Source organism: Dendropsophus ebraccatus, chromosome 13 (assembly GCF_027789765.1).
Source record: "Dendropsophus ebraccatus isolate aDenEbr1 chromosome 13, aDenEbr1.pat, whole genome shotgun sequence".
In the NCBI taxonomy this organism is placed as follows: domain Eukaryota; kingdom Metazoa; phylum Chordata; class Amphibia; order Anura; family Hylidae; genus Dendropsophus; species Dendropsophus ebraccatus.
The window spans coordinates 15,391,036-15,519,161 of record NC_091466.1 but is presented as its reverse complement, the minus strand read 5'-3'; the positions used below and the strand labels follow the sequence as shown (position 1 = coordinate 15,519,161).

Here is a 128,126-nt window from a genome sequence, read left to right as displayed (position 1 = left end):
CCGCCAGGTGCTGCTAGTGATGCCAATGTGGGGAGCCCTCTCTACCTCGTGGCCCATTTGAGTCTGAGTTCCTCTGCTGCCCCGGGCCCGTGTAGCCAGACCGGCTGCACATGGGGAAGGGGGCTATTCAAATAGACCGGCGGCTGCGATGCAGTATGTCCGCACCGGATTACTCCAGCTTTATTGTCATTGTAGGAGTCCTCAGATCAGATGGTTCAGGACAGAAGATCAATAACTTGTCTCTTGCGACATTTTGTCATATTCTGGATTAACACCAGTTCCAGACCAGATTATCAGAATTCTATTGTATAAATAGACTGCAATTTAGTAACATTTAGGGACGTGCAGCTCCAAAAGCATTGGCCACTGGCTATAAAATGCCTACATATTGTATGGAGGACTAGACCCACTAATCCAGCAATGGGACTTTTTATACCTTTCTGTATTTTTCTTTTTTATTACATTACAACATGATTGTGTCATTTGAAGTTTTTTTTGTCCTCTCCGGAGTCACTGTAGATGTGGCCCCTGCCGAGCCTGTTCCGGGGGGGTCGGTAATTCCAGTAATAACGCTTAGCTGATGATTCCTTTGTCCCTGGTGATCCTGTGTTTATTTTTCCCTCCGGACGCGACTCTTTGTAACAAGTTCCAGATAGTTCTAGATAGACACAGGCTGGGACTAAATCAGCAATACACGGCGGGTGAGACAGATCACATCAGTCACTGTCTACATATATCATCCATGAATCCTCCCTGGGCATCCTGTAGGGACCGTCCATTTAGGGTTAGTATAAAGCTATCTATAGATCGCCCCTTATGGTGATGCCAGGCAGAATAATTGGCACTTTCAACCAGGGAGCTTAATCTATATGTGGCTTCTCTCTTATCTGATGTTTAACCTTCACATTGAAATTAAACATGGCGGACTAGCTGGGGACTTCACTATCAAATGTGCGCACAAATTATTATTTTTTTTTTTTTCAGTTTTAAATTTTTGTAAATTTACAACTAGCTCCCAAATTTCCTATTCATTTTGCCTCTGATTTGCAAACTCCTCTTGCATAGCCTCTTAGTGCCCGCCCATGAATAGTCATAGTGCCCGCCCCTGCAGAACGCTGACTACCCCCCAGCATTGCTGCAGAGACATGCATAGGTGCAGAAATCTATCTCCAGGAGCGTACACACCACAGAGGGAGACCACAGCTATTATATATAAGGGGCCGGCCATATTTAAATTTTTTTCTTTTTTTTGCTAAGGAGAACTGATGCACGATTCTATTCCAGTAGAACCGCATTGTTAGTGAACGACGGGGATACTGGTCCAAGGGTCAAGATGGGAAAAAGAAAAAGAAAGACAAGTCCCTTTGGTCCTGGGTGTTAAAATAAGGACAGTAATGGGAGCAATTTTGATCATTAGTATGGGGGTCCTCTCCTTTGTGTATGCCACTGCCTTTCCCTCAATGCCCTGATGCCAGAATTTACACCTGGATAGTGTAGTACGGTGCTAGGGCCTGGCACCTTCAGGGCTGGCTATATAGGTGCCACACTTATTAACCTAAGGGAGGGAATCAGGTAATGTCACGTTATTTCCGACAAATACTTGGTATATTGTATGTGTATGTGCCATATAGACAGGGGGCACCAAAGTACACGTCCCATGGAAGGTAAGACCGGTCCTTGACCCCATTCCATGCCTCTATAGCAGGAAGCTACTATTATTGTTGTGTAACTGACGGGTGGAAATGACGCTTTTTTTTCCTTCTTCCTGACAGATCCGCGACTTTACATGGCTACTTATCTGTATTTATGGTTAAAATAGTGAGAGATCCTTAAGTGGCAGGGCAGCTAATGCACCATAATCCGGGCGGTTTCCCGATGACAGCGTCCAGTCATGTGATAACTTATGCTTCTCACAAGCGGATTAGGAATTCTAAGAAGTGACAAACTCCATCCCTCCTGCAATGACTCATATCCCGGGAATATGTCACTCCAAAAATAGGAAAGACCAGGAGGAATCCCATCAGGGGTCTATCCTGCCCGCTAAATAAAAAAGCGGCATTAACCACTAATGCCAACCAGTCATATACGGAGAAGAGAGGGGGCCCCATGGCAAACATGAAAACTGGGTTACACTTGGCCATGACCCTTGACCCATATCTATGACCTCAGGGCTAGTTCCATACTCTTTACATTATAGAACTATAAATCTGGGGGTCCTCAGTGTTACCCCACCCTACCAGGACATGACCCCCACTCTATATACAATGCACGTTATGTTTCTGGTGATGCAGATCGTTTTATATACATGGTACATACAGCAGAGTCCCATCATAATATCTTTGGGTCCCGTCCCCCCCGTCACTTGATGTGGTGATGGAATTGTATAACAGCCTTTTCCTGCTCAGTCGTTTCGATGGATCCATGACGGAGCTGGCGAATTTCCTGAATTGCGTCCACTCCAGTAATATTCCTCGATTTTACCAGATAGCAAGCCAACATGGTGCCAGTCCTCCCGAAACCATGAAGGCAGTGAACTGCGACCCCCTGGAGGAAAGAGCCAAGGGTCAGATATGGGGGGGTATTGTGAAGTTGGTATATAATCCTTCAGCACAGTATGGTATACAGCCCTGCCCTATATATCAACCGTGGACATGAAGGACCAGGCCTGTCTTGCATTAGTCCAAATGATTCCTTGGCCATTAAAAGCTTCTCCAACTTTCTAATCAACTTTGTGTTTCAATGAGTTAATTTTTTTAAGATCTCAGCTTGCTGTCAGTGAAAAGAAACATCAATAAGTCTTCCAGTACTTATCAGCTGCTGTATATCCTGCAGAAAGTAATGTATTCTTTTCAGTCTGACACAGTGCTCTCTGCTGCCACCTCTGTCCATGTCAGGAACTGGCCAGGGCAGTAGCAACTCCCCATAGAAAACCGTTCCCGCTCTAAAGAGTTCCTGACACAGACAGAGGTGGCAGCAGAGAGCACTGTGTCACACTGGAAAGAATACATCAGACATACAGCAGCTGATAAGTAGTGGACGCATTGAGATTTTGCTGTAGTTCCCTTTTAAAAATCCTCTAAGTAGTAAATAGCCTGGTACATTTTACCTGCACTGATACATTGTAACAAAATTTTAGCACAGGAGAGAGATGCTGCTGTTGTGATCACCTCACAGAGGGTCCAACTGTTCCAAACCCAGAAATGTGAGACATATTAGCGTAGCTGGCACACAGATCTGAATTTTTTGATCAGTCAAGGTCTGTATGTTCACTAGATCGAGCAGGAAGAAGCCCACGGTTACTAGCTTCTGTCTCCAGCTCACCAAACTCTCCACCCTGCTGCAGAAGACATCTCTATAGACTTACAATGGAGTTAGTCTCCTCAGCAGGCAATGGCAGTGAGCCGAGGAGAGAAGAGCTTAGCTATGTGCTTCTCCCTGTAAGGGTTTGTTCACACAAATTAGGCGGAATTCCACAGTGAAACTTTCCACCACAGAATCCCGCCTGTCTCAGTGTGTCATTGCCCGTCTATGGGAGAGTGCGCGCTCCTCCGACATGTCACCTCTTTGAGCGAAGAGGCGCGGCAGCGAAGAAGCGCTCGCTCTCCCATAGACGGTCAATGACACACAATGACAGGCGGGATTCCGCGGCAGTGTGAACATACCCTTATATCTGAAAATCAGTTAGGATCTGAACACCCAGACCCACAATTTTCTTATGTCTGTGGAAAACATCAAACCCATTTTTTTTAAGTGACAGGGACAATTTAAGTAAAAAAAATACATACGTTAGTAATATGTATCACAACATCAGTCGCTGACTCAGCTTTCCCAGGTTCCTGAAAAGTATATCTGTATACTCCAGCTGTGATACAAGCCCAAGGCTGCATTAGTAGACAGTGAAAAAGAGGCACCATTAAAGGGTTGTTGACCAAAAAAAAGTGCTAGGAATTCGTAACTTACTTTATTTAAAAAATCTCAAATCTTCCAGTACTTATCAGCTGCTGTATGTCCTGCATGATGTGGTGTATTAATTCCAGTCTGCAGAGCATTAGGGCCCTACTACACGGGACGATTATCAAGCGAAAAAACGTTATATCGTTCAAATTTACACAAAAATCGTTCTGTGTAATTGCAGGCAACGATCAAAAAATTGTTCGTATGTCGATAGATGATTTAGATATGGACCTAAAATCATCGTTAATCGTTTGCTGTAATTTTACATTCGTTCACTTAAGTTCTGCGGTTTTTCACTAATCGTTCAGTGTAATTGCACATTGTTCATTGTTTTGCTGGGAGCAGAAGGAGTAAACGATCATAGTAACGATCGTAACTAACGATTATTGTTCTGTGTAATATGGTGAACGATTTCAGGTTAACGATAAACAATCTCGTTTGCGATCGTTTATTGTTAAAAATCGCTTCGTGTAATAGGACCCTTAGGGGTTTTCTATAGGGATTTGCTACTGCTCTGGACAGTTCCTGACATGGACAGAGGTGGCAGCAGAGAGCACTGTGTCAGAGTAGAAAGACTATACCACTTCCTGCAGAACATACAGCAGTTGATAAGTACTGGAAGACTGGAGATTTTTTAATAGGAGTTTATTACAAATCTCTGGCATTCTCTGCCACCAGCTGATATGAAAGAATTTTTTTTTGTGAACTACACCTTTAAGGAGTATAGAAGAGTTAGGTGATGAGCTTGCACCAGCTTTCCTAGATACTAGGGATGAATCCAGGTATCACTGATGGAATGGCACCCACCTCTCCTTTGGCTCTGGCCTCCTCCACAATCTTCAGGAAAGTCTTGATCTGCTCCAGGCTGGGAGGGCAGAAGTCCACGATGCGGATACGGTGAAGGGTGATGCCAGGGCAGGTGTCGTGGTATGGTGGCTTGTGCTCCGTCAGGGTGATGAGGTGTCGGATACCATTCTCATACAGGTATTCATAATGAGCAGGTAAACGGGGCATCGCCATGCCAGCCAGGAGACCCGGCTCCACCCAGGAGAAGTTGTGCGGTGGGACGGGGGGCATTGCTGGCAGAAGCTGCGGAGAGGTACAAAGACGATCAGAGCGACTGCCCACAGACTATACCGGGCACCCATCATATTACTGCAAACAAAGCATGTGTAAGACTAATCCTTCCTTACAGGTGCACTCTGCATGCGGTGTGGCACGCTGCCCCATTTGCTGGCGTTGAAGCATAAAGCTCCATTGGCAGCAATATATGATGGCACAGCGGCGTGCGCAGTATTTCTGTATGTTATATTACAGTCTGCTATAGACTAGAGGCGGCCACGCTCTAGGTCCTGGCTGATGGAGAGGACGGGTACATACTCATACAGGGCAACATGTCGTAAGGAAACGGCCACTATGGGGGAGATTTATCAAACATGGTGTAAAGTGAGACTGGCTCAGTTGCCCCTAGCAACCAATCAGATTCCACCTTTCATTCCTCACAGAAATGAAAAAATGAAAGGTGGAATCTGATTGGTTGCTAGGGGCAACTGAGCCAGTTTCACTTTACACCATGTTTAATATATCTCCTACGTTTTTGCAATCCGTTTTTTTTGAAAAAAAAAAAAAAAAAAAAGTGGAAAAAAAGGATGTGTGTGCATCCGTTTTTTTCCACTGAATTCCATTAATAATAATAAAAAAAAGATCAAATTGGATGTTTTTTTTAACGTACACAAAAAAGTAGTCGGCCTCATTTTTGTGTCCGTTAAAAAAAAAAAAGGATCCATTTTTCCTTATAATGGAATTCAATGGAAAAACGGATGCACGCACATCCATTGTTTTTTTTTGTTTTCTTTTCCAAAAAACGGATGGAAAAACGGATTGCAAAAACGTAGTGTGAACCCAGCCTAAGTGTTCCCAGTCATGGCGCACCCGTCAGGATTGCCCGACAGTGGGCATCATGGTTGCTGAGTCACAGGATAGGTATACAGGGCATAGTCGGGGTGTAACCTGGCGTATGTGACCAATCCTGCCCCAAGACAGTTGTATCCCTATCAGATCTCAATAGGCGGCAGTGGATACACATAAATGGCCGCCCTGTGTGTACATTGTATATATAGGATTCTATATCCAGACACAATGTAACATGAGCCCTGACCTCCCCAGTGTGAGGACATGGAGGTCTCCGCCTGGGGTGGGAGAGGGGCAGGGGGCGTCCTGGAGCAATACCCCAATCTTCTGGTAAGTCAGGGGTAGGGAACCTCGGCTCTCCAGCTGTTGCCAAACTACAACTCCCATCATGCCTGGACAGCCTTTGGCAACAGCTGGAGAGCCAAGGTTCCCTACCCCTGTGCTAAACAAATTCCACCCAGCTTTCCTAGACTCCTGCCAGACACTGAGCTGTGCCCTGTAATACACACCCCATGTAACAATAGTGTAACCACCAAACACAAACAATTCCAGTCACTGCCCCATCATGGAGACCCCTGAGCTACAGCAAAGTTACTGAGCAATAATCTGCAACCAGTGAGATGTGCTGCAAGGGGGCAACCAGAGCAGGGCCCCCAGCCCTCCCCCTCTACCACCTACAGCAGCCAGTGTGCATACCCCGGGTCACAGACTCCAATGCAATCTGCCCAGAGCCCGCTGTAATCCTCCTGCACCAGCACTGACCTGACTGAGCAGCCAGGGATCCCCTTTACTAGTCACATCACGTGACACGTCCCAGGGAGCGGCTGACAAGAGCCACGGCTCTACCCAGGGAGGGAGCGTGTGCAATGTGCACTGCCTGCAGCCAAACGAAGAAACCGTACAAAACCCTACAGAATGGAAGAATATGTGAGAGGAGAGGAAACATAGCTCTGTATCTATAGAACATGGCATGTAATTCTCCTCCACCTACCAAAGAGAGTGGGGAGGGAAGAAATTCCTTAGTATGTATGGACACTGCACTATATATATATATATATATATATATATATATATATATACTGCACAGTACCACTTCTCCTGTCCTGTATACTGGGTGTAATCCTCAGTATCTGCTCTTATTATATATATATATATATATATATATATATATATATATATATACACTGCACAGTACCACTTCTCCTGTCCTGTATACTGGGTGTAATCCTCAGTATCTGCTCTTATTCTGTATATATATATATACACTGCACAGTACCACTTCTCCTGTCCTGTATACACTGGGTGTAATCCTCAGTATCTGCTCTTATTCTGTATATACACTCACCGGCCACTTTATTAGATACACCTGTCCAACTGCAGGTTACCACTTAATTTCTAATCAGCCAATCACATGGCGGCAACTCAGTGCATTTAGGCATGTAGACATGGTCAAGACAATCTCCTGCAGTTCAAACCGAGCATCAGTATGGGGAAGAAAGGTGATTTGAGGCCTTTGAACGTGGCATGGTTGTTGGTGCCAGAAGGGCTGGTCTGAGTATTTCAGAAACTGCTGATCTACTGGGATTTTCACGCACAACCATCTCTAGGGTTTACAGAGAATGGTCCGAAAAAGAAAAAACATCCAGTGAGCGGCAGTTCTGTGGGCGGAAATGCCTTGTTGATGCCAGAGGTCAGAGGAGAATGGGCAGACTGGTTTGAGCTGATAGAAAGGCAACAGTGACTCAAATAGCCAACCGTTACAACCAAGGTAGGCAGAAGAGCATCTCTGAACGCACAGTACGTCCAACTTTGAGGCAGATGGGCTACAGCAGCAGAAGACCACACCGGGTGCCACTCCGCTCAGCTAAGAACAGGAAACTGAGGCTACAATTTGCACAAGCTCATCGAAACTGGACAGTAGAAGATTGGAAAAACGTTGCCTGGTCTGATGAGTCTCGATTTTTGCTTGAACATGACAATGAGGTCACTGTACTCAAATGGCCTCCACAGTCACCAGATCTCAATCCAATAGAGCATCTCTGGGATGTGGTGGAACGGGAGATTGGCATCATGGATGTGCAGCCGACAAATCTGCGGCAACTGTGTGATGCCATCATGTCAATATGGACCAAAATCTCTGAGGAAGCTTCCAGCACCTTGTTGTATCTATGCCACCAAGAATTGAGGCAGTTCTGAAGGCAAAAGGGGGTCCAACCCGTTACTAGCATGGTGTACCTAATAAAGTGGCCGGTGAGTGTATATATATATATATATATATATATATATATATATATATATATATATATATATATATATATATATATATACACTGCACAGTACCACTTCTCCTGTCCTGTATACTGGGTGTAATCCTCAGTATCTGCTCTTATTCTGTATATATATATATATATATATATATATATATATATATATATACACTGCACAATACCACTTCTCCTGTCCTGTATACTGGGTGTAATGCTCAGTATCTGCTTTCTCCTGTTCTATATGCTGCTGAGTGTCATTCTCAGTAACTGCTCTAGGGCCCCCTGCACAGGTCAGGAATATCTATAGATTTGAGATAGATTTCCTGACCCTGTAACTCTCTTGGGCATGGACACCCTTCAGGATTTTTCCTCAGGTCCCCGTATGGGAAGGAAGCAAGACAAGACACAGCTAACAGTTTCTTCTCAGCTCAATCTACACAACACTATGCAGTGTTAAACTCCGACAGGAGAGGACAAGTCAGAGATCATCTCAACCCACGCCGTGGACTAGAAGAGTCACAGTGCAGGACAGTCTCCACAGACAGTAGTAAGATAGGAAGTGATCCGGATAGAGCAAAGTCGCTAAGAGCCTAAAAACTCTATCTTGCAGCGTGGTTGTCAGCAGGAAATCCTCAGCATTCCGCTCATCCCAGGTAACAAGGTCTGGGCCTTGTTTCAACCACTAGTACAGGTGACCCGACACTGGTAGGACATTAGGTGGTGCGAAGACCCAAAGGTCAATACACAGGCACAAGTATTCTCTTCTTCTTCCAACTATTTTTCTACCTCATCCTCCAACATCCTGGCAGAGCACAGTACTACTTGGGTTGGGACTCTCATGACATCCTCCTCTCTGCTACTCTGATTCTGTGTATCTCTCAACACGCTGCTCAGTTGGCACAATTGTACTCCTCACTGTATCCCTATCACAGATCTGGTTGCTGTATTGTCAAGTGTATTATCAATTGTTTTATCAAGAGAACTATTAAGTGTAACGTACCCTGTCAAAGGAAAGCTGTATAACTTGCTGCACACAAGTACTTTTAAAGTAAAGAGATTATTTATATTAAAGAAACTCTGTGATTCTTCGCCTCACGCCGACAAAGTGTACACCACATCCATGGGTGGCAGTTCCGATAGTCCGGGAGGGTCACTACACCACTCCGGCCCACCGTGATATCATCCCAAGGGACCCCGTAGCAACCCGGCAGGACACTGTCCACAGAAAAACAAGGTACAACTGTCCCTTTAAACTAAAAGCAGGTGTGCCACCATACCTGTGTGCCCAACCGGCAATGGCATCACGACATAACATCACTGGGCCCAGCTGTATCTCGGCCAACCACCATAGAACTGGCGTCACACGTTACCATCTAGTAAGTGACCGGCTGATCCTCCGACATAAGACCTCAGAGGGGGTCACCACAGAATACGTCCCTAGGGTAGCTGCACCAATCTACCCCTTCTCGCTCAGGGAACCGTTGGGTTTAGCGCCCTAAAAAGGGTAGACCCTGACCCATTCTACCCCTAAACCAGGACCCTACACTCACCCTTGAATACCGCTCCCTACGTGTTTAGGAGAGATAAGGTAATAGGGTGTATAATACATACGGTACAAATGGTGCAGCATAGGCTGGTCAACTAATGCATTACAGCAGTATATCCAGGGGCCACTGTGCCTACCAGTCCGCTTCTAGCCACTGCTGTGATGCGCTAGTCAACCAGCCTACACTGCACCATTTGTACCGTATGTATTATACACCCTATTATCTTATCTCCCCTGATGATTCAAAGCAGATGAAACACGTAGGGACCTGTATTCGAAGTGAGTGTCTTGGTTTAGGGGTAGAATGGGGCAGGGTCCGCCTTATTTAAGGCGCTAAACCCGACGTTTCCCTGAGCAAGAAGGGGTAGATTGGTGCACCTACCCTAGGGATGTATAGGGTTGTGGCTCGCTTATCTCACCAGTTGACTCACAATCTTATACAAGACATCTCCTCATCCTAAGGCCGCATTCACACGTTCTGTGTTCTGCTCGTAACACAGACATGGAATGCATGTAACAGACTTTTCTCCCTGCCCGGGCAGCATCTGTGATAAGATGCTGGGAGCGGGGGAGCTGTATTCATATGCGGTGCGCTGTAATGACAGTGCCGCACGGCTGATTCATTACAGCGCGGCGCATATGAATACAGTTTCCCCGTTCCCAGCATCTTATCACAAATGCTGCCCGGGCGGGGGAGAGGTCCGTTACATGCATTCCATGTCCGTGTTCCGTGCAGAATACGGAACGTGTGAATGCAGCCTAAGACCATTGGGGTAGTAAGATTTCCTTTTTGTTTACACTGGGATTATGTGCAATATGGCCAAGGAGGTCTGGTTCTTTATGGTCAGGTTGTAAATATATGTGATTAGTTGTAGAGCTTTACTTATTGGCATGAGCCTTTCCTGTGGAGGGGAGCACTTTGTGTGGTTTTCATTTGATTTTTTCCAGTATATTTTAATTCATATTTTTTTAGTAGTATACCATACTGTGAACACATACGCTATCCGGGTATTTAAACTGAGATGGCTTCATTTTGCTTCTGTGAGTTTATGTCTGAGGCAGCATTATAACTTTGGCCACTAGAGGCCGCTCTCTTCACCTGGCTCAGTTTACACAGTCAAGTGACATCTAAATATGATCTTATGTTTCCTAAATATAATTATGTGATGTAATCCTCTTAAATGTCATTTATACAATATAATCATATGATACCTCCAAAATGTAATTGACATAATCGTGTCATCATTTATTAAGGTTCCAACAATCCTGTGTTGTTCTAGAACCATGTGACCATGCGATTATATAATCATCTAATATCCTAAAATAGGTTTAACAGTCCTCCCAATCATGAAGCTTTTTATACAATCATATAATCATTCATTAAAGTCTACAGAATCATGGGACCCTATAACCATGTTACTATATTGAATGACACATAGTCTGGCTCTTTAGGGACATGGGGGAGAGTTATCAAACATGGTGTAAAGTGAGACTGGCTCAGTTGCCCCTAGCAACCAATCAGATTCCACCTTTGGTTTTCCAAAGAGCCTGTAAGGACTGAAAGGTGGAATCTGATTGGTTGCTAGGGGCAACTGAGCCAGTCTCACTTTACACCATGTTTGATAAATCTCCGCCATGGTATAAAGTGAAACTGGCTCAGTTGCCCCTAGCAACCAATTAGATTCCACCTTTCATTCCTCACAGACTCTTTGGGAAATGAAAGGTGGAATCTGGTTGGTTGCTAGGGGCGACTGAGCCAGTCTCACTTTACACCATGTTTGATAAATCTCCGCCATGGTGCTCGGATCCCCTGGGGACACTGTCCTATAGGTGCAGAATAATGCAATGTGGATTGGATAGGAGTTTTTCTTGATGGTCATGTTCTAAGACACCCTGCACAAGTGAGGAAAATCTATCCAGACTTCTTATCAGGAAATCCAGATAGATTTCCTCACCCATAGGGATCTACTAGGCATGGATACCCTTCAGGATTTTTATGTAAAATAGGCCCAGAAATTCTAGGACATGTCCTATAACTGTCCAGAATTCTAGCACGGACGCTCCATTGATCCCTACGGGGCATCTGTAATTCCAGACAGCTTCTTGAAACAGTTAAAGGAGACCTGACAGGCTCCCAACCCCCAGTTAGATCCCCTTATACGTACCTCATCCCGGCGAGTCCCGGTGCCGGGACGGAGATATCCCGGTCAGAAGCCGGTGGGCGCTCTGGGGAGACGTCTGGCGTCCATAGATAATGAATGGAGCCGTGCGCGCTGCAGAGATGAGTCCGGCTCCATTCATTCTCTATGGACGCCGGACCTCTCTCCACAGCGCGCGCATCGGCTTCTGACCGGGATATCTCCGTCCCGGGACCGGCTCCGGCAGCGGGACTCAGCAGGATGAGGTACATATAAGGGGATCTAACTGGGGGCACGGAGGGTGACAGGTCCTCTTTAAATGCAGCAAAGTGGTTACAGGGCATAGAACCATTGGCTCCCAGCCCTGTCAATCACACTTGTGGCCAGAAGCAGCATTATGCCTCCAGCCACAAGAGGTCGCTCTCTCCCTACCTTCCCCCCAGCATTGCAGCATGAGTGACATTACTGGTGCCCCCACAGAAAGTTGGAGGGAAACACCGCTGTAGCAGGTATGTCTTACCTTCTGCAGGTAAGTATGTCTTGTATTTTCTTCAGTTTTTACAGTCAGGTATAATTCTTAGGGCCCTATTCAACCAGACGATTATTGTTCAGATTATCGTTAAATCGTTCGAATCTAAACGATAATCGTTCGTTTGAATAGCAATTAACGACTAACGACCAAACTAAAAATCGTTGATAGTTTAATAAGACCTTGGAATTTTTATGTTGCTCGTTCGCATTGAATAAGAAGTCGCTCGGTCGCAGTAGGGACGAACGCAATAGCGACAAGACGAACGCAAGAACGATCATAAGTAACGATTATCTTTCCATGTAAATGGGCAAACAATTTCAGGTCTTTCATAATAGCGGTCGTTTGGATCGTTTATCGTTAACGATTATGCGAACGATAATCGTCCGGTTGAATAGGGCCCTATCACACAGGATGATTATCGTGCGAAAAATCGTTAAATCATTCAAATTTAAACGATAATCATTCTGTGTAATTGCAGGCAACGATCATAAAATCGTTTGTATGTCGTTGATCGTTGATTTAGTTCTGAACCAAAAATTATCGTTAATCGTTCGCTGTAATTCCACATTCGTTCGCTCAAGTTCTGCATTTTATCACTAATCGTTCACTGTAATTGCACATTGTTCATTGTTTTGCTGGGATCAGAAGGAATAAACGATCGTAGTAACAATCGCAATAATAATCATAGTAACGATCATAACTAACGATTATCGTTCTGTGTAATATGGTGAACGATTTCAGGTTAACGATAAACAATCTTGTTTGTGATCGTTTATTGTTAGTCAATCATTAGAAATCACTCAGTGTAATAGGACCCTTAGTATCATAGAAGAGGAAGCCGTCCCATGCCTCCATCCTTACATTACAAATCCTGACTCTATAAACCTCTTACCATGAGTGAGGAGATCTGGGTATCAGGATATAGTGTGGTGCCTTTTGGGGCTGCTGCCTGGCTCTGGGCCGCTGCCGCTGCTTAGTATGTGCTTCACATACATGTTCTCAGTTGATTGGAGCAGCCAGGTACATGACATACAGCAAGATAGAAAAGTCTCAGGACATATGTGAATACCCCAGCAAGTAATAGGTGAGGGGGGGGGGACTATCCTTTAGGCTAGGTCTGAAACATGGCCGCCATTCTTTTCAACTACAAGTTGGTCATGTAGCATGTCAAAATGCAGTGGTTCAACGCAGAAAGGATGTAGCCTAACAAATAGGCTCCCTCAGCGGCCACTTCTAACCCTGTATATAGTCTCTTTGTGCCGTATGCTGCCCACAGCCACCATGGCAAAGGATGGGATCTCCCAGCATAGGACTGTGCAATAAAAGATCTTATAAAGAATATTTCTGCTAGCACTGAATATAAGGGCACACAGCATATTGGCCTATGGTTGTGTAGGCACCATAGTGGTTGTCACCCAGCTTTCCCAGAAACAGACACAACTAAGAAACAGACATGGAGAATAGGAGCCAGTGCAGGGGTATAAAGAGTTTATTGTATAGTTCACCTATGGGATCATTGACTCTACACAGTGCAAAAGCTGCTCACAGTGTCGGCCCTCAGGACAGCCGGGAGGGGAAAAGAGGATGATGGGAAGAAAAACGTTCTGGTCGTGGAATTCTTGAATCAAATACATGACGTCAGGATGAGGGAAGGAGGGGTAAGTGGTCTCTGCAGATGACCAAGACTGGCAGCAAGTAGAGGTCCACAATATATACTCCAAAAGTTACTGTGAGGGTCCGGATCCCAGGTCTATACACCTAGAGCCCCCCCGTCCTAAACCACACCGCTCTGCCGGATAGGTAGCCCGCTTTATTCACTGCGCCGTAACCTTGTGCTTTAAAGTGTAGCTCCCCCTGAAATTATCATCTGCAGGGTTAAAAATCTACATAGGATATGGAACCATCTCACCTTAAAGGAGTTATGCTGAATTAGAAAAAACATAGCTACTTAACCGCAAAAACAGCGCCACCCCTGTCCTCAGGTTGTGTGCGGTATTACAATTTAGCTCCGGTCACTTCAATGGAACTGAGCTGCAAGTCCCACACACCCAAACTGAGGACTAGGGTGGTGCTGCCATGTCTTTCTAAGCCTAGATAACTCCCTTGATCTTGAGTTATATCATGTTCTACACCCCCAGAGCTAAAATCCTAATTCTGTTGTTGGTAGAAGAGTTTAAGGGCACAGTACAGTCCCACTGCCCCCCACCCCTTCCATAGCATGCGTTATGCAGACAGTCACCTACTAAGAGGTAGCAGTGGCCTGTATGATCCCTTATTCTGACAACTCTCAATAAACTAGCAGAATTAGGAATACCGCTCTGAAGGTTAATAGAATAGAAGACATTATTCCTGTAAAATGATGTCCAAAGGTGGAGCTGCACTTTTAAGTCTGTGACCCGGTCTCCAGAATTATGGTCTGTTCACAAGGACACTTGGGGTAAGAGGTTTATATAGCAATCGAGAATACAAAACATTGGTCCATAGCAGCAGCAGCAGGATTGGGATGGATATAGGGTGGTAGTGGTTAGAAATCGGTGTCCGTGATAGAGATGGCGAGCCTGACACCATGAAAACGAAATCCAGCATATTTACATCCGTGGAAGATTAACCATAATACGTAAAAAGCAGCGCAGGGGAGAACAGCGTCACATACGGAGAGCCGAACAGATCAATGGCAGAGGCGGCCATGTTGTTCGGTCTTAGGATATGGCTCCCACCTGTACAGTGATCCGCTGCCTATGAGGAAAGAGTCCAATGTCTGCTATTTGCCTGCTAATGCCGCAGCGACGCTGTTTAAACTGGATTTACCTGCGCAACACTGACCCTGAGTCCCAAATATCTACAAAGGAGACATAGAGCTGCGGGAAAGAAGATGAGCTGGAAATGTATAAGGCAATCGCTGATGATGCAATGATCTAACCAGAGATAAGGGGGGCTGTAAAGGTGGAGCGTCACTTTAATACAAGAGAAAGAGCACCAACTCTGCTGGTCATGTGCTGCTTTCCAGCCAATCATGCTACATGTAAGCAAATTTACTTAGCATGTGATTAGCATAAGAGCGTCATGTGACCAGTAGTGGGTGAGTGCTCCTGTTATAGCTACTAGCAGCGAGAAATATTCTGGGGCTCCCATTTCCCATATAGAAAAGAAAACCGATGCCGTCCACTGTTGCCATATTTATTGTTCTAGGGGTGAGCGCTCCACTTTAAAGAGGTATTCCGGTGAAAATCTTTTTATTTATTTATTTTTTTCAAATCAACCGGTGTCAGAAAGTTATATACATTTGTAAATTACTTCTATCTAAAACTCTTTAGTCTTCCAGTACTTATCAGCTGCTGTTTGTCCTGCAGGAAGTGGTGTATTCTTTCCAGTCTGACACAGTGCTCTCTGCTGCCACCTCTGTTTTCTATGGGGATTTTCTACTGCTCTGGATAGTTCCTGACATGGACAGAGGTGGCAGCAGAGAGCACTGTATCAGACTGGAAATACACCACTTCCTGCATGATATACAGCAGTTGATAAGTACTCGAAGTCTGGAGATTTTTAGATAAAAGTAATTTACAAATAAATATAACTTTCTGAAACCAGTTGATTTGAAATAAAAATTTTTTTGCTGGAGTACCCCTTTAACACTGACAATCTGTCCCATTACTATATATAACCAGACTTTAGGAGCTGAGACCTCTTATACTTGCACCTATGGACCTAAAGAAAAAATAAACGGTGGACAGATCTGCCTCACCTCCCTCTGCTGGGACCGGCAAACACTGACCGCACACTGACTCTAGCCCTTAGCCTTTGTAGTCAGGGGGTAGATAGGTAATTGGACCCATTTATGGAGGCGCAGAGCCACCTACACATAATCCACGCCAAGAAATTGCAAAGACTTTACTTCCCTAAAACTGATCCCGAGTTACATCTTGTATAATCCTCTAGTCACATCCAAAGCTGCATTCAATAAACTGCATCTCCTATAATACATTGCACAATGCCTGGTACAGACACCACAACCTCCACAAGGACGTGTTCTTTCCAGACACTGAACCAGCAGGGGATGCAGGGAGATGCAGCATTGAGAGTGACCGGTGTAGAAGACACGGAGATCAGCTACAGATACAATGGGCGTCCAAAGGGGGGAGACAATTTTACCCTTTTTCAGCCTCAACAGTAAGAACGATTTGATTACTTTATGGATGCCCCAAGAAAGGCCCCATTGGAGTACTGACCGTAATGATACAAAAACAGGGACAAAAGAAAAGAGAAAGGCAGAAGATGGGGGATGAGGCGGTGTGTGGGACATCTCTCCTCACTACTGGTCGTATATTACAAGGAAAGAAAGAAGTCACACGCTGTAAGTGCTTAGATAAGAAAAGGGCCCGGAAATTTATACAAACTCAGCAGTGAACCGAGCGTGGACTCCAAGCATCTGCTGTACAGCGAGGGAGGCCTGTGCAGCACCCCCTGGTGGTTGAACCCTGGATTCCTTTGCCCATTACATAGTGGTGGGGCTATAGCAGGACACAGTCCGAATCCTTCTGTCTCTGCCTGCGGTCGGAGGACGGACGTCCGGAAGTCTGAGGCCTCGCCTGGAGCAAAAGAGAATAAAAGCCAAATTAATAATAAATAACCTATAATGGATTCTGCAGTGACTGTGGCTTTAAGGGGGCATGTGATCTGCCGTGCTCTTGGCCATGATTGGTAAGAAGCCGGATTATACGCAGGACGCTGACTCACTGCTCACTCCATCTCTCCTGTGATTAGAGGAGATTTTTTGCTATTTCCAGGCACCTATGTAATGCCCTACATAACAGATTACTCTGTGCTAAATACTTCACCCAGTTCTATGCCATTCGTCCTTCATACACAGTGTAAAAAAAAAAAATCAATGATTTACAGCTTTTATGAGATCGAAGACAGAGCTGTCCTCAGATTTAAGCAGTATGTCGCCACCAAGTGGCCTAGATAAGGAACTGCAACGTGAAGGGGTTCAGGCTCTGCTTACATGGAGGGATAAGGCTTCAAAGAAATACTAGATATTTATAAAGACATCGGCCTACGCTCTGCAGTTCCATATTATTCTCACCAATCCCCTGGCTCATGGCCTTTGCATATCTACAGGTTATGTGACATCTAGGTGACCACCACCTCCATTCATAGGTAGGTAGATACAAAAATACATGAAGACAAGCTCTGCCGATGCAACCTATTAGGCCATGAGGACGTCATACAGGTGGATCCTCCACATATGACCATGCTCTATAAACTAGCCCATCCATTGTAAGGTATAGTAGAACCAGTATGGATGTTCTTCTGAATGGCCTTGAAGAAGCTATGGTAGGTGAATGGTCTGTCTGGTTGGTAATGGCTTCCTTCCTCTTTAACCCCTTAAAGTCAAAGACAATTTTTCGTTTTTGCGCTTTTGCTTTTTCCACTTTATGTTTAAACAGCCATAGCTCTTGCATATTGTCACCTTATTTTTTTGTGACACCAATTGTACTTTGCAATGACAGACTTTATTTTCCAATAAAATATGCTGCAAAACGGGGGGGGGGAATAATTTGCGCTGTCAAATTGAAAAAAATAAAATAATAAAGAATTTGTTTTCATTTCAGGGAGTTTCGTGTTAACGACGTTCGCCCTGTGGTAAAACTGCCATGTTATCTATGTTCCTCACATTGATTACAATGATATGTAACTTGTGTAACTTTTATTTTATTTGCCGGCTTTTAAACAATGAAAACCTTGAAAAAAACACAAAACTTAAAGTGTTTTAAATTGCTCTATTCCCTGCCTTATACGCTTTTATCCTTTGGTCTATGGGGCTGTGTGAGGTGTCATTTTTTGCGCCATGATGTGTTCTTTCTATCGGTACCTTGTTTGCGTATATGCAACTTTTTGATCGCTTTTTATTACATTTTTTCTGGATTTGACGTGACCAAAAATTAGCAATTTTGCTCTTTGGAATTGATTTTTGCGCTTACGCCGTTTACTGTGAGAGATCAGAAATAAGATAAATAGTTTGGGCGATTACGCACACGGCGATACCAAATATGTATGTTTATTTATTTATAAAATGGGATAAGGGGGATGATTTGGACTTTTATTAGGGGAGGGGATTTTTTTATTAATAAAAAAAAAACCTTTTTACTTTATTTTTTTACTTTAAAGGGTTTATCCAGTGCTACAAAAACATGGCCACTTTCTTTCAGAGACAACACGACTCTTGTCTCCAGTTCAGGTGCGGTTTGCAATTAAGCTCCATTAACTTCAAAGGAACTGAGCAGCAAAACCCCACCCAAGCTGGAGACAAGAGTGGGGCTGTCTCTGGAAGAAAGTGGGCATGTTTTTGTAGTGCTGGATAACCCCTTTAACTAGAAGTCTGCTGCAGCCCAGAGCAATGTATAGCCGGGATCTGTGAGACGCTGAGGCCCGGCCCAGGCAGAAAAATGGGTACCCCCCCCCCCCCCCGCAATCACATCACAGAGGGGAGATCTGTTCACTAGACACCAAGGAAAGAATGCTTAACTAGCCTGTGCGGCAACGGGACCCGCGTCGGCTAATAGAGGCGCTCCCCGACTGCAGATAACAGCTGGGAGCGGCGCCGGCCCCTCTCTAAACTCCCCTCGCGCCACCATGATGTACAAGGTACGAGGTAAGTGGAACGCCAAAAACACCTATTTTCCATCAAGCACAGAGCACAGACATGGAAAGAGGAAGCAGCAGACAGCTTGTGTCGGGGCACAACAGGGACCAGGGAACAGGTTTACGCATGTGATAATTTGATTGCAAGCGTTTTTACACACATGGCGATACTAAGTGTGTACTTTTATGTGTGTATTGCACTTTATTTATATATATCTCATTGCCTGATAAACATTATACTGCAGTGCTCATCTGCACTGCAATGTAATGTGACTGTCATAGGCATTGCTGGTCAGACTTTGGTTTATGGCACAATCCGAGCTCGACTCAGGTCTCGGCAGTTGCAGCGGGTGCTCAACTATTAACAACAACTAGGGCCTGCCGCAGATGCTGTGCCCATTTCATCCAAGGACAGAACTTTATTTCCATGAGCAGTAATGCACCGCAAAAATGGACATTCAGTTACATCCTTAGTTGGGGACGGGTTAAAGAGAAGACTTCCCAGCTGTTTAGGCAAGTGCAGTTATGTGATGTTAGATGATGCCAGTGTAGGGAGGTTACTTACTTGCTGGGGAGATTGTGGGGGCGCTGGGGATGGAACCTGCTGCTGATACTCTTCTTTCTGCAGCTGTCGAGCTAGCTCCAGGTCACTCATGGGCAGAGGTCCTTGCTGCTGCTGCTGTAGAGACAGTGCGATCATGTAATCCTGCAAGAGAAGAAAATTATGTATAATAGTGTAATAGTGATGCACAGCTGATGTCTATGTAAAAAAAAAAAAAAAAATTTATAAACTTTATACATACCTGTCCACTCTCCCCAGTGTCCTATGTTATAGCTTCTGCCTGCTCCTTGCAGCCGCCACTTGCACTTCTAAGCCAGTCTCTGAATTCACAGCCTGCTCAGCCAATCACTAGCGGTGGCACTGTCCCCTCTTAACCAGTGATTGAAGTGACAGCCCGCTCAGTCAATCAATGGGCAAGACGGGACAGCGTCGCGGCCACTGTTTGGCTGAGCAGGCTGTCAATTCAGAGACTGGCTGGGGCGACGGCTGCGGGAAGAAGCTAGAACAGCAGGGAGCGTGGACAGGTAAGTATACAGTTTATTATTTTACACTTAAGGCAAGAGTGGTATGGACATAGCTAACTAAATATAAAGCCCTGGATGCATTATTATTGAGTAGTGTAATAGGCTCAGTAAGGAAACGCTGATCTAGCAGATGAACTCTCCCTTACAATAGTCATCGGGCTGTGTACTACGGCCCTTAGTCTAGTGGATGGCACTGCACCTAAAATAATGTCAGACCTGGTCCACCTGCTGTTGCTGTAGCTGCTGGGAAGAGCTGAATGAGGCGTCCTTCTCCAAGTGCTGAGTGAGATGGAAGTCAGAGTCACAGAAGCAGCTGTCACCTTCCACATTGTGCAGGCTCTCCCAGATCACCTTCTCTTCCTGCAAGAAGCCCTGGTCTGTAACCAGCAGGTACAAGTGACCCTGAGGAGACACAGATTACACTACAATAAGACAAATCCTCCTGGTGGCAATCCTATCTACTTACGGATTAATGAAGGTACATCACAAGCCAGATGTGCTGTGCAGAACTCTGGGAAAGCTAGGTGATAGCCTTTACGTCAGCTGTGATAGTTCTGCTTCAGAGACACAGCTAAAGCTTCAGTTTGCAGCTCAGTTCCACTGAAGAGAATGAAGCTTAACTGCAAACCACACCTGAACTGAAGACAAGAGTGGTGCTGTCTCTGGAAGAAAGTGGCCATGTTTTTTTTCCAACACTGGATAACCCTGTTAAGGGTATAAACACACACACACACCGTATACGCAGCGTATTTACTGCTGCGACACGCAGCAAATATGCAACAGATATGCAGCAGATTAGATCTAAATAAGTGAACAAAGCATCAAATCTGCTGCAGATCTGCTGCGTATACGGTGTGTGTGTTTGTACCCTAAAGGGTTATCTAGTGCTACAAAAACATGGCCACTTTCTTCCAGAGACAGTACCGCTCTTGTCTCCAGATCAGGTGCGGTTTGCAATTAAGCTCCATTCACTTCAATGGAACTGAGCAGCAAAACCCCAGCCAAGCTGGAGACAAGAGTGGGGCTGTCTCTGGAAGAAAGTGGCCCTGTTTTTGTAGCGCTGGATAACCCCTTAAACTCCTTATATATTTCCAATGGCCTCAGAAATCAAGAAACTGAACCAATTAAACAGACTGCAGGGAATCAGTGTTCTCATATGTAAATGCAATTGCTACTGACCAGTCACTCAGCTGTAAGCTAGGGGGGGGGGGGGGGGTTCAGGGTAGTGTAGGGGTATGATAGGTACTGACAGAATAGTACCTTGTGCTTTATTAGTGTGCTGAAGTGATTGTTCCGGAAGAAAACGCTGAGCTCCCCCTCCTTCACAGCTGCCATCAGCTCACACAGCCCGTGATAAGTCAGCTGCGCCGCTGAGGACTCCAGAAACTGCTCTGCGAGGAGGCCTGAGGATACACATGACATAAGGAATACAAATTCATGTTCACAACACAAACGTAACAAGACCCGATCAATGTGACTGCCAAGGAAAAATGCACTCATCAGCTGCTGTACAGAGGTATCTGTATCCAGTCTCTCATGGAGCCTGTGTGCACGTATAATGATAACACCTAGAGATGAGCGAACCGGGTTCGAGTCCATCCGAACCCGATTGTTCGGCATTTGATTAGCGGGGGCTGCTGAACTTGGATAAAGCTCTAAGGTTGTCTGGAAAACATGGATACAGCCAATGACTATATCCATGATTCCCACATAGCCTTAGGGCTTTATCCAACTTCAGCAGCCACCACTAATCAAATGCCGAACGCTCGGGTTCGGATGGACTCCAGCATGCTCGAGGTTCTCTCATCTCTAATAACACCTAATACGTTCACATTTAAAGGGGTAGTTCACAAAAAGAAAAATTCTTTCAAATCAACTGGTGCCAGAAAGTGCTATAGATTTGTAATTTAAAGAGGTAATCCAGCAAAAAAGTTTGTCTTTCAAATAAACTGGATTTAGAAATTTATACAGATTTGTAATTTCTATTTAAAAATCTCCAGTCTTCCCATACTTATCAGCTGAAGCATGTCCTGCAGGAAGTGGTATATTCTCTCCAGTCTGACACAGTGCTCTCTGATGACACCTCTGTTCATGTCAGAAACTGTCCAGAGCAGTAGCAAATCCCCAAAGAAAACCTCTCCTGCTCTCCAGACTGGAAATAATACTACTTCTAGCAAAATATACAGGGGATGAAGAAGAAGCACTGGAAGACTTGAGATTTTTTTTTTTTTATATATATATAAAAGTAAATTACAAATCTCAATCTCTGGCACCAGTTGATTTAACAGAAAACCTTTTTGATGAACAACCCCTTTAAGAACCATGAATAGAGTCAGAATTCTATTAGACAGTCAATTGCCTAGATTAGATACAAATGCAACAAACTCTTAGTAGTGAGAAGTAGTAGGTAAGGACAATTCCCTGCCATACTGAAGAAAACTCCCATTTAACCCCTTCAAGACAGAGCCCATTGATGCATGGATGTCCGGGTCAAATTAATGCAATGTTCCTCCCCGCCTTCTAGGAGCCATTTCACTTTTATTTTTCCACCTACAGGGCTGACTGTGGTGTAATTTTTTGCGCCATGATCTCTAGTTTTATTAATATCATATTGGTGTCATAGAAAAATCTTGATTGCTTTTTATTAATTTTTTTTCTGATATATAATTTAATAAAATCAGCAATCCTGGTGTTTTGTTTTTTTTTGTTTACGCTGTTCACCATGCGGGAACAATAATGTTATATATGAATAGATCGGACAATTCCGCACGCTACGATATGTAATAGGTTTACTTACTTTTAATTAGAGATGAGCAAACCGGGTTCGGGTTCGAGTCAATCCGAACCCGAACTATCGCCGTTTGATTAGCGGTGGCTGCTGAACTTGGTTAAAGCTCTAAGGTTGTCTGGAAAACATGGATACAGCCAATGACTATATCCATGATTTCCACATAGCCTTAGGGCTTTATCCAACTTCAGCAGCCACCGCTAATCAAATGCCCAACGTTCGGGTTCGGATCGACTCGAGCATGCTCGAGGTTTGCTCATCTCTACTTTTAATATTTTTATAATGGGCAAGGGGGTATTTTAAACTTTTATTGGGGGAGGGGGGGGGTTATAAGGGTTTTTTTAATACTTTTAAAAACTTTTATTATTATTATTTTTTTTTTTTTTTTACTTTTTTTTCACTGTAAAACTAGCAATCATTAGATTGCATGTACTAATCTATGCTATGCCATAGCATAGCATAGATCAGTGTTATCAGCGATCTATGTATAGACTGTGAGAGCACAGATCGCCAACCTGACAGGACGGAGGTAAGAGGCTTACCCCCGTCCGTCGCTACATGCGATCGGGACCCGATCACTCCCTTAAACGCTGCGATTAGAGATGAGCGAACCCTGAGCATGCTCAAGTCCATCCGAACTCGAACTTTTGGCATTTGATTAGCGGTGGCTGCTGAAGTTGGATAAAGCCCTAAGGCTATGTGGAAATCATGGATATAGTCATTGGCTGTATCCATGTTTTCCAGACAACCTTAGAGCTTTATCCAAGTTCAGCAGCCACAGCTAATCAAATGCCGATGGTTCGGGTTCGGATGTACTTGAACCCGAACCAGGTTCGCTCATCTCTAGCTGCGATTGCTATAGATTGCGGCATTAAAGGGTTTAATGAGACGCAGCTGCTTTCATTCTCTGGTGTGTGCGGGACCGCTCTCACTGCAGCGGTCCCGCACACATCAGGAAGCCCCAGAAGTCAGATAATATAAATATATATCTATATATATATATATATATATATATATATATATATATATACACATACACACACATTTCTGCTGCACGGGGTATGTGCAGTAGGAACTTATATATGGATTACTGACGGGAAAGGGGTTAATGAAGTAAGTGACGAGGACTTGCAAAGTATGTTATAACATTTTAGAACTATTATCTAACCAGCAGCAATATAAGTGGACGCAGATACCCAGCCTCCATAGTACGCTCCATGGTTAATAGTAGAGATCAGCAATTTTACTTGCATTCTGCTCATCGGGCTGTGGGCTTTGAAATCTGCTCCGTTCCCTGCTGCTCCTCCCCAGGTGCTGGGTAAATATGGCTCCTGTCCTGGAAAACTTCTCCCAGTTACCCAGGACTAGATTAATCTTTTCCCAGCACCTGGGGAGGAGCAGCAGGGAACGGAGCAGACCTCAAAGCCCACAGCCTGATGAGCAGAATGCAGATAGGAAGAAAGTGTGGAATAAAGGCCTTTACCTTCTGTAACCAGGTTGGGGTCACTCGAGTGCTTACAAGTGATTATCTTCTCTACCAGTTGGTTATAACTCAGTTTGCCCACAGCCTGGACGGCCTCAGAGCTCTGAAAGAATAAAGAAAAACACAGAAGTGTATCATGCCGGCCAATCTACATCATCATTAAACAGGGAGACGCTGTGGAATAAAAAGCCATGATGGGAATTATATCCCCTATGAAAAACTGTTTAGACTGCTGAATGCTGAATGTAAGTTTTTCTCACATTAGCTGCTCAAAAGTCATAAAATAGCAGACGTTCAAGGGGTAGGTCACCACAAAAATGTTCTATTTCAAATCAGCTTGTGCCAGAAATTTGTAATTTACTTCTATTACAAATCTTAAGTTATACAGTACTTATCAGCTGCTGTATGCCCTGCAAGAAGTGGTGTATTCTTTCCAGTCTGTAGAGCAGGAGAGGTTTTCTATGGGGATTTGCTCCTGCTACATACAATTCCTGTCATAGACAGAGGTAGCAGCAGAGAACACTGTGTCAGACTGGAAAGAATACACCACTTCCTGCAGGATATGCAGCAGCTAATAAGTACTGGAAGACTGGAGATTTTATAATAGCAGTAAATTACAAATCTATACAACACTTTCTGGCACCAGTTCATTGGAAAGAAAACATTTTTGGTGAACAACCGCTTTTAGGATATGTGAATTCCTGCCCCTACATATAATAGGAGAAGCTTAACAACAGCCCTTCTTCTTGGACCTTATAAACAATGATATGCTAACTTACTCAAAAGCTATTGACATTATGAATGGTAAAAAGAGGAGAGCAAGGAGGAGAGGGTGGTGGGACATGGTCTGGGGCCCAACATCAAAATCTTGAATTGATACTTCAGTGGTTTCCAGCACTGGTTCTGATTGGCAGCAGCAGTGATCATGTGATAGTACAGCACCACTGAGGACCATCAGAGCTTGGGTTGTGCAGCTAGCTTAGTTTCCTTAAAGGGGTATTCCAAGCTATCCCTTTTCTATGGGACACTAGATGATCAGTCCATTGGGACCCTAACCACTCAGCAAAATAAAGTAGAAATGTCCTCTGCAGTGATGTCCGTCTATAGAGCAGCACTTACCAAAATTCAAAAGCTGAAAAATGCAAAGCACTGCCCCATAGAGAATGTTTACACAGGAGCGGTTCACTCCTTCCATTACAAGGAACATTTCTTCTCAATCTCTATAATCTCCCAAACAACCCAGAAACCAGAAGGTACCTGAGGATCCACCAACCATCCATGGTACAAGGGAATATTGAGAAGGTCAAACACAATGCACTCCGGGGTGTACTCAAAATCTGACACGCCTGTGAAGCGTACGTTGACGTCCAGCCCTGTGGAAAGCTTGGGGAGCACGGTCATAGCATCGTTCACGTTCTGCGAAGAGACAAACAATACTTTGTTATCCTACACTTACACTTACACATGAGGGAGCAAAGAGGAACTAAAGGAGTTTCTATTAAACTAGGTGCATGTATTGTGTACTGCTCGCATATAACCAATGTCTGAAAGTACAAATGAGCACAGAAGAGCCTGGCTGCGGAGCACAGGAGAGAAGACCCAGAGCAGGGAAAGGTAAGGCATCAGGTGTTTGGGCAATCGTCAGCCGTGCATTGCTATTACACATAGCGATGCACGGTCGCCGCCCGACGACTTTAGGTCCAAACCTAAACTAACGATCAGCCGATGATCGTTTCATTGGCTGATCGTTGTCTCTATCACATGGAGCGATAGTAGGCTGAATCGGCTGATCATCGCTCTGTGTAATAGGGCACTTACGCTCATCTCTAATGACAAGTGCTTTGCTTCTCATCACCTTTCCCTGAGAGACACCGGCCTTAGATTATGATAAGTCAAAAAGGTAGAAAGCCACTCAGGGATGATGGGAGAGATGGGAACTGTTCTGGGGTCCCTGTGGTTAGACCTTCAGAGATCATACATTTATAGAATATCCTAGCTATGCCATACATATATGTGGCTGGTTATAACCTTAAAATGGTGTGCGTTGTTCATCACTAATGGGAATGACAGGTTTAGAAAATCCTTCATCCAATGCCCTGAAGTAAATGGGGCCGAGATGTAATACCGCACACAACCTAAAACCAGGGGTGGTGCTGTTTTTGCAAGAAAATAGCTGTGTTTTATGTTTGTTATAATTCTGGAGCATCTCATGGTCAATGTCACATATAGTAGTACAGTCCTGACTGTGACTGACCTGCTGGAAATTTAGCTGGAGCGCCTCAGAGTTCTCCTGTGGTTGTATGGACAGGATGCAATCGCCTACATAGAAAAAAAAAAAAGGAAAAGGGAAGATTAGTAAATTGTAATACAAGTTCATGTAAAGATAAATTGGGTAAATGCACGTGACTGTGTCTGAGCAGAGCTAGGACCCCTGTACTCTGTAGGCCAGAAAGGGGGGGGGGGGGGGGGGGGGGGGTGCGCTTATATAATCAGCTCTTATATAAAAGACGATGGGCGAGTGCTTGCTCATATGTGGGCTGGTCGCAGGCTCTATCACACTGGCATATATCACCAAAAACTCGCACACTCCTATGAAAAAACAGCTGAGGTGGTGGGTGGCCCTGTGGTACTGTAGGGGTTAACAGCTCATATAAGAAGATGGAAGATCTGGCAGAGAACATGATGGGCGCTGGGTACAGAGCAAACAGCAGCCCTGGCACTCTCTTCTGGGATTTGTTCGGAGTGTTTGACTAAGAGCTGGGTTGGCAGCGAGCAGAGATCACAGTGTTTATTCCCACGTGGTCAACACATTCATCTCTTATCAGGATTTCAGGAAGCCGGACATCGCTGCAAGGTTTATCTTGGCCACAATGGTAAACGCCGGGAGAATGTTGGGGCAAGAAGGGGGTCCGGCCATAGCAGAAAAGCTACAATACTGGGGGAGGGGTGTTCTCATAAGGGACTTACACAATAACCAGAATAGGGGAACCTGAGCCTCACACTCAAAAGAATAGTGGCCACTCACCCTGAGGAGTCATAAGGAGAATTAAGAGAATTATACATCATATACGGAACCAACAATGGTCAGAAAGTTATGTAGATTTGTAATTTACTTATATTCAAAAATCTCAAGTCTTCCAGTACTTATCCGCTGCTGTATGTCCTGCAGGAAGTGGTGTATTATTTCCAGTCTGACACAGTGCTCGCTGCTGCCACCTCTGTCCAGAGCAGGAGAGGATTTGCTGCTGCTCTGGACAGTTCCTGTCATGGACAGAGGAGGCAGCAGAGAGCACTGTGTCAGACTGGTAATAATACACCACTTCCTGCAGGACATACAGCAGCTGATAAGTACTGGAAGAATTGAGATTTTTAAATAGAAGTAAATGAAAAATCTATAACTTTCTAAAACCAGTTGATTTGAAAGAAAAAACGGAGTACCCCTTTGATGCATTGTTATACAAACCTGTGATTAGGTAGAGGCATCATCCCCCACGATCATACAGTTATACATGCAGTAAACATGATTCTACAGTCGCTCATGTATAATGGGTATAATGATTTGCGCCTTAGAAAAACAACTGTGAGAGCATCACGCGCTGTGTGAAAATTACCCGAGAAGAGTCATCCAAGTGCGGAGTGTATATAGGCTAAACCATCAGTCACATTATACATCTATAGAAGGTTTACGTCATGTATTACAGTATGGAGGGAGCGGATCGTGCTCAGCCCTAATGACAGATCCCTGTAAGATTACAGTGTTGAGTTTTCCCCAGGATTATAACAATACCTGCAAACAAAAAAAAAAAAATCTTATCTCTTACCAAGATGGGCCATGAGCTCCTCAGACGTGATCAGCTCCTTCTGAGGCGGAAGCTTCACCTGCAATAAGACACATGACGGATTAGAAGACATCACTACTGGACCCACTTCTGAATAGCAGCTAAAGAGTTAAAGGGGTTGTCCCAAAAATAGGGATCGATCCGCTGTCCACAGGAGGGGCGGTAAGTGCCAGGAAAGAATGCCCACCGGGAGGTGTGGGACCCCATTATCAAAACTGCAGTGGTTCCTTTAGAAAGGCGATACACTATATTATTCTGTATACTCCAGTTACATCCAGAGCTGCATTCACAGTTCTGCTGGCTTCTGGACAGCTGGTACAACCCTGACCCTTCCCGACAGTGTATCAGCTGTATTACTCTGTATACTCCAGTTACAACCAGAGATGCATTTACAGTTGTGCTGGCTCCTGGACAGCTATCCCAACCCTGACCCTTCCTGACAATGTATCAGCTGTATTACACTGTATACTCTAGTTACATCCAGAGCTGCATTCACAGTTCTGCTGGCTCCTGGACAGCTGTCACAACCTTGACGCTCCCAGTTTTTTTGTTTTGTGACACTGTATACAATGTAACATGCAGTGTGTATAATATATACAGTATAACGTGAGCTCTGTATATTGTGTATACTCTGTATACGGTGACCTCTGTTGTTATATAATACATGATGATGGTCTGGTAAGTAAAGGAGGCTGCATGGTACCAGTGGGATCCAGTCTGTACAACACATGACCAGCTGTCCGCCTCAGAGAAACAAAGCCGGGTTGCACTGCATAACCAGGCAGATATGCAGCCTGGAACTCAGGAGCTGTAATCATAATGGTTTCCAAGCTACATTACATTCAGTGTCATCCCTTAGTGTGACTGCAGGTTACAAACTGTACTAGAATTCTGCAGGTGTCAGGGCTGAAAACTTCCCTGCTTGTACAGAGTCCAGAGTACTGCAGTACCAGCCAGATGACCTTTCGGGCCGCAGTGTTCTGATGCGGGTGCATCCGTGCCCGCACGCATCAGAACTTTCCACAGCACACTACGGAGCGAGCCGCCGGATCCGCCCGCTCCATAGTGTGCACTGACATGGTTTCTGCGCCCGCCATTCAATGAATAGCGGCTGGAGAAAACTGACATGTCAGTTGTTTGTGGCGCCGCTAGGGATCCCGGCCGGAACGTATACTGTGTGTATATGCTCCGGCCGGGATCCCATACAAGACAAGGCAACGTATCTTTTCGTGAAAAGAACGGTCGTTGTTGCCGATTTCAACAAGGGCTGTACCTTAACGAAAATATACGTTGTGTGAACATAGCCTAATACAGGATGTAACTCGGGATAAGTAATGTATGTACACAGTGACCCCACTGACATGTCAGTTCTTTGCGGCCCGGCATGGGATCCCGGCCGGAGTGTATACTATGTGTATACGCTCCAGCCAGAATCCCATAGAACAAGAGGCAATGTTCCGCACTGCATTAAGTACGGCCGTACTTTTACGTAGTGTGAACATAGCCTAAAACAGGATGTAACTCAGGATCAGTAATGTAAGTACACAGTGACCCCACCAACAGAATAGTGATTGCAGCTCTGGAGTATAATACAGGATGTAACTCAGGATCAGTACAGGATAAGTAATGTAATGCATGTACACAGAGACCCCACCAGCAGAATAGTGAGTGCAGCTCTGGGGTATAATACAGAATGTAACTCAGGATCAGTACGGGATCAGTAATGTAATGCATGTACACAGTGACTCCACCAGCAGAATAGTGAGTGCAGCTCTGGGGTATAATACAGGATGTAACTCAGGATTAGTACAGGATCAGTAATGTAATGTATGTACACAATGACCCCACCAGCAGAATAGTGAGTGCAGCTCTGCAGTATAATACAGGATGTAACTCAGCATCAGTAATGTAATGTATGTACACAGTGACCTCACTAGCAGAATAGTGAGTGCCGCTCTGGAGCATAACACAGGATGTAACTCAGGATCAGTAATGTAATGTATGTACACAATGACCCCACCAACAGAATAGTGATTGCAGCTCTGGGGTATAATACAGGATGTAACTCAGGATCAGTACAGGATAAGTAATGTATATACAGTGACCCCACCAGCAGAATAGTGAGTGCTGCTCTGGAGTATAATACAGGATGTAACTCAGGATCAGTACAGGATATGTAATCTAATGTATGTACACAGTGACCCCACCAGCAGAATAGTGAGTGCAGCTCTGCAGTATAATACAGGATATAACTCAGCATCAGTACAGGATCAGTAATGTAATGTATGTACACAGTGACCCCACCAGCAGAATAGTGAGTGCAGCTCTGGAGTATAATACAGGATATAACTCAGCATCAGTACAGGATAAGTAATGTAATGCATGTACACAGTGACCCCACCAGCAGAATAGTGAGTGCAGCTCTGGAGTATAATACAGGATGTAACTCAGGATAAGTAATGTATGTACACAGTGACCCCACCAGCAGAATAGTGAGTGCAGCTCTGGAGTATAATACAGGATGTAACTCAGCATCAGTACAGGATCAGTAATGTATGTACACAGTGACTATTTTTAGTTAGATAACCACATATAATCTCTAAGCTGGTGATGATAGGATGTAGCCTGGCACACACCAACCATACAGTTCATATGATACAACTGATTCTAGGACAATAAGCAGTGAGGCTCCAGCAGCCGATAACCCACAGTGGTGATCATGGAGTTTCGGTTCTACAGCATCAATATGATCTGTTAGTGGTAGGTTAGATGAGAAAGCGTTCTGGATTACGGGATGCTATACAACGCCCTCCCTTTCATCCTCACGTACCTTCCAACGCAGAAACAAAATATTCATGATGGCGATCAAGGGGCACGGGCCGTTTTCGCTCTGGGTGAGCACCGGCGTCCGCTCTCCCTTCCAGTTTATCCACTTCACAAAGTAATAGTCCGCCCCTGTGGCTCCGTTCCCTGCTGGCTTTGACGCCCCGGACTCCATCGCCTCCTCACAGGGGCTGACGCTCGCACTGGAGCACAGCAGATTCTGCAGCGATGGATTCTCCATCTTGTCTGGATCGTTTGATGTCTGACGACTCACTGGCTGCTCAGATTCTACTGAAGTGGACATATCACTGGGTTTGCCTAGATCTTGAATGGACTGAGAGTTGCCATCCTCGGCTCCTCCATTGGACTGGGTGTCACTGGGTCGAGTGGTGGTGCTGTAGCTGCTGCTGTCACTGGACCCGGAGACCTCCCCCTCCTCCGACGTCTCTGGACTCTTCCCTGGGGCAACCTCGGGGGTCTTCTCCCCAGTGTCTGCTGCTTGTAGTTCCGCTCCCTGTGTTTTCTCACCGGCAAGAACCTCGCAATTCTCCGTCTGCGGAGGCGCAGCAGGCGTGGCTTTTATCTCCTGTCCCTGATCCATGGTGACTGACTGCTCCATAACACTAATTTACTAAATAGAAAAAAATATACAAAAGTACAAATTCCTGGCCGCCAAAAAATTATAAATACTATTAAGGGATTCTTCAAAAGTGTCCCATATCTGTATGGTCTCAACCTTATGTACAACAGGGAGGAGAATTAAAAAAAACAAAACAAAAAAAAAACTTGGACCCTCAGTAATATTCACACAAAAAAATACTAAAAAAGAAGCAGAAAAATAAAGGCAACGAGACACTTTAAAAATAAATTAGATTAAGCCAATAGGAAATCATGGTAAGAATCCGGAAAATACAAAAACAAATAGGTTAAAAAAAAAGTTAGGAAAAAACTGCTGAGAATAACCAGGAGGTGCTGAAACTTGTGTCCTGCAGGTGGCGCTGTGGAATATTCAGGCAGGGAGTCGGCTTTAGTGTCAGGACAAGAGGGGATGCCTATGGTGCTGGGAGCAGGTCTGTGGACGGAAGGGAGAATAAATATATATTATAATTCAGTGACCGCAATCTGGTTGGTACACAAAAAGCTGGAAACAATCAGCATGCTGCTGTTGACGGATCCTTATTGCATCTATGGTAGTTTTCTGGCACTTAATACGTATCCTGTGAGTCACTTTTATCCACAATTCTGCTCAAGCACATGATCACTGAGTGACTAAGCCTATCATGGAGTGCTATGCAGAGCAATGGTGGAGCAAAGAGGACGAGGATAGGTTTGTTTGTTTTTTTCTTTTTCTAAATTCTCCCTTTAATATCCCTTAAAGTTTCACTTTAAAGGATTCTATGCTTCCCTAAGCTTCACTGGGTTCTATGTTAAGAGAATAAGCTGTGGAATCTGTTGGCGCTATACAAATAATTATTATTCTGTCTCCTATCACCCTATACAGCCAGTCATAAACACTGATCACTCCAAGACTGACTGATCAGAGTGTGAGTATATAGGGGTCAGGTACAGTATATAGGGGTCTCCTCAGCAGGTGGAGAGGTCAGGTACAGTATATAGGGGTCAGGTACAGTATATAGGGGTCAGGTACAGTATATAGGGGTCTCCTCAGCAGGTAGAGGGGTCAGGTACAGTATATAGAGGTCAGGTACAGTATATAGAGGTCTCCTCAGCAGGTAGAGGGGTCAGGTACAGTATATAGAGGTCAGGTACAGTATATAGGGGTCAGGTACAGTATATAGAGGTCTCCTCAGCAGATAGAGGGGTCAGGTACAGTATATAGGGGTCAGGTACAGTATATAGGGGTCTCCTCAGCAGGTGGAGAGTTCAGGTACAGTATATAGGTGTCAGGTACAGTATATAGGGGTCAGGTACAGTATATAGGGGTCTCCTCAGCAGGTGGAGAGGTCAGGTACAGTATATAGGGGTCAGGTACAGTATATATAGGGGTCAGGTACAGTATATAGGGGTCTCCTCAGCAGGTAAAGGGGTCAGGTACAGTATATAGGGGTCAGGTACAGTATATAGAGGTCTCTCAGCAGGTAGAGGGGGTCAGGTACAGTATATAGGGGTCAGGTACAGTATATAGGGGTCTCCTCAGCAGGTGGAGAGGTCAGGTACAGTATATAGGGGTCAGGTACAGTATATAGAGGTCAGGTACAGTATATAGAGGTCTCCTCAGCAGGTAGAGGGGTCAGGTACAGTATATAGGGGTCAGGTACAGTATATAGAGGTCAGGTACAGTATATAGAGGTCAGGTACAGTATATAGGGGTCAGGTACAGTATATAGAGGTCAGGTACAGTATATAGAGGTCTCCTCAGCAGGTAGAGGGGTCAGGTACAGTATATAGGGGTCAGGTACAGTATATAGGGGTCTCCTCAGCAGGTAGAGAGGTCAGGTACAGTATATAGGGGTCAGGTACAGTATATAGGGGTCAGGTACAGTATATAGGGGTCTCCTCAGCAGGTGGAGAGTTCAGGTACAGTATATAGGTGTCTGGTACAGTATATAGGGGTCAGGTACAGTATATAGGGGTCTCCTCAGCAGGTGGAGAGGTCAGGTACAGTATATAGGGGTCAGGTACAGTATATAGGGGTCTCCTCAGCAGGTGGAGAGTTCAGGTACAGTATATAGGGGTCAGGTACAGTATATAGGGGTCTCCTCAGCAGGTGGAGAGTTCAGGTACAGTATATGTGTCTGGTACAGTATATAGGGGTCTCCTCAGCAGGTGGAGAGTTCAGGTACAGTATATAGGGGTCAGGTACAGTATATAGGGGTCTCCTCAGCAGGTAAAGGGGTCAGGTACAGTATATAGGGGTCAGGTACAGTATATAGGGGTCTCCTCAGCAGGTAAAGGGGTCAGGTACAGTATATAGGGGTCAGGTACAGTATATAGGGGTCTCCTCAGCAGGTGGAGAGTTCAGGTACAGTATATAGGTGTCTGGTACAGTATATAGGGGTCAGGTACAGTATATAGGGGTCTCCTCAGCAGGTAGAGGGGTCAGGTACAGTATATAGGGGTCTCCTCAGCAGGTGGAGAGGTCAGGTACAGTATATAGGGGTCAGGTACAGTATATAGAGGTCTCCTCAGCAGGTAGAGGGGTCAGGTACAGTATATAGGGGTCTTCTCCTTCCTTATAGGTAGGGTCCCACTATATACAGCCTTTCTCACCATTACACATCGTATCTGTAGGAGTCTGACGATAATAGAGCAGTAGGTCCTCATACACACGGGCAGGGCGGCCTGTACCTGTGCTGGGCCCCGGGCTGGGCGGCTCCTGGTCTCTCGGGGCCCCGCAGACTCCTCCAGCCTCTTGTTTATATTCCGGGACAGTTCTTCACACAGACGGACATAGACACCAGCGGCGTAGAGAGGAGCAGCAGCGCCCAGCACTGTCTGCAGCGGCCGCTAGTGGCGGGGGGGAGGTAGTGCAGCGGGCCTGTCATACTGGGGTGCTGCGCTGTCCTGACAGGATGAGCCCCTACATAGCATTACCACACAGTATCCGTGCCCATGGGAATACAGCAGCACAGTATCACACATGGTAGTAAATACACACCCAGCACACAGTATCACACATGGTAGTAGATACAAAGCCCAGCACACAGTATCACACATGGTAGTAGATACACAGTATTACACATGCTAGTAGATACACACCCAGCACACAGTATCACACATGGTAGTAGATACACAGCCCAGCACACAGTATCACACATGGTAGTAGATACACAGCCCAGGATACAGTATCCCACATGGTAGTAGATACACAGCCCAGCACACAGTATCACACATGGTAGTAGATACACAGCCCAGCACACAGTATCACACATGGTAGTAGATACAAAGCCCAGCACACAGTATCACACATGGTAGTAGATACACACCCAGCACACAGTATCACACATGGTAGTAGATACAAAGCCCAGGATACAGTATCACACATGGTAGTAGATACAAAGCCCAGCACACAGTATCACACATGGTAGTAGATACAAAGCCCAGCACACAGTATCACACATGGTAGTAGATACACAGCCCAGCACACAGTATCACACATGGTAGTAGATACACAGCCCAGGATACAGTATCCCACATGGTAGTAGATACACACCCAGCACACAGTATCACACATGGTAGTAGATACACACCCAGCACACAGTATCACACATGGTAGTAGATACACAGCCCAGGATACAGTATCACACATGGTAGTAGATACACAGCCCAGGATACAGTATCACACATGGTAGTAGATACAAAGCCCAGGATACAGTATCACACATGGTAGTAGATACAAAGCCCAGGATACAGTATCACACATGGTAGTAGATACAAAGCCCAGCACACAGTATCACACATGGTAGTAGATACACAGCCCAGCACACAGTATCACACATGGTAGTAGATACACAGCCCAGGATACAGTATCCCACATGGTAGTAGATACACACCCAGCACACAGTATCACACATGGTAGTAGATACACACCCAGCACACAGTATCACACATGGTAGTAGATACACAGCCCAGGATACAGTATCACACATGGTAGTAGATACACAGCCCAGGATACAGTATCACACATGGTAGTAGATACAAAGCCCAGGATACAGTATCACACATGGTAGTAGATACAAAGCCCAGGATACAGTATCACACATGGTAGTAGATACAAAGCCCAGCACACAGTATCACACATGGTAGTAGATACACAGCCCAGCACACAGTATCACACATGGTAGTAGATACACAGCCCAGGATACAGTATCCCACATGGTAGTAGATACACACCCAGCACACAGTATCACACATGGTAGTAGATACACACCCAGCACACAGTATCACACATGGTAGTAGATACACAGCCCAGGATACAGTATCACACATGGTAGTAGATACACAGCCCAGCACACAGTATCACACATGGTAGTAGATACAAAGCCCAGGATACAGTATCACACATGGTAGTAGATACAAAGCCCAGGATACAGTATCACACATGGTAGTAGATACAAAGCCCAGCACACAGTATCACACATGGTAGTAGATACACAGCCCAGCACACAGTATCACACATGGTAGTAGATACACAGCCCAGGATACAGTATCCCACATGGTAGTAGATACACACCCAGCACACAGTATCACACATGGTAGTAGATACACACCCAGCACACAGTATCACACATGGTAGTAAATACACAGCCCAGGATACAGTATCACACATGGTAGTAGATACAAAGCCCAGGATACATTATCACACATGGTAGTAGATACAAAGCCCAGCACACAGTATCACACATGGTAGTAGATACACAGCCCAGCACACAGTATCACACATGGTAGTAGATACACAGCCCAGCACACAGTATCACACATGGTAGTAGATACACACCCAGCACACAGTATCACACATGGTAGTAGATACACACCCAGCACACAGTATCACACATGGTAGTAGATACACAGCTCAGCACACAGTATCACACATGGTATTAGATACACAGCCCAGGATACAGTATCACACATGGTAGTAGATACACAGCCCAGCACACAGTATCACACATGGTAGTAGATACAAACCCAGCACACAGTATCACACATGGTATTAGATACACAGCCCAGCACACAGTATCACATATAGTATTATATACACAGCCCAGCACACAATATCACACATGGTAGTAGATACACACCCAGCACACAGTATCACACATGGTAGAAGATACACTGCCCAGGATACAGTATCACACATGGTAGTAGATACACACCCAGCACACAGTATCACACATGGTAGTAGATACAAAGCCCAGGATACAGTATCACACATGGTAGTAGATACACAGCCCAGGATACAGTATCCCACATGGTAGTAGATACACCGCCCAGCACACAGTATCACACATGGTAGTAGATACACAGTATTACACATGGTAGTATATACACAGCCCAGGATACAGTATCACACATGGTAGTAGATACACACCCAGCACACAATATCACACATGGTAGTAGATACACACCCAGCACACAGTATCACACATGGTAGTAGATACACAGCCCAGCACACAGTATCACACATGGTAGTAGATACACAGCCCAGCACACAGTATCACACATGGTAGTAGATACACATCCAGCACACAGTATCACACATGGTAGTAGATACACACCCGGCATACAGTATCACACATGGTAGTAGATACACAGCCCAGCACACAGTATCACACATGGTAGTAGATACACACCCAGCACACAGTATCACACATGGTAGTAGATACACACCCAGCACACAGTATCACACATGGTAGTAGATACACAGCCCAGGATACAGTATCACACATGGTAGTAGATACACAGCCCAGCACACAGTATCACACATGGTAGTAGATACACACCCAGCACACAGTATCACACATGGTAGTAGATACACAGCCCAGGATACAGTATCACACATGGTAGTAGATACACAGCCCAGCACACAGTGCAGCCGCTGTTCAGTTTTTCGTGCTGCCTCATGTAATCCTGGCCGTAGGGTATACCATGTGTATACGCTCCGGATGGGATTCCATTTATTCACATACAATGTATGTTTTTTATATAAATCACACGTTGTGTGAACATGGCCTAAGATTAGATACAGGAGCTGAGCACTGCGCCCCTCTCCCCCCTCACAGCATCTCAGGCCCGCACAGCAGAGGGCTGATACTACATTTCCCAGCATGCAGTGCAGCCGGTGTGGTCAGGCTGGCAGCTCCTCTGGACCGGTCACTAGTGAGGAGACTAGACAGGAGTTGCTGATGTTGGGGTCTGTCAGGGGACACTCCAGTCTAGGCGGCTATAATGTATACCAGTGCTCCTCCATACAGCTCTTCTATCACTGCTGCACTAGAATGGAGCGGCTATACCGAGGTCCATGAGTGTGTACAGTCTTACAATACACAGGCCAGGATGTGAAAGCATCAGGGGTGAGGGGTCAGTAGTCGTGTGGACCATGTAATATGTCATCCTGTGGTCTACAATGTTAATATGCAGAGATATATTCCCTGTATGTGTCGGGGGATGGAGCATAACCTATACAGGACAGAGTGCCCCCATATGTAAGAGACCAGACAAGACACCACAGCTGTAATACAGACAATTTCTAGATATTATCAAAGTTTTATTTAGAAAAACAAATAAATATAGAAACACAAATATACATACAAAATATATTAACTTCACAATATATTTAGGGGAACTATTAGCAGCTTAGCTGAATCTAAACTATATGTCCCTATAGCACAGAAGATGCCAGGGAGGATGGTATGTCTCTTACCTTCATCCTCAGCACTGTTACTCGTTTACTTCTCGGTCCAGTAAGATCATTAGGAGCACTGCCCTATGTGGCACTACGGGGGCAGGGCAGTGTTCCTACCAGTCTTACCAGACCATGGAGCAAACTACTAACTGCACCGAGAATAAGGGTAAGAAACGCACACACACATATATACACATACACTGCTCAAAAAAAAGGGAACACTCATATAACACATTCTAGATCTGAATGAATAAAATCTTCTCATTGAATACTTTGTTCTGTACAAAGCTGAATGTGCTGACAACAAAATCACAAAAATCATCAATGGAAATCACATTTATTACCCAATAGAGGGCTGGATTTGGAGTCGCACACAAAATTAAAATGGAAACACACTCCAGGCTGATCCAACTTTGATGTAATATCCTTAAAGGGGTAGTGTGGTGCTAAACAATTATTCACTAAATAACACACATTACAAAGTTATACAACTTTGTAATGTATGTTATGTTAGTGAATGGCCCCCTTCCCCGTGTTCCCCCCCCCCCACGCTAGACCCGGAAGTGTAGTGCTCTATACATACCTGCTTCTTGCCGACCCCCGTCCGCCATCTTGTGCCAATGATGTCATCCTCTGCCGCGTCATCAGCTACTCAGCCGCGATTGGCTGAGCATAGTTATGCTCAGCCAATCGCGGCTGAGTAGCTGATGACGCGGCAGAGGGCGGCCCGCACTAGGGACGGTCGGAGCGGTTCGGCCGTCCATCCGAAGATGACATCATTGGCACAAGATGGCGGACGGGGGTCGGCAAGAAGCAGGTATGTATAGAGCACTACACTTCCGGGTCTGGTGTGGGTGGGGGGAAACACGGGGAAGGGGGCGATTCACTAACATAACATACATTACAAAGTTGTATAACTTTGTAATGTGTGTTATTTAGTGAATAATTGTTAAGCGCCGCACTACCCCTTTAAAACTAGTCACAATGAGGCTGAGTATTGTGTGTGGCCTCCACGTGTCTATATGACCTCCTTACAACACCTGGGCATGCCCCTGATGAGGTGTCTGTATGACCTCCCTACAACACCTGGGCATGCTCCTGATGAGGTGTCTGTATCGCCTCCCTACAACACCCCGGCATGCTCCTGATGAGGTGGCTGTATGACCTCCCTACAGGGCCCGGGCATGCTCCTGATGAGGTGGCTGTATGACCTCCCTACAACACCTGGGCATGCCCCTGATGAGGTGTCTGTATGACCTCCCTACAACACCTGGGCATGCTCCTGATGAGGTGGCTGTATGACCTCCCTACAAGGCCCGGGAACGCTCCTGATGAGGTGTCTGTATAACCTACCTACAACACTTGGGCATGCTCCTGATGAGGTGGCTGTATGACCTCCCTACAACACCTGGGCATGCCCCTGATGAGGTGGCTGTATGACCTCCCTACAACACCTGGCATGCTCCTGATGAGGTGGCTGTATGACCTCCCTACAAGGCCCGGGCATGCTCCTGATGAGGTGGCTGTATGACCTCCCTACAAGGTCCGAGCATGCTCCTGATGAGGTGGCTGTATGATCTCCCTACAAGGCCCGGGCATGCTCCCTATGAGGTGTCTGTATGACCTCCCTACAACACCTGGGCATGCTCCTGATGAGGTGGCTGTATAACCTCCCTACAAGGCCCGGGAACGCTCCTGATGAGGTGTCTGTATAACCTACCTACAACACTTGGGCATGCTCCTGATGAGGTGTCTGTATGACGTCCCTACAAGGCCCGGGCATGCCCCTGATGAGGTGTCTGTATGACCTCCCTACAAGGCCCGGGCATGCTCCTGATGAGGTGGCTGTATGACCTCCCTACAAGGTCCGGGCATGCTCCTGATGAGGTGGCTGTATGACCTCCCTACAAGGTCCGGGCATGCTCCTGATGAGGTGGCTGAATGACCTCCCTACAAGGTCCGGGCATGCTCCTGATGAGGCGGCTCTATGATCTCCCTACAAGGCCCGGGCATGCTCCCGATGAGGTGTCTGTATGACCTCCCTACAACACCTGGGCATGCCCCTGATGAGGTGGCTGTATGACCTCCCTACAACACCTGGCATGCTCCTGATGAGGTGGCTGTATGACCTCCCTACAAGGCCCGGGCATGCTCCTGATGAGGTGCCTGTATGACCTCCCTACAAGGTCCGGGCATGCTCCTGATGAGGTGGTTGTATGATCTCCCTACAAGGCCCGGGCATGCTCCCGATGAGGTGTCTGTATGACCTCCCTACAACACCTGGGCATGCTCCTGATGAGGTGGCTGTATAACCTCCCTACAAGGCCCGGGAACGCTCCTGATGAGGTGTCTGTATAACCTACCTACAACACTTGGGCATGCTCCTGATGAGGTGTCTGTATGACCTCCCTACAAGGCCCGGGCATGCCCCTGATGAGGTGTCTGTATGACCTCCCTACAAGGCCCGGGCATGCTCCTGATGAGGTGGCTGTATGACCTCCCTACAAGGTCCGGGCATGCCCCTGATGAGGTGGCTGTATGACCTCCCTACAAGGTCCGGGCATGCCCCTGATGAGGTGGTTGTATGACCTCCCTACAACACCTGGGCATGCCCCTGATGAGGTGGCTGTATGACCTCCCTACAACACCTGGCATGCTCCTGATGAGGTGGCTGTATGACCTCCCTACAAGGCCCGGGCATGCTCCTGATGAGGTGGCTGTATGACCTCCCTACAAGGTCCGGGCATGCTCCTGATGAGGCGGCTGTATGATCTCCCTACAAGGCCCGGGCATGCTCCCTATGAGGTGTCTGTATGACCTCCCTACAAGGCCCGGGCATGCCCCTGATTAGGTGGTTGTATGACCTCCCTACAACACCTGGGCATGCCCCTGATGAGGTGGCTGTATGACCTCCCTACAACACCTGGCATGCTCCTGATGAGGTGGCTGTATGACCTCCCTACAAGGCCCGGGCATGCTCCTGATGAGGTGGCTGTATGACCTCCCTACAAGGTCCGGGCATGCTCCTGATGAGGTGGCTGTATGACCTCCCTACAAGGCCCGGGCATGCTCCCGATGAGGTGTCTGTATGACCTCCCTACAACACCTGGGCATGCTCCTGATGAGGTGGCTGTATAACCTCCCTACAAGGCCCGGGAACGCTCCTGATGAGGTGTCTGTATAACCTACCTACAACACTTGGGCATGCTCCTGATGAGGTGTCTGTATGACCTCCCTACAAGGCCCGGGCATGCCCCTGATGAGGTGTCTGTATGACCTCCCTACAACACCTGGGCATGCTCCTGATGAGGTGGCTGTATGACCTCCCTACAAGGCCCAGGCATCCTCCTGATGAGGTGGCTGTATGACCTCCCTACAAGGCCCGGGCATGCCCCTGATGACGTGGCTGTATGACCTCCCTACAACACCTGGGCATGCTCCTGATGAGGTGTCTGTATGACCTCCCTACAACACCTGGGCATGCTCCTGATGAGGTGGCTGTATGACCTCCCTACAAGGTCCGGGCATGCTCCTGATGAGGTGGCTGTATGACCTCCCTACAAGGCCCGGGCATGCCCCTGATGAGGTGGCTGTATGACTTCCCTACAACACCTGGGCATGCTCCTGATGAGGTGTCTATATGACCTCCCTACAACACCTGGGCATGCTCCTGATGAGGTGGCTGTATGATCTCCCTACAACACCAGGGCATGCTCCTGATGAGGTGTCTGTATGACCTCCCTACAAGGTCCGGGCATGCTCCTGATGAGGTGGCTATATGACCGCCCTACAAGGCCCGGGCATGCTCCCGATGAGGTGGCTGTATGACCTCCCTACAACACCTGGGCATGCTCCTGATGAGGTGGCTGTATGGCCTCCCTACAAGGCCGGGGCATCCTCCTCATGAGGTGGCTGTATGACCTCCCTACAAGGCCCGGGCATGCCCCTGATGAGGTGTCTGTATGACCTCCCTACAACACCTGGGCATGCCCCTGATGAGGTGGCTGTATGACCTCCATACAAGGCCCGGGCATGCCCCTGATGCGGTGGCTGTATTACCTCCCTACAAGGCCCGGGCATGCCCCTGATGAGGTGGCTGTATGACCTCCCTACAACACCTGGGCATGCTCCTGCTGAGGTGGCTGTATGACCTCCCTACAACACCTGGGCATGCTCCTGATGAGGTGTCTGTATGACCTCCCTACAAGGTCCGGGCATGCTCCTGATGAGGTGGCTGTATGATCTCCCTACAAGGCCTGGGCTTGCTCCCGATGAGGTGTCTGTATGACCTCACTACAACACCTGTGCATGCTCCGGATGAGGTGGCTGTATGACCGCCCTACAACACCTGGGCATGCTCCTGATGAGGTGGCTGTATGACCTCCCTACAAGGCCCGGGCATGCTCCTGATGAGGTGGCGAATGGTCTCCTGAGGGATCTCCTCCAAGATCTGGACTACAGCAGCCACCAACTCCTGGACAGTCTGTGCTGCAACGTGATGTTTGTGGATGGAGCGAGACATTATGTCCCAGATAGGCTCAGGGGGATTCAGGTCTGGGGAACGGGCGGCCAGTCCATAGATTCAATGTCTTTATCTTGCAGGAACTGCTGACACACTCAGTCACATGAGATTGTCCTGCATTAGGAAGAGCCCAGGGCCAACCGCACCACTATATGGTCTTACAAGGGGTCTGAGGATTTCCTCTCAGTACCCAATGGCAGTCAGGCTACCTCTGGCAACATAGAGGGCTGTGTGGCCCTCCAAAGAAATGCCACCCCACACCATTACTGACCCACTCGAAAAACGGTCAGGCTGAAGGATGTTGCAGGCAGATCGCTCTCCACGGCATCTCGTCACGTCTGTTACATGTGATCAGTGTGAACTTGCTTTCATCTGTGAAGAGCACAGGGCGCCAGTGGTGAATCTGCCAATCCTGGTGTTCTCTGGCAAATGCCAAGCGTCCTGCACAGTGTTGGGCTGTGAGCACAACCCCCATCTGTGGACGTCGGGCCCTCATGCCATCCTCATGGTGTCAGTTTCTAACCGTTTGTGCAGACACATGGACATTTGGGGCCTGCTGGAGGTCATTTTGCAGGGCTTTGGCAGTGCTCCTCCTGTTCCCTCCTGCACAAAGGAGGAGGTAGCAAGGCGTTTCCTTTCTACAGCCTCCTCCGCATCTTCTGGTACTGCCTCCAGCCTCAGCTTACATGGATGTGCCATCCTGGATGAGCTGCACTACCTGAGCCACTTGTGTGGGTTGTAGGGTCCGTCTCATGCTACCATGAGTGTGACAGCACCACCAACATTCAAAAGTGAGCAAAACATCAGCCAGAAAGCCTAGGTACTGAGAAGTGGTCTGTGCTCCCCACCTGCAGAACCATTCCTTTGAGTATCTTGCTAGTTTCCAATAATTTCCACCTGTTGTCTATTCCATTTGCTTAGCAACATGTGACATTGATTGCCAATCAGTGTTGCTTCCTAGTTTGATTTCACAGAAGTTTGATTTATGATTCGTTTACATGGAGCGATAATCGTTCGAATATTCGTGATAACGATCACATTTGAACGATAATCAGCTCGTGTAAACACAGCAAACGATCAAGCGACGGCTGAGAAATCATTCATTGTGATCTTTCAACATGTTCTCAAATCATCGTTGGTCGTTCGCTAAAAATTCGCAGATCGCTTCACACCGCTCCTCCTCCTCAGTATAACACATCCACCATCACACCGCTCCTCCTCAGTATAACACATCCACCATCACACTGCTCCTCCTCAGTATAACACATCCACCATCACACCGCTCCCCCTCAGTATAACACATCCACCATCACACCGCTCCTCCACCTCAGTATAACACATCCACCATCACACCGCTCCTCCTCAGTATAACACATCCACCATCACACCGCTCCTCCTCAGTATAACACATCCACCATCACACCGCTCCTCCACAGTATAACACATCCACCATCACACCGCTCCTCCTCCTCAGTATAACACATCCACCATCACACCGCTTCCCCTCCTCAATATAACACATCCACCATCACACCGCTCCTCCTCCTCAGTATAACACATCCACCATCACACCGCTCCCCCTCAGTATAACACATCCACCATCACACCGCTCCTCCTCAGTATAACACATCCACCATCACACTCCTCATCCACCATCACACCGCTCCTCCCCCTCAGTATAACACATCCACCATCACACTCCTCATCCACCATCACACCGCTCCCCCCCCTCAGTATAACACATCCACCATCACACTCCTCATCCACCATCACACCGCTCCCCCCCCTCAGTATAACACATCCACCATCACACTGCTTCTCCTCAGTATAACACATCCACCATCACACTCCTCATCCACCATCACACCGCTCCCTCAGTATAGCACATCCACCATCACACTCCTCATCCACCATCACACCGCTCCTCCTCAGTATAACACATCCACCATCACACTGCTTCTCCTCAGTATAACACATCCACCATCACACCGCTCCCTCAATATAACACATCCACCATCACACCGCTCCCTCAGTATAGCACATCCACCATCACACTCCTCATCCACCATCACACCGCTCCCTCAGTATAACACATCCACCATCACACTCTTCATCCACCATCACACCGCTCCCTCAGTATAACACATCCACCATCACACCGCTCCTCCTCAGTATAACACATCCACCATCACACTCCTCATCCACCATCACACCGCTCCTCCTCCTCTCCCTTATGTTTACTCTAGTTCCTGTTTCAGTCCAATAACCCGGAGGCCCCGCCCCTTCCCCGCGCAGGCCCCGCCCCTGACGTGACATCACCGCTTCCATTCTAGCCCGTACTGGCAGCAGTGGCGGCAGGCTGAGCTGTGGCACAGTTCACACAGGAGCTGCAGCATGGAGCGCTTCTTGCAGGGCTGTAAGGCCGCTCTACAGGTAAGCATCCTGCACATGCGCCCTGCCTGCTGACCCCCAGAGCTTGCACTCTATTCCCTGTGTGCACTGTCACTTCTCTTCTGTGCGATTCTTTGTCTGCTTTTCCTGTCTAGTTCTCATACATTGTATTCCTTCCTTCATTCATTCATTCATATATCTCATCCTGGGAAAGCTGGGTGACAACCCCTATGGCCACTAATGCAGCAGGTGCACAGGCTGTCACCCAGCTCTCCCAGGCTCCTGAGCGGCAGCAATGTCAGCCCATACAGTGATGCACTTACAGCTCATGTACCAGGACACAGTTAAGCAGAGCTGCCATGCAGGAGTCTGGGAAAGCTGAGTGGTCACCCCTTGGACTTTACGTTGCCCAGCCCTGGCATGGTCAGGGTTGCGATGTCACCTGGGGCCCCTGGTGTGTATCACAGTACTTGCAGCGTCACCAGCCTGGGGCCCCTGGTGTGTATCACAGTACTTGCAGTGTCCTCAGACTGGGGCCCCTGGTGTGTATCACAGTACTTGCAGTGTCACCAGCCTGGGGCCCCTGGTGTGTATCACAGTACTTGCAGTGTCCTCAGCCTGGGGCCCCCGGTGTGTATCACAGTACCTGCAGCGTCACCAGCCTGGGGCCCCTGGTGTGTACCACAGTACTTGCAGCGTCACCAGCCTGGGGCCCCGTATCACAGTACTTGCAGCGTCACCAGCCTGGGGCCCCTGGTGTGTATCACAGTACTTGCAGTGTCCTCAGACTGGGGCCCCTGGTGTGTATCACAGTACTTGCAGTGTCCTCAGACTGGGGCCCCTGGTGTGTATCACAGTACTTGCAGTGTCCTCAGACTGGGGCCCCTGGTGTGTATCACAGTACTTGCAGTGTCGTCAGCCTGGGGCCCCTGGTGTGTATCACAGTACTAGCAGTGTCCTCAGCCTGGGGCCCCTGGTGTGTATCACAGTACTTGCAGCGTCACCAGCCTGGGGCCCCTGGTGTGTATCACAGTACTTGCAGTGTCCTCAGCCTGGGGCCCCTGGTGTGTATCACAGTACTTGCAGCGTCACCAGCCTGGGGCCCCTGGTGTGTATCACAGTACTTGCAGCGTCACCAGCCTGGGGCCCCCGGTGTGTATCACAGTACTTGCAGCGTCACCAGCCTGGGGCCCCTGGTGTGTATCATAGTACTTGCAGAGTCACCAGCCTGGGGCCCCTGGTGTGTATCACAGTACCTGCAGCGTCACCAGCCTGGGGCCCCGTATCACAGTACTTGCAGCGTCACCAGCCTGGGGCCCCTGGTGTGTATCACAGTACTTGCAGTGTCGTCAGCCTGGGGCCCCTGGTGTGTATCACAGTACTTGCAGTGTCCTCAGCCTGGGGCCCCTGGTGTGTATCACAGTACCTGCAGCGTCACCAGCCTGGGGCCCCCGGTGTGTATCACAGTACTTGCAGCGTCACCAGCCTGGGGCCCCTGGTGTGTATCACAGTACTTGCAGCGTCACCAGCCTGGGGCCCCGGTGTGTATCACAGTACTTGCAGTGTCCTCAGCCTGGGGCCCCTGGGGGCGCTGTCCACGCTGGGTGTTGTATCAGGACACTGGCCCTTTATATGTCAGATCTGACTCTGTGCAGAAGCCATGCGATGTGACGGTCACATGATTGGCACATGGACCCCGCTATAGGGAAGCTGAGGAGGGGGTCTCTGAGAGTACTTGCTATAGAATAGTCTGCTAAGTGAGACTACAGCTCCCAGCATGGCCGACAACCCCGCAGTTGTGGCAGAACTGCTATTTCCAGCATTTCACAACTACAATTCTCAGCATGCTCTGACAGCCCTACTGCATGAGGACGAGCCACAAGCCTCATCATTCCCTGACAAACCTGCAGTGGTAGAAGAACCATAACTCCCAGCATAACCTGCAGCTTTCCAGTGGTGGTGAAACTACAACTCCCAGCATGACCTGTGGCTATCCAGTGGTGGTGAAACTACAACTCCCAGCATGACCTGTGGCTATCCAGTGGTGGTGAAACTACAACTCCCAACATGACCTGTGGCACTCCGATGGGGGTGAAACTACAACTCCCAGCATAACCTGCAGCTTTCCAATGGTGGTGAAACTACAACTCCCAGCATGAACTGTGGCTATCCGATGAGGGTGAAACTACAACTCCCAGCATGACCTGTGTCTCTTCAGGGGTGGTGAAACTACAACTCCCAGCATGACCTGTGTCTCTCCAGTGGTGGTGAAACTACAACTCCCAGCATGACATGTTACTCTCCAGTGGTGGAGACACTACAACTCCCAGCGTGCAATACCCAGTATGCCCTGACAGCCGAGCAGTGGTGGAGCTACTATTGGAATTATGGAGGAGCAGTCTTATAATCTATGTCTCTTCAGCTGTTGCTGAACTACAACTCTCAGCATGTTCTGACAATTCTGCAACATGTGTTAGAATTACAGTACAATTTTCTGTCTGGCATGTACCACTACATCTCTCATCATATCCTCCTATAATGAAGAACCTGCAGTTTTCCACCTGTCGCAGGATCATAACTCCCAGCATGCTCTGACAACCTTGCAACTTGGGCCAGAACTATTTTTTCCACCATTTACTGTTGTGCAAGAACTGTTACTTCTATAATGATCTTTGGCTCTCTAGTGATTGAGAAACTACAATTCCCAGCATGCCCTGACAGAAGAACTGCAGCTCCAAACACTGCACCTCTCAGCCTGGTAACCACACAGGGGTGGCAGAACCATTACTCCCAACATGTTTAGTCCTGTGCAGTTGTTGTAGAACTACAACTCTCAGCATGCTCTGACCACCCTGTAACATATATTTGGTCTACAACATTTCCTGATAAGTGTAGGGGTGCAAGAACTGTAACTTCCATAATGATCTATGGTCTAGTGGTTGAGAAACTACAATCCCCAGCATGCCCTGACAGCTTAGCAGTTGCAGAACTACAGTTCCAAACATGAACTAAGGTGAAACTACAACTCTCAGCATGTCCTGACAACCGTGTAGTGGTGGGAGAACTATTACTCTTAGCATGATCACCCCTGTCTAGCTGTTGTACAACTATAACTCTCAGCATACTCTGATAGTCCTGTAGTTGTGCAAGAATAGCGTCTCCCAGGTTTGTGGTCTTTTCAGTGCTTGGGAAAACTACAACTCCCAGCATGTCCTGATAGCCCAGTCGTGGCAGAACTATTACCCTGAACATGCCTGACCAATGATATAACTGTGGAGGGAAGACTACAACTCCCAGCATGTCCTGATATGCAATGAAAGAACCTCACAGACTACAAACACCAGAATTTCTAGTATTCTAGTACACAGAGTCTATGTCGGACAGGAACACATTACAGCTCCCATGTTCCACGTCTTCATATTTTGTCGCGGCCAATCAGATCACTCCTTTCATTTTGTAACCCAGGGTGGAATATAAAAGCTGGATTATAATCGGTTGCTATGGGCGACACTATCTGCACTAGTTATATCAGTTTCCTGTCAGGTCATGTGACAGTCGCCGCAATTTGTCACATTTTCATCCCTCCCACCCAAAAAATGGCGTGCATGTCCGTCAGGGTAGACTTGACAATTTCCTATTGATTTTATAAGTAGTTTCACTGACAAAATGGCAACTACCATGAGGTGATAAAGACCCTGAGGTGCACCCTGTCCCACACCTCGCCGTGCCCACAATTTACTTGTAAATCAATGCACTTTATGTGAGGTGGTTTCATTGACAAAATGGCGGGTGGTGAAGACACGGTTCTTCGCGTCAGCAATTTATGTGAGGCAGTTTCATTCACAAAATGGCGGACGGTGAAGACATGGTTCTTCATGCCAGCACTTTGTGAGGTAGTTTCATTCACAAAATGGCAGACGGTGAAGACGTGGATCTTTGTGCCAGCAGGCATTGCGCCAATGTGTATATTTTTATTGTATTGCCATTATAGGGGGGGCTGCACTATCACAAATATGGACTCACTTGTGATATGGTGGTATGGTTGGACCTGACAAGTATAATAGTGAGGTAGATACCTGACTGGCCATGGAACCAGATACAGTTGAATAGTTAGCTTGTCATCCAGCTTTCTTAGGCTTCTGAACGGCATACCTCCTACTCACGCACCTATCTGCCCTTAGTATTGTGACATCACAAGGAAAATTAGCCAGTCGGGGATGCTGAGGAATATGCTTCCCCGATTGGCAGCCATATTGGTTGTTACTCAGCTTTCCCAGGTGAAGATACTGTATAATCAGTCAAACTTGACAGAAGAGCTCGGCTCACTTTGACACCTTTGACACAGCCCCTAAAAATGTGTTAAGGGCCTGACAGTGGCAGCCATATTGGTTGTCACCCAGATTTTGCAGCTATAGCAGGTGTCTGAGGCACAGTATTGAGGCCGCTCGGTTATCCCCTCACCCGATAAATTTCACTTTTAAAGGGGGCTTGAAGGTCGTGTCCAACACTACGAAGGATTTCCCATTATGAAACCTGATCTCCTTGTCGTAGAGCATTTTGCTCTGGAGAAACCCAGTTGGTTTCTATGCTATTTTTACATCGGCTCTTCCATCTATCAGATTTCACTACGACACTGGCTATTTTTTCAGCCCAGCTCTGACATGAGGCCGAGGCACAGGCTCATGAGACCTGGTGTCTGTTTTTGGGATGAGATAAGATAGGTGTCACCCAAAAAGCTATTAAAGGGGAACTCCAACAAAATCCTCTTTCTTTCAAATTAACTGGTTTCAGAAATTTATTTTGATTTGTATATTACTTCTATTTAAATATCGCCAGTATTCCAGTACTTATCAGCTGCTGTATGTCCTGCAGGAAGTGGTTTATTCTTTCCAGTCTGACACAGTGCTCTCTGCTGCCACCTCTGTCCATGTCAGGAATTGTCCAGAGCAGTAGCAAATCCACATAGAAAACCTCTCCTGCTCTGGACAGTTCCTGTCATGGACAGAGGTGGCAGCAGAGAGCACTGTGTCAGACTGGAAAGAATACACCACTTCCTGCAGGACATACAGCAGCTGATAAATAAGTATGAGACTTGAAATAGAAGTAAATTACAAATCTATATAACTCTCTGAAACCAGTTGATTTGAAGACAAAGATTTTCACTGGAGTACCCCTTTAATAATTGTATACTACTTGTAGTCTGAGTAAGCTAAGGGATAAGCCTCTAATGGCTGTCATAGTGATAATCACTCAGCTTTCCAGACTACTAAAAGCCATAATTGCCTAGTCTTCGTATAACGTTTACATATCACATTTTGTTCTGGTCCACAAAGCGGGCCATATTGGTTGTCACCCAACCAATGTCGTATAATATACAACAACATGGGAAAGCTGGGTCATATCCAAAATAGTCATTGCTGACCCATCTTTCTCAGCATCCTGATGGACAGATCTGCCCCCTATCAGTAACACATACTATTATCACTGCATAGTCAGGTACATGCAGGAGTCTGGGAAAGTGACAACCTTGTATAATGCTTCCTATAGATATACATCTCTGTCTTTGTTACTGTGGACTATTGGATTCCAACTTTATTTTTGTAAATCTTGTTTTCTGCTGCAGTGAATTCACATCTGTCTGGTCGAGTAGGCGGGGCGTGTTAGATTTCTTGTGTAAACACCTCACACAGTTTCCATTTTAGCTCCATTAATTTATCTTCCATTCGGCTTTTAAGCGACGAACTCCAAATATTGTTTTTCCTAAATAAATGGGGCGTGCGGAGGGTGAGTGCTGGCATATGGCACGGTGTGTGCTTTTTCTCTTACAGACATTAGGACTTGGGGTTACGCTCTATAAATCAATTACTTAGCCGGTGATATGTGGACACAGCGACCTCTCAGCGCCAGCAGCTGCGGGTTCCATAGTCTTTATCATATCCAAGAAACTGTGATCTCCAGAGTTGTCCCTCACCTGTTGAGATATTTCAGTTCCAAGTTTCATTCATGCAAGTGATACTTGATTGGGTCCATTACGGAGTCTGTCCTCCGTAAATAGGACAGTCCCTTTAAAAAAAAAAAAAAAATTAAAGGGACAGTGTTGAAAAATAAAAGTAAGAGATGTGGACACATTGCATACGGTTTGGCTGCTACTTGATGCTGTTCAGTTTATAATTACAAATAAATAAAAAAAAATGGAGGAATTAAAAAGTCTTTCCTGGTTTCCTGGAGGTATCCATTTTGTCTCCCCTTCCTGCAGCACCGAGCACATGTGACCAGTCGATTCAGGAATGGTGCTGGGGCTTGTGAGGTTGCTACCCAAATGTTCAGACTCCTGAAAAGTGTCACTGTATAGTGGTTCAGCATACAAAATGGCCGCCTACAGGTTACATAGTTCATAGGTGCCTGGTATGAGTCCTAATAGCACTTGTCCCGTTCCATGGTATTACCAGCAATATCCGGACCCCGTCACTGATCTGACGTCATGCTGGTGGTGGATTGTTGGGTTAATGGTGCCTCCTGTAATCTACGGCTGCGGTTTTATGACAGTAGCGTATAGCTAAGTGCTTGATGTGTTTGCTCTTCTACTTATGGGAGATTATAGGAGGCGGTATACTACAGTAATACTGATAATAGCGATATTCAACAAGATACGGATTACCACATAACCCTAATCTTTTATGGCGCACCCTTAAAGGCCCGGTGTAATCTTTATTTTTACCTTATTTCTGTATATCTAAGTTTACGTTTTTCTAAATCCCAGGCTATACTATGATGCCTAGATGGTACCATGTCATTTTTGTTTAAAGGGGAAATATCAGCAGATTCGTCTTAGCTCCCTATTCCACAGGAGACGCCGAGGAGGAAGGTATGTCTCTTACCCTCCCCCCCGGTGCCGTTTCGGTGCAGTTAGTCATGTTCCCCTTGGTCCGGTGAGACCGTTAGGAGCCCTGGGGAGGACTCCCCATTTTACAGGCAGACTTTTAATATAGCAAGAGTAAATCTTTTATTTTCTGATTTTTCTTTTTTTATACATACGGTATACTATATTAATTTATCTATGCATCCTTCAAATCATTTTAGTATACACTGAATGGCCACATTATTACACCATGCCTTGTTTCTGTATAGAGATCTGGATTCATCTGACCAGGCCATGTTTCTCCACAGAGATCTGGATCCATCTGACCAGGCCTTGTTTCTGTATAGAGATCTGGATCCACATGACAAGGCCATGTTTCTCCACAGAGATCTGGCTCCTTCTGACCAGGCCATGTTCCTCCACGGAGATCTGGATCCATCTGACCAGGCCATGTTCCTCCACAGAGATCTGGATCCATCTGACCAGGCCATGTTACTCCACAGAGATCTGGATCCATCTGACCAGGCCATGTTCCTCCACAGAGATCTGGATCCATCTGACCAGGCCTTGTTCCTCCACAGAGATCTGGATCCATTTGACCAAGCCATGTTCCTCCACAGAGATCTGGATCCATCTGACCAGGCCATGTTCCACGCCTCAGTGATATAATATTGTGCTCATTTGCCCTCCGGAGTCTCGCCTTATGCTGCGTTTACACGAAGCGATATTTCGCCCAATCGATCGTTTAACGATTTTAAAGCAACGATTTGGTTTTTAAAACGATCAGCGTTTAGACCAATAAATCGTTAGAAAATTCGTAAGAAAAATCGTTATTGCGATCGTTTTAAGATCGCTTAAGCCCATCTTTCACATAGGGTGAATCTTTGAAAGACTGTTTACACAAAGCGATCTGTGAATTTGTAGCGAACGACGATTTGAGAACATGTTGAAAGATCAAAATGAAAGATTTGTCGCTTGATCATATGCTGTGTTTACACAGAACGATTATCGCTCAAATGCGATCGTTATTGCGAAAATTCGAACGATAATCATTCCATGTAAACGCAGCATTAGACAGCGATTGCCCTGGAGCTGGTCATCTGTCAATAATTTGCTTCCATCCACGTGATTTTGCCAGACTCTAACAGTGGCCGTTCAGGGTATTATGGTTTTACCAAATATTTTTGCCCATTTTCACCCCATGATACTCTTTTGTGCCAATTTTCAGCTACAACAGCTTTTATTTTATAATTTATTCTATATTTTTTCCTTTTTGGGGGGTATTTTCTTGTATAAAATTTGATATAATTTTCCCATTTAATTACAGATATTCAAAAGTTTCGCTTCTAGTCCAGGGAAAAGTAGACTTTCTAAGGCAACACAAACCTGCTTAGTAAGTACTGTATACAGGCGTCAAAGCTCTAGAATAGACCGTCTGTCACATGTCACAGTCACTGTCTAGCCTACACTCCCTTAGGAAGGATATAAAACAGTGCTTGATACAAGTCCTTGTGTTCTGTTATACAGTATGACTTTAAAGCCTGACTTTTCTGGGGCAACTAACGGCAATTGAGCTGCAAAAGAGGTGGGGTTTATGCAGACCCTGCCCATAAATGTCATGTTCAGAAGTGTTCCTTGGGGGCGGGACTTAAATCAATATAAATATATGAATTTTTTTTTTAATGTTGCTAATTATGGAATGGTTATGTATCTGTTTGTGGAAAAGTCAACAACATGACCACCATTACTACTGTTTCTCCAGAAGTTGTTCAAGATGCATCAATGTGTCTCACCATAACTTGGCATATTTGATATTAAGGATTCTAGCACAGTTGGTGATGGATTTATTATATTTTTTTTTTTTGTCCTTGCAGAATGAACATGAAGGACTGGACTTCCATGTGGTCCTCGGAAATGAAGCATGTGACCTGGATTCTATGGTGTCTGCCATAGCTCTGGCCTATTACTTGGCCAAGGTGAGTGCTTATCTACTACTATGTGAATTACCATATAGTGTTTCAGCCAAGCAAAGTAATAAAAACTATTAAACACATAAGCCCTGTTCACACTGAGCAAGAACAGCGGAATTCCGCGGCGGACCTCTCCACCGAGCAATCTCACCGTGCTTAGTGTCCTGCTTTGAGTGAATTGGAGGGCGCGCGCTCCTCCGCTGCTGCCGCTATCCGCTCAGGGAAGTGACATGCCGTTTCTTTGAGCAGAGAGCGGCGGACGCGCGCGTGCCCTCTCATTCACTCAAAGCAGGACACTGAGCACGGCGGATTCCGCGGCGGACCTCTCCGCCGTTCTTGCTCAGTGTGAACAAGGCCATAGGGGGAGAATTATCAAACATGGTGTAAAGTGAAACTGGCTCAGTTGCCCCTAGCAACCACTCAGAATCCACTTCATTCCTCAAAATGAAAGGTGGAATCTGATTGGTTGCTAGGGGCAACTGTGCTAGTTTCACTTTACACCATGTTTGATAAATCTCCCCCAAACTCTCTGGCAGAATTACTATTTCATATGTGGTAAGAACTGGCTTACATGTTTTAGTCACTCTGTCACCAAGTGGGGTGACTTAGTGGAGAGGAGGCGCGGTTTGTACTTCATCACACACTAAAAACTACACCCAAAATTTTGTGTAAGTTAACTAATAGGTGGTCAACACTTGGGGTCTTAGTAGATGTCCTAAGGCTTTCTGGAAACGAGAGCTGATCTCGGTGATTAGCGCTAACGCATCAGGGCTGCACAAATGATCACTGGATCGGTCGTGCTCCCCTTTCTTTCTCAGCCACACATCTCTTACACAATCAGACTTTTCATGGTCTTAAAATTTAGGCCCATGATGCATTGCTGAGGGACATTAAATTAATAATTCTTCTGGAGGGGGTGGGGCTTGAATCCTGACAAAGAGACTGCCTCTTCCTCTCAGTTTATGCAAAGCAAAAACTCTTTTTGCTCACACAAAAGTGGTTGGATTGACATTTTTTAATCAGGGTGAATGAGTCTAGATTACAAACCAGGGGCATGACAATGTCTTCTTATTAATTATTGTAGACGTCTTCCAGCAAGAACCTTGCATATGTCCCAGTATTGAACATCCCCCGTGAGGACTTTCCTCTTCGGACAGAGAGCACATTTTTCCTTAAAGAAAACCGGATATCTCCGGAGCTGCTGATCTTCCGCGATGAAATAGACCTGGGTGGTCTGTATGAGGCGGGACGCTTGGGGTTGTCGCTGGTGGATCACAATGTGCTGCCCAGGTAATCGATAAAGAACTGCTTATCGATCAGTAGAAGTCTGCGTGCAGTTCATTCACACTTGGCTCTGTGTCACATGACCTAGATGGATTTTCATTGCAAGTCTATAGGGCCGTCTAGGTCAGACACAGAGTGGGGAGAGGAACACGCAGCAGGGTGGACCTCTCCCGGCTCGTTCTACTGATCGGTCACAGGTCTGAACACCCTGACTCATAAAAACTTTTATAATGTCTCTCTGACATATCAAAAGTTTTATTTAATGACAGGTACTTTTTAAAGTTGGTTCATGAATTTCAGGGGTCTTTTATTTCTTTCTGATCAGAACGGATTCTTTCATGGAAGATGTGGTGACAGAGGTCATAGACCACCATATTCTAGAGAGGAGACCATCACGTATTTGCCAGGTTACTGTAGAACTCGTAGGCTCCTGCGCTACACTAGTAACAGAGAAGATCGTCCGGGAAGCCCCTCACATCCTGGATTCTCAACTGGCGTCTATGCTGCAAGGTAATACCTCCTTTTACAGGTCATTTAACAATTCTACCCAGCCGTCACCCAGCTTTTCTAGAAACAGATAACATTTAGTATATAAAGTTTAGTCTTTCCTTCAAATTTATTGTGCATACTTTTTCCTGTTTCATCCGCAGGTACAATTGTTCTGGATTGTGTGAACATGGCACCTGCGGCTGGAAAAGTCACCCCTAAAGACACAGAATACGTGACTATTCTAGAGTCGAAGTTCCCAGATCTTGCTTCGAGAGGCGCTGTGTTTGATTCTCTTCAAAACGCCAAGTTTGATGTGTCAGGTGTGTACTGTGATGAAGGTCTTATTAGTAAGGGACTGACTGCTGGAACCCCCACCAATCCTGACAACAGGGTTCCATGACCCCTGGTTGAATGGAGCAGTGGTCAGGCCTATGCATTGCCTTCCATTCACCCCTATAGGTTGAAGAGGATATCCAAGTACAGCCAACTTAGTCAGGCCCAATAAGTTGAATAGATCAGTAGATCATGTGCAACCGGCTCCATGAAACCAGGGGGACTCGGGATCTTTTATTCTCATGATCAGTTGAATGGATGGCCGATGGACTCCCAAAACAGCTGAATTGTGAACACCGCATAAGATGTGACTGGAGAAAAGAACAATGAATGACTTACTAGTTGGAACTTTTTTATTTTAACCCATTCTTTTCTTTTTTTTTTTTTTAGGTCTAACTACAGATCAGATGCTCCGTAAGGACCTCAAGGCCTTGGTCAGTCGGGATATTAAGTTGGCTATTAGTGCCATATACATGAACATAGAGGTGAGACACATAGGGGGCGTTATGGCGCATATCTATTGCATATTGGAACTACGTATATTAGGGAATTGTATTATAAGCGATTGTCTGTCCTCATAATTTGATGTGTAGCTATAATGGCAGTGATACCGCGTGAGATGGAGACGCTGGATGTTGCACACCTGAGGCCTCATCACGACTGTGTTGCCGGCCGTCTTGTGATTTTGCACCCTATAACTTCCCTCTGCTTTATTTAAGGAGTTCCTAATAAGGAAAAACTTGGAGAAGGAGATGCAGGATTTCTGTCAAAGACACCATTACAACGTCATCATCGCCATGGCCATCTCCTTCACTAGTGCAAATGAACCAATGAGGCAGATAGCAGTGTACAGCCATGAGGAAGCGCTAAGAGCAATGGTAAGTCCTGGGAGTAGCTACACCCCAGACAGGCAGGGGGAGAACTTAGTATTAGAAATGTGATGTTTATTAATGCCATAGTGCTCCAGAATGAAGGAAAGATGTGACACGGATAGTGTGACCACCAGCTCTCTGCCAATGTGGACATCTGGAGGTGTCACTTAGGGCCCTATTCCACAGTAACTATAATCTGCTGGATCTGCCCCATTTGGCCCGATTCAGACGATTATCGTTCGGTGAAATAGAGAGAACGATCAGCCGATGATCGTGTCATCGGCTGATCGTTCATTTAGGGCCAGACCTAAAATCATTGTTCCCCCACCGCGCATCGCTACGGTTGAATAGCTGTGCGCAGCGGGCGACCGACCATTTGACAAGCAGCAGCATCATACATTACCTGCAGGGCTTCTTCTCTGCGCTGTCTTCATCCCCGGGTCCCGCGCGCTCTATCTTCAGAATGGCCGGTCAGCTGACGGAGCGCTCAGCCAATGACAGGCCGGGACCGCCGCGGCCTGTGATTGGCTGAGTGTGGCCTGTCAGCTGACCGGCCATTCTGAAGATAGAGCGCGCGGGACCCGGGGATGAAGACAGCGCGGAGAAGAAGCCTGGACAGGTAATGTATGATGCTGCAAGGACATCGGTAACGTGGCCCTCCTCGGCCCGTGGAATAGGACCCTTAGTATAGAACAGTGTCAGTGGCGGCCATCTTTCTTTTTACTGACTCCACTGACACTACTTAATGGAAGCAAAATGAAGTAAGAAACAAAGCGAGCAGATAAGCGGTGTGTAGGCGAGGCGTAGACAGGGCTGGTCAGGGTAAGTGTATGTAGCTGGTTATATAAGGTGCAGGGGAGACATGGCGTTTATTTTGTCTCTTTCTGTCAGGGCTATGATGGCGGTACTTCCTATGCTGTGTATCTGGATAGGTATTCAGATCTCCTATGAATTATACCAAAAATCTGATTATTATGGTAGAAACAGAGGAGTGCGTGTACAACATGATGCCAGCCATGAAGATATTGTTTAGTCAGTCACCCAGGCCTCACAGGATTACACAGTCCCTACTCCCAAGGCCTAATACTGAGCGACATCACACTGTCAATAGCGATGGCAGCAAGGTCACATTAACATATGGACAGCTTTTATCACACTGTTATTATATAGGCCAAAAAATCTAGAAAGCTGTTGCAATATCCCAAGGCTGACAGCGCCCTCCATTGTTCTAAATTGTAACCAGCTGAGGAATACATAAAGGGTATATAGTAATGTGTATGAAATAGAAATCTATGATAACAGATGGATCCAGACCTCTGTGGAGAAACATGGCCTGGTCAGATGGATCCAGATCTCTATAGAGAAACATGGCCTGGTCAGATGGATCCAGATCTCTGAGGAGAAACATGGCCGGTCAGATGGATCCAGACCTCTGTGGAGAAACATGGCCTGGTCAGATGGATCCAGATCTCTATAGAGAAACATGGCCTGGTCAGATGGATCCAGATCTCTGAGGAGAAACATGGCCTGGTCAGATGGATCCAGATCTCTGAGGAGAAACATGGCCTGGTCAGATGGATCCAGATCCCTGTGGAGAAACACAATCTGGTCAGATGGATCCAGCCCTTCATGGCGGCTGTCTATCCTTTGGCAGAGACACTATTAGCAGTACTATTAGCATTCGGCCACAAGGGTCATATAGTCATGGATTGACTCCAGGAACATGACAGTGAGTTTTCCTTACTCTCTGGCTTTCTCAGTGCCCTGATCCTATTCCTATAGACATTGCTGGGATGTGGTAGAGCGATCTGTTCTGATCTGAACCTCCATGTAAGGTGCAGTAACTTTGAAAAATTGGGTAATATTTTTACAAAATAAATTATCACCTAGTGGAATCTTTACCAAGACGAATTGCTGTGGTTCTGAAGGCCAAAGCAGTCGACTAGCCCACTACTAGATACCGGAACTCACATAAAGAGGCTGTTCAGTGTCTAGGAGTCATAATTACGGATAATATGATGATGTCAATTGATCATTTCCATCAGAATTCTGAAAATCTATGCTTGCAGTGTGCCCCAGTGACCACAAGGGGGAGCCCAGAGACCCACCACCATGCTGCAAGTTCATGAACAATCAACAATGTTTTGAGATTTATTTTTGTTAATAATTGAAGAAACTTTTCCCTCAAACATCTCACTTTCGCCTCCTTCATCTGCTTGTACAGCAGCAGTAATATTCAGGTTCTTTTTTCCCCACCCATGTGGGTTTATAATGCAAATAGAATCTGATTTACACTTTTTTTTTTCTAAAGATTTTTTTTTATTAATTTTTTTTCCTTTACCCCTCCCTTGTGGCTTACCCTGAGGGCGCCAGGCCTCCCTGTAACCAGATCTCTCCTGGCTGCGCTCACACGGTCATTCATTAACTCGACCAAAGTTTAAACTTTCAGTTGTGAAATGTGAGTTCCTTGTTTTCACTCTGAGCGTCCCGACTAGAAGCTGTAACCGCAGTCAGCCATAGGTGAGCACCGAATGTAAGGGGGTATATATTCTGGAGTCAGGTATAGTAGGCCTATTTAGCTTACCCCACTCTCCGCAGTCACATAGCCGGCACAGGGGTTCAGGCATTTTCAGCTTCTTCTGTGAACCTTCACTCTTATCTGCATCACGCCATACACGTATGATAGCCACACAGGTAGCTGTACATTAACCACAGATGTGGCCGCTCTGCAGATGACACCTCAGACACTGCGAAGCTTGTTTTTGTAATTTTTTTCTGATAGATTGATAGGTGGGTGGGTGATAGATACATAGATAGGAGGTAGGTAGGTGGGTCGGTAGATATGAGGTAAGTTGGTGGGTCGATAGATGGATAGATATGAAATAGGTAGGTGGGTACACAGATAGGAGGTAGGTAGGTAGAAAGATAAATAGATATAATATAGATATCAGGTAGATAGGTAAGTAGCCGTATAGCTAGGTAGGTAGGTATGATAGATAGATAGATAGATAGATAGTTCACTCCTCTATCCCTCTTGTTGCAGCAGTCGGCCTCTATAGACTAGAGGGTTGTCTAGTTTAAAAAACATATTAATACACTTATTAGCACTGAGTTACTAGATGGGGATCCTCTGTCCTGTGCTTAAATCCTCATCTCTTGGTCAGAATGGAGAGCGGTTACAAAGAACAGGTATTGCTGTTGAGGTCTTGCACTGTATTACACAGATAGTCCATTGTTTTAAATGAACTCTGTAATGCTTAATGTTCCCTCTAGGGGCACTGCACTTCCAGGTTTCCCTACAGAGAACAGCTGACTATTATTATTATTATTATTATTATTATTATTAATAATTTTTTTAATGTTAGAAACATTTATAAAAATGTATTTAAAAAAATTAAGTTATTTAAGAAATGATTCCAGTGTGAAAAAAAATTGTAGTTTATTACTTTCCTTTAAAATGTCAGAAATCAATAGTACAGGCGATTTTAAGAAACTTTGTAATTGGGTTTATTAGGCAAATATTCCATTATCTGCATTCAAAAAGACTTTCCCCAGGTCCCCCCTCCTCTCTCTCATTCACTGCTCATTATCAGGAAATCTTGACTCTTTTAAATCAGACAGGCCCTGTGTAACCTATGGTGAGGGAAGGAGGGAGATTAGTCGACAGCAGAGAAGAAAGGATTACACAGCAGGACCTGTGAGAAACATGGTATTCAGAGGTCAGAGAGGTCAGTGCTGACTGTCAGTGGAGATAGCTGGTGATGTAGCTCAAAATTAACTCTTTGTTGTCCTGTTTTGGTGCCTTATCTCCCTCAACCCCTCCCTTCTCCATAAGAAAACCATGAAGACAGGGGGAGAGCGTCACACTGCTTTTTCATGATAAAAATGTATTTTTCGGCTAAAAAACCCAATTACAAAGTTTCTTAAATTCGCCTGTACTATTGATTTCTGCAAAAAAAAAAAAAAAAATGTAAACAGTGACAGTAATTCTTCAAATAATAAAAAGTAAGAAAAATAATCAGATTTGTAGAACTATTCATATAGTTTTGGTTCCTGTTTTCTGTTGTTAGGTGAGTAAAGTTCTGGAGGAGGCCACGACGCCATCTCTGGAGCTGTCCCTTCTACCCTGCCATCATTGCAACCACATTACAGCCTATAGCCAAGGCAACGTTGTTGCTTCCCGCAAGAAAGTGCTGCCCATCCTGAAAGATTTCCTAAAGAAAAGGGAAAGCGGGGAGAGTGGCGGTCGACCCATGCAGTCATTCCAGGAAGCCGAGGACTATAAGGGACATGCTGAGTTTACAGAACATAATGTAGAGGATAACTCGGAGAGCATCGAGCAGCTTGGAGACTTCGGGGAGCAGCCAGATAACCCAGACGTTTATGGCGGAGACGGATCAAAGGGTAAAGGATATGGAGCCGGGTTCAGGAGACAGATGGAGGACGGGTTGGACGAGGAGAACTCCTTCCCCCCAACCCCTATGAACAGTCTTGTGGAAGGTTGTCCCCTCGATCGGGGGCTCCCAAAACTGACTGCAGAGGCCATATTGGAGAGGATCAACCGTATCACTGTGGTAGATTCTGAGGTAAATTCCACAACTGGAAAACAATGACCAGGTCTGAAACCCCCATAAAAAAAAAATCCTGATACCTATAGAAATCGAGGTACTCATCAAACAGCAGTGCAATTCCTATTTTTGATACTTTTTGTCAAAATCACAACATTTTTAATTTCACAGATGTGGTTTGTATTCTGCGTAAATTACCTCAGGTCGGGCCGGGGGGTCTTTTTGTACATTTTTTACCCCTAACAATGCGTGTTTGCCTGTGACAGAGTGCATGCTGGGAGCTCCTGTGTTAACCGGTATAAAGTGATGTAAATGTCCTTTTACCCCTCGATTAGAATATTTATTAGGGTTTTAATATTTGTGACCTACGTTTAGTCACAAGCTCCGATTTGGGGGTGGGGGGCATTTTGACAAATTAACCTCTTAATGTTCATATTCATGCGTTGCGTTTTTACCTAATACGGTACACAGCATAGTCAAGATGGCCGACCTCACTGTATGTAGTGTCTATGGAGGTTTCTGAAGGTTTTCTGAATAGGAGAGGAATGATTGGCAGAGGCAATGGGGGATATATATATATATATATATATATATATATATATATATATATATATATATATATATATACATACATACACATGGTGGTTTAAAAGTAGGTGGACAGTATGTGTAATAGTGTTATGAATGGGGAGATTTATCAAACATGGTGTAAAGTAGAACTGTCTCAGTTGCCCCTAGCAACCAATCAGATTTCACCTTTCATTCCTCACAGACTCTTTGGAAAATGAAAACGTGGAATCTAGTTGGTTGCTAGGGGCAACTAAGCCAGTCTCACTTTACACCATGTTTAATAAATAAATGATCAGGCCTCCCCTGTAGGGTGGGTGACTTGATAATAGTCTTTAAACAATCCATGACTCATGAGGCCCATTCTTTAAGGGTTACTCCATTCAGAACTGGCATATTGAGGTGTGGTCATAGATGGTCAGGGTAGGAAATCTCCAGGCAATTTCCTCTGGACTATTGGAAGCCATTACACTGTAGTAGGATTGGTCCTTGTGATTGTGGCATGAGCTACAAAGTGATTGAATATGTATAATCCCTTGAAGATCTATAGGTCATGTGACTTGTACAGTCCGGACATGAGGGGGGGGGGGGGGTTGTATAGTCACAGGTCGGGGGGCAGTGACCTATAGGGCTGTGTATTTTACTCTTCTTAAGTAATCTCAAGGTTACTTGTACTTCCTTGGGGATTGGTACGAGTCTAGAACTTAAAATACCCCAGAGAATGAGTTAGGGCCCTGTTACACGGAGCGATAATCGTCCTACACCCTCATACTTAATGGAGGAGTGGCCCCACAATGGGGGAAAATAAGATGAGATTCTGTAACTTCAAGTGCAACTCCACCTAATATATATATAATTCCCTTACTAAAAATGCTAGCTGCTCCTAGGTCTAGCTATGTAGTCCTGACCTTTACCGTGTCCTATCGCCGTGCATGCAGGGTGACTACTATACCCTAAAAGAGAAGTAGTGTAGTCTCCGCCCCCTGTTCCTAACAGCACTGAATTGTAATGTGATGTAAATAATAGGTGTAATTAAAGGGGAACTCCTCACAGAATTGTTCTTAACTGTAAGGTCCCTCAAAAAGGATCTATTTGGAGGGATTGAAAATTTTTGTGAGACTTTGAGCTTTAAAAAAAAAATCTGATTGGTCGGGATCTGAGTGTCCAGACCCAGATGATCACTAGGATGACTTGGGAGAAGTCGTGCACGCGTTCTATCCCGGCTCTGTGTCACATGACTGAGATGGACTCGCAGTACAAGTCTATGGGGCGGTCTCACTTACATAGACGCAGAGTGTGGAGAGAGCTTCACGGCCGTGCACTTCTCTCCCTATTTCTTCTAGTGATTGGTCAGGGTCAGGACAGTCAGACCCAACTTTGAAAAAAAAAAAAATTCTATTATTTACTATAGCTTACGCATGACTGTGTATTATTCCATTGATGTGACAATCCATGATGGGGAAATGTGTGACCTTGTCACCAGGCCCCATTATAATACGTAAGGCTAACATGATTGCTGCTGAGCTAATAAAAGTTTTTATTTTTTATTTTTTTTTTATTCATGTTATACAACCGTGATACTACAATGGTATAGTATTACAATGCCAGAACTTCAATATGAGTGCAGCTCCTGCAGTCTGCTGGGACACAGATCTTCCATCCATACACTACTACACTCATTCACAGACGCTATTAATTTACACTGACAGAATACAGTAATTGTCTCTCATACGTGTAAACTGTCCATGATTCACGCGTCCGTATGGAGAGTCGTCTGTTTTGTTGCTTCTTATGATTTCGGAGCTCCAGATGTAATTTCAATTAAAACCTGTCATTCTGTTCTGTATCGTGTGACTTTATTATTTCCTGAGCTACAGTGTATCCCATAAACCAGGGGTTGGGAACCTTGGCTGTCCAGGCATGATGGGAGTTGTAGTTTTGTAACAGCTGGAGAACCACAGTTTCCTACCCCTGCCATAAACCACCGCAGTTAAGCATGCTCCATGTTAATAGGGTTGTAAAGGCAAAAAAAAAAAAAAAAAAAAAATGTGAAAGTACTAAAGGGGTACCCTAGAGGGGAAAAAAAATTCAATTTAACAGTGAGAAAGTTATATAGATCTTGTTTTCCAGTACTGAGCACTGTGTCAGACTGGAAGAAAAACTTTCTGACACCAGTTGATTTGAAAACTTTTTTTTTTTTTTTACTTTAAAATTAGGCATTTATACCGTGAAAAGTTTTTCTTTTTTTTTTTTTTAAAAAAAAAAGGCTCTATTATACAAAGCAATTATTGGCCGCAATCGGGACGATAATTGCTTCATGTAATAGAAGACAACGATCAGTGGATATGCGCGATGTCGGCTGATCATTGTCTTTCGACAAGCTGAAACACAAATGATCAGCCTTGCAACGATCTGCTGCCGTCGCTTCAGGTTATAAAATACCGCCGCTTTCTCCTATGGGCTGCCCAGGCGATCTGACGATCACCCCTGCGTCCCCCCCACACACTTACCTGCTTGCTGTCGGCGCCTGTAATAGTGCTGAATTGGCCCGTGTAATAGGCCTTAAAGGGGTTGTCCAGTGCTACAAAAACATGGCCAATTTCTTCCAGACAGCAAAACGCTTGTCTCCACTTTTGGTGCAAGTTTTGTAAGGGTGCGTTTACACAAAGGGATTTATATGACAGATTTTTGAAGACAAAGCCAGGAACAGACTATAGACAGAGAACAGGTCATAAAGGAAAGACCCAGATTTCTCCTCTTTTCAAATCCATTCCTGGCTTTGGCTTCAAAAATCTGTCAGATAAATTTCTCTGTGTAAATGCACCCTAAGGGCGGGTTCACACTACGGAATTCTCGCGGATAATGTCCGCGGAATTTCGTCAGTTGTCCACCCGCACGGGCACGCACTTTTCCGCCGGCTCCATAGACACCATTCTATGGGCCGGCGTATTCCGCGATCCGCTAAAAGAAGTGACATGACACTTCTTTCAGCGTATAGCGAAATATGCCGGCCCATAGAATAGTGTCTATGGGGCCGGCGGAAAGGCGCCCAGATGTGCGAGCGGACAGCTGACGGAATTCCGCGGACATTGTCCGCGAGAATTCCGTAGTGTGAACCCGCCCTAAGGGTACAAACACACACACCGTATACGCAGCAGATTTGATGGTGCAGATTTCATGCTGTGTTCAGTTATTTAGATCTAATCTGCTGCGTATTTGTTGCGTATCGCAGCAGTAAATACGCTGCGTATACGGTGTGTGTGTTTATACCCTAACTCGGTTCCATTGAAGTGAATGGAGCTTATTTGCAAACTGCACCTGGACTGGAGACAAGAGTGGTGCTGTCTCTGCAAGAAGGTGGCCATGTTTTTGTAGTGCTGGATAACCCCTTTAAGACCATTGCAAGTTTTGACCCTCTGTCAATGATAAGCAGGCAGCTTGGTGGGGTTTCAGATGATGCTGGGATTTGCTGCTGTGAATGGGGCAGAGAGAGCTGCCATCCTCAGGGACTGGACACAGAGTGTGCTCACATGACTGCTACAGGGACCACAGATGAGCTGGAAAATGACTACACCCAAATACTACTAAGGAGAGAAAGATGGCGGCTCGAACCCGTTGCTGACAATTGGTATATATTTTTTATACAATTTCAGTAACCGTTTGTCCTGTTTAGCTGTAAAAACATATAGGACTATCGGTGGGAGAATACAAGAAAAACAGCTGATTTGACAGCGAAACAAAAAAAACCTTGATGCCGGTGTGAGAGGTGGAAGAACCGGTTTGTGAGAGGTGTGTATTCACTGCATAATGAGGCTGGGCGATGGGAAAACCTCACTCACAACTATTACAGATCCTCTAAAAAAAATAAAAAAAAAAGATGGACACCGGCAAGAAGGACGGGGAGCCGGGATCTCAGCCCCAAAGGTGAGTGGTCTGATGGCTGCTGGCTGTCCTGGGACCGAGGGTAATCCATAATAATCACTGTCATGACCTGATCCTATGTCAGGATATCTGTCGTACTTAGTAGAAGCATATTATACCAGCACTACCCATAGAGTCGTCTTATAGACACTGACAGCCAATCATATTTATTTATATATATATATATATATACTGTATATGAAGTGTAAAGTAGCAGATACCTGATTGGAATGGCATACAGACAATGATATAAATGGTCCAGATACTATATGTACTTTATTTCTATCAGATCCTGCCCCAGGGATGCGGTAATATACATGGAAACACTAATGGATTGACACAGTGCAGTAGTAATCATCTCTATGGGGCTGAGGCTGGGAATTCTACTTTTCCTGACATGGTTTACTAGACCATCAGGACTTAAAAGGGTACTCCAGCAAAAAAAAAAAAAAAAATATATATATATATATATTTATTTTTTTTTCAAATCAACTGGTGTCAGAAAGTTTATGTGCTGCAGGAAGTGGTGTATTCTTTCCAATCTGAGACAATGCAGACATTGTTATACATCACATGCTTAGATACATAATTTTAAGGGGTACTCTGACAAAAAATATTTTTCTTTTGAATTAACTTGTTTCAGAAAGTTATATAGACTTGTAATTTACTTTTATTTACAAATCTTAAGTCTTCGAGTGCTTATCAGCTGCTGTATGTCCTGCAGGAAGTGGTGTTTTCTTCCCAGTCTGACACAGTGCTCTCTGCTGCTATCTCTGTCCATGTCAGGAACTGTCCAGAGCAGGAGCAAATCCCCATAGAAAACCTCCCCTGCTCTGGACAGTTCCTGACATATGTGGCAGCAGAGAGCACTGTGATAGACTGGAAAGAATACGCCGCTTCCTGTAGGACATACAGAAGCTGATAAGTACTGGAAGACTAGAGATTTTTAAATTAAAAGTCAAATCTGTATAACTTTCCGACACCCGTTGAGTAAAAAATATTTTTTTGCTGGAGTACCCCTTTAAAAAGTATATGTCATTAAGAAAAACGTTTGATATGTCATAGGGACATGAAAAAAATGTTATCCTGTGACTGAGACGCTCACTGATCAGGAGGATGAGTGGGGAGAAGCGCTTAGTAGCAAGATTCACTCCCCCACTCTCCAACATCTCTATCCAGCAGCCCCATAGGCTTACAATGAAGCTGCTGGATTGAGATTGCTGTGAGCCATGAAGTGAAATGCGCCCCCACTTCTCCTTAGTTGGTGGGAATTTTGAAAATTCTGAGAGACTTGTCAAAAGTTTTTCTTACCCAGGATGACAAAAAGCACAGTGCCACCCTTGTCCTCAGGCTATGTGTGATATTACAATTCAGCGCGGTTCACTTCAATGGAACTAAGCTGCAAGACCACAACTTAAAGGGGTTGTCCAGGGAAATTTTTTTTTCTTTCCAATCAACTGGTTTCAGAAAGTTAAATAGATTTGTAATTTACTTCTATTTAAAAATCTCAAGTTTTTCCATACTTATAAGCTACTATATATCCTGCAGGAAGTGTTGTTTGTTTACATTCAGAAACAGTGCTCTCTACTGACATCTCTGGCGGAGTCAGGAACTGTCTAGAGCAGCAGCAAGTCCCCATAGAAAACCTCTCCTGCTCAGGACAGTTCCTGACTCCACCAGAGATGTCAGTAGAGAGCACTGTTGCTGAATGTAAACAAACAACATTTCCTGCAAGACATACAACAGTGTATAAGTATGGGAAGACTTGAGATTTTTAAATAGAAGTACATTACAAATCTATTTAACTTTGTGATACCAGTTGATTTGAAAGAATTTTTTTTTCTGCTGGACAACCCCTTTAACTGAGGACAGGAGAGGTGCTGTTTTCTGGACAACCCTGGGATACAGCTGGGGGGAGTGTGCACTGTAATCTCCATCCATTGGGACTAGATGTTATAAGTCTATGGAGCCCATCTGGTGTTACTGGACAGAGATTGCAGCTTTCCAGGGAATGAAGTGCTCAGCTCTGCGCTTCTCCAAGCTCATTGTGATGATCAGTGGGGTTCTGAATGCCCTATGTGACCTGTAGTCAGGATGGCCCCTTCATACATCCTCCCAAAAAGTTTGTTGAATTAAAACATGGGGACTTATACGAGGCCCTAAAAACATGACCTGAAAGCCGTATCTGGTCCCTACAGCGACACATCTGCCCACCGGCCTATTTATTACTATACATGAAGCTTATTCCACTACTCAGCAATATGTCCCTTGCAGGTGGGCAAATACGGCTGCTGCCTTGGGCCAAATAGGATGTTGTCCCCTTTTATTGTCAATCTGTCAGCAGTTCTGATCCCTCAAAACTGCTGACAGGACAGTCAAGAGGGTGGGGAGAGGAGTGTCATCATTCCTTGTGCTGTACTCACGCAACCAACAAGAACGGCTCTTGAAGTCTCTGCCACCATTACAGCAAGTGCCCAGGATAGATCATCAATTTTATAGGGTTGTCCAGGGATGCATACTCACCTGCCCCAATCCCCCACCACTGCTGTTCAGGTGGCTTCTGACCGCTGATGCCTTCTTCCTGCTTCCGATGAGGTTTCCACCCTGCAGGTGCTGCCCTCTCAGGCAATGACTGATTAGGTGGATCACCACTAGTGACTAATGATTGGTTGAGTGCGCAGGTCCTGAAGGGTCAGGAGCAAACGCAGTGGTGGGGGATTGGGGCAGGTGAGTATTTTTGCACCACCTATGGAGTTGTCACCAGTGATATGCAGCATCTTTCTAGCCGAACTTTTCTGATTCAACAATGCTATCTTAACCCGAACACTCTTGATTCCTGGCAACTGGAGAAGTTAGATGCGGCCCTAGGGATTCCTGGAAAACATGGATACAGCCATAGGCAGCCCAAGGGTGGCATCCAACTTTTCCAACCGCTGGGAGTCAATTGCTTAGAGTTCAGGTTCGTAGAATGTTGCCAAGTTCGCTCTACACTATTTGTAGGACTTAGTGATTTCTTTACTGACACATTAGGGGGGCTGTCTAGTGACCCCTGTAGGGCTGGTTCACACCGGGTGTTTGCTGTTTTGGTTGGTAACCTCCCTTGTCTCTCAATGAGTTTGGCATCAAAACTGAAAACACAACAAAACCGCACAATGTGAACACAGCCTTACACCTTCTACTTCAGCTTTAGTGTGACCCTACAACATAGTAAAACTTGCTATTCCTAGCCTGATGTCCTATAAAGGAGAGGTCCACTTATCCAGGATAAGAATAAATATAGCTGCTTTTGTTACAGAAACAGCACCACTCCTGTCCTCAGTTTGGGTGCGGTATTGCAGCTAGATTTTATTGAAGTGAATTGAGCAGAGTTGTAATACCACACACAACCTGAGGACAAGAGTGGCGCTGTTATTGGAACATAGCAGCTGTGTTTATTCGATTGCTGGATAACCCCTTTTAACATAATAGATTCTGAGGAGTGTCGTAAAACATCCGGACCCAATTACTGTTCCAGGGCCCTTTAGGGTATAAACACACACCGTATATGCAGCGTATTTACTGCAGCAAATACGCAACAAATACGCAGCAGATTAGATCTAAATAACTGAACACAGCATCAAATCTGCTGCAGATCTGCTGCAGATCTGCTGCGTACACGGTTATATCCTAAGGGTATAAACCCACACACCGTATAAGCAGCAAATACGCAGCAGATGTCATGGTGATAATTTGATGCTGTGTTCAGTTATTTAGATCTAATTTGCTGCGTATCGCAGTAGTAAATACGCTGCATATACGGTGTGTGGATTTATACCCTTAAAGCAAATCTGCTGCCGATCCTGTACGTGTGAATGCACCTTAAAGGGGAAGTCCAGCAAATTCTAAAATGCGGCAGCCAGCAGGGGTACTAGGGAAATTGAGTACTAACTTACCTCTCCCTGTCCCCGCGATGGGATCGGCCTTGAGACCCCCGCAGGAAGGCATTTTTCCCCAAGTTCTGATGACATCATGACTCTGGGGGATAGGCCTGTCCCGCCTCAGTCACTGACTGGCTGAGCAGCCAGTCCATCAGTCGGGTCGTGGTGTGTCAGCGCCGGAGATCCCAGAGCCTGGTGGCACATGCACAGGAAGAGGTAAGTCCATATTTATAAACAACTTCCCCCCTGCATCTACCAGCCGCCACATTAATGTGTATTAGGAAAGGCTTTTTTCTACATTACAAGTCATGTGATACTTTCAAGATTTCAATTGAAGAATTTGGGGGAAACAAACTAGGGATGAGCGAATTTACAGTAGGAAGGAAGCACTTTGCTTCGTTCCTATCTATATTCCACTGCGGGGCTTTGAAGTGTGCGCTGCTCCGTGCCGCTCCTCCCCATGTGCTGGGAAAAGATGGATCCAGTCCTGGGAAAAGATAGATCCAGTTCTGGGAAACTTCTCCCAGTTTCCCAGAACTGGATCCATCTTTTTTCCAGCGACTGGGGAGAAGCGGCACAGAGCGGAGCACATTTCAAAGCCTGCAGCCCGGTGATTGGAATATAGATAGGAACGAAGCACTTTGTTCCTACTGTAAATTCGCTGTAAAACAAACACCAACATACATAAAAGCATTCATGCGTTCGGTGCACAGTGCATAATTACAGACAATGTGGAACGGGTGTCAGAGTTCCTGGCATCATCCTTCAATATGATGCCGAAATCTTTGCCCGCGTGACACCGGCCTAAGCTGTAGCCACATGAAATCAGGCCAAGGCTTAAAACCAGGTGTAGATACCAGAAAAGTCTCATGAAAACCTGTGCATCAGGCTGCACCCTTAATTACATCACACCCTCCATACTTAGAGCCGCCCCTTTAATTAAGCCCCATCCTCTTCACCAGTTGAACTTTTTTATATTCAAATTTGCACACACTGCAGGATTATGGGAAGCGGAAACAATGCATCTCCTATAATATACAAACAGACAACTGGTTCATTACATAAGTGCAAATAGGCAATACTGTGTGTATCTATATCCCTGTATACATGGGGCCTGGGCCGTGTGTGTTTATACTTGGGCCGTGTGTAAACAGTAATGTGTGCCGCAGGCTGATTGTGCTGTTACCTGGTAACATAAGCGTTATTGGGAGTTGTCCATTACCCTGTACCCTCCCTACCCCCCAGCTACATGGGTGATGTCAGCCGCCCACTCCAGGGTCACCTACCTCCCTGCACACAGCCTGTGAGTACGTGCTCAGCACCATATGGCGCTTTTATCTCTTCCATATATTCTAGTTATTACAAACTGGCAAAAAGCTACAGAGAGGGCACCTATATACATATATAAAGCAAATATACAGGGGTTATAGTAGGGTGTGCTATGTACAGATGATGTAACGGGGTACCTTGTTATATGCATAATGAATAAGGGGGTACTCTATGCTAACATGGGGGGGGGGGCACATAATTTATTGCGCAAATAAGCATCATTGACATGAACCTTCTCCGTGCCGGCGTTTGTTCCACCACTTGTCGTCGCCGCCGCACCCATAATAAGGGTCATCACTTGTAAGAACCTGCAGCTCAGGCAGCCATCATCTGACTAATCCTGTCACCTCTGGGTGTTAACTACTCATGTGCTGGAAAGATTTACCTGACTATTTTATTAGAAGGCGACCAGTCTTGTAAACCTGCCTGTTAGGCCTCATATCTAGAATAGAGACGTTGCCCATAGCAACCAATAGCTCCGGCATGTGATTATTGTGTATATACAGATGCTATATATATGGCGGATGTCTCTAGTGAACTTGTGGTCACTATCTTATTATTAATCATAAAGCTTTTATGGTGAGGACCAATGAGGTCACGTGTGGTGACAAACGGCAGCTGTGATATCCTATAAAGAGATGTCGGCCATATTGGAGCATGAGGTCATGTGGTGTGTTGAGACAATGGATAGACAAGCAGATCTACAGACATAGAAACCTCCTTTACAGGGTTATCTCCATAGTCTGGGACGCCAACAACAGCTACGGTATGTTATTTATGGGGCTTCCTCCTCACTCTCAGTTGGCTTCAATAGCTGGATGTTAATCCAGCTTTTCCAAGCTCCTGAATGTTACTCTGCTCAAAGTATACAGGAATAACATGGCTGATTAGGAGCGAGTACTGCATTTACAGCGACACAGGACCATACATACTGCTCTGGCTGTACCTGGTGTATATCGCAGCAGGGCCCTCGGCCCTCCTCCCTCCCCAGTAGTCGCAGCAGGGCCCTCCTCCCTCCCCAGTAGTCGCAGCAGGGCCCTCCTCCCTCCCCAGTAGTCAGTAGTTACAGTAGTTTATAGGCTAGATGCTAGCAGGATTTGTATATACCTTCCCATTGTACATGAAATATCTGTAGATGTGTAGGAGGGAACAAGAGGGATGAATAGATTAATTCTCATTCACTGTGACACTTTCTCATTGCACCTCTAGCGGTGTGCCAGAGCGGTCAGCTACCCAATCCACTGCCAGTATAGACGACATGGAGCTGAAAGAAGAATGGCAAGATGAAGAGTTCCCAAGGTTGGTCAACAGGATCAAATTAAATAGCACATTGCCGCCCACCCTTCTACCCACCATCATCTGTTGGGTGGTCATGACCATGTTATACCATCATGTCGCTTCCCGCTTTATAGGCCCCTTCCAGAGGCGACTACAGAAGAAGAGGACATGGATTCCAAAGAAGATGACCCCTCAGGTAAGACCATGTTATAATATGTGGAGGAAACATGTCAGAGGCTACAAATAAGAGCAGGATTCCTCAGCAGCACAGAGTATTTCAGGGGGGGATGGGTGCTCATGTGGGGGGGGGTGGGGGACCTGTCACTCACATGACGGTGATAGCGGAGACGTGTCATGATATGAGGAGGGGAGTAGAGACAGGTGAGACTGAGATGAGGCTCTCCCAGCAGCACAGAGTATTTCAGGGATTGACTCTTTGATGTGTGATCTGCAGCTTGTCCTCCCAGTACGCTGGAGCTGTGCGGGAACCGCCACATGAAGAAACGACTATCGGCCCATGATATCTGCTTTAATCTGGATACCAGCCAGGAGTCCACCATCTCCAGCGACATCCGCGACCAGACCACCGATGAAGACTTCGACTTCGACATCGACGATCTGGAGACTCCGAACAGCAGCGAATTACTAGACCTGAGCCATGAGTTTGAGTGGGAAGGTGGGTTCTGGGATGGGTCATGTGACCAGACCCTGGAGTACGGTGGTACCTGTAATATTTGGGACCAGGTTATTTGCGTGTGATGATGTCATTGTGTGATGTCATCTTGCAACACAGATTAAATATATGTAGCTCGTCATATATAATGCTGTGACCTGATCTCATTCGCTGCAGACGATCTCCCGAAGGCGAAGGAGAACGAGGACGTTTCCTACGTTGAAAACCGAGTGACGGACATGGAAGATCAGAATGGCCGCAAATGGAGGATATTTCTGATGGGGGAACACAAGGTGGATATGACGGCCATCGAGCCGTACAAGAAAGTCGTATCCCCTGGAGGTAACTAATCCAATCCTATCATGTGATCCTGTGATAATGTATCTAATGTCAGATGTACTGCTGTATCTAAGCAGCATACTATTTGATATTGTGCTGCTGCTGATGTATCCAATCCTGCTGTGTGATGCCCCTAAGCTTTTGAAAAGGCACCTCTCATATGTGACACTCTTTTGTATCTAAGGTGTATCTAAGCCTATTTGTGTGATTCTCTCTGCTGAGCAATTCATCTTGTAATATAACCATCTTAGCGTGTGTATCTAATCCCATCATAGTTGACTCTATCAGTATCATGTAAAATACTGTTTGAGATTGTATTGTATCTAATCTAATCATGTGTGATACAGCAGCTCAGATGGATAGCTGATACCATGTGAAACCTCTGTGTATCTAAGCCTATCATTTGTGATACTGTCTTCTCAGCTAGTGTATCTAAGTCATGTGTGATACCACCTTCAAAATGTGATGTGGTGTGTCTGCTGCAAACGTGTATCCAATCCTGCCATAGTTAATTTTGTCTGTTGAGCACATGTATCTAATTCTAGCCTGTGTGATACTGTCTGCTAAGCCAGTGTATCTAAGCTTATCATGTGTAACACTGTTTTCTGCGCCAGTGTATCTAATCCTGTCATGTTGAGTTGTGTGAACCTACCTATGTATCTGAGCCTGTGCTTCGTGATACTACCTGTGATACCCTCTGTATACCCCTGGTTTGTCTGTCGTTATTCCCAGGTTACTATGGCGATGGGTTAAACGCCATCATCACCTTTTCCTCCTGTTACCTCCCAGAGAGGAATATGCCAGGTTACCAGTACATCATGGACAATCTCTTCAGGTATGAGCGACACACAGCCCCGCCACTAGGGGCAGGATCCTCACAGGGGCAGAAGTTACTTATTTATCACATGAGAACCCCTCAAAATTCTCACTTTAAGGTTTTTATGGGGTGGAATCCCCCTTTAATATCAAGGTCTTCTCTATAACTGAAGTTCCTTCATTGTGTTGTGTACTCAGGTATATTATAGGAACCCTGGATCTCCTGGTGGCGGAGGACTACATGATGATCTATCTGAACGGCTGTACCCCCCGCAGTAAAATCCCCCCAATCAGCTGGATTAAGCGCTGTTACCAGGCAACAGGGAGACGGTGAGAGCTGGGGCTCCCCACCCATACACCGATCTGTAAGGCACCTGAATAGGGGCAGTGTGGATGTTAAAGGGGTACTCCACCGAAACATTTTTCTTCACAATCCACTGGTGTCAGAAAGTTATATAGATTTGTAATTTACTTCTATTAAAATATCCCAAGTCTTCCAGTACTTATCAGCTGCTGTATATCCTGCAGGAAGTGGTGTATTCTTTCTAGTCTGACACAGTGCTCTCTGCTGCCACCTCTGTCCATGTCAGGAACTGTCCAGAGCAGGAGAGGTTTTCTATGGGGATTTGCTGCTGCTCTGGACAGTTCCTGATATGGACAGAGGTGGCAGCAAAGAGCACTGTGTCAGACTGGAAAGAATACACCACTTCCTGCAAGGCATACGGCAGCTGATAAGTACAGGAAGACTGGAGATTTTTAAATAGAAGTAAATTTTAAATCTATATATAGCCACCAGTAGATTTTTTTTTTTCACTGGAGGACCCCTGTAAAGGTGTAAAAAGGATTTTCATTTTTTTTTATTTTTTTGTAGGTTAAAGAAAAATCTAAAATCAGTTCTCATTGTGCACCCGACGTGGTACGTGAAAGCCTTACTGGTCATCACACGGCCGTTTATCAGGTTAGTGTTTCCAAAAATTCAGTGATAGCATTTAAAGGGGAACTCCAGTTCACACTCCTGTGTTTGGCTTGGTTACTGTCATTTAAATAAAGTTTTGACACTTCGCACAGACGTGTCAAACGCTTCGATCAGATGCTGAGCTGTGATTGGTTGCTTTGGGTTTATTGCTTCAGTTTTTGTTTTAATCTCCCTGCAGCGCCACCACAGGCGAAATGAAGTATTACACAATGACTATTCACAATTAGTGGGGTTAGACAGCGGTTTTGTGGACTTTCATGCAGATCATTTATCTATCACCATTTTTTTTTTCTTTCTTTCTTTTTTTTAAGCTCCAAATTTGGGAAAAAAGTGAAATTTGTCAACAGTCTGGCGGATCTGGCGCAGCTCGTCTCACTAGATAAGGTTCACGTACCGGACTGTATTCAAGAGTAAGTCCCTGCTTTCCTTAAGTAACACAGTTTATTAGCTAGTATTGTCTATCAGGTAGCTGGGAAGTCACACTGTATTCTATTAGAGGCTCCTGATCTTTCCCCTATGCTTTATACTGCAGCACTGCTCTATTATATAAAGATATGATCCATGACTCTCATTCAGTTCTAGTTCACTGTCAAAAATCCAGCCCCTTTCTCATAAGACTCTTAAAGGGGTTATCCAGGATTAGGAAATGCACTGCTACTTTCTGGCAAAGACAGCGCCACCCTTGTCCTCAGGTTGTGTGCGGTATTACAACTCAGCTCCATTCACTTCAATGGAACCTACACCCAAACTGAGGACAGGAGAAAAGCTGTTACTGGAAGAAAGTGCACATGTTTTTCTACACCTGGACAACCCCTTTAAATTCCTACCCATACTTTATATTACACTACAACTTCCTGACCAGATTAGATACAATTCTATCTCACTTTTTTCTGTCCCATTGCTCCATAGCATTCTTTATTTTCCGCATAATTTCTGCTTCTCGTTTTGCAGGTTGGACCGTGAACTGAAGAGATGATACGGCTGGGACTTTATATGACATTGGAAACAGTGACTTGCCCTCTAATAGGAGATCTGCTGCAGTAAACACAAGTGACAACCTATAGGATGTATATATCATGGAGACAGGGACCAACTATGCACATCACACCGGGGATAGCACAGGAAACCTGCACAGATGACTGCCCCTCACATCCAGCAACTCTGTCTATACCGGTGGCAACAGAACAGCGCCCCCTGGTGGGCAAATGTACACAAAGTGCCTCAAGCAAAAATAAATGGTGGGCTATCCCACGCCACCACCACCAGCAGTGATGGGATACCTTTTTATTAACACTTCCTCTTGATTTTTTACACATAGATGTGAATGGAAGACGTTGTAAAATGTTATATCACAAAGTTTTATGTGAGTTTGTGCGTCGTAACCATCACCGTAATATCTTTCCTCTCCCTGCCCATTACATTGTTGTTCCATACGGTGCACCTTGGTTGGTATAGGTATAAAAGAGAGAGAAAACCACCAAGAATTATATATATATATTAAAATGAGGCCCCATGACAACACTTCCTGCCTCTGTTCTTTCACAGATCAGTGGTGTCATAGGGAGACAACGGAAATGATGGCTAGGTTGTGACTGGCCCCTGGGACTACAATGCAGTATTGGGTCAGGAAGTGTTGTAATGGGGACGCAGGCTGCTGGAATAAGGGATCTCAGCTTACTGTGAAATACTAAAGCTCTTGGATATGTGTTCTCATCAATAACCTCCATTGACCCAGTCCTATAGCGGACAGTTGGTATTGACATAACCCCCCACATGGCCCATCTGCCTAAATATGAGCTTGAAGTGGTGGGTGGGGGTGTCAAGCGGTGCCATCACCTCTTCATTATAATGGTCAAGCAAGTTAAAATAAGATTTGTTAAGCTAGAGTTCCCCTTTAAATCCTTACTGCCCCTTCCATTTAACACACTAGTCCTATCTGTTATTTAGTATAGACTGTTAATAAGTTACATGTACGCATTTGGTTATGATATGGTCACAGTATAAAAGTCCTGTTTACTTCCTTAAAGGGAGGCTCCACCTTTGATGAATGTCTCTATAGTCAGTAGATGTACAATTCAGTTTTTTTTTAGTTACATAGTCATGACCTGTTTTCACTTTATTGCAAGCTGCTGCTGACAGATGGATGTGTTAGGTGTCCTGCTGTGAATAGGCCTTTCCACACTACTAATCTGAGTGCACTGCCCCCTGGTGGCCAGGCTTGATAACCTATAAAACATGTTTCCATCAAGAGCAATCAGGCCTCCTTGCTGTTGGTTTCCAGTTAAAAAATAAATAAAACAATGACATTAAACTAATTAAATAATACATTTTTTGCTCTTATTTTATTTTTTTTTCTATTCTATGACATTGCCACTAAGGGCAGTACAGACAATACAGATGAATTATGGATTTAGAGATGCCCAAATGAAGATGTAACAAATAAAAAAAGTAAAAAGTTGGGTTCCTCCATTTGTACATCTCTAATTGTGAGTCTACCTGTTCTTGCAGCGCTCTCTCCGCCCTACTTGGCGTACTTTTATAGTGGGTGTGTATAGTATATACGTGTATATATTACAGGTTTCTGTTAATGTTTTACACATTTTGACTGTACGTTTCACATTTTCTATTTAAATTTGCTGATGTTAATAAACTTTGTTTTATATGCTGATTTTATTGTGCAAATGGATGGTGTATGTACAGGAAAAGAGAATCCCGCCACTAGAGGGCGCACAGTGACATGTGCATTGCGCCACCTGGTGGCTTAAACAGATCAGATTAAAGATTTATTTATTATTTTTAGATTTATTTATTTGTCAGTAATTTTGTGCTACCCAAACAATGCGCAACATTAAAAAAGACATGGGCGCCCTCACTGCAATTCAGATAAATGATAGTTTTAAAGATGACTTGGAAATTGGGTTTGCGGTCACACTCACCGTTGCTCCCCACCTTTCAGGGCTTGAAAAACAGGTCTCGACCTATGTGTGTGTATAGAGGGAGAATTATCAGGTCAGCATAGGGTATTCTAGAACAATGTAGGGGCACTTATAGCTACATTAAATAAAGGGGTTGTCCAGCAAAAATCTTTTTTTTTCTTCAAATCAACTGGTTTCAGAAAATTATATAGATTTGTAATCTACTTCTATTAAAAAAATAAATCAGTAGTCTTCCAGTACTTATCAGCTGCTGTATGTCCTGCAGGAAGTGGTGTATTCTTTCCAGTCTGACACTGTGCTCTCTGCTGACATCTGTGACCGACACAAGAACTGTCCAGAGAAGGAACAAATCCACATAGAAAAGCTTTGCTTCTCTGGACAGTTCCTGACATGGACAGAGGTGGCAGCAAAGAGCACTGTGTCAGACTGAAAAAATATACATCACTTCATGCAGGACATACAGCACCTAATAAGTACTGGAAGACTGAAGATTTTTTTAATAGAAGTACATTACAAATCTATCTAACTTTCTGAAAAAGATTTTTTGCTGGATAACCCCTTTAATGTGTCATTTATGGGTTGTCTGTCAACTTGATATCCCTTTCTAATATGGTTCTTCTAACAGCCCAAATTTCCATGATGACTCTGCTCTAAGTCCTGTTAAAGTGGAGCTATTGATATTTCAGTGACAGAGCTTTTGTGTCCCCCCCCCCCCCATCAACACACTCAATTACATATAGTCTCACTGTATTCCTATGAGATGCAGCTTCAGCATGTCTCCTATTGGCAGATTCCTCCAGCTTTGTCTTTCCGTCAGTTCTTACACATTAAGGCTGGGTTCACACTATGTATATTTGAGGCTGTATTTGTGAGGCTGTATAGCAACCAAAACCAGGAGTGGATTATAAACACAGAAAGGCTCACATAATGTTGTAATTGAGTGGATGGCCATCATTTAATGGCAAATATTTGCTGTTATTTTAAAACAACGGCTGTGGTATTGAAATAATGGCCGTTATTTACTGTTATATGGCGGCCATCCACTCAATTTCAACATTGTGTGAACAGATCCTTTCTGTGTTTTCAATCCACTCCTGGTTTTGGTTGCTATGAGGACCTGACATGAGGACCAAATACTGCCTGAAATATACATAGTGTGAACCCAGCTTAAGGGTGGGTTCACATTGAGGAATTCTCGAGGATAAACTCAGTGGAATTCTGCCGGCTGTACGCGCTCAGGGACGCATGCCTTTCTACCAGCTCCATAGACACCGTTCTATGGGCCGGCTGATTCCGCATTCCGCCGAAAGAATCGACATGTCAGTTCTTTCAGCGGAATGTGGAATCAGCCGGCCCATAAAATGGTGTCTATGGAGCCTGCGAAAAGGCGCGCGAGTTTATCTACGAGAATTACGTAGTGTGAACCCACCCTGAAAGAGGAGAAGGAAGCATCAATTTGTATTTCATATGACACACTAGAGAATCTGCAGGAAAGATTTGCATTCTGGGAAACCCTTGTGTTGTGGGTGACCATTCTCCTGCAGCTGGAGGCCATGTCCTGCACTAGTGTCCCTCATATCACTAATAGGGTCACTGACTGTCCTATTACAGGGGCCAATGGTGGTCTGATCAATAACATAAACGAGTGCTAGATTGGCGCTGATACAACTGAGCCAGTCATAGTGCGTTTACACGTAACGATAATTCACCCAATCGAGCGATTAACGATTTTGAAGTAACAATGTCTTTTTTATAACGATCAGTGTTTAGACGGAACAAAATATCGTTTGAAAAAATCGTTATTGCAATCATTTTGAGATCACTTAAGCCTATCTCATACATGGGGTGGGTCGGTGAAAGACTTTTTAGATGAAGCGATCTGCGCATTTTCCGTGAACGACCAACGACCATTTGAGAACTTGTTGAAAGATCACGATGACCGATTTATGGCTCGTCGCTTGATCGTTCACTGTGTTTACACGAACCTATTATCGCTCAAATGTGATAGTTATCGTGAAAATTCTAACGATAATTGTTTCGTGTAAACGCAGCATTACACGGCTCGATTATCATTTAGCAAGGGCTGTATGTATAACGTTAGTGATGTCTGTGCAGCCCTTGCCCTAAACTGTTCATACATTACCTCTCCACTCTCCCGGTCTCCTCCTGCCGCGGTGGTCCCGGCCAGTGATTGGCTGAGCGGCCTGTCAGTTTAGAGAAGCTACAGCCGTGGTGCTGGGAAGTGAGCAGAGGGCAGGAGAAGACCGGGAGCGTGGACAGGTAATGTATGAACAGTTAATTCAATCCTTAGCCGTCGGCCGCTCATCACTACGTGTAATACATGTGGTTAGGTGTCGTTGGCCGATGATTTAAGGTATGGACCTAAAAGTCGACAATCGTTTCATTGGCTGATTGTTGTATCTATTGCACGGAGCGATAATCAGCTGAATCGGCCTCATCCGGTTATCGCTCCATGTACTGGGGCCCTAACAGTGGCTGGTTGTCAATCACAGGATATGTAATGGGCGCCATGACACAAAGTTTCCTCCTGCTAAGAGTCTGCAGATGGTCCAGGCAGAGACAGGAGATGTAATGAAGTGGCTGCCTATACCTGGATGCTGGACAAGGAAACTAGATCAGCCAATTCTTTCTACTGGTCGTCTGTCTGTGCCGTCCAGGGCCTGATCACTGTGTGTCCTCATATAACCACTAGAGATGGTCGAACAGCAGGAATCGATTTTAAATGAAAAGCCAATGGTTCAAGTTCGAACGAACCTGAAAATTCACGCTGTTCGATCATCCCTAATAATCACCACTCCTAACAGCTCCGTCACAGCGGCCTGGCCTAGATGGCGGGCATACGTTGACACGACAATCAGGTCCCCTCTTAAAGTCTGTCAAGTGCCCAAAATGAGTACATCATAGAGCCTCGACTAGCAGTCAATGCTATCTCCTAAGATGTACACTACCCAGAAGTGGCCTCTGAAAGCCTTTTTTATAGGGTAAGGCTATGTTCACACTACGTAAAAGTACGGCCGTTGTTGCCATCCGCAACAACGGCCGTACTTTGTACGGTGTTGAAAACTGCCTATTCTTCTATGGAATCCCGGCCGGAGCGGATACACTTAGTATATGCTCCGGCCGGGATCCCATGCGGCGCCACAAAGAACTGACATGTCAGTTTTCTGTGGCCGCAATTCAGTGAATTGTGGCCGCAGAAAGACCTGTCGGTTCACACAATGAAGCGAGCAGCTCCGGCCGTTTGCTTCATTGTGTGCTATGAGGGTTCTGATGCGGGCACGCACGGATGCGTCCGCATGTACCGCAGTACCGGCCGGGATGATCTTTTCAGAGACCGGCCGTTCCGTGACCCGGCCAGGTCATGGAACGGCCAGTCTCATACGCAGTGTGAACATAGCCTAATACTAACGATAGTGAAATCTTGCGGCATACTGCAACTTTGTTCTGTTTATCTCCGTCACCAAGTTCATATTTTTTTTTTCAACCACACAAACACATTATAGAACAGAATTGCATTTATTGTGACAGACAGATCTCATTTACAGCAGAACTAGGAACAACAGCTCTCTACACAATGACAAATGAATCGATATCGGGATTGGTTCATAGATCTGATTAAATAGAGCGACTCAGGATTTATCTACGGGAAAAAAAAAAGCTGTATCCAAGCTCCCGGAACAGTCCTGCTATTCCGGTCATAATCACATTATAACAGACCAGCTGCACACTAAGAGTCTATGATGTCTGTAGAAAAGCTAAGAACATTACAGAAGATCTAAGAGATCCCTCGAAGTGACATCCAAAAACAGACATTACAAGGGGTGGCGTCTTATTGTCTCCCGTTGCTTTTTTTCCGTATATTATATGGCTGCGGCAATTATCTCGCTGTCATTGTAGAAATACTGAAGTGGATAGATGGAGTGGCAGGCTTTTACATAGAGGCCAGGAAACAAAACGAAAGCTAAGCGAGAGGGGGGTTTTTTAGAAAAAAATAATAAAACCTATAAAAACGGATTTTATTTATATAGATATTTAAAATTGGGAATGACTCCTTCAGGACAACAGGTTAGAAGAGCAAGGTGTGGATAGGTGATTGAGGAAAGTGCAATACGGAATCTCAAAGAGGTTGTATGGAGACATATATATAGTCATAGGGGGAGATTTGTCAAACATGGTGTAAAGTGAAACTGGCTCAGTTGCCCCTAGCAACCAATCAGATTCCACCTTTCATTCCTCACAGACTCTTTGGAAAATGAAAGGTGAATTCTGATTGGTTGCTAGGGGCAACTGAGCCAGTCTCACTTTACACCATCTTTGATAAATCTCCCCCATGGTTCCCAAATGGATTTAATAAAACTTAATAATGTGCTTTCATTCAGAATTTTTGGCATGTCCTGATCCCAGACAACATCTCAAGGTCCCAACACCGCCGCCTCCATATGTTCCACAATGGGCAGAGTTCCCTTCCCCTCCCTGTGCTGGTGATGGGTATGAAGGGGGCTGGCTGTCCGGCATATAGACTAAAGCCCCTATTACACAGGGCGATGTGGAGAGCGCTCGCTTTCTCCTCATTACCTTGCCCACTGCCGGCGCTATTACACACGCCGACAGTGAGCGAGGAGGTGCAGGTAAATGCCGGGGGGGCTGCCCGGGCGATTGTCAGATTGTCCGCGCAGCTCATAGGAGAAAGTGGCGGTCTGCTGCTGCCGCTCCTATTACACAGAGCGACGGCAGATGCTGTATGTCCTGCAGGAGGTGGTGTATTCATTTCAGTCTGACACAATGCTCTCCGCTGCCACCTTTGTCTGTGACAGGAACTGTCCAGAGCAGTAGAAAATCCTCATAGAAAACCTCTCCTGCTCTAGACAGTTCCTGACATGGACAGAGGTGGGAGCAGACTGAAAAGAATACACCACTTCCTGCAAGGCATACAGCAGCTAATGAATACTGGAAGACTTTTTTTTCTTTAACAGAAGTAAATTACTGACACCAGTTTATTTTAAAACTTTTTTTCCCTGGAGTACCCCTTTAACTTTAGGGCAACAGCAAAACAACTTTAATAGTCCCAGACAACCTCTTTAGTTGTCCAACGCATTTCATCTCGTTTTTAAAATAAACTATCCAAACCTTATTCTTACATATTGAGCCTTCATTAGAGTCTTCATCAAGCTATTTATATATTTTAAACATTTTTTTTTTTTTTTTTTAAATTTTAGTTAATACTAAAAAGCTTTAACATTAAAATAAAAAATTTTAAATTGAAAAAAAAAAAAAGTTTAGGTGGAGTTAGTTCTTACGAGGTGTTTTTACTATATAGAATCTTGAGTGGGTCTACGGTGAGGGAAGAGACTCCAGTTACTAGAGTAGCGTTCACTAGTCCGTCAGTAGAGTGTCAGCTTCTCGCACCGCGGTCTGGTGGTAGAGGTAGTAGATTGGCCTGTATTTGGGATTGTTGCATTTTAATCATTGTATTTTCCTTGTAGTTTTTTTCGGCAGTGTGGACAAATCCTCTATGACACATATCAGCAACCTAATGTCATAGCTGATATGTTATAAAAAATATACAAAGCCATTTGTACAGAGTTTATAACTTGTGCTTTGCACAATAATTATATATATATATTTAAAAAAAAATTAAAATTTTTGTGTTTTTTTTTGTTCAAGTTAATCACGGTAATAAAATAAAAACACATTCTTAGCTCCTAAGAGGCTGATTTATATAAAATACTATGTAAGCAGGATCCTATATGATGACAAGTCTAAAAGAATGGGGATAGCCAGAATTTAAAAAAAATTTTTTTTTTCAGGTGTGAAGAATGTTGGAATGTCAAGTCGTGGAGAAACGTAGTTTGATTGTACAATATATCTAGGAAGTGCTCTCAATTTCACAATCTGGCATCACTTCAATCATTCCAAAAAAACCATAAAAGCGATAATCCATGGCATAACTCATACAGAAGGAATTTCCTCAAAAATGAAAAAGCTATCATAAATTTATAATATTCTAGAAAAATATTGCACATTCTTCAGATATTTTTTTTTATCAGTTCTCCAAAAAATGTTTTCAGGAAGAAAAAAAAAACAAAACTCATTTTGTTTGGAAGGTTGAATAACTTATCCAGTGATTGCAGCCTTGTGCTTTGTTCCCGCTTCTCATGAAGGCTTCTTAAATGTGCTTGATCCCTGAAATAAGAAAAATGGAAAAAAGAAAATTAGATTTTTTTTTTTATTAGAGGATTATTATATATTGCTTTGAATAGTTTGGTTTCTTAAAGGGATACTATCATAAAAGGTTAACCACTGTCCACAGGATAAGGAATATTTAGATGGTTAGAGGGGGGGGGGGGGTCTGTCCAGGATTTAAAAAAAAAACCTAGTGATTGGTGAGGGTCCAAGCAGCTGTACACCCCCTGTATGAGCTAGTTATCCCATATCTTGTAGATTTGATGATGAAAATCCCTTTTAAAGTGACTCTGTACCCACAATCTGTCCCCCCCCCCCAAACCGCTTGTACCTTCAGATAGCTGCTTTTAATCCAAGATCTGTCCTGGGGTCCGTTCAGCAGGTGATGCAGCTATTGTCCTAAAAAACTACTTTTAAACTTGAAGCCTGTGCCAAATGGGAGTTTCTGTGCCCTAACTTTGCACCACCCCTCCGTCCCTCCTCCCCACCCTCTTCATCATTAGGAATGCTCCAGGCAGATTGCCTCCTATTCCCCACCTGTGTCAGCCCGGAACATGGGCTGGATCGTTAATCACCCGTGCAATGTTCAGCATGAAGAAAATGTTCCAGTGGCATTCCTAATGATGAATGAAGAGGGTGGGGAGGAGGGACGGAGGGGTGGTGCAAAGTTAGGGCACAGATACTCCAGTTTGGCACAGGGCTGCAAGTTTAAAAGTTGTTTTTTAGGACAATAACGGCATCACCTGCCAAACGGACCGCAGGACGGATGTTGGATCAAAAGCAGCTATCCGAAGGTACAAGCGGTTTGGGGGGGGGGGGGGGGGTCAGATTTTGGGTACAGAGTCGCTTTAAAGGGGAACAATGGAGGGAGAATAAAGGTTTCCAAATCAACTGTTGTTGGAAAATTATACAGATTTGTAAATTACTTCTATTTAAAAATCTCAAATCTTCCAGTACTTATCAGCTGCTGTATTTCCTGCAGGAAGTGGTGGATTCTTTCCAGTCTGATACACTGCTCTCTGCTGCCATCTCTGTCCATGTCAGGAACTGTCCAGAGTAGCACAGCTTTTCTATGGGGATTTCTTACTATGGACAGTTCCTATTACAGACAGAGGTGGCGGCAGAGAGCACTGTGATTGACTGGAAATAATACACCACTTCCTGCAGGACATACAGCAGCTGATAAGTACTGGAACTCTTGAGATTTTTAAATAGAAGTTATTTACAAATCTGTATAACTTTCCGGAGTATCCCTTTAAATTAATTCATTAAGAACAAAAGATTGAATATCTTTAAATGTTTGTCGCTATGCCTGATTGCCTTATAAAATGGTGTCATCTGTAACTGTTACATCTGATTCAGCTTCGCAGTAATAATAAATGATGAGATGACATTGTATCCTCAATGTAAATGTCACAGATGTTCCAGATGAAGGCGCTGCAGCACAAGAAACAATGCATCTGAGCTGGCGGTGAACGCACGCCCCCGTGTTCTTCAGAACTGGAATGTTAATCCATTTAGAAGTATTAAGGGTTTGCTAATTGCAAGGTATTTAATCTAAGTCAATTACAGATACAAACCAAATCAAATTAGTAATTCTCTGCAATTTGAGCAGAAACTATGTATTAATATTCAAAGAGAACAAACAGCTAATAATATATAAAGATGTTATGTATCTGTACAGAGCGGCAGCACCAGGGGAACACTGCTAAATGTCTGCTCTAATAATCTGGAAGGAGTGTTATACAGAGCTCAGTGCTGTCTCCTACCGGGTAATGGACTTCTTATGACCTGCTAAGTACTGAATAATATTGCCTCCTATGGACAAGACTGCCTCCACTGTAATAATGCCTAAACGAATATAACTGCTTTAATACTGCCCCTATATATACAAGAATATAACTACTATACTACTACTCCTATATACAAGAATATAACTACTATAATACTGCTCCTATATACAAGAATATAACTAATATAATACTGCTCCTATATACAAGAATATAACTATTAGAATACTGCTCCTATATACAGGAATATAACTACTATAATACTGCTCCTATACACAAGAATATAACTACTATAATACTGCTCCTATATACAAGAATATAACTACTATAATACTGCTCCTATTTACAAGAATATAACTACTATAATACTGATCCTATATACAAGAATATAACTACTATAATACTGCTCCTATATACAGGAATATAACTACTATAATACTGCTCCTATATACAAGAATATAACTATAATACTGCTCCTATATACAAGAATATAACTACTATAATACTGCTCCTATATACAGGAATATAACTACTATAATACTGCCTCCTATATACAAGAATATAACTACTATAATACTGCTCCTATATACAGGAATATAACTACTATAATACTGCTCCTATTTACAAGAATATAACTCCTATAATACTGCTCCTATTTACAAGAATAAAACTACTATAATACTGCTCCTATATACAGGAATATAACTAATATAATACTGCTCCTATATACAGGAATATAACTACTATAATACTGCTCCTATATACAAGAATATAACTACTATAATACTGCTCCTATATGCAAGAATATAACTACTATAATACTGCTCCTATATACAGGAATATAACTACTATAATACTGCTCCTATATGCAAGAATATAACTACTATAATACTGCTCCTATATACAGGAATATAACTACTATAATACTGCTCCTATATACAGGAATATAAGTACTATAATACTGCCTAGTATATACAAGAATATAAGTACTATAATACTGCCTAGTATATACAAGAATATAACTACTATAATACTGCTCCTATATACAGGAATATAACTACTATAATACTGCTCCTATATACAAGAATATAACTACTATAATACTGCTCCTATATACAAGAATATAACTGCTATAATACTGCTCTTATATACTAGAATATACCTACTATAATACTGCTCCTATATACAAGAATATAACTACTATAATACTGCTCCTATATACAAGAATATAACTACTATAATACTGCTCCTATATACAGGAATATAACTACTATAATACTGCTCCTATATACTAGAATATAACTACTATAATACTGCTCCTATATACAGGAATATAACTACTATAATACTGCTCCCTATATACAGGAATATAACTACTATATACAGGAATATAACTACTATAATACTGCTCCCCACATACAAGAATATAACTACTATAATACTATATCCAAGAATATAACTACCATAATACTATATCCAATAATATAACTACCATAATACTGCTCCTATGCTGCTAGTTCATTGACATTAATGTAACGTTTTGCATACAGCGGTGTCTTACAGTGTATACAGCTACAAAATCCTGGAGTTATTCCATTGTCTATCGCGGCTACCCTTTGACCTCATTTGTTCTTGCATAGGACCCGCCTGTAAAACAAGACGTCCACAAATTATACAATGTGGTGGTCAGGTACCTTATATATAACTAGTCTCTGTCTGGATTGTTTCTTTCTAGTCTGTAATACTCTGTAGTATTACATAGCAGCAGTATAGCGGTATAGTGGCTGCCCCATCACCGGCTCATGTGACCAGGACCTATAAGAAAGCACCTACCATAGGAAGCCCATCCCCCGCCGCCATGTCTCCGGACCCGATATGTGTCAGATGCACAAAGTTCATTGGTTCTCCTATCATGGAGCGATCAATTCTCCTCCTCTTCTTCTTCTGCATCAAACAAAGCACACGGTTAGATGACTGCATGGGAATTAGATTATAAGGTAATCTAAGGTGTATCTAAGCCTATCATGTGTGATACCATGCAATAAACCCGCTACTCCTAGCTTTTCATATGTGATACTGTCTGATGGTCTAACGTATCTAAGCCTATCATGTGTGATACTGTCTGCTGAGCTGATCTATCTAAGCCTATGATGTGTGATACTGTCTGCTGAGTTGTATCTAAACCTATCATGTGTGATACCGACTACTCCGCTTCTCTATCTATGATTATATTGTGTGACACTGTCTGTTGAACTGGTCTATTTATCCGTCAGGTTTGATACTGTTTGGCAAACAGTGTATCTAACCCAACCCTGTGTGATACCATGCTGCAGATCCAGTGTATCTAATCCTCTAATTTCTGATACTTGTTGCTGATCAATGAATCTAAGGGGGCCTTTACACAGAGAGATTTATCTGACAGATTTCTGAAGCCAAAGCCAGGAACAGACTATAAACAGAGAACAGGTCATAGGGGAAAGACTGAGATTCTCCTCTTTTCAAATCCATTCCTGGCTTTGGCTTCAAAAATCTGTCAGATAAATCTCTCCCTAAGCCTGCGTCAGTTGTACTGCCATAGCCAGTCATTTGTGGTGCTGCCTTTAAAGGGGTACTCTGGCAAAAATCTTTTTCTTTCAAATTAACTTGTTTCAGAAAGTTATATCAATTTGTAATTTACTTCTATTTCAACATCTCCAGTCTTCCAGTACTTATCATCTGCTGTGTATGCCCTGCAGGAAGTGGGATATTCTTTCCAGTCTGACACAGTGCTCTCTGCTGCCTCCTCTGTCCATGTCAGGAACTGTTTTCTTTGGGGCTCTTCTACTGCTCTGGACAGTTCCTGACATGGACAGAGGTGGCAGCAGAGAGCACTGTGTCAGACTGGAGAGAATAGACCACTTCCTGCAGGACATACAGCAGCTGATAAGTACTGGAAGACTGGATTTTTTTTAAATAGAAGTAAATTACAAATCTATATAACTTTCTGAAACCAGTTTATTTGAAAGAAAACCATGTATCTTATCCTGTGATGTACAATTATGTCTGCTAATCTGGAGTAACTAAACCAGGCATGGGGAACCTTCGGCCCTCCAGCTGTTGCAAAACTACAATTCCCATCATGCCTGGACAGCCGAAGCTAAAGCTTCGGCTGTCCAAGCATGATGGGAATTGTAGTTTTGCAACAGCTGGAAGGCCGAAGGTTCCCCATCCCTGATCTAAACCATGTGTGATACTATATGGTGAGCAGTGTATCTAAGCCTATTTTGTATGACAATGTGCTGCACAGCTTGTGTATCTAAGCCTATCTTGAATGATATTGTATTACGGAGCCTGTGTATCTAAGCCTATCTTGTGTGATACAGCCTTCTTAGCTGAGTACATGCGTGCTATCTGTGACACCACATGGTGCAGACACGTGGACAGGCGCAGCGCACACAGACACACGTGTACCCAGCTGATAGTATACAGGACATGGGTTAATAGTTAATGCCTGGCCAACACTGATACTGTATCAGCCAAACACTGTCTGCAAAACAACATGGCCGCCGTGAACAAGAGGAGTAAATATTACTTAGTACTGATAATGTGCCCTTGTAGTGAGGCCTGAAATACTCTGCGTGCTGTGAAGGTGGTGGGGGTACGGCCTGGCTGGGGATGGGGCTTCCTGTTTTCACCACATTCTGTTTCCTGTATCTGAACACTGAAGAAAAGTGTTTCTCAAGAACATCCTTGAAGGTATGGTGTATATATATATATATATATATATATATATATATATATATATATATATATATATATCCTGTACAGTACCAAAGAAATCACCCAGCCTTCCTACCTAGCAGTATATTTTATAGTATAGTATGAATAAGAGGTTGTCACGGCTCCGCCCCTATTCATCTCTGAAATAGAACCTGCTATCACTTTAGGGTGAACTCCCCTGAAATTATCCTTCTTTCAAAACAACTGGTGTCAGAAAGTTATATAGATATGTAATTTACTTCTATTTAAAAATATCCAGTATTTATCAGCTGCTGTATGTCCTGCAGGAAGTGGTGTGTTCTTTCCAGTCTGACACTGTGCTCTCTGCTGCCATCTCTGTCCTTGCAATTGCAAATCCCCATAGAAAACCTCTCCGGCTCTGGTGGCAGCAGAGAGCACTGTGTCAGACTGAAAAGAACACACCACTTCCTGCAGAACATACAGCAGCTGATAAATACTGGAAGACGTGAGATTTACAAATTACAAATCTATATAACTTTCTGGCCCCAGTTTATTTGGAAGAAAAATGTTTTCGCCGGAGCACCCCTTTAATGCTGCCCGAACCATCAGTCATCAGGGTGGTCCTTGCTGGCTTTTCTACGCCCCATCTGCCTTGATTGGTGGACATCTATCTACTCAGACACACAGAGACCTGTCAATCATCGCTAGTGGGGTGAGGAGAAGCTGTAGGCAACCTCCCGAATGACTTGAGGTTCAGGCAGAAATAAAGTGGTGACTACTTCCCCTAAACTCCAGCAAACATACAATATATGTACAATTAAAGGGAGGCTCCACCTTACATGTTTCATGTTTTTTTTCAGAGACTTTTTCTAATTTTAATTTTTTCTCTCTATATTGTAAAATAATCCTGAGAACTTGCAGTTTTTATTCTCACCACTTGGGGCTAAAACTAAGCTGAGACTTCCTGTTTTGCCTGTACTGATAAGAGGAGGCTGCTGTAAAGTGATCTGTACAGCATCTACACCGGTACAGGAGACAATAGCAGCTTCCTGTGGAATGACCTCTTCACAGGTCACAGAGCACGCTCAGTAATGTTTCACATTCATCACAAGGGGACAGAGTCTATCTATTGTCATCTATGTCCATGAGTCTTGCTGTAAAGCATGTCAGTAAATGCTGTTAAAAACAGCCCAGGCAAGATGGCTGCCCCCATAAAAATGTACAAAGAGTGAAATAAAAAAAAAATTACAGTCAGAAAATAGAAACAGATTAGAATGAAAGACCATGTTTTAGTATCTGACTCCAATCAGTGAAAGAAAATCTAGGTGACACATCTCCTTCAAAGGCATTTAAAGGGGGTTTTCACTCTTAACATAGTGTTATCCTGGCCCTTTAATTCGCCCATAACAAGGTAGGGTTTGCCAAGTTTGTAACCTGCTGCAAATTTTTCATTAAACACATAACATTGTGTGCCGCTAGCCCCCGGTGACCGTGACATGACCCCAATCACTGGCAATGCCCCCTGGCAGTGAGATGGTGAGATTTACTGGCACAGAGGAAAGGACTGATGTTTTCACAGTGGGAGAGGAGGGAGAAGAGGAGGAGGAGGAGGAGGAGGAGGAGGAGGAATACCAGGAGGTCTGGTGGGAATGTGGACGACTCAAGACATTCCTTATGTGAGCCAAACAGTCCGTCAATTATTAATCTGTTCACTTCTGATGGTTAGGCCGGGAGTATAAGCACTAGATTGCAGTTTTATAAGTGCTTTGTATTGCAATATTATGTGTATGTTGCATTGTGGTATTATAAGTGCTTTGTATTGCAGTATTATGTGTATGTTGCATTGCGGTATTATATGTGCTTTGTATTGCAGTATTATGTGTATGTTGCATTGCGGTATTATATGTGCTTTGTATTGCAGTATTATGTGTATGTTGCATTGCGGTATTATAAGTGCTTTGTATTGCAGTATTATGTGTATGTTGCATTGCGGTATTATATGTGCTTTGTATTGCAGTATTATGTGTATGTTGCATTGTGGTATTATAAGTGCTTTGTATTGCAGTATTATGTGTATGTTGCATTGCGGTATTATAAGTGCTTTGTATTGCAGTATTATGTGTATGTTGCATTGTGGTATTATAAGTGCTTTGTATTGCAGTATTATGTGTATGTTGCATTGTGGTATTATAAGTGCTTTGTATTGCAGTATTATGTGTATGTTGCATTGTGGTATTATAAGTGCTTTGTATTGCAGTATTATGTGTATGTTGCATTGCGGTATTATATGTGCTTTGTATTGCAGTATTATGGGCATATTGCATTGTGGTATTATACGTGCTTTGTATTGCAGTATTATGTGTATGTTGCATTGCTGTATTATATGTGCTTTGTATTGCAGTATTATGGGCATATTGCATTGTGGTATTATACGTGCTTTGATATTATATGGACTTTGCATTATATACACTCTATATAATGGTATTATATGAGCTCTGCAAGGCAGCAATACATGAGCTCTATTAGCAGTACGATATAAGGTCTGTATGACGGTATAATATGAGGTCTGTATGAGGGTATAATATGAGCCTTTTATGTCAGTATCACATGAGGTCTGTATGATAGTATTATATGAGGTCTGTATGATAGTATTATATGAGGTCTGTATGGTAGTATTATATGAGGTCTGTATGGTAGTATTATATGAGGTCTATATAATAGTATTATATATAAGGTCTGTATGGCAGTATTATATGAGGTCCGGATGATAGTATTATGTGAGGTCTGTATGGCAGTATTATATAAGCTCTGTATGATGATACTATATGAGGTATGTATGACAGTATCATAAGAGGTCTGTATGGCAGTATTATACAAGCTCTGTATGACAGTATCATATATATAGTCTGTATAACCGTATTATATAAGCTCTGTATCATGGTATTACATGAGGTCTCTATGACAGTATTATCTAAAGTCTGTATGGCAGTATTATATGAGCTCTGTATGTTAGTGTTATATAAGCTCTATATGATAGTATTATATGAGGTCTGTATGGCAGTTTTATATGAGGTCTGTATGTCAGTATTATATGAGGCCTGTGTGATGGCATAATGTGAGATCTGTATGGCAGTATTATATGAGCTCTGTATGTTAGTGTTATATATGCTCTTACGGCAGTATATTAGGTCTGTACGGCAGTAATATGTGATGTCTGTATTGGAGTATTATATGAGGTCTGTATGGCAGTATCATATCAGGTCTGTCTGGCAGTATTATGTGATGTCTGTATAACAGTATTATATGAGTTCTGTATGGCACTACTTAATGGGCTCAGTTGCAGCTGTCAGTACAACCCCTGTTATTTGAGTGGAAGAAGAACAATAAGACCCCCAGCATGGTTCCCCTCTTTTGTTAGGTAACAAGGGGGTGCCCAATGCAGGTTCAGACACATGAAAAGAAGAATGAGGCAGCTACCCCACCAGTAGTACCATGGTAAATGTAGGTACATATACACAATGACTCTGCCCCCCTATGTTGTTAGTATCGTGGGGTCTCAAAAGGAAGTTTTTTATATTTCATGGCCATGATCCTGAGCTGAGCCACCTCTATAGACAAGGCCAGCCCCTTACATAATGGGGAGGTGGGATGGGGGAGGGGGAGGGTTTGGGCCTTTTTAAAGCCTAAAATTACCCGTAATGACTCAGAAATGAATATTTCTCTGAAGTTTAGATTTTATTAAGTGGCTTTTAGATTCGGCATAATCCGCCAGCCATCAATCACATGCAGTATTTTGTTGTGTCGCCTGAAGTGTTCAGCAGCAAGTCTGATCACAATGTCTCCCTGCAGGCGGCAGATGTGGAGAGGGGGTCACTTCATGCCTCCAGTCCCTCAGCCGAGAATGAAAACATCTGCTGTGAATTCCTATATGTTACTGAAGGCAAGTCCTGGAGAAGCCCTTTAATATTACTGTAGATGTCTATAAAGGGGGCGTGGCTGTGACAACCCTGTGAGATTTGAAATAGGTAAAGCAAGGATAAACTAATAAATCAATACACAAGCCCTATGCTATGGGTGGTTATATTTTCCATAGTTACCCAGAAGTGTTGACATAGTATAAATGAGTATTATATAACAACCATAAATAATGCCGCTCTATTGATTCCCGATATGCAATCTTTGACTGACAGGGACACCTTTCGACTTACCGGTTGTGGCTTTTCTACGACACAACAGCCTAGTTTATGCCAAAAGTCGCTCATTTTTGAGACTTCCAGCTTGGTAGGAATTCTGCGTGGCCAACGGCTGGAGACCCGCAAAGTCAGATCTAAAGAAGTCCTCCGAAGTAAGGGGGGGGGGGCAAGCCCAGATTACTCCATCAGACGGCAATTCACAAATGACAGCTCATGAAACGTTAATGTGCGGCTTCTGTTCTTGCCCACAGGGAGGGAAAAGTCTTTATTTTCCTGAAATTCAAAAATATTAAATATTTAAATTAGCAAAATTTAAATTTAATTTAAAAAAAGGATGAAAGTTCAAATAAAAATGATAAAAAAAAGTAGAAAAATTTAATACATGTTTGGGAAGAAAAAACCCCCATAAAAGTTAAGAAAAAAACTTGAAGGGGATTTTCCGATTAAAATCTACTTCCACAGGAGGAGGGGACAAGTAAAGGCCCTATTATACTAATCGACTATGGGCCGTATTCGGACGATATCGGCCATTACAGACGGTAATCGTCTTCTGTAATAAAAGACAACGATCAGCTAACAGGCACCAGGTTCGCTGATCGTTGTCTTTCAACATGTTGAAAGCTCAACGATCTAGATCTAGAGCCCCTGCTCTTACCCGGACAGGTTGGCGTTCGTTTGCTCCAATTTACGGGTGATTTAGGGGCTTTAGAGATCGCGGGGGTGCGACCTCCGTGCTTCCCAGATCAGCCCCCGGCTCCTTTGTTTTGAATACATCCGCAGGTCGGCATGTGCTGTACTCATCTCTCTCTGGCGGCTCTGGAAGGTGCTAACCTGCGGCTCAATTCAAAATCAAGGAGTCAGGATCAATCTGGAGAGGGTTGGGGGGCATGGGGGTCGGACCTCCCACCATCCCTTATTTCTCCCCTATCCTGTGGATAAGGGACAAGTAGGTTCTAATCAGAAAACCCCTTTAAACAGCCAATGTTTTTGAATATTTTTGGCATATATTTCTTTAGAAGAGGAGTCATATAAAATCAAGTTAATGCAGCTCCAATAATTTTTCACACAGTTTAGTGCTCCGAATTCCACCGAGTTACACCATCCCAGCAAGCAACAACCAGGTCTCGACCTGTCGTCCATTGGGGGTCGGGCCGCACCCTATTGTACTTGCATCATCAAACACCCCAAGTAACCCTGGTACAGGAAGTTACCGCGTACAGGAAGAGCAGAGCTGCACAAAGCCTTCACTTCATCCAAGTGGTTTGTTGTTTTTAAGATGTGATGGAAATAGAAAAAAAATTGCAAGGTCCCTTTTGGGGTTGAAAACAAAACCTCAACACGTGGTCAGTCGGGTATGACATTTATAAGGGTGAGACTTCACGAAAAGGTGTCACAATTACATGCACAACTGTAACTGGAAGACTCCTGGGACGATTGTAATACCTGGTCCAAGCAGCTTGTGTTCTTACTTATGGGAGGCAGCATTATAGTAGTTATATTCTTGTATATAGGAGCAGTATTATAGTAGTTATATTCTTGTATATAGGAGGCAGTATTATAGTAGTTATATTTTTGTATATAGGAGCAGTATTATAGTAGTTATTGCAAACGTAGTGAGAGTTCCGACCGGCACTAACTACAAGGTACACCTGTTACAGGAGAACACCGGGGCTGGAGTCCAAAACACACTGGCTGTATCTATACCACTGAGCGGCGGTGCAGAGACAAAACAAGCGGGATGAATGATGAAGGGTCAAGAAACAGAGTCTCGCACTCACCGGGCTAAAGATGCAAGTGGTTTATTGTCGATACATCAGAGTCAGCGTGGCGGGGAGAGGGGAGATGGCGGAGCAGGTGTGTTCAGCAGGAGCAACAAATGTTTCACGCCAACCACGGCGCTTCGTCGGGCTAGGTTCCTAGCCCGACGAAGCGCCATGGTTGGCGTGAAACATTTGTTGCTCCTGCTGAACACACCTGCTCCACCATCTCCCCTCTCCCCGCCACGCTGACTCTGATGTATCGACAATAAACCACTTACATCTTTAGCCCGGTGAGTGCGAGACTCTGTTTCTTGACCCTTCATCATTATAGTAGTTATATTCTTGTATATAGGAGGCAGTATTATAGTAGTTATATTCTTGTATATAGGAGGCAGTATTATAGTAGTTATATTCTTATATATAGGAGCAGTATTGTAGTAGTTATATTCTTGTATATAGGAGCAGTATTATAGTAGTTATATTCTTGTATATCGGGGACAGTATTATAGTAGTTATATTCTTGTATATAGGAGGCAGTATTATAGTAGTTATATTCTTGTATATAGGAGGCAGTATTATAGTAGTTATATTCTTATATATAGGAGCAGTATTGTAGTAGTTATATTCTTGTATATAGGAGCAGTATTATAGTAGTTATATTCTTGTATATCGGGGACAGTATTATAGTAGTTATATTCTTGTATATAGGAGGCAGTATTATAGTAGGTATATTCTTGTATATAGGAGCAGTATTATAGTAGGTATATTCTTGTATATAGGAGCAGTATTATAGTAGTTATATTCTTGTATATAGGAGCAGTATTAAAGTAGTTATATTCCTGTATATAGGAGCAGTATTATAGTAGTTATATTCTTGTATATAGGAGCAGTATTATAGTAGTTATGCGGTTCAGGGAAGAAAAAGAGCGCTGCACCTCACACCTATAGCTGATACTAGTGCCCCTAGGCTAAATAAAAAAAGTCTGGATGAGGTGCTGGCCAGGTTCTGGTGTGGTGTTTTTGGGTCTGGTCCTGTGGCATGGGGGTCGCAGGGCCGTCCCATGGCCCCCGTTCCCTGGCTGTGCACGCCTGCGGGGTTGGTGGCCACTGACTGGCACGGTGTGGACTTAGTGTAGGGACCCATGTGTATCAGATACCTGCACGATGGTACATGGGGCAGTATGGCTTGATCAATTCATACACAAAATTCTGATGTGTTTTTTATTTAGCCTAGGGGCACCAGTATCAGCCATAGGTGTGAGGTGCAGCGCTCTTTTTCTTCCCTGAACCGCATTATAGTAGTTATATTCTTGTATATAGGAGGCAGTATTATAGTGGTTATGTCTGATAGGTCCAAGGGACATAGAGAGTATGCTGGAATTGTAGCTGCACCTGGATATGTTACGCTGACAGACTTAGCAAGTGATATATTGCACTGTACAAGGAGAGTGCAAAGTGAGGACACCATCAAACATCTCTTCATATCTCAGCTTCCAGGACCCTTGTGATATATAGGATATTGGGGTATGCTCAGATTGTAAGTTGAGTGATGGTCACAGGTCTTGATCTTGCAATTGGTTTTCATAAGACGCCTCATTGAGGACAATGAATAATAAACGCTGCTTTGACCACAAACATGACCTGGTTTTTCGGCTAGGAAGGCATCCTGCCTTCTTCCTTAGGAGCAGGGGCAGAGCGGGAACTGACTGGTGTACACAATTGTGTCTTTTGTGCATTCATGTTTGTTGAACGGCAGCCACCATTCCCCCAACTGCTCAACAAGAAGCGACAATAGACTCGTTTCACTGCAAGGCCAAAAGGAACCTCTTCAAAGTCACATGGAGGGAGGCAGGAAATGGCCGCACTTATCTCTATGTGCAGTCAGATGATAGTAAGTGCCATACCCTGCAAATATTACATCCAAGTAAGGAAAGTTTATCTTCCAGAAACCTCCACAAAAGAACCTCACGTCCCTCATCAAAGACGGCCATGTTTATTCCATAAACTGATGCTTGACAAGTCAATACGGGGCAGATTAGGAAGTAGGTTGCGGTAAGGGCTCGGTATGATCTCAGTATTATTCTAGAGCGTGGCTGGGAATTACCCTTGGCCTTGGGTTGGAATGTTATCATATTACTTTACTTATAAAAGGATAGTCCTGGGATCACAGTAGTGACATCCCTTTACTTATATATGGACAGACAGTCCTGATTTGAGTCTAATAACCTCATTGTGCTCATCATAGGACAGTCCTGGCATAAGCCTAATGGCATCACTTTATTTATATAAGGACAGTCCCAGTTTGAGCCTAGTGAAATCACTGTGCTCATCATAGGACAACCCTTGTATGAGGCTAGTGACATCTCTGTACTTAAAGTGAATGTACCATCAAGTACACTGCTTTGAGTTTCTTACATGAATGGATTGGTTGCCAGCACAGGGATGCCAGCGACACGTTTTTTTTTTTTTTGAACCACCACTCAGTTCCCACGCGCCGGCCTAGCATAAAGCATTGGGGGTGGGCCTGCCGGCCCCCCACTGTGATGAAACCCCCTCCCTTTGTGACGCCAGCCTCCAGTGCTTCATGCCAGGGAATAGACCGATGCTGTGAGTGGGAACCAAGCATCGGTTCAAGAAAAGGACCACTGGCATCCCCACACGACACCAACCCTTTCTTATTAACTGTGCCCAATGGTCTATTCGCTTTGACATAGGACAGTCCCGGTATGAGGCTAGTAACATCACTTCATTTATATAAGGACCATCCTAGTTTGGGCTGAGTGTCATTGTGTTCATCAAAGGACAGTCCTTGCATGAAGTTAGCGACATAATGGTGCTTTAAGAGGATGCACCATCATCGGGGAAGCCCGTGCCGCGGTCCGTATTTTGAACCGCGGCCCAGTTCCCGTGTACGGCGCCGTTCCAACAATTGTATTCATTGGTTCAGTAAAAGCTTCAAGCAGGGAGGCCACCATAGGGAACATGGACCCCTTTAGGTGTCACACTATTGGGCAGACCCATAAACATAGACTGCAACAAATGGTTAAATAGATCCTGATAGAATTTAGTATAGATTCCAGTTGTCAGGCCCTCCGAGTGTTGGTGTCAACTTCCCGGTCATATTAATCTCTGCCTTAGTTAATATGTTTACACTGCACTTGAAGGACATCGATAACAGCCAGCACACTACTGAGGACTCCATAACTTTACGAATGGTTGAAATGTACGAAAGGTCCGTAAGACTGTATATAATGTGTAAATAAGAGGACAAGCTCTTGTTCTTTACTTCAATGTTCAGATTCTGATCATTACTGGGCAAAATCGATCATATTTGGGTACCAGTTGCCATTATAAAATCATAAAAGTTAGGCTGGGTTCACACTGCGTTTTTGCAATCCATAATTATCATCTGTTTTATGCAGAAAACGGAGGAAAAACTGATGAAAAAATTGATTTATTTGTGTTTAGATGTGTTTTTCCATTGACTTTCATGATAAAAAACGGATCAAAACACATCCATTTTTATTCAACCCTTTAAGGACCGTGCTAACTTTCGTTTTTGCGTTTTCGTTTTTTCCTCCATGTGCTTAAAAGGCCATAGCACTTGCATTTTACACCTACAGACCCACATGAGCCCTTATTTTTTGCGTCACTAATTGTACTTCGCAATGACAGGCTGAATTTTTCCATAAAATATGCTGCGAAACCAGAAAAAAATTATAGTGAAATTGAAAAAAAAAAACACAATTATTTTTCTTTGGGGGGGCTTCATTTTTACACCGTGTGTCCTATGGAAAAACTTATGTTATTGTTATATATGTTCCTCAAGTCATTACGATTAAAACGATATGTAACATGTATAACTTTTCTTGTATCTGATGGCCTGTAAAAAATTAAAACCATTGTTAACAAATATACGTTCCTTAAAATGGCTCTATTCCCAGGCTTATAGCGCTTTTATCCTTTGGTCTATGGGGCTGTGTGAGGTGTCATTTTTTGCGCCATGATGTGTTCTTTCTATCGGTACCTTGATTGCGCATATGCGACTTTTTGATCACTTTATATTACATTTTTTCTGGATTTGATGCGACCAAAAATGCGCAATTTTGCACTTTGGGATTTTTTTGCGCTTACACCGTTTACTGTGCGAGATCAGGAATGTGATTAATTAATAGTTCGGGCGATTACGCACGCGGCGATAGCAAACATGTTTATTTTTTATTTATTTATTTTTATTTGTAAAATTGGAAAAGGGGGTGATTCAGACTTTTATTAGTGGAGGGGATTTTTTATTAATAAAAACACTTTTTTTAACTTTCCCTTACAGTAATATGAAGCCCCCTGGGGGACTTCTATATACAGAGAACTGATCTCCCATTGAGATCAATCCTGTGTATATAATAGAGCAATGATCCATCAGATCGGTGCTCTATTATAATGGTCTGCTGCAGACCATCTGAATAGATTGCCGAGCCGGGATCAGCGTCATTCCGACGCTGAGCCCCGGCCGGCTCATTAGAACGGATCTCCCCTCCGTGATCGCATCTCGGGGGGGAGATCCCCCACTGGACACCAGGAAGAGGGGGCACAGCTGCTATTCAAATGCAGCTGTCAGCTTTGACAGCGGCATTTGAATAGTTAATTAGCCGGCCGCGGCGATCGGCCGTCATGCGTCGTTAAGAGGTTAATGGACCACACCATTTTTGATCCATTTTTTTATAATGGAAGTCAATGGAAAAACAGATAAAAATGAATTCACACAAATGCATCCGTTTTTTGCATATAACGGATGAAAAAACGGATTGCAAAAACGCAGTGTGAACTTTACCCTGAATTTACGGCTTTATGTATGGCATCTTCATGGGAATTCCGAGATCTAATGATCATTTCCAGCTGATGTTCGGGATTCATATGTTAGTCATTATAAGTAACAAAAAGACAATGAGTCAGTGGACTGTCTTACACTAGATGTTAATCATGGGAACAAGGGTCATGCATCTCCTCTCTCCTCAATAGGATGGAAAGAGTGAATAGTAAAGATGGGACAAGCCTTCCGCTCCCAGGATGATGGGTTATGGTGGGCAGAACACCTCAATATGATCTCTGCTACGTGGCCTCTCCTCTACGTACACCCCTGTTTATATGGATTATGGCTGTGGGGTCCAACTATGCCCTTAACAAAGGGCAAACTGTAATCTGGTCAGACACAGCCCTCATGTATAAGGTCATAATTTCCTATTTTGAGAACCTTTGGCAAGTGTTTTCAGGTTTTAGGAAATTCCACTGAATGTGCGGCTTCTGCATCTGTGTTTCCCTAAAAACTGAAAACAGTCGGATGGTTGGAAAAGGGAAGTGATTTAGCAAAATCCTTGGGAAAGAAATGAAAGGATAGAGCAATTGGGAATAATCCCATATGCGGGTGGTGGTGGTGGGGGGGGGTCACTCCTGGAATGTAAATGACCAGAAAGCGCTGACTTTTGATGGCATGCCTAAAGAGGAGATTTCACGATAAAAAGCCTCTCAGAGCAGACTTCTGGAGAGCCCACAGCCAGAGAGGACATCCCTTCATAAACAAGGCTCGTCTGGAAAACCGAGAACTCAAGTCATAATGGAGAATGTGCTAAAAATATTAGAATTCTGTTGCCGGCTCAGACGCCCACTCGGGTTCATCTTTGGGTCCCGCCATAACATCCCTTATACTTTACATCAAGGATAGAGCGTGAACACAAAATAATATAATATTGGTGGGTGTGTGACCTGGTACCTCCAAGGTTTCCTAGAATAAAGACGTCATGGCACTAGCGGAGGTGCACAAGTGGTCACATATCGCCATATCCTGGAATCCAATGAAACGTCCACTAGTTTCATTCATCACTATGCAAAGAAATACGATAAGGCCAAATATCATATTGTGTGCATGTGGCCGTCATCAGGGCCGTTTCTGCCATGAGGCGGAATGAGTATTCAGCCTCAGGCGGCAGATTCTGCGCCCCTGCAGGGGGCGGCAGACAGCAGCCCTGCAGCCGCGCACCTGTCCTGCCGCAGCCGTCCCTTCCCGCCGCTTACCGTTGTCCCGCGCCGTCAGTCAGCAGCTGTCATCGCCCTCCAGCGAGTCGTGAGTGCCCGGGGTCAGTGGGGGCCGCGATGCCCCCGCTGACCCCAGGCACTCACGACTCTCTGGAGGGCGATGACAGCTGCTGACTGACGGCACTGGAGCGCGGAAAGGAACAGCGGTGAGCGTTGGCGGTGGGACGGGACGGCTGCGGCAGGACAGGTGAGCGGCTGCAGGGTCGGGAGACAGCGGTGACCGTTGGCGGCGATGACAGCTGCTGACTGTCGGCGAGGGACAGCGGTAAGCGGGACGGGACGGCTGCTGCAGGACAGGTGAGTGGCTGCAGGGTCGGCCCAGGGGGGGGGGGGTGAAGGTGCGGGGGGTGCAGGCGCGGGTGATTCGGTTACGGCGGCGGCAGAAACCCCAGAATCGGCCCTGGCCGTCATTCACCTACCATGATAAGGAGAACTTGAGGCTCTGTAAAGATACTATGGAAAATGTATAGTCTATTTTCTCATACAAAGCAGAAGAATGAAAACCCAGAGAGAAGTCTTAGTGACCATAGACGTCAGTGAGACAACTCACTATGTAAGCCCAGCACAGCTGTCTGGAACCACAATGACAATGCTATAATTTTAATTAGGGATGGTCCGAATCCACCGAGGTTCGGGTTCGGCTGAACCCGAACGCTCGGCATCGGATTACCGCTGTCTGCCCGCTCAGTGCAGCGGGCGGATACAGCGGGAGGACCACCTGGAAAACTGGGATGCAGCCTATGGCTATGGCTGTATCCCAGTTTTCCAGGCGTTCCTCCCGCTGGATCCGCCCGCTGCACGGAGCGGGCAGACAGCGGTAATCATTGCGGAGGGTTCGGGTTCGTACGAACCCCGTCCGAACCAGGTTCAGACCATCCCTAATAATGTTTCGGTTAATTACGTGAGAGGGCGTCCTACAAAACATGTTGACCAACTTTGACAGATGTGAACATGTTACAAGGTCAGTCATCCAATGTGGCTACCTAACAGAGATCTGATATGGTGGACCACCAAAGGTGTGAACCAGATGATGGGCTGGCCACTTCTTTTATTTCTTCAATGATTCCCACAAGCTCAGTGAATGCCCCAGTATCTATGCCACTATATAAATTCTGGGAAGACATAAATAATATCAAAGCAGCCTGAGGATTCCAGTACAGTAAGCAATAAAGTTATTTAATGTTCTAGATTGATTTCCAGTATCTCAATCAAACTCATTATACGTGACTGCAATATTCAATATGCCAGCAGAGGGACAATCGGTCTGGCCGGAACAGGTTCACAGAGCTTTTTCATGAGAATTTCACGATGTAGGCGAGGTGTGAAGAGAACTTCTCTGAGGATGTGAGATGTGTCATGAGATATGCACCAGAAATCACTCCTTGTGACCTCAACTGTGACATAAAACAGCTACAAAACTAATATTTATATCAATCAAAACATATAACTACTATATACAAGAATTTAACTACTATAGTACTGCTGCTATATATAATAATATAACTACTATAATACTGCCCCCTATATACAAAAATATAACTACTATAATACTGCCCCTATATACAGGACTATAACTACTATAATACTGCTCCTATATACAGGAATATAACTACTATACTACTGCCCCCTATATACAAGAATATAACTACTATAATACTGCTCCTATATACAGGAATATAACTACTATAAGCACAAGCCATTAAAGGGGTTGTCCGGCGAAAAAAAATTATTCACAGAATAACACACATTACAAAGTTATACAACTTTGTAATGTATGTTATGTCTGTGAATGGCCCCCTTCCCCGTGTTTCCCCCCACCCACGCTAGACCCGGAAGTGTGGTGCATTATACTCACCGCATGTCGTGTCGTCCACGGTCTCCGATCCTCAGCAGTGACGTCTTCTTCGGGAGCTTGGCGGATCTTCCCGAGTGCCGGCCACCCTCTGCAGCGTCATCCGAAGCTCAGCCGCGATTGGCTGAGCATAACTGTGCTCAGCCAATCAAGGCTGAGCGGCTGATGACGCGGCCACGTCATCAGCTGCTCAGCCGCGATTGGCTGAGCACAGTTATGCTCAGCCAATCGCGGCTGAGCTTCGGATGACGCTGCAGAGGGCGGCCGGCACTCGGGAAGATCCGCCAAGCTCCCGAAGAAGACGTCACTGCTGACGATCGGAGACCGTGGTCGGCACGCGACAGGTAATGTATAGCGCACCACACTTCCGGGTACACGGGTGGGGGTGGTGGGACACGGGGAAGGGGGCCATTCACAGACATAACATACATTACAAAGTTGTATAACTTTGTAATGTGTGTTATTCTGTGAATAATTTTTTTTCGCCGGACAACCCCTTTAAGATAGACAGTAGAAACCAGCGGCACTCACCGGGTTAATGCAGTAATCGTGGTTTATTTACCAGATGTCATCATACAGGCAACTTCAGGGCAGGGAGAGACAGGTCCAAGGGTGCTGTGCACCGTGGCTACAGCCGTTTCTCGGGCTAACTTTCCCGCTTCATCTGGCCTCCGGGGTTTCAATCGGTTGTCAGTTTAGCCCTGAAGTTGCCTGTATGAGGACATCTTGTAAATAAACCACGATTACTGCATAAACCCGGTGAGTGCCGCTGGTTTCTACTGTCTAACTCAATGGCTTGTGCTTATTGAATGATCTGTTTTCCTATTCATGCTGAGCACCACCGTGATGCAGACACTGTAAACAGAGTCAGTACACTCAGTAAACAGAGATCACAACGCTCCCTATCATGTAAGGTCACTTAACCTGGACATACAAACAATTTCAGAATACTACGGTTTGCTGATAGTGCCAGCACATCTACTTGCTTGTGTATATAACTACTATAATACTGCCCCCTATATACAGGAATATAACTACTATAATACTGTCTTTATTTTGTACAGTATATGGCTATGTTCACACAACGTACATTTTATGACAACGGCCGTTCTTTTCATAGTGAAGTGGGTTGCATACAATCGCTGTTGTGTGAACATAGCCTATAGCTGAATATTCACAGTACTTCTCTTTTAAGTAATGTGTCGCAGATAGGAAGTGGAATGGTTCTCATCATTGTCTCTTGGTTGTTTCGGCAGGTTTAGCCTGACTGACATGACGGGTGTATTGCTTCACACAACCACTTCCTGTATGTCACACAGGTGCAGACTCTCTGACTCAGTCACGCTGTATCAAGCCCACATGTCTGGATTTTTCTTTTGTGTTTTTTTTGTTCCCTTTTATCCTTTTTAGGTTTTATTCCTTGCTTTCAAAAATTGATCTCACTTACTATACTATGTACTGTCATAAGAGGTCAGCCACAAATTTGGGTCGTTGAGGCCGACAGAGGGAGATGGAGAATGATTTCTAACAGTAAGGGTTTAGTTTTTGACTTTTTTTTATTATCATGTTGGACTTGGAGATGCCAGAAAGTCAGAAATGTCTGGATACTCTGGGGGAGAGTTATCAAACATGGTGTGAAGTTAAACTGGCCCAGTTGCCCCTAGCAACCAATCAGATTCCACCTTTCATTTTCCAAAGAGTCTGTGAGGAATGAAAGGTAGAATCTGATTGGTTGCTAGGGCCCACTAGGCAAACATGAGCAAATGCCAGGGCCTTGGACTTGGCTTGGGCAGGCCCCATGCTAGGCCAGTGATGGGGAACCTTCGGCCCTCCAGCTGTTGCAAAACTACAATTCCCATCATCATCATGCCTGGACAGCCAAAGCCATATCTTTGGGTGTTTGGGCATGTAACAGCTGGAGGACCGAAGGCTCTCCATCACTGTGCTGGGCCCATTGGGCCCCCATAACCAAGATCTGACTCTACAGATAGGCACTAAAGACCATCAGGTGTCTCATTCTCAGTGACCACTAGCAATGATCTTACATCTATCCATGCATGGCCAAAACCCAAAAAGTTTTTTGACGTCCACCATATTCAGTATTCTTCACCTTTATGGTCTTTCAAATTTCAGACTCTCTGTATTAAAGGGGTTATCCAACGCTACAAAAACATGGCCACCTTCTTCCAGAGACAATATGACTCTTGTCTCCAGTTCAGGTGCGGTTTGCAATTAAGCTCCATTCACTTCAATAGAAATTAGTTACAAAACCCCACCGAACTGGAGACAAGAGAGGGGCTGTCTCTAGAAGAAAGTGGCCATGTTTTTGTAGCGCTGGATAACCCCTTTAAAGGGGTTATCCAGCGCTACAAAAACATGGCCACTTTTCCCCCTACTGTTGTCTCCAGTTCAGGTGCAATTTGCAATTAAGCTCCATTTACTTCATTGGAACTGAGTTATAAAACCCCACCCAAACTGGAGACAACAGTAGGGGGAAAGTGGCCATGTTTTTGTAGCGCTGGATAACCCCTTTAAGTGATATTCTTGTACTGAGAGCAGTTGAGCCGAGCACTGGCCTGAACCTGCCTCCTGAACACAATGTAAGCCCACGCCTGAAGGCCCTGAAAAGCTCCGCGGTGACACTAAGAGCTGCAACGTGTTACTCATGCTTAATAGCAGATGTTCTTGCCTGGACCTGCTCTCCTCGCCATAGCCCTCACCCTGCAGCAGGAGCGCCGCATGTACGGACAGAACCCAGGAACATGGCGCGAGAACACATGTCCCTGAGTTCTGTATCAGGCTGGGAGGATAAGAAGCAAATACATTTGTATGTTTATACATATATTATTATACATATATACATATACATATATTTATATTTAAAGGGAATCTCCACCTGAAAGTTATTATTAGAAAATCTGATTATAAAGCAGGGGACATAGGGAATGGCCTGGTCTGACCACTCCCAGGTTTCCTCGCTGTCAGTACAGTGCCAGTCAGGCTGTTAACTGAACATGTGAGTCATGGCTGACTGACTGGTTGCTATGGAGACCCTGCTTAACAGTCACTTTTTTAAACAGGGTTGTCAGGAGTCATGTTCCTAGCAACCAGTCTGTCCAGATTAGTCATGACATCATCTTAAATTTGAATTGGCAAAAATGTGTGGGCAGACAAAGGATAAGAAGGCCTAGACCCATATTACATGTAATGTCTTTATTGTTTCAATTGAGTAGAGAAACATGTAGGCTCCGGCTGTGTCGGACTGGCCCACCAGGGGACCGGAGGATACTACAGTGGGCCCCCAGCTTTAGCACCTGCAATAACACTGACTAACATGTCGTTTCTCACTGGTTCTTCATTGAGCTGATGCTTTCTGCGGAAGACACAAAAATCTGTGTGTGAGTCTTTCTCCCCCCCCCCCCTTCTGAGATGGCTGTAAACAAGTCTCTGGCTGGCTGTGTCTGCAACACTGTAACTTCTTTGTAATGCTGGGAGGATATATCACAGCAAGTTCTTTAGCAACTTAATTAGCATTATAAAGAAGCTAGAGTGTTGCAGATAACACCTGACAGGGACTTGTTTACATCAGCCGTCTCAGAAGGGAGGGGGAGAAGGTGAAGACAGAGAGAAAACCTCACACACAGATTTTTGTGTCTTCAGCAGAAAGCAGCAGATGAGAACTGGGGGAAGGAGACTGAATAGATAATAACAAGCATGGAAGAAATTGGTAGTCTTACCATGGGCAGCAAGATATGAAAAGTTATGTTTGAGTGGAATACCCCGGTGTGCCCAAGGGGTGTGCTCCAGCATGGCTAGAGCCCAGGGTTTCACCTAGCAAAGCGGAGATGGTCTAGCTAACCGTTGGGAGTGCCTACTGTGCCTCATTTACATATTAATTGACAGGTTGCTGACAGGTCCCCTTGATGGTGCGTTCACACCTACAGGATCTGCAGCTGATTTTCTGCAGCAGATTTCATTTAAATAACTGAACACAGAGTCAAATCTGCTGCAGATCTGCTGCAGATCCTGTAGGTGTGAACGCACCCTTAAAGGGGTTGTCCAGTGCTACAAAAACATGGCCACTTTCTTCTGCTCTAGTCTCCAGTTCAGGTGTGATTTGCAATTATTCCCATTTACTTACAAAACCTGCACCCAAACTGGAGACAAGAGCGGTGCTGTCTCTGGAAGCAAGTGGCCACGTTTTTGTAGCACTGGATAACCCTTTTAAGCTCCTCCTCCACAACAGTTTCTAAATACATATCTATGTCCCTTTAAGTGCACCACAGATCCCTAGGGAATGAAGAGTACCCAGAATACCAGCTCTGGTATGTAATATTAAAACTCAGAGTTTCCCGATTTTATATTTAGACAGTAATGGAAAGAAGACGTGAATGCTTCTCCTGATGAAATATGTATTTTAGCTGTGAGCCCAGGGCTGCGGTCATTTCAGGGCTGGTTATAGAACAGTAAATAAGATCCATCACATACTCATAGCTCCCTGTTCCCGAATCCTCAGAGGGTTCACAAATACCATCAACTGGCCACAGTACTAAAGCAGTCATTGCGAGGGCCGTAGAGGATGTTAGTCCACTCTCTACAGCAGGGGTAGGGTACCTTGGCTCTCCAGCTGTTGCAAAACTACAACTCCCATCATGCCTGGACAGCCAAAGCTAAAGTGGGGGAGATTTATCGAACATGGTGTAAAGTGAAACTGGCTCAGTTGCCCCTAGCAACCAATCAGATTCCACCTTTCATTTTCCAAAGAGTCTGTGAGGAATGAAAGGTGGAATCTGATTGGTTGCTAGGGGCGACTGAGCCAGTTTCACTTTACACCATGTTTGATAAATCTCCCCCCATATGTTGGGTGAATGACATCATGTACATATATGGAAACTGAGAAGTGTCTGTGATGTCATAATTACAGAGTTGAGTCATTGTGACTCTGCCCGCAGTAAATGAGCACTGTGCAGCACAGACAGTGTGTCCCAGCACACGGCTATATCCAGCCTCTGTGTGAACAAACCAACTAAACGCCTTCAGTCCCCGACCGTGGGTGGATTTAGTTTCAAGTCTGTAGGCGCAAAAGATAGCTTGTGTATAAGAGCCGTGCCATTTGGAGGCATGTGCCCGCAGTGTGGGAACCCAGCAGCAGCACTAAACACTGGTCAAAGAAATGATACCCAGACTGGTATACCCTCAGCCTTAGCACCTTTGCCTCAGTGCTGCTAAAGGTAGTGTGATAGGTTACCTCTCATTATCCACCCATTTATTATAGTCAAGGTCAAACAGGGTGACAACCTTGGTCCCGGTCACTTCTGTCCGGTCACAATGTTTGTGGATGGAAAAAAAGAACCTTCTGCTCTCCGAAAGAAGAGGATGCGTATAAATAAGGGACCTAGGTGGGAGGTAAAACACACCAAACTGAGTATAGCATATTAATCGAGGTCTCCCATTCTGTGATTTGGACACTACGGCACTATTACATGGACACTGTATGACACTATTATTTAGACACTATGGTACTATTACGTGGACACTGTATAACACTATTATTTGGTCACTGTGCAGCAATATTACATGGACACTGTATAACACTATTATTTGGTCACTGTGCAGCACTATTACATGGACACTGTATGACACTATTATTTAGACACTATGGTACTATTACATGGACACTGTATAACACTATTATTTGGTCACTGTGCAGCAATATTACATGGACACTGTATAACACTATTATTTGGTCACTGTGCAGCAATATTACATGGACACTGTATAACACTATTATTTGGTCACTGTGCAGCACTATTACATGGACACTGTATGACACTATTATTTAGACACTATGGTACTATTACATGGACACTGTATAACACTATTATTTGGTCACTGTACGGCACTATTACATGGACACTGTATAACACTATTATTTGGTCACTGTGCAGCACTATTACATGGACACTGTATGACACTATTATTTGGTCACTGTACGGCACTATTACATGGACACTGTATAACACTATTATTTGGTCACTGTGCAGCACTATTATATGGACACTGTATAACACTATTATTTGGTCACTGTGCAGCACTATTACATGGACACTGTATGACACTATTATTTGGTCACTGTGCAGCACTATTACATGGACACTGTATGACACTATTATTTGGTCACTGTGCAGCACTATTACATGGACACTGTATAACACTATTATTTAGACACTATGGTACTATTACATGGACACTGTATAACACTATTATTTGGTCACTGTGCAGCACTATTACATAGACACTGTATGACACTATTATTTAGACACTATGGTACTATTACATGGACACTGTATAACACTATTATTTGGTCACTGTGCAGCAATATTACATGGACACTGTATAACACTTATTTGGCCACTAAGGTACTATTACATGGACACTGTATAACACTATTATTTGGAAAGTACAGCACTATTACATGGACACTGTATAACACTATTATTTGGACACTAAGGTACTATTACATGGACACTGTATAACACTATTATTTGGAAACTACAGCACTATTACATGGACACTGTATAACACTATTATTTGGTCACTGTGCAGCACTATTACATGGACACTGTATAACACTATTATTTGGACACTAAGGTACTATTACATGAACACTGTATAACACTATTATTTGGTCACTGTGCACCACTATTACATGGACACTATATAACACTATTATTTGGACACTAAGGTACTATTACATGGACACTGTATAACACTATTATTTGGTCACTGTGCACCACTATTACATGGACACTATATAACGCTATTATTTGGACACTATAGGGCACTATTACATGGGCACTGTACAACACTATTATTTAGTCACTGTGCAGCACTACTACATGGACACTATATAACACTACTATTTGGACACTATAGGGCACTATTACTTGGGGACTGTATAACACTATTATTCTGACCCTATAGGGCACTATTACATGGACAATGTACAACACTATTATTTAGTCACTGTGCAGCACTACTACATGGACACTATATAACACTATTATTTGGACACTATGGCACTATTACTTGGGGACTGTATAACACTATTATTTGGACACTGTAGAACACTATTATTTTAACACTGTACTGCACTATTACATGGACACTGTATAACACTATTTGGATACTGTATGGCACTATTACGTGGACACTGTATAACACTATTATTTGGACACTGTATGGCGTTATTACCTGGCGACTGTACGGCACTATTACTTGGATACTGTACGGCACTATTAGGTGGACACTGTATAACACAAATTTTTTAACACTGTTCAGCACTATTACGCTGACATTGTATGACACTATGGTTCTATTACTTGGGGACTGTATTTTGGATACTGTATGGCACTATAACTTTTGGAATGTATGGCACTATAACTTGCACATTGTACACAACTATTACTTAGGGACAGTGTGACACTATTATATGAAATATGAGCCTATTACTTCAGGAGTGTATGGCAATATTTGGACATGGTATGGAGTGAGTACCTACACTGTATGGCACTGTTATTGGGATCACTGGGGGTCTCCTCAGCCCTAGAATGCCACTATTGTAAGGTCATGCATCTCTTCATACCTGTTAACATTCCTATTGAGAGGTTGAACAATGGAACAGTCACTGCGACTGTCCAGATAACCTCCGTCCTCTGTGGTCACAAGAGAGGGAGGCCACTAATGGATGTAACCAATGTGACCTATCATGGTTAAACCCTTCAATATTCAGATCACTTAGTAACAACCAATTGCCCCACAAACAATATGTTTATTGATAACCAGGCTGCTTGATCCATATGGATTATTACTATGTTTATGGGTGTATGTCATCTCTTTAGGCCACAGGCACCACCATGGCGAGAGGCATATGTGACAGGTTACTTTTCCAGCCCCCATTTGGCAACATTGGAAGCAGTTTAGTCAGAATTATAGCGCCCTCCTTAGTTCATCTTTATTATATCTGAGGGATAACATCAAGGGGTAATGTTTCTCCTTGAGGAGAGCACCATGAAGACATGTGGAGACTTATAGGCCACTCGTGCTCTAATGGGATTTCTGGGAAGAAAGATATAAAAAGCAGCCCCCCACCCACCCATTTGGAGGTACGGTTTCCTTCAAGTCACTGTTTGACTCCAATAAGAAGCCTTAGAACATGACTGGGGATTTAATGCGGGAGCTGAGTGCAAGGAGGCCAAAGAGGAGAGCACTATAATAAAGAGTTATAGGTATTATTTACCCTCCTGGGAAGTTTATTAAATCCCCTGCCATATTCTAAGACTGGTATTACACGGAGCGATTATTGTTCGAAAAATCGTTAAATCGTTCGGATTTGAACGATAATCGTTTCATGTAATAGCAGGCAACGATTAAACGACCAACGAGAAATCGTTGATCGTTCAATAGGATCCGGACCTATTTTTAGAGTTTGATCGTTCGCACATCGTTTGGTGAAATAAGAATTCGCAGCTGAAATGTACGCAATACCGACGACTAAAAGACCGCAAGAACGATCATAAATAACGCTCATCGTTCCATGTAATTGGGCGAACGATTTCGGGTCGTTTGCCTTAGCGGTCGTTTAAGATCGCTTATCGTTAATCGACGAAAAATTGCTTGGTGTAATAGTACCCTCAGGCTCCTTAAAGAAGCAGAGACTGGCTTAAAGGGGTTTTCCGGCTGCAGTTACAGGTCACCGCTGCTACACAGTGAATAGAGACAACAGCGTTTGGCTCCGCTTACTGTGTAGTGCAGGTTGATTGATAAGGGTGCTGGGTGTTGGCACCCCAGTGATCTGTCTATTTGCATGGAAAGCCCCACTTTCCAAAAGTATCATCCGAGAGTTTCCCTGCATATCCCTCTTTCCATATCTGTATGATGCAATCCATGTTGAGAGGCCTTTAAATGTGAGACATCAGCATCAGGTGCTTATCCATAAAGCCCGGCCAGGAGACAGATCGTACTTTCCCCGAATCCTCAGTGAATGAAGCATTTGTTATTTTTTTATTATTGCTGGAATGAACAATCTCATGATTCCACTTACTCAGCTTTGCCGTACCGATCCTGCAGCAGGAAATTACAACGGGACAGCTACGTATTCGGTATTAGAGAAGACTGCTAAACCCTATAAAATTCACTGGCCCACTTTATGGTGTGTTTTATACTAGAAGCATGACTCCACCCAAAGCTTTAAAGGCGTGACTCCACCAATATAACAATTCCTCATAGGCCCCACTCATAGGGGTCCTCAGGAAGCTGAGGCAGGATGAGAAGTTTGGGTCCTCACACAAGGACAAGGTGGTCACTGATGGTTTTCTCTTTTTACCATCAGCTCTCCATATCCCAGCTTCCTGTAACATGTAGGAGTGATATCTAACTGCAATCACACCTACATGCATGAGTGTAACTACCAGGATTGCAGACATAGCAGCAGCTATGGGGTCCAACAACTATGGGGGCCACCCAAGGAAAAGTAAGGGATGCCTATTAAAAATGCCAAGGTCTGCTATGGGATCCTAGAGCTGTTTACAGTGCGCATTATTCCTGTACTATGACATCATTTTTCTTCACCTCCGCTCTGATGTCACTTCGCATTATCCATGAACTCTCATCGCTATGTTAAAGGGGTATTTTGGTGAAAGTAGATTGTTTTCAAACTAGTGTCAGAAAGTTATACAGAGTTGTAAATTACTTTTATATAACAATCTCCAGTCTTCCAGTACTCATCAGCTGCTGTATGTCCTGCAGGAAGTGGTGTATTCTTCCCAGTCTGCCGCCACCTCTGTCCATGTCAGGAACTGTTTTCTATGGGAATTTTCTACTGCTATGGACAGTTCCTGACACATGGACAGAGATGGCAGCACAGAGCACTGTGTCAGACTGGAAAGAATACATCACTTCCTGCAGGACATAAAGCAGCTAATAAGTACTGGAAGACTGGAGATTTTTATATAGAACTAATTTACAAATCTGTATAACTTTCTGAAATCAGTTGATTTGAAAAACATTTTCCCCTTTAAGTATGCTTTCGCTGTGACATCACTGTGTGCACAAGCTCTATGCAGTGACATCACTGCATGCAAGAGTGACATCCCTAAAGTGTGACATCACTGTGTGTATTATGCCCATGCAGTGACATCACTGCGTGTATTATCCCTGGTACTATGATGTCCCTCTGTACATTGTTCTATGACTAACATCACTATGCATTATGCAAGTCAAGCCGTACTCCAGGACTTGCTATGGGTCTCCATTACACCCCTACCTGACTGTTCAGTTCTGCTTTAAGCCATCTCAGTCATACGGGTAGGGGACCTAATGAAACTATTAGGCAGGCAGGCGGGGGGAGGTGTACCTAAGCCCCTTGACGTAGTCCTCCATTACAAAACCCATTGTGGACTCCTGCCAGGCTCTCATCATTGCTTCATCAGCTCTTTCCCCCATACAGAGGACTTCTCCATGTCAGAATTAAAGTGCACAAGCGCTGACATTGTCCCCGGCCTGTTACAACACCAGGGTGTGTATAATACAGGAGCTGAGGTGGGGAGGGGGGGTCTGAGCACAATACAGGAGACGCAGCAAATCGCTTCCTGTTCTTTGAACAAAACAAGTCGAGTTATGTGAGAAAACATAAAGGGGTTTTTATTTTTAAAACCACTTATAATGTTCTGCAAGGACACAATGGAGGTCGCTCGTCTTAAAGGAGACATGAAGAAAGAAGGCAGCTCAGGAGTAGTCAAGCCGGGCAGGAAGTGGAAACTTATGCGTATAAAGTCTTATTGTTTACCCAGCATGCACTGCACATGATGAGAGGAGCAGTGGCCACATGCTGAGAGGTCACAGGCCTAGACACCAGGCCTGAGACAGAATCCCACATGATGGGCTTAGATACGATAGCTGAACAGACAGTATAGCAAAAGATAGTTTTAGATACACTATAGGGTAGGAGCAAATATCTGATATGTATAATTACATTGGAGACCCTATAGCTTTATTTTACGTCAGACTGGGACTGTTCATAGTTCGTAGTTCATCAGCAGCCTGCCTAGACCCGGCCCATCACTATATGCATATTCGGCAGACTGTGAGGATTACAGAAAACCACACTTCTGCTTGTTGTAAGTAGGATCACGTCAGCATCAGTTCCGTCCTTTTCGTCACCCCGTCTGCGGCTCTATAGGACTTTTGTGCAGACACAGCTGAGGCATGGGGTACATGGAGGTATATAATGGGGGGGGGGGGCCTAGCTGCCTGCACTGCCCCTAGTCATCACTTCATAACACTGCTAGCTGCAAATAAGATTGTATGAGCATATAAATTACTACTATAATACTGCTCCTATGTACAAGAATATAACTACTATAATACTGATCATATAGACAAGAATATAACTACTATAATACTGATCATATAGACAAGAATATAACTACTATAATACTGCTCCTATATACAAGAATATAACTACTATAATACTGCTCCTATATACAAGAATATAACTACTATAATACTGCCTCCTATATACAAAAATATAACTACTATAATACTGCTCCTAAATACAAGAATATAACTACTATAATACTGCCCCTATATACAGGAGTATGATTACAATAATACTGCTCCTATATACAAAAATATACTACTATAATACTACTCCTATATACAGGAATATAACTACTATAATACTGCTCCTATATACAAGAATATAACTACTATAATACTGCTCCTATATACAAGAATATAACTACTATAATACTGCCTCCTATATACAAAAATATAACTACTATAATACTGCTCCTAAATACAAGAATATAACTACTATAATACTGCCCCTATATACAGGAGTATGATTACTATAATACTGCTCCTATATACAAAAATATACTACTATAATACTACTCCTATATACAGGAATATAACTACTATAATACTGCTCCTATATACAAGAATATAACTACTATAATACTGCTCCTATATACAAGAGTATAACTACTATAATACTGCTCCTATATACAAGAGTATAACTACTATAATACTGCTCCTATATACAAGAATATAACTACTATAATACTGCTCCTATATACAAGAATATAACTACTATAATACTGCTCCTATATACAAGAGTATAACTACTATAATACTGCTCCTATATACAAGAATATAACTACTATAGGTGAATAGAGAACTGGCTTTACGCTGCTCACATAGTCAGGAATGTGCAATAGGGGTTAAAATAAAGTTGTCATCTAAGCCTGTGGCTCTTGAGCAAATAGAGCTTATGTTGTTTGTTTGAATACATGACTGCAGATAGTGATATTAGAAGGGAGCCCTGGAACAGCCTATAGAGTAATCTGACAGAACAACCATTTACACAAGCAGATATCCGTATTACAGACTGCAGTAATCATTGTTCATCCACACATTGGTCCATACAGGGATTCCCTTATTTTTCTATCCGCATATCGCTTTACCTATTTACATTGATTTGATAGGCCTTAGCTTCCTAGTATAGTTCGAGGTAAAAAATGTATACCCAAGAGCCATATTGGGATGTCGCAGGTGCAAGGTGTGTGTGTGTGTGTGTGTTTCCTGTTATTCATGCAGTATATGAATATCATCTGACAGGATACATATATAGCAGTCTATTGGAAAGCAATTGTGTCCGAGTATATTATGAAATGAGAGTGTCACATTCTCAACCACTGTTTACACCATTTCCTTTATCCCGGAGCACCCCTTTAATTTTCACCTCTATGCTGTAATCCTCACGGCTTGTAACTTGAGCCTCATACCTGAGCGCAGCGTGATTCCACCGTCCTGCCAGATGAAACATGTTACCTCGCTCATGCTGCACCGTGTCCCTTTCACTTTTATCCTGAGTCATGAATCGGCACACCTAGATACCTCCATCATGGCTGCTTTATGGGAGCCTATACTCAGGTTATATAACAGGTACCTACACACCTTACACTTTATTCTCCTCAATTCCCCTCCTCAGGGGTGAAATAATCTAAAAACCTTCGAAAAGTAGTTGTCGCCTCCCGTCCCTCCACACAGGCCTCGATGGATGACTATCTAACTATGATTTTGCTGCACCTTTTGGAACCAGTTTACAGCTGTTTTTCACGATGGTGTTAGGACCCCAATGCAAGAATGGAAATTGGGGCTCATCTTACTGTTCTAACATACTTGCACGCCCCCCTCTACATCCATCCTCGATTGGCCCTGACTGTCCCAGACTGCCCCCGTGAGAAGTAGGACAGTGGGGCCTGGTTTGACCACTCTAAAGCTGAGGTTGCCCTAGGTCGTCGCTGGCCGCATTTCAGTAGTTGCGTTATATTTGACAATGTCAATGGGAATCCTACTGTCTATAGCCAGAGATGGAGACATGTGGAGGACCACTAAGATCAGTGTTGGACTGGCCCACCAGAGGACTTGAGGATCCTTCGGTGGGCCCCCAGCTTTAGAACCTGCACTAACATTGACTAACATGTCGTTTCTTACTAGTTCTTCGCTGGGGGACCCCCAAGGATCATTTTCTTTGGTGGGCCCCAGATACCCCAGTCTGACACTGAGTACGATGTATGGAGAACACTACCTGAAGGGGTTAATACCACATAGTGAAGCAACCAGAAGCCTCATACATAAATTATTATCGCAGCATTAAGGGTTGAACATTAAGGTGGACTACGTTAAACGTATTGGTTATCGATACAATCGGAGCATTTAACTAGACCAATACCCATTTCTCATGCGGAACAATAAAAATAGTCAGTCGTATTGATTTTTTGCTTTACACATCACATCGATATATATCTGATGCCCTCGAGGAATTGAGAAAAGTATCAGAAGATTGGGGCTTCACCTTGACGCCTGTGACTGAGATGTTATTTCAGCTGGTCTTTGCGGGTGCACCTCCAAAACAGGACGGTAGCAATGGAGTGGCATAAGGTTTGACTGGCACAACCACAACAATCAGACCTAGAAACCAGACTGGCATGATCACCACCCACAAGAACCTTGATCAGATCATCACAATAGATAGACAGCTACAGCTTGGTAATCTCCTAATATTGGTACAAAGAGTAGGGCTGCGAAACTGAGTCAAACTGGACCTACACCCAACAGGAGCAGAATGAAACCTCCCCGGTAGTGAAGGGGTTATTCTCCATTGTCTGCACCCCCTGGAGGGGGTCTACAGGAAACAATATCATTCCGTAATCTATGAATCTGTTCAGATCCAAGGAAATTTCCATGCAGCCTTTGGAACGGCTCTGAACTATGGTCCCGAAATTACAAAATTTCACTTCTGAGAGAAGAATTAAAAAACAAATTCAAAATTTGAATTTTCAGGGGTAAATTTACTCGTAATATTGAGTTTAGAAGAAGATGAATAAGACTCTGGAGCCTGTATTAGACACAGGATTCTATAGTATTCCGATTCATGTTGGGACCTGCAGACCCTCTTACCTGGTGTTGGTGACCCTAGCAATGCCTTAGGACCCCCGGTGCCTTTTCTGGTCTTCTCGGCAGCTGGTGGAAAGTTGCTGTGAAGTTGAGCTCCCCAGCGAGGTGTGGTTCCTGTGTGAGAATAAGGAAATGCTTCTGCTCTCCACTGTGTTTGTTCAGAGTCTCACAGAGCACTCACAGTGGACGAGACGGAAAGTGCAAGGCGAGGGAAGGGGAGGAGGGGGGGTGGCTACAACCTCCAAACTCTCTCCCAGTGCTGGGAAACTTACTTCCCCAGGGTGGAGGGAGGAGAAGGGGATCTTACCACTCAGAGGTGACAATCACGCTGAATGACCTTGTTACCGGAATGACACAACGTAAGCCGATGGATAATTTACAGATTATGAGATCAAATATGGATACAATATCGCTTTTACCTCATTGTCCTGATGGCACCACAACATTTACCCTCCTCATGTGTAAAAAAAATAATAATATATATGCCTAATTTTTTTCCAATGAACAAAATTCCCTACTCGCACATCTGTAGACAGAGGCGTAGCTTGTTACTTCTTGAAAGCTATGTACTATGTCGGATCGATCAACATTTATATACTGGTGGCTGAAGAAGTTGGATGGAGCCCTAGGGAGTCCTGGCCTATGGCTGTTTTCATGTTTTCCAGGAATCCTTAGGGATTTGTCCAACTTCTTCAGCTTGACGCGAGCATGCTAAAGTTGAGCTCATCTTTACTGGCGTCCTCTCATGTGGCTTTGGGGCTCAGGGCCCGGGGACGGCTGCCACATCAGAACCCTCTATAGATACGCCCCAACCGTAGTGCAGAAGGTCACTATTCTGGTTTCCAGAAGAATATTGTGATCTTGAGTAGTCACCAATGACCTCGAGTAGTCATCAGGCCTCCATTCGATTATTTTTGCTACTGCTGAATGGAATCGGCAACAGGGCCTGAAAGACAGATTTGAACCTAGCCCAAGTCCATATAAGCCATAGGTGTCAACCCCAGGCCCTCCAGCTGTTAGGAAACTACAATTCCCAACATGCCTGGACAGTCAAAGCTGTAGTTTAGGCTGTCCAGGCATGATGGAAATTGTGGTTAACACCTATGATATAGGCCGATACTGTTGTTAAAACTGTCTGCACGTGAACTTTACTTTTTAAAAGATCGTTTGCGCATGAATTATCTTGCCTGAATGTCCAACTATTGACTGAAACTTTAAAACACGTCCAACTTCTTTTTAAAAAACAATGGATCAGCTAAAACAGTTGTTCGATTTGAAGGGGTAGTCCTATTTGGACATTTATATCTGATATATGTGGGTTCTGCCTTGTCATGGCTGCCATAGGTTGACAGGAGTCAGCTGTTTTATGCAGTGCGCATGGGAATTGCATAAATGCACCACCATGGGCTACTCTGTTTTCGTAACCTCTAAGTTACAGAAAAAGCACAACTTACAGTACGAAACTGTTTAGGTAGCTACCATTAACCCCTATGGGGGGTATGTAAACTTTATAAAACAGCTATTTTCGGCTTCCTGACTACACCAAGCAGCCGCAAGCAGGCCACATGGGGCTGGAGGGTTCATTGGTGCTGTATGTGTACCGCACGTGTGTTGTTGCTGTATATGAGCTGTGAGGGTACGGCCGTATGGAGGTATTGAATTTTGGGGGATGAGTAGACATTTGTACAAGGTAATGTGGAAGGAGAGGGTTGTAGTTCTGGGTTTCCCATATATATGTCAGTATAATATTCCATCTGCTCAGCATGATCTCCGCATGTGAAGCCCACACGCCTCCTGCCTCCTTAAGGCCTGTAAAGTGCAGAGCCTGTCCTGAGTGAGTCACAGCATGAATCGTGCTGCATACAAGTCTGAACGCGTCACCTTCCAGGGAGCCAACATAGCAGCTTCCTCCGGTTACCTCAGGTCTGGAGAATGCGTTGTAAACCATCGCTCGGAACCGGAGGAAAGTGAAACGCGCAGGGTGTAATTACCAACCCATAATGATAGGCCCGACTGGTACTTAGAAAGTTTATTGCAAAACAAACTCTGACTCCAGACTTTTCCCAATCATCATGAAAAGATGGTGGCAAGGCTCATGGCGGCCATGCTGTTCCCTCCAATGCTCTGAGGGATTTTTATTGTGATCCCAAGGAAACCTGAAATGGACACTGTGCTTAAATTAATAGTCTAATCTAGAGACACACATAACAATAATGTTGGCCAAGCCCGGTAATTTTGGCATCTGATGTGTTCAGGGAGTCTCCCATATATACTACAATGTCAGATGGCAGGGAGGAGCATAGGGCATTTTAGATTTCAATGTGCTCGATCTTTCTGTTAATGGGAGATAAGCCACTGACAGTGGTGTCTGGCAGCAGCTTTCTCTCTCCTCCAGGAAAGGGAACTGAGAAGCACAGCTGTCAGCTAAAAGAAAGTTTAGCCAGTAGCTATCTAATAACAAAACTATGGCAAACACTAGGGGTGGACAGTAAACCTTCCATAATTGACGGACGAATAATTGTTTGGCTGTCAGTTGTGTTTCCCACCTGCCTCCCGTCCTCCCCATATACAGGATTGTTCGGCAAAACCAAGCGTTTCTGTGTTATCTATGGGTATGGTGGTGATTTTCCATCAAGTTGAACCCCTTATTACCACCGACAACCTCTGTTGGTGGACAGAGTCTTATACACCTTAGATTGACAGCCAAACCCGCCATGAGTGGGTACAGCCAAGCAAAGTCTAAGTGTCCTTTTACATGACCCCATATGAGGGCCAAGCGAGGACACAGGCGAGCGCCTATCAGCCACATTGGCACTTGTTTGCAGCGCTTCAGAAGGCCGGCCGCTTGAACGACCACTGTTTCGTTTGTGAGGCCATTGATATATACCGCTATTGGCTGTACATCCCCTGTTTACACAGGGAGATGTGTGGCCAATAGCGAGAAAAGATATGATCAGACGTAGATCAGCCGATCGCTCTCACTTTTACAGTTTACCTTTCTAGCAATGCTTCTTTCAGAAAATCACCCTGCGTAAAGGAGGCTTAAGGTCTATGGAGACCTTCAGAAGTGTGACCTCGATGATCATCTTTTTTCCCCAGTATCGGCTTTCATAGTGTGTACTTACTGCCCTTGCTATGATGGACATACATTCTCTATTCACTGACTTTCTGCCGAGCCTGCTACTAGCTGTTATCAAACACAGAAGCCAATCTGAAGAGCTGCAAGGGGCAGGAGATAGCTGAACCAATGAAAAGACAGGAGGCGTGTCTCAGACTCGACACACCCTGCAGACATGGAGCTAGGCTGTAGTCACAAATGACAGCTCTATCCCCTATCTTAGGATACCTACTGTACACAGAAGCCAGATCTGAAAAATATAACTAGCATATAAGTATCCCCTGTGTGTACTGACTCATGTATCATATCTGAGCTCCTGACTGGACAATCCCTTTAACAATGATATGACCTTTCCTATGCAGGTGACTAACATCTGGTAGGATCAGTACAGGTCATCAATGTGCAGACCATAGGTAATGTTCCAGGGTCCCTATGATGAGTAGTATCTCTGTCTCTGTAACTGGAGACGTAAGTCAAATCGCTCTTCAAAGAAGTCATTGGTATTCTCATCCATAGCAACCAGAGTTTGGCTTTATGTTCTAAACTGTCCACGACTTGTTGATGTGGGCTGCGGTTACAAAGCATCGATTGTATGACCGTACTGAGCTTTGATCTTCATATTTTTTCTTTTTTTTTTTTTTTGGTATAAAATCTGTAATCAGAACCGATAAGGAAGAGAAGTATTTCCTTTCTATCTCCATTACATCAAAATCGGACAAGAAAGAAAATCCTTTCACAAAGACGTAGGACCGTGCCGCTACTGATGGGCAGGAATTGTTAGTTAGGACGCACTACATGCTGCTCCAACAGCTGTGGTGCTGTATCTGGAGGAAAGCACTCATGGTTCTCCAAGTCTGGATATCACCTTTAAAGGGCTGCGGTGTCGGGTTGTCACCTAGGGGAGACATTTAACAAAGTTACACTGGTTATACTACCGCAATCTATACACAGAGGAAGAATTGGGGTGGGGGGTGTTGCATATCATAGTGGCATCTCTTGGGCCCGACATCTACTATGTTAGGTCATAGTAAAGCAATGAGTACTGGGCACCAGAGTAAGGAGCCACAAGATGGGCTTTGGTGGTGTATGAGGCTGTTGTTTTGGACATTAGGAAGATGGAGTAGATGTTAGAGTGGGATGTGTGCTGGGAATAATAGGTAAACTATGATTAGGAAAGTGCAAAGGAACTAACTAGGCCAGTGAAAAGCCTAGACAGTCAACCTTTGGTTCTTCCCATCGCCATACACTATTTTTTTGCATTGGAAGAAAAGGAGGATTAAAAAGGATCCTTTTTTTTTGTTAACCAAATTGCATCCATTTTAGGCACGTTTCAACCAGCAAGGTGGTATCCGGTGCCAGCCTGCCATTCAAGGGAGGGACGAATATGCAAAGAAGAGCCCGTGGAGCCTCATGTAAAAGCCTTGAAACACAGGACCAACCAGATATCCCTCGGGGAAGGGCCCAGCCAAGGGGTGGCTCCTGTAAGAAAACCACCATATTAAGTGGCCCTATAAGTCAATGTAATGACAAGGGAAAAACCAAGGCCAGGTATCCATCCAGACAGCTGTTTCGGGGTGTTGTCCCTCGTCAGTGTGGAGCAGGATTCTGGCTAGGTGGGAGCAATGTCTAGTAGAGCCATACGGGAAACTGATCTAGATTCAAGGGAGGGGACATGGCTTGTGGACATGGCACCCACAGATAGCTTTGGACAGGTGAGGTCTGGCTGGTAACAATATTGGGTTGAGAACCGTATTGGGACAGGTGGTCCAGCCTGTAGCATAACCAGGTGGTCGAACTGGTAACATAGTCTGATTGAGGACCTGTGACTCTGTACTGGTGATTGAATGCATGAAAAAAAAAATGTGGCTTTTTACACAACCTGTCTAAGAAATCCTTACCTTTCTGGTGAGGGGGATAGATTAGTACCATTGGTGAGGTATGTGGGAGCAGTGTCGGACTGGGGTACCTGGGGCCCACCAGAGGAAATAATCCTTGGGGCCCACCAAAGAAGAATAGGTAAAAAGCGACATACTGACCCCTTTCTATCCTGGATTCATCTGGATCTGTGACAACTCCCTTGTGAATGACATGTTTTCAGTCGAACTATAACTCTCAGAATACCCTACACTTATGAAGCTTTAATGAAGGGTATGTTGGGAGTTGTAGTTTCAGAGGGAACAAACCTTTCATAAGTGATTGTTGTGTAGAGGCTTCTGGTGGCCGTAATCTGCTACAACCATCAGCCCTGAAGGTCCAGCACTATATCTTTCTACAGCGGCAGCTCATATGCACTACAACTCCCATCATATTCTGAGGGATGCAGACTATCGGTACATGCTGGGCTCGGCAGGATCCAACTTCTGCAGCCACGGGGAATGAAATGCTGAGCGCTCGGTTCAGAGAACACGGCTGAATCTGAACAGAGTGACAGGTCCACGCAACACTAACAGCCTTGGTATATTAAAAGAATACAGTGTCTTCACATAAATCCCATCCCCCCCCCCCCCCCCCCCCGTTTTTATATCGCTATCGATTCACATTTTCACACGTTGTTTGGAATAGCTGGCATATTTTTTACTCCTGCTGCAGACCGAACGACCCCTGATAAGTTACATTTGCCTCCTTAGAACAGGAACTACACATGTTGCCTCCATTTACCAGTGTAACTTCCAGAGAGCCGGGGTGAATTCTGGGAAAGGAGCTCGGTATTTGTTATCCGAGGCTTTAAGTAGTTCCATAGGAAGGGAAAGCATTGTTCTCCGCTGGGCTATTTCTGGACACGGAGGAAAACAAGGCATTTATTTGCTTTTCTGGGGTCTTGTTTTGTCTCATTGTAACTGGAAAAATTCTCAGGGCTGAATAAAAATATCACCGCTCTATCTGCTTTAGCTCCACTTGTATGTCTGCTTAAATAAAGGGGCTGTCTGAGAATAAAACATTTTTATATATGGCTGGGGTGGTATAAAAGAAGAGGTACTCACCATATCCCCTGTGTCTGTCAGTCTAATGGGTCCAAGTCCTTGCTCATCACCACTTCTTCCTGGTTCCAGGTCCCTACAAGAACTTCCCATTCACTGATTGAGGTGGGAGTGGGACACCGCTGTGACCAGTGATGTCCTGAGCATGGTAGTTCCTGAGAGGATGATGCCTCACAGGAAGAAGCAGTGAGCATGGGAGTATCTCTTCTTTTTTAATATTTACACCAGAAAATCCCTTGTTCCTGTCGGTCCCGCTCAGCCAATCAGTGCGGAGTGGAACCAACAGGAGCTGGGAGCCTCAGGCGGCAGGGGGGGTTAAAGGGGCCGGGTTACATACTCCGCTGCGGGTATGTTACCCCATTGAAGTAACAGTACCAGGATTCGCAGAGGATTTCGCTGCAAGCTCACAGAGTGAAATCGTCTGTGAATCCGGTACTTATAAAGCTACGCTCCGGCTTGCTTCGGGGGTTCCCGGCTTGAGGTCCCCCTCTGCCAATCAGTGCACTGCCCAGCTTCAGCCACTGATTGGCTGAGCGGGACGTCCAGACGAACAGAGCCCCCGTAGCATGGAAAGGTACAGCATGCTCCAACAACGGAAAACAAATTGGGTTCGGACGTGCTTGAGGTTCGCTCATCTCTAGTCATAAGTCATATTCTTGGGTAAAGTCTTTTCATACATGTTCAGCTGTTCCAGAGATATCTTGGTCTCTGACGTGGGTGACGCACATTAATGGCAGCCATCACACTGACCATAGGGATTGACTTTCTTAGACACAAATAGATTTGCACTTGTACAGTCCAATCCCTGGTCGCTACTCTGCGTCAGTCTTTACTATAGCTATGGAATTAAAGCTGTATTTCATTTCAACATAATTTTTTATGACTAAAAATTACTTCCATACTTGTTAGTATCTATTCAGTCTCCTTCCCCCAGTTCTGAGCTGCTGCTTTGTGCTGAAGACACAAAAATCTGTGTGAGAGCTATTCTCTCTGTCTCCCCCTCCTCCCTTCTGAGACAGCCATTGTAAACAAGTCCCTGACTGGATGTATCTGCAACATTGTGGCTTCTTTGTAATGCTGGGAGGGTTAATCACAGTGAGTTCATCAGCAACTTGACCTCAGAATAACCCTCCCAGCATTACAAAGAAGCTACAAAGTTGCAGTTTAAGCCTGCCAGGGACTTGTTTACATCAGCTGTCTCAGAAGGGAGGGGGGGGGGGAAGGGGAGAAAAAGCTCACACAGATTTTTGTCTTTAGCAGAAAGCAGCAGCTGAGAACTGGGGGGAGGAGACTGAATAGATAATGACAAGTATAGAAGGAATTGTTAGTCTCACCATGGGCAGCAACATATTATAAGTTATGTTTGAGTAGAATATCCCTGTAAATTCATGAATCGGAAACATCAGGATGAACAGGGTTCTAGTTCTGTCCTGAAAAGCAACACACTGTGATGCACTGGATTGAGCAACAGATGGCTGGCGAGAATTTAGTACTTTAGCAGTAACTATCTGAATCTGGCATCTTACGCATTTGTCTGAGTTATGTCTAATTGAGTCTTTATTTTTAGTGTCATGGACCAGCCAATAATTACCCCCCCCCCCATCCCCCGCAGGAAGCCACAATTATTTCATTCTTCTTCTGCAAGACAATAAGCGCAGACAATGTGCTGGTTATGATGAAAACATGGCACATGTAATACAATGGGAGACAGTCCCCAGATATATATATATATATCGGCACTGGCAGTACTGGGTAATGACACACCGACACTTGGAAATGGCAAAAAAAAAAATCTCAACACTAAAAATTAAAGAAAAGCATTTCGTATGTTTGCTATAAAGTAAAAACACATGGGCTGATAACAGAGAGTGCCAACAGTAGCGCTGAAGGACGGTGCTATGGGTGTTTTATCCGCTCTAGCAGAAAACCAGCAGAAAACCTTCCTATAACTTGGGGGTTTTGTTTTCTTCTGTCATTGGACACACTGACATGTAGGGGAACAATTTTTAGTTCTATAATGGTTTTGCAGTGACCCGTCTTTAGTCTTACACTTCCTGCTATTTGTATATAGTTTGGTATCTGTATAACCTGTGTATTTTCTGCACCTGGATATAAATAGATGTGCTTCTGATGGAATGTCAGCTTGTACTGTACAGAACAGACACTGAAACATTCAGAGATAACAACTTCTCCAAAGAACAGGCTTGGTCACTGAACACTGTCACAGCTGTAAAGGACAAATATGGGCAGTGACCACTAGGGGGCACTGTATAAATTGAACCTATGGTTCTGTTGTTTCAAGACATGTAAAAGAAGACAGGTGGCCTTCTGTATTGATTACAAAAAAGGAACAATTATAGACAAATACAACCTAACAATAGTTGTACTATTCATATTCCCGCATTGAAAACACTGAGTAAACATCCACAGTGCAGGTGGAAAAAGTGAACGAACAAATGTAATAGAGGGTTAGTCTAGATAAAAATTTACATTTTGCTTTCTGTTTGCAATTTAACACATATAAACTGCTTGTTGAACCAATCTCAGGGCCAAAGGGGTGATGCAGAGGAAAGACAGCGGCAGCCGCACCATCCATTCCCCGGCCGTGTCTCCTAATTGGCTAATTCCAATAATACAACTCTATGAGGGTACATTGTTGGAATTAGTGTTAGGATCACACAGCTGCCTTGCTCTTTCCCCAGCTATATCTCCTGATCACAGCAGACAGGACCCGCTGTGATCAATAACTTTCGCCATGTCTGCTGACTTGTCAAAAAGTATTTTTCATGACAGTGAAAAAAAACAACAACTTTTAAGTGAATTTTTTTTTTATCTTTCAGGGATTGTTCAGACCTTTACCAATCCGCAGAACGAGCTGGAAAAAGTCCACATGTTCTCTCCTGGCTGCAGGCTGACAAATGATCATGTGACTTATTTTAGGGGTTGGGCAAACTGGTGCAATTTTTTTTTAAACCTAACCAACTTTATTAACTTGTATAAAGCAGTCAGTAGTAAAAACGGATTTACAGAAATACGGATGCAATACGGATGTACTACGGATGTACTACGGATGTCCAATCCGTAATTTTTAGAGGGTTGTTTCAGGACTAGAAAATATTACTGAACGTGTGAATAAGGCCTAAGGGTCCATTTACACAGAAAGATTATCTGACAGATTATCTGCCAAAGATTTGAAGCCAAAGCCAGGAATGGATTTAAAAAGAGAAGAAATCTCAGGCTTTCCTTTACCACTTGATCTCTGTTTATAGTCTTCTTCTGGCTTTGGCTTCAAATCTTTGGCAGATAATCTGTCAGATAATCTTTCTGTGTAAATGGACCCTTATAGAGACAATGATCATCGGCTGATCGTTGTTTTCGTTTGGACCTAACCAAACACCTAGCACATTTGATTGGCTGAGTGGCATGTCAGCTGACAGGCAGCGCAGACGCTGCAACCACCGGAAAGCTGTGGAACAAAGGAGAGAAGAC

General features: G+C 44.4%; 5 protein-coding genes across 9 annotated transcripts; 2 read left to right on the top strand and 3 right to left on the bottom strand.

Annotated features, from left to right (window-relative positions):
* Positions 1-1,530: 1,530 nt before the first annotated feature.
* Positions 1,531-6,673, bottom strand: DUSP23 (dual specificity phosphatase 23). 2 transcript variants are annotated; one of them, XM_069949983.1, is made up of 3 exons: positions 6,562-6,651; positions 4,762-5,043; positions 1,531-2,544 (listed from the first exon to the last, which is right to left on the bottom strand). In XM_069949983.1, exons 2-3 carry the CDS (start codon positions 5,029-5,031, stop codon positions 2,359-2,361), a joined length of 456 nt encoding a protein of 151 aa, XP_069806084.1. In that variant the 5' UTR covers positions 5,032-5,043; positions 6,562-6,651; the 3' UTR covers positions 1,531-2,358. The 2 variants fall into 2 exon arrangements, with proteins under 2 accessions (XP_069806084.1, XP_069806083.1); XM_069949982.1 differs by having other exon boundaries at positions 1,532-2,544; positions 6,628-6,673.
* A 9,549-nt stretch (positions 6,674-16,222) lies between these two features.
* MINDY1 (MINDY lysine 48 deubiquitinase 1) lies at positions 16,223-34,440 on the bottom strand. 3 transcript variants are annotated; one of them, XM_069951271.1, is made up of 10 exons: positions 34,319-34,440; positions 31,017-32,081; positions 28,169-28,226; positions 26,602-26,666; positions 25,605-25,763; positions 24,348-24,450; positions 21,337-21,479; positions 20,302-20,478; positions 19,556-19,696; positions 16,223-16,934 (listed from the first exon to the last, which is right to left on the bottom strand). In XM_069951271.1, exons 2-10 carry the CDS (start codon positions 31,626-31,628, stop codon positions 16,857-16,859), a joined length of 1,536 nt encoding a protein of 511 aa, XP_069807372.1. In that variant the 5' UTR covers positions 31,629-32,081; positions 34,319-34,440; the 3' UTR covers positions 16,223-16,856. The 3 variants fall into 3 exon arrangements, with proteins under 3 accessions (XP_069807372.1, XP_069807369.1, XP_069807371.1); XM_069951268.1 differs by having other exon boundaries at positions 20,293-20,478; positions 34,319-34,439; XM_069951270.1 differs by having other exon boundaries at positions 20,293-20,478; positions 34,241-34,325.
* Positions 34,441-45,227: 10,787 nt separating this feature from the next.
* On the top strand, positions 45,228-64,071 carry PRUNE1 (prune exopolyphosphatase 1). Its single transcript, XM_069950403.1, has 9 exons — positions 45,228-45,327; positions 54,019-54,120; positions 55,199-55,404; positions 55,724-55,908; positions 56,049-56,207; positions 56,611-56,705; positions 56,940-57,098; positions 61,163-61,678; positions 63,822-64,071. Exons 1-9 carry the CDS (start codon positions 45,289-45,291, stop codon positions 63,846-63,848), a joined length of 1,488 nt encoding a protein of 495 aa, XP_069806504.1. The 5' UTR covers positions 45,228-45,288; the 3' UTR covers positions 63,849-64,071.
* A 1,974-nt stretch (positions 64,072-66,045) lies between these two features.
* Positions 66,046-76,732, top strand: BNIPL (BCL2 interacting protein like). 2 transcript variants are annotated; one of them, XM_069951431.1, is made up of 10 exons: positions 66,047-66,151; positions 72,595-72,693; positions 72,807-72,868; positions 73,127-73,348; positions 73,523-73,687; positions 74,417-74,519; positions 74,699-74,830; positions 75,372-75,458; positions 75,788-75,886; positions 76,428-76,732. In XM_069951431.1, exons 1-10 carry the CDS (start codon positions 66,105-66,107, stop codon positions 76,450-76,452), a joined length of 1,041 nt encoding a protein of 346 aa, XP_069807532.1. In that variant the 5' UTR covers positions 66,047-66,104; the 3' UTR covers positions 76,453-76,732. The 2 variants fall into 2 exon arrangements, with proteins under 2 accessions (XP_069807533.1, XP_069807532.1); XM_069951432.1 differs by lacking the exons at positions 75,788-75,886; positions 76,428-76,732 and having other exon boundaries at positions 66,046-66,151; positions 74,699-74,865.
* A 5,954-nt stretch (positions 76,733-82,686) lies between these two features.
* CDC42SE1 (CDC42 small effector 1) lies at positions 82,687-118,705 on the bottom strand. The gene is made up of 5 exons (XM_069950489.1): positions 118,545-118,705; positions 94,335-94,592; positions 88,240-88,350; positions 87,968-88,053; positions 82,687-84,616 (listed from the first exon to the last, which is right to left on the bottom strand). Exons 2-4 carry the CDS (start codon positions 94,386-94,388, stop codon positions 87,979-87,981), a joined length of 240 nt encoding a protein of 79 aa, XP_069806590.1. The 5' UTR covers positions 94,389-94,592; positions 118,545-118,705; the 3' UTR covers positions 82,687-84,616; positions 87,968-87,978.
* Between the last annotated feature and the right edge of the window lie 9,421 nt (positions 118,706-128,126).

Coding starts and splice junctions, on each gene's coding strand:
- DUSP23 (XM_069949982.1), bottom strand. CDS start 5,031: ATGCCCCCCGTCCCACCGCACAACTTCTCCTGGGTGGAGCCGGGTCTC. Junction 2,545..4,761: donor AGGCCAGAGCCAAAGGAGAG/GTGGGTGCCATT, acceptor TCTTTCCTCCAG/GGGGTCGCAGTTCACTGCCT.
- MINDY1 (XM_069951268.1), bottom strand. CDS start 31,628: ATGGAGCAGTCAGTCACCATGGATCAGGGACAGGAGATAAAAGCCACG. Junction 25,764..26,601: donor TCCAGCTAAATTTCCAGCAG/GTCAGTCACAGT, acceptor GTCTCTTCGCAG/AACGTGAACGATGCTATGAC. Junction 16,935..19,555: donor CCCCACAATCTCCCCAGCAA/GTAAGTAACCTC, acceptor CTTTTGCTCCAG/GCGAGGCCTCAGACTTCCGG.
- PRUNE1 (XM_069950403.1), top strand. CDS start 45,289: ATGGAGCGCTTCTTGCAGGGCTGTAAGGCCGCTCTACAG. Junction 54,121..55,198: donor TGGCCTATTACTTGGCCAAG/GTGAGTGCTTAT, acceptor TAATTATTGTAG/ACGTCTTCCAGCAAGAACCT. Junction 57,099..61,162: donor AGGAAGCGCTAAGAGCAATG/GTAAGTCCTGGG, acceptor TTCTGTTGTTAG/GTGAGTAAAGTTCTGGAGGA.
- BNIPL (XM_069951431.1), top strand. CDS start 66,105: ATGGACACCGGCAAGAAGGACGGGGAGCCGGGATCTCAGCCCCAAAG. Junction 72,694..72,806: donor CAAGATGAAGAGTTCCCAAG/GTTGGTCAACAG, acceptor CCCGCTTTATAG/GCCCCTTCCAGAGGCGACTA. Junction 75,887..76,427: donor GTACCGGACTGTATTCAAGA/GTAAGTCCCTGC, acceptor CTCGTTTTGCAG/GTTGGACCGTGAACTGAAGA.
- CDC42SE1 (XM_069950489.1), bottom strand. CDS start 94,388: ATGAGCGACTTTTGGCATAAACTAGGCTGTTGTGTCGTAGAAAAGCCA. Junction 88,351..94,334: donor TCGTAGAAAAGCCACAACCG/GTAAGTCGAAAG, acceptor TGTTTGATGCAG/AAGAAGAAGAGGAGGAGAAT. Junction 88,054..88,239: donor CGGGGGATGGGCTTCCTATG/GTAGGTGCTTTC, acceptor CTTGTTTTACAG/GCGGGTCCTATGCAAGAACA.